The following is a 144,179-nucleotide window of genomic DNA, read 5'->3' as shown; positions in this document are numbered from 1 at the left end:
GCCTAAATCTGTTTTCTCCAAATGACATAAATATGGAATATTTTCAATGACACCATCCAATCTATGCAGAGGAGGGAAGAATCCATTCTGTGACATCTCTTCTGTGTGACAGTATAACACTGGATTTTATTTTTTTTATTGACGTGCTTGCTATCTCATTTCAGTAGCTGATATGAAATTCAGGTGACGTAGAAGAGAAGGTAGTAGCTGTGCGTATATCTGTGGGCAAGCAGGCTTGTCGGCCTGTTACCCTGGCACAGTTTTGAAAGAAGTCCTTGGCAGCAAACCAGAAATCAAGACAGAAAGTCTACTTCTTGCATCGTTGTATGTTTCAGCATGCTTAACTGTAGTTGCACAGTAGATCGAGGAATTTGGATTCCTTGCGTACTTCTGGGTTGCAAAATTCATTTGATACCTTCTCCTGCCTTTGACACGGGATAGGGTCTGAAAAGGGCTTCACCATCTGTGTTTGTATTAGTTTGGTCTTTGCATGTCTAGTAGGTAACTCACACAAGTATTTCTCCACGAATAATACTTAAGAGTCTTAGCTGATGCATTTTTGCATGTTCCATTGTCTCTTCACATTACAAATGCACTGAAAGGTTTTAACACGTCCCAGATATTTCAATCTCTTATTTTAGGGAAGTATAAAATAGGATGGTTAAACTCTGCAGGTTTAATCTCCAGCTAAACTCTGTATCTGATGTTGTTGAGCATTCTTTGAACTTTAGTAGTAACTCCTCACAGCATTTATGTATAAAGATGCTCTAGAATGTCTGTGCCTTATGTAGAATTTCAGCTTTTCTACCCATACATTGCATTTTAACTGACATGTAATGTGAACAGTTTTCCTGGTCACAGAAATACTTTCTCTAGAAGTCTCTGGGATATGTTTTTACTCATAATATGGTCACATTTTACCACTCTGACGTGCTAAATATGTCTGGTAAATCAAGAGGCTAGAGATTCCTTGCGTGCAAAATGGCTGCAACAGCTGGGACAGGGAAGGGGGAACAAGCTTTGTCAGAGAGTAGTTTTGAGGAAGAAAGAAATTTGTGCCTGGAGGGTCTTAGTAATGAAGGAGTTTTCCTGACTAAACACTTTGTTGCACTTCAGGATAAGACTGCATATGAGAAGAATAGGCATCGTTAATCTTCAGGGACAGGAACCTGACTTGTATTTGGACCAGGGGATACAAGTTGGCAAGCACATTTAAGAAAGTGAAAGAAAAATACACTTAAAAAAATAAGGAAATTTTGTAAATATTTTATCAAAATACTTTTTATTACTAAAATGGACCATAACTTTACTCCTTGCGTATTGCAAGTTCCCAATAAAGCAAATTAGGCCAAACTACTCAAGAAGGAAGCTGAAACTTAAATGAGAATCTCACATAATCTTGTTATATGCTTGAATGTATTGAAAATTAATATTAGTTTCTTGACATGATATTGAGTCCTTGGTGACTTCTATGAAATCTAGAATTTAGATCTGTATATATACAAGCTGTAGACACAAATAAACTATACGTTTGTTTAGCATCCAGTAATTTTCCCAAGAAATGTAAAGACGAAATGCCTTTGAAGGAAATTCCTGCTAAATAATAACCTCTCTAGGAATTTAATCTTCAAGAACTGGAACACTGATGAACAGTACTCTACTGTTATAGGGACAAAATGGTAGACTACTGAAACAGTTTTAAAATGTAAATACAGCTTTTATGTCTAAATATCTCTCTCAAAGATATCTGATTTGTGTTCCAAAAATAAAACTACAAGTAACTTGTTTTTCTTTTTTTTTCTATAAACATAAAAATTGGAATCATATGTTTAGAACTAAGTTGTTATTGCTTTCACAAGTGGTTTGTTGTACAGCTTTTTCCAAATTATCCCAGATAAGTATTTTGTTGATGACAAGCTGAAATTAAATTAGGATAATACACCCTGCATTATTAAAAAAAATAAAATAAACAAAAGTATCTTTCTGGCTAAAGGCTAGTTGTCACCTTAAAGAATTTTTGGTTTAGGTTATTAAAGCACTCAATAATGATTGGCTGCCCTTGGGAGACATTTGTTAATATTTTATTCCATGTAAACATCTGGATTCAATTTAGCCAAAGAACATTGTGAGTGAAAACTGGCCTCTCTCCAATGCACTGCAATAGGTGTCTGGAGGTTTGACTACTTCGTTTACATTACTCTTCTGAGATAAAATTTACCATCAATCCAACTAATTGAGACCCAGTAAGCGGCCTTTATACTATCTTAAGAAAAAATAGAAAATTGAGTTCACATGCAGAACACTGCTGCAGTGTAATAATCATAGGATTTGTAATAGAGATGTACAAAAACATTTCAGGAATCGCTTTGCAAAGATATAGCAGTAAAATAATTTCTGATCCTGGGTAGTGGAGGTTTCTACTCTGTATTGATTTTTGTTGTTTACTATTTGGTATCATAACATAAATATGAAAAGCTGCTTTGCTAGCCTTTGGCAAACTTCCAATTTATCTCCTCCAAGAGTAAATTAATTTGGACCATTGTGACCAAATCAGAGAAGTACCAAGCATCTCCCTTTGAGGTACTGAATACCACATGAAACTGCAACACTGCCATGAATCCATAAAGAAAATATCCCTTGATGATCATAACATTTATGGTTTTCTCTATGGACATTAGTAACAATGAAGGATATCAATATTATTGATTAGTTAGTGAACCAATTTAATTCCTTAAATGTATCTGTAACTTCAAAGTGATGGGCCGCCTTGATTGATTTTAAGTTGCATGGTCAGGTCGTGTTCATTTTGCAATTTATAAACAGCATGGAAAGCTGTTCCCATACATAATAAAAGCCTTTTGAGGGGAAAGAGATGGAGAGAGGTCTGGCCGAACATACACACGTCAGCCTGTATTAAGCTGCTTTGACTACAGTGGTTTATGCTCAAAGCCAATTTTCTGTCCTGATTCCTTGCAATTTTGTAGTCCTTTGTGTCAAGGAAATTAATTCAGTTGATAAAATTATGATATGCCAATATCTTACAGCTTATAAAGATTAATTCTGTAGTTTTCTGATTGTGGAAAGTGTTACCTAAGATTTAATTAAGCACTGTTTACATACTTCTCAGGTATGCAGTTAGTCTGCAGCTGCATAATACTTGGACACAATTCGGGCAGCAGATCGGGCACAAATCCTGCATCCTGTATCCTACTTCCCCTAGTTTTTGGGAGTTCATTTTTGGGGCGTGGGTCAGTTGCCACAACATAAATGTTCATTGACATTGTGATGATTTAAGATATTTCACTTCTGTTCTTGGCTGTCTATTCATAAGGGAACAGATATCCTTTGTTTTCTATTATATCTAAATACATTTTTAAAATAATTTGGAGCAGTATATGTTTTACAATAAATATAAATCTCAAACGCTATAGGTGTGATCCTAGGACTGTACAACCTAACTATCCCAGGCCAGAGAGCTTCTTCAGAGCCAGCTGGTGAATCAGGCCAGCTTCTGACATATTTGCTCAGATGTGCTGTCTCACTTTCACTTTAAAACATCCATGTTAGAGGGAACTGTAGAATATTTACTAACTGGCAGGAAAGAGAAAATATAAAAATAATACAACTCTGAAATCAAACAATAACTATTAATGCAAAGGGCTCCATATTAGGGTTTTTTACAATATCTTTAAAAATTGTATGGTATAGGAATATGGGTGTGAAAACATGGATGCAGGATCCATTCCATGTGCATCAACTAGATGAATACTGCTTGTCATGAATCTTATGAGGGTTTTTCTCTGAGTCTGTGTTTACAAAAATAATCAGTCCAGATTTTTGAAGCATAGAAATACATTCACTTTTTGAGTGTCCCTCTGCAATTTTCCTTGGCTTGATAGAAAACATAGCCATCAAAGGCCAGTGGAAAGGTTGTTTTTGGCCTCCTTCCCAGCTTGTAGTAGGTGAAGGTCCATGTGACTTTGGTATCCAGATCCCTGCAGGGGAATATGGGTGCGTACATGGACTATACAAACTACAATAAATCACTTGTTTCAAACATGGTTGATCCTTTTTCTTGGCACCTAAATGACTGCAAAGATTGTGCTGTATTTACTTTCTCTTCCTAAATGTTGTATTGAAAAGGAACAGATTCTTCCCTACCCATTTCCTCCTATGACTCTTTTGAATTAGTTTCAGTATTTTTGTTTCTGAGCCTTGGACCGAGGTTCCAAAGTGGTATGGTGAGCTGGGCAAGACCAGAGGTCCACTCTAACAGTATTGTGTCAAGAAGGCAGTTCTCTGTGCCCCTCAAATACATAGTTACAAAATAACAGCAGGACTCTTTAAAATGATACACTCTTTTTCTATTAGTAGCTCGGAAAAGAACCAAAACAAACCACAACAACAACAAACCCTCAACAATCAAAATCAACCAACCCCCCCCCCCCCCAAACAAACAAAAAAACCCCATAATACAACCAAGACACTCCTTTTCTGTGCTCTCATTTTGGTTGTTTTTACTAATTGGGTCATTATGGAGTTTCAGGTTTTACACTGTCTTTCAGAAGACTATTAATAATATTAGCACTGGCAATATTTCTGAGATAGAAGTAATTTCTTTTCACATTTTATGCATAGATTGTAATTTTCCCCCTCTTTTTGAATTGCAGCATGTGTTTTTTTTCCTCTAAGGTATCTTAAAGTTTTTCAGAAAGCCCTTTTTTTCAGTGATTTTCCTATGATTATATTACACAAGAACTCTGCCAATTGTATTGATCAGCATCCATAGCAGAAGTCTGAAATACTAGATATGCCACTAACACATTATTTCCCAGAAGTTAAGGGCAGAAAATGAGAATGTAAGGAAGCACCAAATATGAACTGAAGGAAACACTAACTGCTACAATAAGTGAGATTTGAATGTGACAGGCTGACTGACAATACCACAATAAAAAAAAAAAAAATAAAAAAAAGATTATTTTGGTGAGAAAGAAAATCAGGAGAGCTTGTTGATGTTCTTGAACCATGACACGTAATAGTGGAAGTGACAACCTTTCTGATTATTTCCTTAGATATAAATGAAAGCAGAATAAATGTACAGAGATTCTTTGCGAGTCAGTCATTTCCAGCTATAGTCTTGCTTCCCTGTATTTTGTAAAGGCACTCAAATTCATCTGTTCTGGGGACTGCCCTAGTTATGCAAGTACTTGTTATGGAAAGACAACACTTCTGTTTACACTGGTATGACTTTCAACAAAGGTCAGATGCTTCCATGCAAGGGGTAGCTTTTTATGCAAGGGGCTTGCAGGAGGTCTCTGGCTCATGTCACTGTTAACTCATAGACTTAGCTATCTGTTAGGGGCTAAAAATCTTACGCACTTGGGGTTAAACTCTTTGGAGAATTATACAAAACAAACATAGAACTTTGTTGACTATGGACAGACTGAGGAGCTAGCTGGATTAGTTCTCACTTCCTCCTCACTACATAGGCCACTGTCATATTCAGTTTTTATGGAACTTCCTGATTCCAGCACTCCCTCCTTGACAGTAAGTAAAACAGCATTTAGCACATGATGTCTGAATATCTCAGTGTCTAATTTTAAATATGTTTTTCACTGCCATCTTTGTGTCTCTGTTTTTGTAGTAGCTTAAATGAGGTCAAAGTTTTTGCACCTATAGTGCAGGGTAATGCATCCGAGTAATCTAGTCAGCAATTTAGGATGGGATTCAGGGGTCTTCAATCCCCATTTTGCTTCCAGGTGTTCATTGGTTTGAAAAAAAAAAAAAAAAAACAACCAACCAAAACTGTTTCAAAACTGTAGTATGTGCTGAGTGCACATTTAGCAGGCGCCTGATTTATTTATTATGTATGTGACCTCGATGTCTGTTGGAGCTATGGAGATCATCTGAGTGCTTCAGGAAACTGGAGAAAATGTGAGGCATTCTACTAGGACCAGACAGATGCATGTGCAGTATTATGCAGGGATCTGTGCAGTGCTCTTTGAGAAGGAAGCAGTGTTTGCTGCAGCACACTAGCCCACCTGAGGCCGTTGCCTTGCCTCTGCTCCCTCTGTTTGCTACATGCCCCATTGGAACCATGCTTTGCAAGGTTTGTTTCATTTGGCTTTTGTCAATATTAACTAAGAGAAGCTTGATGATTGCATCGCCTTTCTTTTTTGAAGCTTGGTTATCCTCTTACGTATTTTTGAGGTGATGTAATCCCTATGCTGTTATTTTTCTACATATGAATAGCACTTAAATATATCATTGTTTCTAAAAGTGGGATAAGGTATTGCTTTAAGAGCTTTGCAAGATCTCTATTTGGAGGTTTAAATTTAGAAACCTGTGCTGTCATTAAAAAAAAAAAAAAAAAAAGGTTGCTTTTCATCTGCTTTCCCTCTGGCTCCCAGGAGTCAGTCTCAATGTAGCAGACACTGCATTGCTATTTCCTTTTTAAATCTAGGACACCAAAGCTATGACACTTTTCAAAGTCCCTATGTCCTTGTTAATATTTCTTTGTACTGTGAGTGAAGGTAAAGCTTATGCAGGAAGTGTCCTAGTTTCCAGTTCCTAACTCCAGCAGAAAAACTTTAGAAAACAGAAGTTTGACAGCTTCTTGTATTGATATATATTAAATCGTGTATATTGTAGTGTGGGAAAGCTTTGTGCAAGATGAAGGAGATAAAATGTAAAAGTATGACAGTTTATGATCCACTTGTAAAATATTCTACTGCTACTTTTGAAAGAATTTCAAACCCTTTAGAGTCATTTAACTGAGATGCATCTGTTTGGTACATGAGCACTAGAAACCTCTTAATGGCTCTCCAGCACCAGAGAGACATTGACATATTGGAGTTACTTCAGCAAAAGGCCACTAAGATGACCAGGGGCTTGAAGTATATGATACACAAGGAGAGGCTGAGAGAACTGGGTTATTCAAACCTGAAGAAAAGAGAGTGAAAGGGAAACCTTATTGCACTCTACATTCATTTAATGGGAAAATATAGAAAAGACAGGGTGACTCTTCGCAGGGGGGTGTACAGCTATGGGATGAGAGAATGGATGCAAACTGGAAGACAGGAAATTATAATTGTGTATAAAGAGAAAGGTTTTCAGTGTGTGGGTGATCAAATACTGGAAGAGATGACTGGAGAAGTCATGGGATCTTTGTCCTTGGAGAACTGGACAGGACAAAGCCCTGTTCCACCAGGTCTTTGCACCTGCTTTGAGCAGAGGATTGGACCTTAGTTATTCTGTGTTTCTGTGACTGAGCAAAGCTACTACATTTGATGTTGATTTTGCCACAAGAATAGGGCAGTATGTCTTTCAAATAAAAAGCTTAATTATTTTTATAGTTTTTTTCTGAAAATGAGGGACTCCAGATGTACCAGCTATGTGTCACGCTTCCTTGTCCTCTCCCTTCTTTACTCATGCAGCATTAACAGAAATTGGACAAATAATACAGGAACAAATGACAGGCTAATACCATAATGCTTTTGAAAAGCATTTGACCTGGCCAGCAAAGCATGTAAAACCCTATTTGTGTGTGACTTTTGGTCCATGGTGAGGCACAGTGGGGTCATCAATGGCAGTGTTTTGAATTCAGAAGAGGAAAGCCTCAGAGAGATTTGAGTTTTTAACCACTGATGATAGGAATGTGTGCCTCACGCACAAATTCCTACTTTCAGCTGTTTCATATTACCCAATGAAAATCTCTCACAAATATAAATACGCACATACACACTTTTTTCCTAAGTTTAATCTCAACAATGTTTTTAGCAGCTACTGCTGCTGCAGCAGAGACTTAATTTAAAAAATGAAAGTGAACACAAAGGAAATAAAATTCTACATTCTGATCCCTGTAATCCTAGTTTTATCCACTGTCCAGTCAAAACCAGTTACCCCCACTACTGCTGTGAGAAACAAAGCTGGGATAATGGTAGTCTTTCCCCATTGACTGCAGTTCTTAGTGTGTTTACAACTCATGCTAGAGGCAAAAAGTTTTGCAAGAGTCTATACTATTATAGCTATTGCTTTCTGAAATGAAAGATTAATATCTCTTCCTTCCTTCCTACAAATCACTCCTTTTAACTCTTCTCTGGTAGAATAATTTTCTTTACCTTTTCTACCACTTGCTGGTAGGGAAAGTTTTGGGCAGTATCCGCAAGTCCTCTGGAGAATCAGCAAATCCTATAAAAAATGTTTTACTGGAAACTGGAAGTACAAATGTTCAATGAACTTCTAAGGATCATCCACAAAAGCATACACATAATTGCCATGTAACTAAAAATGCCAAAAAAACCCCAAATAAATAAAGTGCTGTAATAAGTGTGGTGCTACATTTGAGGAGGGGAGTTTTCAACTCAAAAATTCTTTTTATTTGTTTTTTTTTACTAGATTATGATAACCTTTTCAAAACTGTTTCACTAGTACGGGATATTAAATCTGGAAATAGGAACTAGGTAACAGGCAGCCTAAATTTCACTGTTTAAAAAAAAAAAAAGTTTATTTGAAGAAGACTGAGTGGCTCCTGGAAAAAGTTTTTTTATGCATAGTGGGGACATTTTTATTATGGGACAAATGCTTTTTTCCTACATGTTCACTGACCTTAGTGGAACTGCAGGAGTGCTACTGAATTCCTCAGGAGATGATTTTATTGCTATATTGATGTTATCTGTAGGTGCTGTGTATATAAAAGGTTAGATTTTAATGACTGTACTGTGATTATAATTTGTCCTTGTCTGTGTAAGTTAGGAAGTCAATATTGGGGTAGAAACAGGAGGAGGAGGAGGAGGAAAGTGTCATCATTTCAGAGTGTAGCAGGTATTTAGAAGATGGTAATAGTATTAAAAATGAGAGTGCAAGAAACAGAGCGGAATGTCTTCCTTTGAAAGTATAGTAGCTATGTGGCATGCTGCAGTTTTTCATTTTTTAAAACTAGTATCTGTCAGAGTACTAGCGGGGGTGGGGGTGGGGAAGGAGCTAATCAAGCAGTCTGAGTGGGGTTGTTTTTCTCCAATACACTTTCAAAATAGAGATGAAAACAAAAATAGAGATGAAAACATCACTACGTTCCATAAGCCAAATACACCTCTATGCAATCTTACTAAATCAGCAGAATTGCATCATAATCTAGTCATCTCTACAATTTGGACTACATAACATTGAGTTCAAGGTGCTCATATATCAGGGGAATAGATAGTCACCCTTGAAAGATACTGGCGTGTCAGCTAGTTTGCTTCAGGGTCACAAGTTGACAGCAAACACTAGTTGGAAGGCCTTCCTTTGGGAAACTACCTCCCAAGTATGGGAGTTCAAGACAAAATATTAATAAAAGCATATACTAGAGAGGGCAGAGCGTACTCTGCTCTTCTGCAAAATGGGAGAATCTTCTTCAAAATGAAAGGAGATCTCTCAACCACAGAGAAAGCATGTTTTGGTAGACTTAATTTTAGAAAGCATATACTACTACAGATGCTAATCATAGTAAATAACTCTATGCAATGTTATATACCATTTATTAGGCATCACCTAAATAAGCCTTCTCTTAAGCAAACTTCACTGATATTCCTTGGAACATAAGCTGAGGAGAAAGAACGTGGCTGAAATAAAACCTTTAAGGTTTTGAAGGTAAAAGGTATAGAGTAGGATCTATTCAGACAAAACAGTAAGTGGGATGGACATGAGCTTTTGCTGTGACTTGGGACAGAATTTAGCTTAAAGCGGGATGCAGCTTGGGGTATGTGGCCATGCTCACATGAGAGTGGTCCCAATGCCCAGATTATCTCTGTTATTACACTGTGTTGCTCTTGAAAGCTAAGTAGGTGAAGAATCACAGTCACAGAATGGTTTGGGTTGGAAGGGACCTTAAAGACCATCTAGTTCCAACCCCCCTGCCATGGACAGGGACACGTTCCACTAGTCCAGGTTGCTCAAAACCCCATCCAGCCTGGCCTTGGACACTTCCAGGGATGGGCATCCACAGCTGCTCTGGGCAACCTCTTCCAGTGTCTCACCATTATTACAGTAAAGAATTTCTTCCTAATAACTAATCTAAATCTTTCCTCTTTCAGTTTAAAGCTATTTCCCCTTGTCCTATCATTACACGCTCTTGTAAAAGGTCCCTCTCCAGCTTTGTTGTAGGCCACCTTCAGGTACTGGCAGGCTGCTATAAGGTCTTCCTGGAGCCTCCTCATCTCCAGGCTGAACCACCCCAACTCTTTCAGCCTGTAGATCAGAAAATAGATACGATTCCAACCATCCTTTAATCAGTTTATTTCTTAGGATCAACCAAGCCAATGGCAGGGACTTCTGCTCTGTGTGACCTTTCTCTAACACATAAACTGGAGTTGCAACTTCCCGCGCAAGCTTCCATCCCTGTGCACCTACGTAATGTTGCTGTCTGTGTCAATGGGCTTTGACCCACCCATACTCTGCATACTGACCTTTTTCACAAGCTGACTATAAAGAAATTAAAATAGCCTGTGTATTCAGTTCTACTGGCCCCTTGCATGGGCCAAGATAAGTTTAATGGCTGCAGTGTGCTAAGCTCAGGTCCTGTGAAGGGAGTGTAATGCCAACAGGGGAAGAATGGTGGAAAACTTTTAGCAGCAGTTGAAGCACGGTTGGCTTATGCATTTCAAGATAAACTGAAGGTGTTCTGACAGCATCTGGAGGTCCTCTTAGGAGCTCCTAAAAACTCTGAAAAATAAGCCTAAGTAAACTCTAGGCTTTCAGCTTTCTCTGCAGTAGATTGTAGAAACATAGTGTGTTAAAGATAGCAGGCATTTTCATAGTTCCCTCTTACTTTTATCCTGCGTGTATCACATTATACAGCTGTCTGCAGTTGGTGATATGAGCAGAATATATTAAGTGTATTTTCTTAAGAAGCATTTTACATTAACATATTCTATTTCATCACTAACTTTTAACTTGTTTTCATACTTGCTAGAAAGCATTTAATACTAAATTATTATGCAGATTTCTAAACATCATTGCTCTTCTTCAGTCCTGATTTATACTACAATATCTTAATGGTATAATAATCTAGATTAGGACCTGATATTTACTGTCCTTGGCTTTCCACTTAAATTACTTCTATGAGATTCTGCCCTCTTTCAGCTGCTTTTCAAGTTGTCAGCTTTCGCACTGCTGTCTGGTTTCTACCAAAGTGCTGAAGGTAGTTTTTGTTTCTTATTGTACTTGTGACAGTAAGCAATTGGATGCCATGAGTGCTCAAATTCCAGGCAAGTCCAGAGGCTGCATTTGATTGGTTTCACTGCACACAGAGTGAGTGTTTGTTAGTGATTATGTTTTCTTCTCATACCAACAAAATACCTAATACAAACACAGTTGTACTAAGTGTGGAAGTATAGCTAATATAACTTGCAAAATTACCACATGGTATAACAGCTCAGCCTGCCTTTCTAATGGACCAAGCCTTGCCAGGACTAAATCTTCACTAATGACGTAACCTTTGCTAATGAGACCTTAAAAATATCTACCTAAATAGTGAAGGATCTTACATTAATAACAGTGAATAATGTGAGGTAGCTAAGAGTTCATTATGGTGTAGCAGAAGTTTGATGGAATGCTGACAAATGGGTAGCAAAAAAGGCAGACAACGTTTCCAGAAAATGTGAAGTGATGACATTGTTTTTTATTGTGGATTTGACTCAGAAGATTGGAACTTGATTTCTGGCCTTCATATCCAACACTTGTTGGCAGCATATCGCTGTGTAAATAAATCTATTTAGTTCTTTTATTTTGGTTAGTTTCCCAGATCATGTCAAAGTACATGAAATACACGTTAAAAGGAAAATACCTTTTATTTTAATAATAACAATAAAAATGCTTTAAATATTATTCATTCTGACATATATAAAATTAGGAAATATGCATTTAATATGGTTAAATTTAGTTTAAACAAACACTCATACTTTCTGTGGGAAATAATGGGAAAGGTTATCCGTATCATAACACAGCTGAATATTTCTGCTTTGTATGATGCTGTGAGATTAGGTGTTCTTGCATGGCATACTTGAATCTATCCTGGCTTACATTCTGAACCCTTGACACCCCCTCTGCCTTGTAAAAATAATGCTGGAAAAATACAGAAGAAATAGAAGCTTTTGGGGGAAAATCAGAAGTATGAGATGTGATTCAGAGGTTCTGATGACAGATGGGCAGATAAAGTTCACTTGTAGGTATTTTCATGCACTATAAATTGGCAATCTCATAAATTTCCACTATAGAGCAATATATTAATTACAGGATGTGAGCATGTTTACTTGTAACTTGACTGACAACAGAGAGAGAGAGGGAAGGATGATGATTATGACAAATTGATGCAAAGAGTTAAAATAAGATGATAGCAAGTAATGTAATGCTCAGAAAATTTTTGTCTTCATGGATACTGCCTCCATGTTCCCTTGAAAGCTTAAGAGGGTGTGCCTTTTGTTCCTGTACATTCAAACTGACTTATATTTGAAGATTTACATTATGGCCATCATGTGTGGGAGGAATTTGTTAATATGACAAGCATGTTCTTTGAAACATCACTGTGTTGTCGCCCAAGAAGTTACTAATTTGTATTGTGAGGTGTTCCATTTGTAGAGGATGTAAGTGCAATGTAGCCAGAAAACTCTGGATCTGTTAAACTGGAGAACACTGTTCAATAGAGTGGGAAGTGATTATATTTATCATAATCTCTTCTTCCTGTGTGAGATATATGAAAACATTCCTTCCATCCCTCATGATTAATTTACAGATGTGCAGTGTATTTTACCTCTCTAGTAATGAAATAATTTCAGATCTTACTGTGGATGAAATTAAATTGTGGTCACTGGAAAGGAGACTACATTTAGATTCTGTGAAGTCCAAAACCTTATTAGTTAATAATTTGTAAGTTCTTCAATTGTGTTTTTAAAAGGAGTATTACTTTCCTATTTAAATTATGCTTAAGGCAAGAGGTGCAGGTGCTACCACTGTTCTCTGTTTCTCAAGTGATGGATCTAATGCAGACTTGCACCACCTTGAACAGAGGTCTAAGAATATAGAGAGAACGTGTATGGTCTATCCTGCACAAGGTGTTGCTCTAGTTTACATAGTCCCTTTTTACTCTGTAGACTCTTGCGTGCTATTCTCCAAATAGGAAGGTTAGTAGGGTAAAGCAAAACCTGGATGTTAACAATGGTTTTAATTTCCTGCTGTGCATATCCAGATGTATACATCAGCGGTCCTTTCTATTTTTCACAAGTTCTCCTTGTTTCCCTTTTATCTAGTCAGGCTTTTCGGTAATATATAGAGGAAAAAAGAAGCAAAATATGATGGATTATGCAGCGACTGAGGGAGTTAATTCATAACCAGTTAAATGTACGGCTTTAAGATATATTATTCCCCTTCTTAATTCATAACCAGTTAAATGTATGGCTTTAAAATATATTATTCCCCTTCTTATCCTTTATTTCATTCCCGAAGAGAATTAAGGGTATGTGCAAAGTTAATAAATTAAATTACAGGTAGCAATCTCTTTCCAGTTGAGAGATTCAAAGACTTGAGCAATTAGTCTGCCTGTTAGGCTCAAATCACTAAAGCCATGGAGTTTCTAACACAGGCTTTGTTAGAAATTCTCCTGAAAGTGGAAAAGGTTTAAAGCAGTGCTTTTGCTCATGTTTCAGTAAAGGAATATAATAAAATAGAACTTTTCCTGAGGACTATCAACAAGTACCGGGGGAGCTCAATGACTATCTGATGCATGACAAATTGCATCTGTGTTGATGGAGATCAAACAGAGTTAATGCTCAAAAGTACTGATGAAAAATGTAAAATAGCTTAACACTTTCAGCCTTTCTCTACCAACTATTGAAACCTGCAGACGATTTTTCCATGAATTACAGCTCAGAATGTTGGCAGATACGTACAGAAAAATTATGACAGCAGTTTCCATTCTCTTCATGAAACTGGAAGTAGGATGCAGAGTATCCATACAGCTTTTTCTTCACCATTGCACCATCATCAGACAGACAGAAATATTAATTTTAAATGCAATGTATGAATTAGCCTGGGAGATTCACTTAGCTATAGCTCAGCTGTTCGTGTTTGGCCCTCCAAATCTGTCTGCATGTCTGCTGCACAGACAGTAAAGAGCTGTGCTACTGCAGCATGAACGGGGTACAAATGTTTCCTGCCATTCGCACAATTCTCATCTCATGGGAATTCCAAGGCCTTTTATAAGCTGGAATCAGTCGTGTGGAAGTTTGTACATGTAACTCTGGTTATACAGAAGCATAAGCATATGAATATCTGCTTTTTTGGAAGACGAAACTCAGGCTAGACTTTCAGTGAATGGGGAAGGCCTAACAGTTTCTTCATGAGGCCAGGGATATAACAGAAGAAATCACCTAATCTTTTCCCCAAACCAGAGAAAGATCTTCTGGCTAAAATGGATCTCTCCTGATGAAGGTCTTACACCAAGCATGAAATTTACTCCTTACAGCCAAGAGAGGAATACAATGAAAGGCAGCAGGTGCTCTTCTGTGCCTCGGGATATAAAGTAATGAACAGGATATGGTAGGACCCAGAGGAAACAGAAGCCTTGTCTTGCTAAAAAACAGTGGAGAAAAATCAGTAAGGCCTCTCTAAGTAATGTTATATGGCTGATGTGGGCAACCTCATGAAAAATGGAGTGTAAGTGAATCTGTGTGTAAGCCAGTGGTGATGCCAGGGGATTCTTCTGTTTAAACGTCTAACTGGCAAATGGGAAATGCTTTCCAAAACCACACTGTAAGGACTGATTCTCAGTACCATAATTCACTACATCACAACAAATACAGTATGTCAGCCAGGAAAATAAAAAGCTGTATTTCTAAGGTTCTGTACCTGTGTTTCATAGAAAAAGAACATATTCTCATACTTCTTTCTGCTGACATCTATCTTGGTAAAACTCCCACCCCCACCCCACCCCTCCCAGACAGTGACTTTGCAAATTTGATCCCTTTCTGAGGTCATATGCTTCTGGTTTGTGCATTGCATCAAGCAAAAAATCTGTCCTCCTTAGATCCATTCACAGCCCCTCCATTACTGTCTGTCACCTCTGAATGGTACTGAATGGTTAAATCTTTCCTCCCATAACCTCAACACAGTAGGATTGTGCCTTTTTCGTTAATTACTCAATTCAAATATTCACATTTTTCTATGTCATTCCTCATTCGGAAGAGGGCCTTGTACACCTACAAAACTGTTATTTTCATTCAAATCCCAGTAAACTTTTTGTCCCCCTTTTTTTTATTTCATCATGCCTACAAAACAGAGGATAAATATCAAGATGTCAACATGCTCTAAGTATTTCCTATATTGCTAGCTTTTATTGTCTTGCCACTTTCTTTTGTCTGTGTTCTCTTTTCTCTCTCCCATCTTATACAAAAGTCTTTGTGGGGCAGAAAGTGTCCTTCTAACTTTATGTTCATTGAACAACTGGCATACTGAAGCCCTGGCACATAATTAGGATTTATAGGCATGGGTGCATTAAATCAAGAAGCATTAACCTGGTACAAAACTGGACTTGATACTAGTAAGGCTATGTAACGGGATCTATGATCAAAGAAAGTTCTCTGAAAATGCAGCTGACATATTTTTATCTAATACATTTTAGCGTCTTGTAATTTGAAGAGGTGGTCAGTTGCAGTTTGTATTGAGGAAAGAACTAAATTCAGTCTTCCATCACAGAAACTGAGCCAACTCTTTGTGGGCTGTGTTTGTACACCTTAGCTAGGGGGCTTGCTTGTAGGTAAGTTTTGTATCATCAAAAGGATGAGGAGCTGCCCATCAAAATTCTAATGTCCTGGTTATTCAGGAGGGTTATTCCATGAATTAGAGTCATGAAGAGTTGGATTTTTCCTAGTCTTCTTGCAGGTACTGCAAGGATAGTGAATCAAACATATCAGTCATCTTTTCATGCACACATGAAGACAAGGAAAAATTGCAACTGGGAAAGTGTAGTGAGTATTCCATCTTCCTCCAGGACACACAGAATCTGCTTTTGGGAATAGAGACACAGGATTTCAGGTCCTGCTTTGCTTTTTTTGTTAATTGTCTTGAATTCAGGGTATCCTAGAATATGGAAGACCAGTACTGTTTGTATTAAGTATGTAGGAAAGGAGATGTATTAGAAAGTGTATTCCCAGATTATGCTTGTCTAGATGAATCTTGGTGGATTAGCAACATGTTGTAATGCATACATTACTCATAGTTTATGTTGTAGATAATATAATCCTATTAATGAAGGAAATAACATTTTACAGGTCTCCAAAAGAGTAAATATTTTCCCACTAGCCTTTTAGCTTGTCTGTATGGGTAACAGTATATAGTTATAGTACCTGATCTAAAATAATCTCTTCTGGTGCACCAAAAAAAAAAAAAAAAAGCGTAAAGCAACTGATCTGAAAGGCAGAGAAACCAGCACTTCTTAGCCTACTGGGTGAAATTAGTTGTATAGTCACATATCTTGATGTCATTGCAACTGCAGTTCAAAACTCAAGGTAAAAACATGGTAAAGTGGGAATGGCTTAGAAAAGTGCCTCACTTGGACCAAGAATTTTAGGGGCAAGATCGACTTTTTGCTTGTTTTTTTTCCATCATCAGCAGAAGAGATTGCAATCTATAACCGCCCTGCTTAATTTGTATTGATAATCTGTAGAGATTTATCTCCTTTCTAGGGTATGGTCTTTTCACCACCCTCTTTGGGATAAGCAGGTTTTGTGGGTAGTATTTTAAATATGGTTACAGGTTTGACACATGTAAGTTTAGGCTGCTGAGACTATCTTTAGCAGTACTGACATAAACAGGTATCCCCCTACCACCCTGTTCTTATTTGTGTCGGTTGTCAGTTCGCACTGTATAAAATCATGTTGAAAAAAGTTTTGCATAGTAAAAGGATTTTGTTATGGTTTCATTAAGTGCCATGTTATAACAAAGTTAAAAAACAGAGAAAGATACAAAGATAAATGAAATTTAAAATAGTTTGTGGGGATTTATGATAAGCATGTACACACTTCAGAAGGCGTCTGGCACTAATAAGCTCCAGTGTCTATCCTCTAACTAGATTAAATTAATTTCCATTTAGAATTCAGCAGATGCAGCAGCCATGGGTTGTTTTTCGTTCCCAAAGGGTACTTTCTCCTTGATAGAAACTCCAGATACCCTTTTGCTTTTCAATATCTGAGTGTTAGACAGCAATTGGGAAGGTAACAATAAAATTGGGAGCTATGGTAAATATCCATTTAAAAAGGAGGAAAAAGTTAAACTAGCCATGGCTTAAAGTAGTTTCTTAATGTACTTCCTAAACAAAGGAGAAAAGGGAAGATATGCAACCGTGAAAAGCGCAACGCACAATTCGAAAAGTTGAACATGAATTGTGGAATACAACTTTTCAAGACAGAGCAGTCATTGTAAAAGGAAGCTAAACTGACAAAATGAAATCAGAACCTAGGAGGGGTGGCAGATTTAGTAGTTGGAATCAATAAATTCTTTCCTGTTTTCCAGGAATACACTGAAATTTATCTCTGCCTCAAAAAAACCCACTCTACAACAAAACCCCAATACTTGGGATGTGCACTATAGGAACTCTACAGTTAACGATGAGAAGAAATTTGATAGGGTAAATTAGTTGGATTTTTAAAATGAACCCTAATTCCTTGCTAAAAGCAGTTTTACAGCTGCTTTGCTGTGCAGCTGGGGAAGATTCTGCTTTGGTTATAAGTGGTTTGTAGTACGTTTCTAAGGGCCATTTATGGGAATCACATGGATGAAATTTATTGATTGTGAAAATTATTGTCTGTAATGTGATGACTGAAGGGACAGACATGTTTGCTGAAACTACTGGAGTAAATTTATTTGGAATTGGTCCCTGAATAGTGTAGTTTAGGATACAAAGATGCCTGATTTTATTGCTATGGCAGGAGCTTTCCCTACCACCTGTCCAACCTTTCTAAATGTGTCGGATAAGATGCCCAACAGCAATAACAGTCCTGTAGCAACAATTTCCCATGTTCTAGAGCTTGTGTTCCTTCTGAACAAACTAGGGATTTTTTACATAAGCGCTCTTTTCACAAATTTTTAAGGAAGCATGTGTTACAATAATATATGAAGAAATAGCAAGATTGAAACTGTGGCAAGGCCTCTGCTTGATATGATACACCTTCAATTTAAAATAAGATGATGGTGATATTGCAGGTTTCCCCTAAGACTGTATATAGGGCCACGCAGGCAGGCAGGGTTATAGTATTTTATCATATCTTGAAGTGCTTCCCTGGGGTGTGCCTGTTGGAATCCAATCCTGTCTGCAAGATTCTTGTGATAATGGATGCACTGTGCAATGCTTCTCCTTATCCCCGCTGGGCCAGCCAGGACAGGATTTGCTCCGTAATTATGAAAAAGGATGTGTATTTCACTGTGCAGATGTTCAAATGATGTGTTTGCTTTCTTTCATTTAGAAAGAAATAAACTTTTTAGCAGTATCAGAGTGAACACAGGCACAGCTTGCAAAGGATTGCTGTTTAACATCTTATTGAATGTTGTTACCATGTCACCCAAAAATACTTTGGAAGATGATATCTTTATGCAGCTGACAAGCTATAAATTTTCTCTCAGACAGCTCTGTGAATGTGTGATCTTCCAAAGAGCTTTTAATTTTAAGCAAATGCACAAAATAATCAAAACAAGTATGGATTTATTTATAACTACCTAAGAGAGATTACATTAAATTTTGGGCTTACTTTCATGCATATGCTTAATCTTTAATGAATCAAGTCTAATAATTTTAAAAATAGTCTTTCACCTTAGCTGGGGAGCTGTCCTCTTCACAAAATGGAGAGAACCGAAAAAAAGAACCCAGCCCCCCAAAACAAACCAACAAGCAACAACAGGAATTAAAACCCCAACATCTTTAGTAAGGAAAATTATGGTGACGTTTTTGATGGTCAGTGTCACCATGCTAATTGGGATGGCAAACCTATTCTTGTCGTATTACATTCTTTGAATTATCCTGTTGCAAACCAGTCTGGTTTAATTTATTTTTTCCCCTTGAGACAAGGGATAACACTGTTATAATGACCTCACTGAATAAAATGAAGCCTTCAAAAGCTTTCCTGTGCAGCACCAGCAATCTAGGGGGAGGGCTGGGAGCAAGAGGTGCTACAATGGTAAATGATATTACAGTAGGAAGGAGAAAAGACATGTGCAGTATGAAATAGGCATTCATATCAAAGAACGTTATAATGCCTCAAGCTTTCTCTGTACTCAGGTGTGAAAAACAGAATGTTGCCTTTCATAATTTTCCCTCTTCTCTGGTAAATCAGAAGTGTCAGGGATAATGCATGTAATCAGATTTCTTTGTGGCCGACAGCTTCTTCAGTGAGGTGCCCCCTGTGATTTTATAATCCTCATTGCACTCTGTGGTGTCTGCTCAGACTAACTCCCAGTAAAATTAACACGAATGTTGCATGACAAAGGATACCTGATAATAAAGATCCTTACTTTGTGCCGTTTCCAGAACACCTAATGTAGGGTATTATATTTAGCCAGTACATGATTTGCTGATGTATTTCTGGTGACCAGACTTTGTTGACAATGATAATGATTTTTAAGTGTATTTTATACATAAATAGGAATGTGAACAAAGTGGACCCTTACTGCACTGTGTGATCTTGCTGCATTTATTTCTTGATGACCACCAGAACTCTGCTGAAAAATTGCTGACGAGGAAAAATCAAAACTCCTCAAACACCTTCATTTAAAGCTGAATGCAAACCTTGCTTCTTTGTCTAAGCTTCCCCACAGTAGTGCTCTCATTCTTACTGATTCATGCAGAAAATGAAAACCAGGAGACTTTTTGTCCATGTTTGTATGGATAGAGGAAGAAGAGAGGGGAAAAAGGGTGGAAGCATGACCATGTTCTTTGGAATGGTTCTCAAAATGCTCTTTTTCTGGCAAATGTTAGTGACTGTGCTCAGTCACGGGCCTGACTACAGTCAATAAGGCTGAACAGGGGAAGAATGAAACATTCATGTGTACTGGGAGAGCTAGAACAGTAGGAACTGGTAGACGTGGCAGGATCTGAGCAAGGCGTTAATCATGTGCTTCAGGAGATTGATTGCAAGTATAGAAATGGGGATTAGCGTGTGTTTTCTTATGAGAAAACTTGAAGAGCAGCCATGAGCCTCTGTCAGAGGTATTTCGCAAAAGCAAAAAAATGGATTTGTAAGCAAGTGATGCCACTCTCCTTTTCCCTCCAACATGTTCAAGGCAATTATTTCATAAATAAAGAGGCTTATGCCAAGGACATACTTAAATCCTATATGGGTCTCCTCCTGATGGAAACATTTCAGGAAGGCTCAAAATATTGGCTGCTTGCCCGAACCCTGAGTAACAATATAATGAAATGAACTGTAAGAATTTAGATAGGAACTATCTATAATGTGCTTGGTATGGGAATATGTTTATATACTTCTTGGAAAACTAACATATTTGTACCAGCTACAGGTGTTCACACACACCGTTTGCTGTTTGTTTCTATATTAAGCTGAAGATACATTGAGTTTGGTTCAGAACTTTTAGTATAATGTTTAGGCTTTAGCTGACACCTGCTTATCGGTGTATACAGATTATCTGTCAGACTAATACAGATCTGGTAATAATCTCTGACTTCTAAAAAAAAAAAGAAAAGAAAAAACTGTTTAATGGATTAATTATTACTTGATATTTTTTCTAATTACCTATCCCTGTCCAGTTATGTTGTTCTTCAGGGCATGGTGTAAGATTAATTTCTTCCACCCAGACATAACCTCCCAAAAACCTTGCCAAGCAAAACCCCTCAAAACCACATTCTTATCTTGTTCAACCTTACAGACATGCAAATTTCAAACCTGAAGAAATTATTGTGTACGTTTCACACTCTTTTTAAGTCACTTTTTCATCCTGTAATTGACTTACTGAATTGCCAAGTAGTTATTTACTTCTGTAATCATGTGCTACATGTCCACAGATTTTTTCCACTATTATATCCTTTTTGAATGTTATAAATTAAACATCTCATGTTTTACTCAGGAGTTCAATGAAGACTGCATATTTACATACTGAGAACTGAATGGTTCAGGACATCTTAATTGGTTTAAAGGGTTTTAGGATTTAGTTAGCTGGGATCTGATATAGGTCAGGGCTGACTGGAATTGTATTTTGTCTCGTTACTAGTTATGGATTCTTGCAAAATAACTTGATGGTCTTAAGCCTCTCCTTGGATTCATCCTGATCCTCAGGAGGACAGTGCTTGTGCTGGCTCTTCTGTTGCTAATAGTGCACTACTTCTGTTTTGAAAATCAGAGCTTGTTCTAAACTAGAATTTAGATGAATGAATTCACCCACGTTGGCAGACAGCCACTTGCTTCCCTCCTAAAACTGCAAGGTGATAATTGGCTAGAAACATGCTGATCATAAATATTTCCATGGAGTTCCATGACCTATGAGATTTGCTAGATAGCCTACAATTGGTTGATAGATTATTAAAATATATTTTTAAAATAATTGCTACATAAAGAAAAAATATGTGCAACCTAATGCTATGACTCCTTTATACTAGTATGTCTACAAAATATCAAGATGCTGGCCATTATCAGGAAGGATGAAGCTGGGGAAGAAGGCAAGTCATGTATAAACTTTTACAGTGCTTCTGAAGAGCTAGTAGATTTGATATTGCCTAAAATCTCCAGTTCTGAAAATGCTTCTGTAATATACTTCAATATGTTTTTATGATTTAAATGGTAACAAGGCACCTTTTCCTACCCAGAATAACTTTTAAAAAATAGTTAGGAATCTTTTTCACTTTAAAAAGATTCTTTTTGTTTGTCTCCCCAACGCTGCATCCTAATCTTTCCATAAAACCTGTCCTCTGCCTCTTATTTCAATTTCAGCTTCTTATACATACTGAAAAAGGACATAAGTAGTAAATAAATCAAATGCATGAAATGCAAACAAAAACAAAAATGGATTTTTTTTCTTTATAAAATAACTGAGATCAGTAAATTAGTCAAGTCAATTATGATAATTATGAAATACAGTCTTGATATTTTTTCAGGCTGTCTGTCTTTTAAGTGTGTGAAGACTTAATACATAGCTACACTGTAACTAATAATAGACTATAACATGTAGTTTCTATGAGTGTATCCGATGAAGTCAGCTGGTACATCAGGACCATCAAATCCAACCAGTCTAATGTAACATTAGCTTCAAAATGAAATATTAAATACCAAGCTTTGGATTCTATGTATTTTCTTTCTGAAACTTTAGCTTTTACTTTTGAAGATTTTGTTTGTTCAGTTTTTTTAATGGAACCAAATTTGAGGGAATCACTTGAGTGCTGCAGATATCAGAGGTAGCATTGCAGGGAAAAAATCCCCGAGCCTCTTGTCATTTATACTAAATAAACTGTTTGGGAATAGAGATGTTTGGCAGCCTTGGCAATGAAAAATATAAATTAAAAAACCCAAACTCATCCTGCTGCAGGATTAAGAGATCAGTAGATATCAGCAACTGATCTTCCACCTTAATCAATATTATTGTCTTTAAGATCGTCCTGGATGTTTGAGACAAACTTTGAAAGTTTGTCATCTTCCTTTCTGTGGTACTGGGAAACTGCAGATGGCAAAAATCATTAGTAATGCATCCAAAGTGCTAATATGTATGGGGAAGATATTAACTGGCCAGAAAAAATAAGGTTAAAAATAATTTTATTTGTATTTTTTAAACAGAATGTATCATTTTTTTCTATGAAGAACAGCCTTTCTCCTGTAAAGTCATACTGTATTTAGTACTCTAAGGAACGATTGTCTTAGATGTCCTTTTGTAATCTGTGTAATCACTGATTTCTAATTAGCGTGCTTTGTTACCTTCAGGTACTTCATTTTCACTAGTCTCAAAATAAGTGTGTTTTGTTGGACATTATGTGCTCCAATTTCTGAAGGGCTCAATGTTCTCATTTCATTACAAAAAAGTAGTTAGAATAGGATACTCAAAACCGGGTAAAATGAATTCATTACTTTTAAATACTTTAAAACGCTGTAAGTAGAAAATTCGCTTATGTACATGTATTTTTGCTAGCTTCAGTGTTGTTACAGACAAGCTCAGAAATGAGTTTATGTTTGGGTGCTTTGCTTAGAATGTAGGCACTTAGCTACCAGGATCAAGTGTTACTCTGAATGAGCAGAAGCAGTACTTCTGCCCCAGAAACAAAATTTGAGTATCCAGTTTATCCATCGGTAATCATATTTCAACATCTCAAGAGAATGTTGCCACGTGTCGCCAATACTCTCTTCACTCTTGAAACAAGGAATGTGTTTTACAGAAACCTAAAATATCACTAATGACTTTTCACTTAAAATCTCATATATACTATAATAATACATATGAACTTTGTAAAATATTACAGCAACTCACATAAACAGTGTGAACTAGTCTATCCCTTTTACAAAACAAATAGGAAATAATAGTACTTTTAAGAATGAGTAATACTGTCCTAAAGTTTAGAGGAGAAAGAAGTGTTTTATTACATTTTAATATGAAACTGAAGACTTATAGATATTACTGTCCAGTAAGGAAACACAGTCATCCCATTAAACTATAGGCCTACATAGACATATAACTTTATCAACCACAGTGCTATTCTATGCATCTGTGGTGGCAAGTAGGTTCTTATCCTAGTAAACAATGCATACAAAAGTAATGTTGATAAATTAAGAATTAGTAAAACTTGATGTTAAAAAGACTAACTCCAGTTTGCAATTATTATATTGACAGATACTGCTAATTTAATGGCATCCCCATAGCGTCAGCCTTTATTACTCAGCATTTAAAAGCGCCTCAGTCCGAGTGCTGTGTTCAGTTCCCAGAACTGCAGTCAAAAAAGAATAAAAGCAGAGGTTGCAGAGTACGTGGAGGGAAAAGACAAGAATGATCGGAGGCCTTGCAGTGGTGACCTATGGATGGAAAGGAACTGATGTAATTTACTGAAGATTAAGGTTTTCAAAAACAGAGAAGGGAAAAAAATGATTCTGTGGATTCTGTGTTCACTGACGTGTTTCAAGAATGGACTAAAACTATAATGGAGGACTTAGGCTGTATATCATGGGGTGAAACAATGTAATGGTAAGGACAGAAAAACACTAGAATAGGTTTCGGAAGACCATTTAAAGATTTCTACTGCAGGAGGATTTTTACGAGCTGTTTAGACAAACATTAGGAATAACAAAGGCATAGCTGATTTACCTTGGAGCAGGAGGATGGATTAGGTGACCTCTTAACATGTCTTTGAGGCCTTTTAACACTCATTTCCCACAGTAATTAAGCTTGCGAGATCTTGCTAGGGGTCTGTTCCAGTCAGCCCTCTCTACTAACTTTGAGCCTGTGGGCTAATTTCACACCCGTTTAAGGGAGGAATGAGTCTCAAAGACACTGAAGTTCCTGTAACTTTCTTGAAAAGTGTAGTGGTGGGTAGCGGAAGGAAGCCGAGATAAGTAGCCCTATAGAGGGAGGCAGGGAAACATGTCTGCCAGCTGGAGAGCTTGAAGATGTGAACTGGGGGGTGGAGCAGTGGGAGTATGCACACAGCTGGGATTGTGCTCTGTTGGGTGCTCCCTCTCCGGCCCTGTCAGTTACAGGTGTGAGTGTGGTGGGGTGCTACAAAAAGTTAAAGCACGTGGGCAGGCTGGAGGCATTTCAGAGGTGAGGTTAGCAGGAACACCGGAGTGAAGTGGGAGGTTCCTGTGGTGAGGATAGAGAGGAGAAAAAATTCATTAGAAACTAGGCTTAGTTACTTTCACTGCTCAAGGAACTAGCTTCTATTCAGTGAAAGGCAAACGCTTAGTAACACTGACCAACTAGCAATGCACTGATCTGATCCAGGACTGCAAGACTCTGTCAACTTGCCTTCTTTTTTAGCAAAAAGTTAGTGTGTGTTTGCAAGATCAAAGCTTTAACCACAGAGATACTTTGTATGAAACCAGACTACTGGAACTGATAAGCATTCTGGTTCTCATATCTAAAAATACTACCTGCTATTATAGAAGCTTTTTTCCTTGTTGTCTATGAAGACTACCTTTTTTGATGTTTCCACTACCAAATAGACTTCCATGTGTTTAAAAATATATCAAATATTTGGCCCTACTCTGTACTAAAATCTAAGGGTGGAAAAAACCTCTAATACTGATGACATGTTGCTTCAGGATTGTGTCCTTCCTATCCAGGATAAAAATAATACTTCACCATAACCTTTTTCCTTAAGCATTCCATAAGTCAACCCAACTACGGGTGGGCTGTCATTGCCGTGTGTATCACTCCTCATGATTACTTAAAGGAAAAGGCTCAATAATCGCTGCATAGCTACAAGTTGTGCAGGGAAAAAAATATGTGCAGTTATGCTCCTATGGTTGTCATCCTTTGCCGATAAACAATTGGCATTATCTATACTTGGGAGGATTCTTAAATAGTGGGTTTGGTACATATTGCACTGCATCACTACAGTGACGTATTTTAAAGAAGCTGCCTTAAAACTTATCTCAAAAATCTGTGATTAAGAGCAGACTTGGCAGATTCAACGTAAGAATGTTACACAAAAAGAAGTGCTTTCTGGTCATCAAAAGGAATGGGGAGGATAGTGAGAACCATCTTGGATAACCAACTAGCCCAGAAAATGCTTCAGTCACTCAAAACCTGACGTAAGCTAGCAGGTACATAATACATATTTTACTGAAAACAAACGGTGGCTTTCCTCTGGCGAGCTTCTAATAGCTTCAGCAGGTGGACGGGATCCTAGCCCAGCACAGCAAATGAACGCACACTGGTAGTGACACTGATTTCATCCAGTTCGTGTGCTGGAAGTTACGGATGCATTCAGGGCATCGCTGGACGGGGGCTTAACCTGAATTATGCAGGTCTTTGAAGAGGAAGAGACTGGAGGAGGGGTTTGTTGTTAGCAGTCCCTTAAAATCACCGGAACGTTCCCGTGCGGGACGTTACCGGCCCCTGTGAGACAACGCCGCTTCCCGGGGCTGCTTCGCCTTTCGGAAGGGCATCGGCAGCTCTCGCGGCAGCCCCAGCCGGGCCTGCGAGGCCTCGACCCCGCAGATGCCGGCGTGCCAAGGCGCCTGCTGCAAGCGCGGGGGGGCCGGCGCCGCGGCACGCCGGGCCCGTGGCCTCTTCCCCGCCCCGGGCCCGCTCGCTGGGGGGGCCGCGGGGGGCCCGGGGGACCCTGGCGGGGCTGGGCGGCGGCACAGGTAAGAGGCGACCGCCCCCCCCCGGCCCCAAGGGACGGGTGACGGCGCGGAGGGGGCGGCCGGGCGCTCGGGTTCCCCGCGGGGCGGCGCGGCCTTTGTTCCCTGGGCGCCGCGCCGGGAGCCGGGCGGCCCGGCCTGCGCGCGCCGCTCCCGGGTGCGCGTGCGCGAGGGCGCTGCCGGCCGCGCGCTGTCGCCCGCCTGCCCCGGGAGCGCGCCTGGCAGGCAGGAGAGCTCCGCCGCAGCTGGCGCGCCCCCCTGGCGGTGTCTCCTCGGCCGGCAGCGAGAGGCACGGAGCGCGCGGTCGGTTCGGGCGGTCGCGCCGGGCACCGAGCGTCTCGGCCAGAGCGGCGCAGCCAGTCGCCCCGCAGCCCGCGCCATCGAGGGAGCCAGGCCGCCTCAGCGGGGTCCCGCCCAGCCCAGCGCCCACAGGTGAGCGCGTCGCGGAGGGGAGGCCGAGCGGCCTCGGAGGGGCGAGAGCGGCTGGCCCGGCGGGGCCCTCTCCCCGCCCGGCGCCCCCCACCCCGCGGAAGGCCTCGGCGCGGCCGCGGGGCCGGCGCGGCGGCCGCTGAGGGGAGTCGGGACCAGGCCCCGCCGCGGCCTAAGCGCAGCCCGGGCGGCCGGTTTCCTGCTGGCGGCCGGGCCGCGCGCCGGGGGCTGAGGCGGCCTGGCCCGAGGGGGGCGAGGCGCGCGGGCCCTTCTCCTCCCCGGCCGGGCCTGCGGGTCCCGAGGGGAGGCGGAGGAGGGAAGCGGCGGCGGGCGGCTCCGGGCCCTTCCGCCGGGCTATTGTGCGCCAGGCTGAGGCGGCGGCCCGGCTCGGCTGCTGCGGAGGGCCCGCCGCGCGCGGGCCTGGGCCGCGGGGCTGCCCCTTTGTGGGCTCGGCCTCGGCCGCGCCGTGCGCTTTGTGCTGGCGGCAGCGGAGCGGGCCCGGCGCCGGCTGCCGGCGCGGCGAAGGTCAGCTGGGCCGCGGCGGCGGGGGGAGGCGGCGGCGGCCTGCGGCTCCGGGCCCCCGCGGCGCCCCTCGCCGCCTGCGTCCTGGCGGGCCCAGCCGCCGCAGGAAACAGGTTGCAGGAGTAGATGGGCCGCTGGGTGCCCCTCTGTGACATTTCCTGGGAAGGCTGCCGTCTCCCTCTGCTCTAATCCGGTGAGAGCAAGCAGTGGGGGAGATTCTCGCTCGGCCTACGGGTTCCCCCGCCAGATAAAAGGGCTGGAGACGTGTTTTCTTCTTTTCTGTGGTTTAAAAGGACAGGAAACAATAGCGTTTGTAGCGTAAGGCAAAGCATTGGAAGCGTTGTTTCAGGAGGAGAAGCAAGTTTCTTTTCCGGTGGTGAACTGGTGGCACATCTATTATAAGCTCGCATTTTATTTGTAAACATACAATATTTCTCCCGTGTTCTCTCTTCAGTCTGTTCCAACCAGTCTGGGCAAATACTGCCTTTACTCCGTAATGAGCAGTTTACTCATATAGATAAAGTGACTTAATTTCTTGAACGCAGCAGATGAGTGGATGTTAGGAAGCTCATAGCTAATTGGACTAGGTCATGAAGGACGTGGGATATTCCACACGTGGGACATGGTTTCAGTTGTCTGTTTATGTCCCTTCTAATGAGGCTAATGCGATGCCTTCCAGAGAGGGAGGAATAGTGGAAGGGGCTGTTCTCAACCCTAAGCTATTTAAGCTGGTCTTCAAGAAGATGTGAGCTGTTTGAGGACAGGTAGACTAATACAGAAGCTTTTAGGATAAAACTTGGATCTCTGGACTAGTCATCTGTTGCAGAAAGTAACTTTGGGGAGTATACCTAAATAGTAAATCGATTAGTTCTACTTTCATCATTTGTTCCACGTTGTAACATTGATGTAAAAATTGAGTGCTAGAAATGATAATTGCATTAACTTCAGTGGAAGCTCATGTCCTTAAATAGCTTTAGCGCTTTTCATAGTGGTGAAAAATTATAAAGGAAAGCAGAAGGATAAGAGTCATCCATCAGTGGTATAGTTTTAGCAATCTGTTGTGACCCAAGAATTCTGAAACTGATAAAATGATGAGCATTTTGGTACTGAAAGTGCATGTCATGAGTAAGTTTCTTGTCCATTAATCTCTTATTTCTGTTGGTAAGATTTTAATGCTGTGGTCTAATTAGACTGTACTAGAGGAGGTAGCCCAGAAATTCAGTGGCTCCAGCTAAGTAGGTGTGAACTGAGGAAAGTAAATATTTTAAATAACACAAGTACTTTCCATACTTAGGTTTGAGTACAGTTGCTGCTGTCTGTTCAGTGTGAATTGAGAAAGAGAATACTGCTCAGATGTCAGACACCTGCCTCTAATGTGGAAGAGGGGGAAGCGTGTGCATATTCACGTAGGAAGCAGCTCATTCGGGTCTGAAAACTCAAAGAAATCAAGTAGGACAGTTTTATGAATTCTGGTATTTTCATGAAACATTCTGGAAGACTGTACGTGCAACTTTTATGAGAAACGTGCTGTTTTTAATTTTGAGTTAGAATCACTTTGCTCTATATTTCTGCTTCTAATAGTGTTTGTACTCTTGTAACTGTCAGCTTTAAAAGTTGGACTGAGTTTTGCCAAAAAGGTTATCAGTGCATGTTTTGCTTTAATGGTTGTCATATTTTCAGGAGCTAAGATGAACCAGAATAGGCAAGGTAAATGAATGGTATGTGAAAATTCTGGACACATGTGAGGAACTGTTCTGAGGTTATGATGCATGTACCCAGTCTGCAGAAAGCCAAAGTGAAAATTCTGTTTCCAGCTGCTGACTGAAGTTACCTGAATTGAAGCCCTGGTTGGTGCTGTTAAGTGCTACCTGCTGCAGAGAAACACTAGCAGTGAAGTAAGGATGCTGGCAAGCTCTAGTTCAACCATCACTTGGGGCCTAAAGCTTAGGATGTCTTCTCTGAAGTTTAGAGTCTTAAACATTATGAACATTGTAAATGCAGGGGATGGTCTTTACTGGGTTTTTAAAAGTGTTGCTTTCGTTTTTGAGGGAAAATGAGCCTTTAGAAAAGTGTAAACTAGTTGTGATTAAAAAAAGGATAGTAAGAGATACCCCTTTTGACTCTTAACAGAAGCACACAACAGGCAGAGACATATTGTTATCTTGAATAAAATGTTTTGTTTCTTTAACAAAAAAAAATAGGCGGTAAGCAGTCTACCCTTTCGAAGTGTACATACTGTTCATGTCTTAAATGTACAATGTCATGAGACAAATACAATTTTGATACATGTCTTCTGTGTACAGTGTCACATCGTGGACTAGAAATGGAGAGATGTGCCTGTATACTGTGTTGCTACTGGTAGATGTTATTGCAGGTTTACCTGAGTATTTCCTGTTAGGACTTAATTGCATGTAACAAAAATCTTCACAAGCCATTGACTTGGGGTTGTTTTATACCGTGCTATAGTGTGTTTAGCTGTTAACTGTGCTAGGTAAAGAAAGAAGACAAAACCTAGCATTAATGCCCTCTTAATACTCTTCAGTTTTATGCCACACAATATACGTATGTATTTTCTGGTTCTAATCCAGACTACATACTACATCTCTGTAATGCCCAGGGGAAGTGTTTTAAATATATGTCTGTTTGAATTAATCTAAAAAATGGCAATTCTTTGTGATACCACAGGAATAATGAGAGATTTGGTTACTAATTCCACAGTACTTTAATCAGATAAAGTGCTAGATAATAAAAAAGATAAGCTAACCAAATGGTGTGCTTCTGATTTTGACTTGTTTGTAGAAACTGAATACAGAAGCTGAGGTTGGCTGTGTTTTTAGTGGGGAAGTTAAATATTTTTTGAATGGTGAAGACTGTGTTTGCCCTTTTGCATCTGGAAATGCATTTTAAAAAATTACTCTGGATATATGCCTACAGGGAAATAGACGTAAAAAGAACAGCAAATTCATCTACAGAAAATTGTTGACCATTTCTTTTTTTGCTTGCCTTATCTAGAAACAGGTTTGTATGTTTTCTTGTAACAATTGATGACCTTGCTGAGACATGAAGAAAACCGAGGAGAGTGTTGTGATAACTTCTGCTGCTTAGAGAATTAGTCATCAGCTCCTCCAAAGTGAAACTGCAGTTCTTTGAACTTTGGTTTGTGTGGCATTAAGTCTTTAAGTTAATATAGTTATTTTCTACAGTTCTTGCATACAGTACTAAACACAGCAAAAATTCATTTAGTCTTTGATGAAAGACCACAGTAGTTTGTCAGTGTTTGTATTTGGTTTTTTGAGCGCTGTAAAGGAGGAGCATTTTGAATGCCACACTTTTTAAGTGTTATTTTCAAATATGTGTTCATGTGAAATACGTCAAAGGAAAACTATATATGAAGGAAAATTGTATGTTAAATTTTGCTAATGTAAAGGTTGTCAAAAGGTTGAAAAGGCTTTCACTGTAGCATTAGTATTTTAAGACAATTTAGTGTGCAATTAAGAAAAGGAAAGCTTGAAAATAAATTCCTTTATGTAAAACTTGGTAGAGCTGTTGTCTAGCTTAGTAATATAGGTGTATTAAAAGGCTTATCTTTGTTGTTTCAGTTTACTCTGTATTACAGATCTTTCATGAGGGAAAGTTCTGTGTCTCTTGTATTTTGCAAGAGGATGACAACTGAAATACGAGGTTTCTGAGTTCTTTTTTTTAAATCTTGGCACATGTTGCTTTATGCTGAAAAGTGGTGTAGGTACTAATTTCAAGTGGGTTTTAAAAGTTAGTTTTTCCTGTGATTTTTCTAAAAGTCAGTTAATATTGTTTCTAAAATACGTGATTAGTTGCTGTTAACTCATCAAGTGTTAGGAAAGAAGACATTACAGAAGATGTAGCATTTCACAAGCTATAGCATGTCCAGGCTACAGTTCTGCAGTAGCTAAAGACAGTTTCTGTCCAGGCTACCAGTGATAACTTGCAGTGTTGCTGTCACCAGTGTGCATGAGAAATGCACTGAGTTTTGTCCCAAGTTTTGTTGAAAACTTAATGGCCTGTGAGGAATGGGTAACTGTTATATGGCCAACTTCCCAGAGAAGCTTGCTGCATGGTGACGTAAGAGCCACTGCTGCTGCAAGAGGTGTCATCCTCTGTCATTGTGGGAATGCTGGGGATCACTGGAAGTGCAGGCTTACAGCTAAGAGAGAATAGTCGCGCCCTCCATTGCCAGCATGTTTTTGATGTCTACCTGCTGTGCCAATGTAAGCGCTCCTGGAGTTGTGCAAGACTGATCTTGCTGGGTGTGTTACCTTAAAGAGAAAAAAAACTAATGGGTAAAAGGCAGGCAATGCAACCATTCAATTTGATGGCAGCTTGCTTTTGTTTGTTTTAGAAATGGTGAAATTGCACTCTGACATACAGAGCGTGCGTGCTTGGAGTTGTGGAGCCTGTATCTGGTGGATTATTCTTTGTGCTATGGGTGAACCATTTTCTTCAGTTGTTTGTAATGGTATCCAAAAGCTCTTAAGAATTGCTCAGTTACAGTATTTCTTAAAAGTGCTATTAGAAGAACTTTTAACACATGTAATGTTGCTACTTTCCCTTTGAAAGGTAATGACTATAACTCTTGTGTTATCAGTTTAGAACCAAGACTTTAATCCTGCCCTCAGATCTGTGAAAATGGACTCTCTGATTATTATTATTATTTTTAAATGTCACTACCTCCTGTCATTTTTTTGACTAGAAATAGGACTCGGAATTTGCAACAATCTTATTATCCGATATTTTAATCTTAAATTATCTAATGTTGTTTTGGAAATCATGTTTGAAACACGCATCAACAAACAAATGCACATTGAAGCATATATAACCCCACTTTCAGGTGTGAACTTCTCATGTTTAACTTAAGCTATTTTGAAAGTTCATGTGAAGTTGTTCACTTTTGCCTATATATGAGCCTTAAGTCTTTTTCCTTTCCTTCTTATGTGCATGTGCAGTTGTCGTGTAAAAGCTGTGAAAATGCTCTGCTCAACTAATCTTTTGATTTCTGAATGTTTATTTTGAAATATATATTCACATATATATGTATTATATATGTAAAATCATTAGAGTAAAAATGACTTTCACAGGAATTTTCCCCTTTTTTGTGCATGAAGGTGTCAACACGCTTCAGAGTTACTTGTGTGGGGTTCGTCTCTACGTGGCTGATATCTGTGTGATTATGCAAGTACTTTAAGGATGTAATTTGAAGACTGGTTGCATAGGTGTGACTAGGGAATGATTTGGCTGGCAGATGTTGATGATGTACTATAAATTTTTAGTCTGGCTTCGTGCTTGGTCAAGTATAATCTTTAGAAAGGAAATTTTACAAATAAAAAGTATGCATTTCATAATAGAAGTTGAGACAGACGTTCTTCTACAACAGCACCTGTAAAGTAATAATTTTAAAAGCACTTTTATGCGTATTAAAACCAGCTGCTGCCCTATACAGCTTTATTTTAAAATCAGGTGTTCTATTTAAGGAAAAGTTGTTGTTCCTTGTACAATCATAGTTCTTCCATGGATGTACAGGTGCTCATCTACTAAAGGAGTTGAGTGTGTGAAAAAAGATTATTTCGTGAAGGCTGATTCTTAATATGCATATGAGGAAGTAGACTTAGGGTTGCCTGTGAAACTTTAGATTTTTTATTTCCTGATTTTTGAATGCTTGATCTTCCAACCTAATGTGATTTTGTGACACTCCTGTAAAAGGAAAAGGCTAATAAGTACTGAAGTTTACAGTTGTGCTCTAGATAGTGAATCACTGTTAGAATTTCGTGTTTGAAATTCAGCACTGCAGCATAGACTCAGGTTTCGATTTAACTACATAACAGAAGAGAGGACAATATTTTGCAGAGAAAGACATAACGATAGATACTGTATTTTGAAGGTGCTGATAAAGAGCATTAAGTAGCAGAAGGGTAACATCTACTCCTGTCACATCCAAACCATGTATAATACCTTGTGTTTTATTTTCTGATGCAGACTCAGGCCTGACTTCAGAGTGATTATGGTTGAATTTTAATTTTGTGTGTCATGAAGCATTTCCGAAGCAACACAAATAAGTGAAATAGTAGATGCGTTTTACTTAGCATTTGAGGTATACCTGATCAGAATTTAATGGCACTAAAAGAACATATAATTCTCTTGCCTGAGAGCTCCTTTTCTGCTGAATTTGAATCACTTGCTTCAAAAGCTGGGTAGTTGGATCTTCACAAAGCAAGCAGAGGGATTTTTTTTTTTTTTAATACAAGGATCCCTCTGAAGAAATGTTATTTTATTTGCTTTCCACGAAATGTCAATATGTTGTTGATGTCACAGGAGGCCTTCAGATTAAATACAGTAGAATTAGGGAGAAGGATGTAGCCAGTGTCTCCTTAATTCGTCTTTTTAATGTACAGAATATGAATGGATAGAGGGCAGTTATCCTGTGAGTAGGAGTTGGAAAGTAAACAGTGAAGTTTGACAGTTGCTGACTGTACAAACTGAGATGTTAAGTAACTTAACATAGTGTCCTTTAGCATATAATGATATTTAGTTATTACTAACGTGAATTAAATTTGAACAGGGTCTAGAGTTAATTCAGTATCCTTATCAATTTATTTCATTCCCTTTTGCATTAGTGTCTGAGGCTCACAGCTACTCAGGGTATTTTAAAGCCTGTAAAAGGCAGGGAAGTACTTGCCTGTGGTGACTCAGAAGCTTGTGACAGAGCAGGAACTAAACGCAGGTTTCCCATGCCACAGACTACTGCTCTAGTACCACTAATCTTTCAAGGTTTCAAGGAATGCTTAATCTTTGCATATAACATGTTGGTCTGTGGAGTCAGCAGTTCAACCCGTTTCTGTTACACCTCGGGCTGATAATACTTGCTGGAAAAGTGCTCTTATTTGTGAGATAAAGCCACATTCTAAAACACATGTTTTCATGAAAAGCAGTAGATCTGTTGCTTTGTGCAGGAGTGTGACCTTGTCTTGTCAGTAGCCAAGTCTGAGGGTTTGAGCAACACTGTAGTAACAGTTAAAAAAAAGATTTTTAATGGTGGTAGTTGAATACTTGTGCAGCAGAGTTACGGAAACAGTTGATTCAGAACTGATGAGTGGGGAAAACCTTTAAGTCAGTTAAATGTATTGGTTTTAATAGAGGTACATACGCCTCAAAGAATGGATTCTAGAAACACAAGAAGATGGGAGTTTAAAGAAATCAAGTACTGAAAAGTTTGGAACCATGGGAAGTGTGAAAATGCCACTGTGTTTTTGCACTTCTTTTGCTAAGGTGTTACATTGGTTGCACTGTAAATAATTTCAGTGGTCTTTGTTTTCTGCCTGCAGTATACCAACAAAATATAAAAACCTGTGTCCCATCTTAGACTTCCATAGCTTTCCTTTTGAATTAGTTATCCATAGTAGGAAAATCTTACTTCCAAAATGTAGAAATGCCCATTTAAAAAATATGGACTTGATCCTTTACATTTTAAGCATTAATGTGTTTTATTCTTTGTGTTGCATGTGTGCGATAATATAAAGGCATCTTTATCTGACATTCTGCTAAATGTTCTTGCTTCTGAAGATTAACTATCTGGATTTAAAAAAAAAACCCACAACTTGTAAAAGCTCTTCCTCAAAATGACTAGAGATTCTGTGTAGGTTAGCGCTAGAAGTTCTGAAAATACTAATTTCTGATGAGTCAAAAGTTAGACTTCCAGTGTCACCACTCTGTGCTCCGTGATGCTGGATGTACTTTGTACTTCTGTGTAGATTTCATGTTTGACATACTTTGGGGCACCGAGATCTGTACTCTGGAATCAGTGTGTCAGTTCTCCGAGCCTTCCCTTACATGTTCACTCTCCACAGGTCAGATTGCCATTCTTCTCCACTGTCACCAGGACTGCATACAGGAATACAGAACAAATGAAGGATTGCAAGAATAAATTATTATTTAATATGGAAATATGTATGAACCTAAGCAATGCACAAGATGGAGAGATCTTTATAAAAATAGTCGATGTACGTAGTCCTGTCCCAACTCCTACAGAGTCTTTTTGTGTCATTCTCAGTCTCTTTTATAGGCCAGGTGCTCCTTGATCAGGTCTGGTTGTTTTGATGGTCTGCTCCCTAGTACTATTTAGTTATGCACAGAAGCTATTGAGCATAAAATAGGTCTTGAATTTGAATTGGAATAGTTATCACAGAAAGGCTTTGTCTGTAGAGATGCATCAGAGTACAGGTACTTCTTTTAGTTTAGCCTTACTGGATTAAGGTAGGCGCTTCCATGCCACACCCTCTTCCCTGTGTCTGCCACAAACACAGGGGTGGTGATGCAATATTGCTTGGCAATTACAGTATGCAGTGAAGAATATAGTTTTTGCAAAATCAGACTGAGGAAAGAAACAGCCCCCAAATTGTCACACTGGTAGGATTTGCTGTTAACATTTACAGAGGGTTTTTTGTTTGGTTGGTTGGTTTTTTACTCATAAAGTGTAATTGGGTACAGAGCTCATCTATGATATTTTGTAGAGCAGAATTAAATGCTCCTGCTTTAGATACTTCTGAATGGTAGTATGTGGTAGAATGAAAAATTGCTTTCTTTTCTGGTGCTGTTACTACAATTCACTTTGTAGCTGATCGTCCTGTATGCCTGCCTTTTTACTGCAACATGCTATGTCTGGAACTTTGTAAGAGGTGACTGTCTACCTGTGTTCATAGAAATTACTGGGCTGGATTGTTGGAAGATGATCCTGATGCAGCTGAGTTCAGTGTACTCTGTGCACAGTGAAAGGAAATCAGATATTACTAAGAAATAAAAACTGTTTTCTCTGTTATTTATTCTTTAGTCTGTATTTCTTACGCAGTTTTAATTTGCTGTGTAGTTTCTGACATCTTTATTTTGAAACCTGTACTTCTGCTTTAGCTCAGTTAACTTTACTGTGCTCAAACTATGGCAGGCTGCAGAAAGGCACGTTTGGCTTGGTATCTGAGAAGGCTAGTGTGGGACAGCTGCCGATTTTGAGTTCATACCATAGCGTATCATGCTATAGGTTCCATGTGTGGGCATGCTGGAGGTTCAGGTGTCCTGTGCCAAGGAAGGTTCTGGCTATTGACTGGCTGCTGATATTGGCATTGAAGATACAGAACTAAAGAATGTAGAAAAGAGAAGACTTCTGTCACAGAGCACCACTTTAGGTCCAGCACGAGCGAGCAGTATTTCTGTATCACCATCTTCATGCCTCTTTGTAGTAGGTGGGCTTCAGCAGTGTCAAGGGGATAAGTTATTTGTTTTTAAAAAGGAAGAATATGGTACAGTCCAATTTGGAAATGGTCCATGATCTTTCTAATGCAAGTGTTTGGTTTTGATTTGTATTTAAAGAATGAATCTTTTCCCCTGTGTTTTTGTTTAACTATATATAATGGAAAAGGTGGTGTGACTGGCTAGTTTGCAGCTTAACTTGATTATAATAGATCAACAAATATCCACCAGTTTTTGCTATTGTTACTTATACCAGTTTGTGTACTGTATTGCTGTGTTTTCTTTTTCTAGTGGTGGCATTTGATAAATTGGTTTTAGTATAGCTTGAATTTTCTTTATATTACCCCTAGCTTTTTCTTTCTGTACTGATTCCTCTCCTCCCAAGCTGAAAAGATGGGGGAGATAAGCATCCTATTTTGCTTTATGAATTATTGATCTGAATTCACAAAGGAGCCTATTTTCTTACTTAATGCTACATGTAAATATAAGACTTGAAAGTTGAGATGTTCTCTGATTATGTAGAAAAGAGTGAGTGAACCAAACGTAGTTTTTTGCTATTGATCAGACATTTCTAGTTTTCATTCTAGAACGAAATTTGATGGTTTATCAGTTAGTCATTTTTTCTCTGAACTTTGTTCCTCAGCTTGGCTTTCTTTGCAAAAATGGAGTATCACAGCAGTATAGTTTCTGATATTCCATGCTAACTTGGATCTTGATTCTCTAGAATGTGGAAAATTCTGGTGGGCTAGAGTACCGGCTATTCAGTTTTTTAAATTGGGGAAGTTCTTTGTTGCATTTAAAAATTAACTCGATAGTGATGGTACTAGTTGCTTGCTGATACAATTTTTATGTGGTGGTTGTTCCTCCTTAATTTTACATTACAAAGTGTTGGAAAGAAAATCTTTGATAGCTGTTGATGTTTAATATTCTGGCGTAGATAAGCAGGTGAAATAGTGATAGTGATGGAGCAGAAGGCAAATGGTGCTAGACAAGGCTCAAGTTTTTGTGTTGGATTAGAAAGAGGTGACTATAATTCGATGGGTGTAATAACATTGTTTGTGTTTGCATGGTGCTGTGAATTTGGAGATGATCTGGATTGCCCACTAGCAATGACTCAATTGGTGATCATATGGTGTACAAGAGAACATATATGATAGCATCAGAAACATTGAGCATTAAGGTCTGGTGGCTCACTGTAGAGGTAGCCACGAAGAGCATGACTGATTCCATGATTTATAAATCCATTGGGATTTCCTTTCCTGATGATTGGAAAGAAGGGTTAGTAGGGAGTGGCTTGAGGTGTAAGAAAAAAACCTACTACCTGCAATTTCAGGCAGGCTGGGTCACTACAAGGTAGTGGAAATTGTTGTAATTTTGTATGAAAAGGAGATGAACTGGATAGATGACATTTTGGAAAAGGAAATTATCATGAGACTTGTCTCAATTTTGTAAAATTTTTTTTCTTGTTTTATAATATTGTGTTACATTGGATTGCTCTGGCTTTTAGTTATTATGTAGGAAAAGAGAAACCCTGAGGTGTCTGAAATAACAAACAGTATATAGTTAAGGGCATTAAAGAAAACAAGTGTCTGGAAGGATTGAAAAAATTTATAATTTGCGAATCAAAACCAGAGTGTGTAGAGACTAAATTGTGTTATGTAGTTGATTTAGGAAACTTCATGACATAAATTATTAAAGTTTTGAAGTAGGCCAGTAGGTGGAGAGGCTGTGTGTATGCAGGGATGTATATTTGTCTGTCCAGTGTTGTCAGATTTGCAGGAGCCGATGTGCATTTGGTATTGACCATGCCAGGTCTTTGTGATCTGACATCTCCCAAGAGCTGAGAGACATAATTTGATAGACTTCAAAATGGAAAAGCCTTGGCCCCTAGAATGTCTTTTTAAAATGTAAATAGAAATGAAAAAAACCTAATTTTTAAGAATAGTCGCAAGCTAGTCTCTGAGACACTCTTAGTGTGATACGTGTTTGATTGCTGGTGTGTAGTAAGATTGGTGACAGTAAGGGCAATATGTCACGTTTTCGGTAGTCTGCTAAAACGTTTTCCCCTTCTCTTTTGCTGTACATTGATGATCACGAGTGCAAGTGGGGACAGAGGAAAGGTAGATCCCTTGGAAAATTATTTTCAGAAACAGTAAGTACATGTAATTGAAAAGCTTGAGTTTCTGTAGTAGCGCTATAGATGTTGTCCTCGGAAGTTTAAGACTTCTCATAAATAAGCATCTATGGTACAAAAATATGGTATCCTAAGGATTTTGAACATGTAGTTAACCTATTGCTACTTCAGAAAATGCGAGAAAGTTCCCTACTTAAAAAACACTGGTACCCCTTTTTAGTCAGAACAAAATGTGCTTTTTAATTACCTTCATTCTCAAGGTAGTAATCACTTGGGCCTTCTGTATCAGTAACACTTGCAGTTTCTTGGTCATGATGTTAGGTACTTTGTGTGTACTTGGATATGTGTACACACAGCCACACCCCATTCTTGTTTCTAGCTATACACACACTTCTTTTTTTTTCTGTTGCATTGATGAAGCCTTCCTTCTGCCACTGAAGAAGTATTGGTAACATTTTAATCTTCTCAATTTACTGTTTATAATATTTTACCAGGTACTTATTGTTTATAATATTGTATAGAAGTTACCAATATTGGATTGTACAAGTATCTGACAATATTGACTAATCTTTCTGTATCTTCTTTTAAGTTCTTATTTACACCTGTTTAATGAGTACTTTCAACAGGTCCTTTAGCTTTTGGGTTTTGACATTCTTTGACTTACGTTGCATCTTGAAAAAAGTAACCTGTCAGGGTTTTTCATATGTTTCCAGTGCTCTGTAACAGGGTATTTTTTTTTTTAAGAAAAGTCTCATTTTCAGATATGATTGTATACAGTTGAAAAAGTTGAAAGATCTTGTACTGCTGGTGGTGGCTGTAATGCAATAAGAATGCTTTGTGAATGGAAATCTCTGAATTCAATTACTTCTGAAATGTTGTTGAGAAAAAGATTTTACTGCATCACACACAGATATTGGTGATAAGGTGTTGTTTTCTGTCCTTGCACCACTCTTCAGCGTTATATAATCATCCCCGCCCCCCGCCATTAAGATGATTATACAGAAGTTTTGTGGGTTTTTTCCTAAAACTAATATTCAGTTACCTTCTCAAAAGCGAGTTACAGTGTTAAATCAAAGTCTAATCTCATTTGATATGAGTGAAGATTTTGGAGAAGTGGAGGGTGTTCACTTGAATTTGTCAAAGGTGTCCCATGTTTCAGTGAAATGCAGGAGATGTGATTTCTAGAACGGTGTCTGAAGCTAACACCTTTGCAAGATGAGAAGCTAAAAGGGTATCAATCTATTTCCACATACCGTTAATTCCGTGGCCTGTGAGGTACATCACCTTTTTGAATGCTTGAAACTGCTTTCCTTATGTCTGCACCTCAGCCGAGCCTTTTAAACAGTGAATTGATTGTGTCTACCCATTCTGTCATTTTTTTACCCATCTGGGATTTCAAAGGCTTTCTTTCTTCAAGCACTGTACCTTATGTCGCAGTGTAGCAGAGAGATACAGCATTAGCTAACCTGGCCAAGGGCTTGCGGTCGTGTTTTGGGGGACAGCCGCTTTGGTGCGGGAGGGAAAGCCTAGGGCATGTTTCGGACACTTCAGAACGTGCTCTTAGTTTCTCAAAAGCCATTTCAGCGCTGGTTTTCTTCAGCTTTGCTGTTTTGCTTGGAAACTTTCTTGAGTTTTCACTGGTGGGGCTGTTTGTGTATTGCACATCTGGGGGTTAAGCAGGAGCATGCCTTGTATTGAGTCTGTAGTTTTTGTTAACAGTAACCGGGCGTTCCTTGTACATGTTGTAGTGCTGCTACAAGCTTCCGCAGCCTTCCTGCAACAGGACTTGAATCTGTAGTAGTAGGAAAGCATTTTGAAAGATAATTTTCATTGCTCGGGTGCTGTAGCCTTACTTCTTATGTGACCGGAACAGTTTAGCGTAGTGTGTTGTTATCTCCACTGAAACTCGTACTTACATACTTATTGATGTGGTCTTACCGTCCATCATCGGTATTCTGTGATGCCAAAGCTTTGCCGAGCCCAGCGTGTGCATCGTGCAAGCGCGTTGGCTTGGTTTCCAACTCCCTTGTCCATAACCATTGTCATTTTTTAATAGTCCGTAAGGATATTTGAATGTGCCACATTGTTTCAAATCTGCTGGTCTTTTCCTTGAGGTTATGCTTTTGCTTAATTGAATAATCTTTATACAAATGGGAGGAAGATTCCCGTTGGATGGGTACTTCATAGCTCCATGGTGGGAAGTGAGGTATCCGTGAAAGAGCAGGAACAGGAAGGGAATTGATGGCTGAGAAGAGTTTGGAATGGAATCTATAGCTCCTAAAAACAGTTCGTTAGGGGAGATGGTCAGATCGGTGGATCTGCAGGTAGCTGAAAAAGAACCGGTGTGACACGTGTGGAGCACGAACGGCGCTGGTTCTGCATGGCGTCCGGGTGACCCGTAAAGGGAGTTGGGGGGCCCGCCTACAGGGGGGCTCCGGGCCGGCAGCGAGGCGGGGTCCGGGCGCCCCTCGGGCCGCTGCTGGCGGGGCAGGGCGGTGCTGCCAGGCGGAGGCCGCCGGTGCCCCGGGCAGGGCCGGGCCGGGCCGGGCCGTCCCCTCGAGTGCGAATGGCAGCCCCCTGCGCGCCCCCACTGCGCGCCGCCGGGCAGCGACGGGCGGCCCCGCCCCCCTCCCCGGGGCAGCCAGTGGCGCGGGCGGCCCCGCCCCCCTCCCCGGGGCAGCCAGTGGCGCGGGCGGCCCCGCCCCCCTCCCCGGGGCAGCCAGTGGCGCGGGCGGCCCCGCCCCCCTCCCCGGGGCAGCCAGTGGCGCGGGCGGCCCCGCCCCCCTCCCCGGGGCAGCCAGTGGCGCGGGCGGCCCCGCCCCCCTCCCCGGGGCAGCCAGTGGCGCGGGCGGCCCCGCCCCCCTCCCCGGGGCAGCCAGTGGCGCGGGCGGCCCCGCCCCCCTCCCCGGGGCAGCCAGTGGCGCGGGCGGCCCCGCCCCCCTCCCCGGGGCAGCCAGTGGCGCGGGCGGCCCCGCCCCCTCCCCGGGGCAGCCAGTGGCGCGGGCGGCCCCGCCCCCTCCCCGGGGCAGCCAGTGGCGCGGGCGGCCCCGCCCCCTTCTCCGGGGCAGCCAGTGGCGCGGGCGGGCCGCTCTGCCGGAGCCGCTGAGCCGGGCGCGGGGCAGCGCGGGCGGGGAGGAGCCGGCCCGGCGGGGGCACGTTGGGGAACCATTTTGGGGCGCCGGGCCGGAGCTCGGCCGGAGCCGGTGGATGCGGGGGGTGCGCGGCCGTAAATGGGGGGGCTCGGGCCTGAGGTGCTGACAGCAGCGCGCGGAGCGGCGCGGGGTCCCGCTGGGGATCGCGGCGGGGGTGGCCGGGGCAGCGCCCGGCAGCCGCCCCGCAGCCCCCAGCCCGTCTGCGCTGCGCGGAAGCGCCATGAGCCCCTTGGCGGCCGATGACGGGGAGAGCGGCCGCCAGTCTTCTGTGTGCCTGGAAGGGAGTCCTGTGGGCGTGCTTGCCGGGAAGTAACACCAGGAAGGGGAAAGGTAGCGACTCTTCAGTTGCGTTCTGCGCAGTGTTTTACGCTGGTTTTGTAGGAGCTGGGAAATCGCGTCCCTCGGGAGATCTCGGCGGCGTGTGTGTGTGTGTGCCCAGCACCGCCTTGAGAATAGTTGCTTCAACAGGTCGGTGCATCCTGATGCCATCACGGACAGAGCTTTTCTTGATCTAGAACTAGGAAATCATTAAAATACGTTTTTGCCTTTTCACTCTCTCCGTTGGTTAAAATTTTTCAAACTTGCACAATCTTTTGAGTAATTCGTGTTGTAGAAACTAATACTTTTGAAGCTGACACCTGGCATACTTTAGTTCAGCACTGTTGCTTTGAGACTTATTCCCGGCGTGTGCAAAGATAACATAATAACAAATATCGCATATAGGGACTTTTACCCATAGTAAAGTTTTTGTAACCAAAAATATCTTTAAACTTTTTTAATATGTCTGTAGTTGTTTTTGCTTGGTTTGTAACTACGTTTTTGGTGGTTTGGTAGATTAACTGTATTATTACACTGTTAATGCTTTTACTTGTGATTGACTTGTAGTTTTTAAGATAGCTATAAAAAATGAACTCTGGCTTTTCCGTCATGATGTATTATTATTCATCTTTGTGGTAACAAGAGTGATGAAAATGTAGGCTTTGGGCAGGTTTAGGCTTGTTAAATTACAGTTTCTAGCTTTATCCAGTTTCTTTCTTGTGTGCTAATCTCAATGGTCTGGTTCACAGATTCCTCATTTTCTTGCCCTGCTCATTTGGACGGTCCTGTGTTGCGGAGGGTTTGCGTGAGGGCTGGTCACATACAGACCCGGTGATAAAACAGGGCTGTACAGCTCTTCTCTCGAGTGCATCCGTAGCTTAGAAAGCTTAAGTGGGAAACAGGTCTGTGCATAAGGTCTCTTGCAAAGTTTGTAGGTTGCTTAATTTAACTGTTGAATGGGCTCTGAGAGGTGTAATTAAAGAAACCAGAGCTCACCCAGCTCGTCAGACTGCCTAGGGAACTGGTCTAACGCAGTGGTTTTCAGCAGTGTTATCTGTGGGTTACTGGGAATCCCTGGATCAGGACATATAGGTTCAGGTAAGGAGCAGCACATGCAAACTTTTCTGAAACGTGTGTGTTTACAATATTTGAAGGGAAACACTTTTAGAATTTTACATATGAATATGCATGTGATTTCTAAGCTCTTCCCAAGCGAACAGTGTGATCAGAATTTGTTCCCCTATGTGCAGTTATTCTCTGTGTATAATTTGTTCCAGAGCATAGAACTGCAGTGTGCCATCACGAGCCTCCCACCTACGGGTGCTGGGGAAAAATAGCAGCAGTACTCGGTTGTCACAGAGGCCTTATTATTTGAATCCCCTTGCAACAAGCTGGTGTGGCATCACTTCCCCAGAACATATATTTGATTTGTCACAGACATCTTAAACATCTTAAGCTTTTCATCTAAGCTGCAATGCCTTACATAGAAAAATAAGGCCAAAAGATAGAAACAGTCCTGTCGTATCTCTACAGTTAAGGCCCAGCACTGAAAACCACTCTGGGTTTTTTTTCCTTCCTGAAGATGGGAACTGGATATTTCTAGTCCAGCAAGCCCAAGATAAACAGACTTGGTGGGGGGCGAGGGGGGATGAGATGATGCTGTTACTGGGCATGTGAGACTCCTAATATCAGTGACTGAACACCGAATCTTAGACGCTCATGTTTTTCTAGCTCTGGACTGGGGAGAGGTGCTTCTGCAGAAGAATTAGAAGCTACCTATGATTGCTTTGCGAATGTCAGGGGCTAAGTGTTATCGCATATTGGGATCCCTTAGCTCCTCTGCTTTGTGCCCTGAACAGTGCCTGTCTTACAAAGCATGCACAGTATGCTGCTTTGAGGTGTCTAGTCCAAGTATGAGTAAGTTTATGGGTGAAACTACTTTAAATATGGGAAGCTTGCCTATTGCCTGATATCTCCATGTCAAGTAGCAAGGAAATCAAAAGATGAGGTTTATTTTGAGAGCTTCATACATCCGTGACAGAACCAGAGCTGGTGTACTTGCAGAGAGGCACTTGAAGTGGTTAAGAATTTGACTGTGTAACAGAAGCCAATTTTAGATAGCATTTTACTTGACTTTCCTTAACCTACGAAGGTAAGGTTTATTTTCTCAAAATGGAGTGTTTATTTTTTCTCGTAGTACTAGTAATTCCTTTTGCACAAGAAGAAGGAGAGTTAGGGGGTGCAGGAAAAAGTGCAGCATTCATAACATTAAAAATACGGTACTTTCACTGCATCTGTTGAATGCTTGAGCAAGCTGTTTGCTCAGACAGCTGTTAACTTTTGTCTGGGGATGTTGAAAAGAACAGAACTTCAGCATAAACTCCACTGAATGTAAAACTTCATCAGCAGTGCCTTTTCAAGTTACTAGAAATGTTTGTGTACTTATGTGTTAAAATTCTCAAATGTAATCTTTTGAATGTCTGGTCTTATTTGGGAAATTCAATAAAGCAATTGCTTTTTTTCCCCCTTTAATGTTATCTTCACAAATGGCTTCATTCAGGAAGCTGAAGCAGTGGATGAGCTTTACAAGCTGTGGGCCTTATAGTAACAGTCTAAGGAAAATGGAGAGTCACTATCCCATCCTGGGCAAAAAGCAGTGAAGTAACCTTTTTTGCTGTGGTTTTCCTTTCTATTGTTTTTCAATTTAACAACCCCCCCCCCCCCCCCTCCCAGTAAACATGATTACCGAGAAGGTCATACCTGGATGATCATTTTTTCATTAAAAAATGGCTAGTCTCTCATCTCACTAAATACACAGCAACTTAAAATTCAGCCGTACAGTTGTTCCATAGTGCTTCCAGTTGTTACACACAAGTGATCTGGGTGGAGCGTTTCGTAAATGTAATATTCAAAAAACCCAACCAAGAACAACAAACCTTGAGGATTTCAGTTACATTTGTAGCATATCTTGACTCGTCTCCCTTGCAGCTTCCAATAGTTGCATTCCACCTCAGAGTGATTAGCAGAACTTCTTCACTTGTTAAGCTTGCATGTCACACAAGTGTCTGTATCGTATGCGGCACAATCGATATCCTACACGTAACGTATTGACAGTTTGCATTACATGGTTCATTTTCATTTGTATCTGTCTTCTTTTGAGGCTTCTTTGTAAATCAAGAAATACTGTACATAGAGGAAAACAACATGTGTTTAGATACTCATTCTTTTTTCTCTCTTCTGTTACAGAAATGAGCCGTCAGACTGCTACAGCACTACCTACAGGTACTTCAAAGTGTACGCCATCACAGCGGGTGCCTGCCCTGACGGGCACTACAGCTTCCAATAATGACTTGGCTAGTCTCTTTGAGTGTCCTGTGTGTTTTGACTATGTGCTGCCACCAATTCTTCAGTGTCAGAGTGGGCACCTTGTTTGTAGCAACTGTCGCCCCAAACTTACATGCTGCCCAACTTGCCGAGGCCCGCTGGGCTCCATTCGTAACCTGGCTATGGAGAAAGTTGCCAATTCTGTACTATTCCCATGTAAATATGCCTCTTCCGGATGCGAGATAACTTTGCCACACACAGAGAAGGCAGACCATGAGGAGCTGTGTGAGTTTAGGCCTTATTCCTGTCCATGTCCTGGTGCTTCATGTAAATGGCAAGGTTCTCTGGATGCTGTAATGCCACACCTGATGCATCAACATAAGTCCATTACAACACTTCAGGGCGAAGATATAGTGTTCCTTGCTACAGACATTAATCTTCCTGGTGCTGTTGACTGGGTTATGATGCAGTCTTGTTTTGGCTTTCATTTCATGCTAGTATTGGAGAAACAGGAGAAATATGATGGTCACCAGCAGTTCTTTGCAATTGTACAGCTGATAGGAACACGCAAGCAAGCAGAAAACTTTGCTTATCGACTTGAGTTAAATGGTCATAGGCGGCGATTGACTTGGGAAGCAACTCCTCGATCTATTCATGAGGGAATTGCAACAGCCATTATGAATAGTGACTGTCTAGTCTTTGACACCAGCATTGCACAGCTCTTTGCAGAAAATGGCAATTTAGGCATCAATGTAACTATATCCATGTGTTGAAATGGCAATCAAACCTCTTCAGGCCAGTGTTTAAAACCGTTGCATTTAATTTAGCAGAACCTAGGGTAACCATCTTTGACTGTCAGACAAATTATTTGGTAGATGGAGGGTAGACATATATGAAGGTAAATAAAAGGAAAGGCTGTTAAATTACAGGAAGCAGTTGCATGTAGTAACACTAATATATTTAAAATAAGTCAACAGTAAACCACTGAAAATATATATACACCCAAAATGGGCATCTTTTGTATTAAGAATTGATTCTACAGGAAATGTTGTAAAATAATTCTAAAAACATGTTTGTAGATTGATTGTACTGTTGAAAAGGATACTGTTTCGTGTTTTTGTTTGTGTTTTTTTCCTCTCCCCTTTGACTGACAAGCCATGTTGAGCAGTCTGGTCTCCGGCCGCTGCTTCCCCTCCTCCCCCCCACCCCCCCTTTGTAAGTCACTACATAGTATTGCTGCTGTTTGTGTATATTTTTTGTGTATTTGCTAATTTTTATTAACTTCTAGTTTTTCATTAAATAAATATGACTTTCTTTTCTGTAATTCAGGTTTTTCTCTTTTTTGTATCTTTTTAAAATTAATTACAGGTGTCATCTTTTGATATGCCTAATTGCTATGGTACAAGTTACATTTCTGTATGTTTGGTAAATTTTGTCTCTTTCCAGTAGTCAATTCATTGGTGATACTGTTCTTAATTGAGCTATTTTGTGAATGTACTGAACTCGCAAGGAGTACTTATGGTCAAAGATGTATCAGGAAAGAAAGCTCCTTTAAAAACAGGTCTAGATGTTGTTGTACTTTGAGTTATCTTCTACCGAAAAAGAACAATTCTTAAGAATTTTCTGAATTAAAAAAAATTCACGTTTCAAATTTAGACATGCTTAGAAACTTGATTGCATCCTTGTATTTGTTGGTTTTGCAGTGCAAAGAAGGTATTGTCTTACACAGTATTTGTAATTATAAAACCAGACCATTTGTTGGGTTTTGGGTTTGGTTTGTTGTTTTTTTTTTTTTTAAAGGCAGCCAGAATGAGATGTTTTAACTCCTTTTATATTTGTCATTAAAAGAATACCTGGCAAATCCAAAAAAAAAAAAAAAAAAAAACCCCGAAACCAAAACCACACAACTTTAGCTCAAAGTTTGACACATTGATATTCTTGCTCAGTTTCTTGTCTTCCCGTCTTTGGGTTGTTACTGTCTTGAACTGATTTTTGTATATCATTTTAGTGACATGATCCACATTACAATGCAAATAATCTCTCGCAGGTGTGATTCACCAGCCCTAAGGGATTTTGAAGGATATCGGGCTTTGTGCAGACTGCCTGTATGTGAAAATTTTCACCATGAATGTATATGGTATTTGTGTTGCAAAACATAGATGCAGAGACACAATAGAGTAAGGTGAAAAGCTGTTTCACCTCAAGCTGTTTGAAAGGAATCTTTGTCAAACGTAGCGGTAGTGGGCATCTGTTTGGGGAGGTAGGCTGGCTATGAACTGCTTTTGTAACACATTAAAATAGTTTATTTACTGTGCACTGTCTTTCTTATCTGAAGTTGATCTCTAAAGACAACTCTTGTTATTATTTTGATGCATGATGAGGTAAGTAGTTCTACAGGTAAGGAACATAAGATCCATCAGGTTTGATTAATAAAATATTACGGAAATAGTTGGCTTCGTGTAGTGAAAGTTTCAATTCTTAAAATTTGGTATTTCGGCTGTTTGAACTGTGCACAGATCTCATTTAAAAGATGTACCGGTACCTTGTGACGGTAGATAAATGCTTCAAAAAAATCCTGCAATCTAGCATTTTTTTTCCTTATGAACGTACAACTAATTGTTTGCAGTCTTTTAAATTCAGCAATTATTTGCACCTAATTAAGCTTGTCTGCATTTACCTCTGGCTTATCTTCTGGTCTTTGACAGAAACTTGGCTAAATATTTCAGATATTTTTAGAGTAATACACTGACTCACAGTCTCACTTGCTCACTCGTGCTTGGCTGGCTTGGCCTGCTGTTATCTGATTTTCAGCTCTGCAGTTCGGTTAAGAGAATCTAGTTAGGAGCCTGTGAGAACCCTCCGCAGTCTGGTGCTTGGGATGAGAGAGGAGCAGTGCTGCGTAAGCACGCAAACTGTGTAGGACTGTTTGCTGCTGCCTGTACTTGGAATGGTGCAACTTGCGTAGCGTCCCCGAAAGAACTGTGAATCTTAAAACCTTGTTGCACTGATCCACGGTCATTTCGTTCAGGCTAGAGTGGGCTGAAGATCAAGACTACTGGTGAAGGGGACTTCAAAACTTGCATTCGTAATGAGCTTTAGAAGCTAACTGGTATGGTCAGACAGTTCTTGTCATGTTTTACAGCTGACAAATGCTATAGCATAACTAATGTATGCTGACTTACTGCAATGTAAACTAAGTAATTGTAAACAAAAACTCCATTTGGTGTTTAAAAAAACCCCACAGTGTAAAACATTTGATGTCCATCATCAGACGGAATGATTAAACAAATTATACTTAGGTCCAGATCCTCAAAAGTATTAGAAGCCTGATTCAGTGGATCTCCTCGAAAGAGTTTGAGGATCTGGTAAGTCAACTATGCTCTGTTATATATAAGAAAACATACTAGAAATCTGTACAGTTTACTACCGTATCTAAAATAAATGGTGTATTAAAGCCTGGCATTGTCTTAACATTAGCTATTTATTTTAGAAAGTACTAATTTACTTTGGTGTATTGGGAAAGAGTATTCAAATTTGTCTTCAACAGATGAACTGCAGTAGATCTTGCATTCGTCTACTAGCACTACCTCCGTTGTTTTTCATTGCCCTTCAAAAAAAGCCTTAAGAGGAAAATGTTTGACAGATGTGGATGTTAATGTCTGGGTTCTCTTTCGACACGTCGTGTAGTTCTTGTTTGCAGTAGCGCTTTGCAATTAAAGCAGCTGAACTGTCCTGTATTGCTGCCTGTCCTGTTGTATTATCCAGTATCCTTTCAGAGCTGCTGTGATTAAAGCATGAATTGCACTAGTGGGATAGTTACTATCCGTAGCAATTTGTAGTGTGGACAGAGGAAAGGAGCCGCTGCTGCTTGCCTCTTGGCTTTGATAAGCTTTAGCTCTCTTACGGAATATTCTGAGGGGCACATTTAATACCGGGTCCATTTAACTGTCAGTTGTAAAGCAGAACAGTCCCTAAGGTATTGAAATTACTGTAAAAGTTGTTTACGGTTGTGGCTTGCTGCTGCGCAGATTGTCCAGATCTCCTGGGTAATGCTCAAATTTTATTTAAAGAATTTCAGCAAAGTAATATAACCAAGCCAGCGCTGCCAGCAGGCGGGAACGTGGAAAGCTGTCAGTAAATGCCCGCTCATGGCTGCAGAACGGCATCACCGCCCTCACCTCTCAGAGTCCTTGTGGGCAGGACTTAGGGGCCGGAGTGGTGTGGCAGGCAAAGTCATTGCTTAACATTTCTTAGGAGCAGCTCTCTGTTCTTCTCTAGCGAAATTGCTACGGAAATGTCTTTCAAAAAAATGCAGGTTGTTTCCACATGTATAAACACTGCACTGTAATTCCATGCACGTCTGCTTTCTCACTAGTGCAAAGTAGTGCGGGACTGTTGCTGGATCTGCATTGAGTTTGGTAAAGGGTTTTTTTACCCCCTACTGGTTTTTGATTAAAGGCAAAGCAGTGCATCAGTTATCATACCTTTCTGGTGTCTTACTGATCGTCTAGTTTCTGTGCGCTTTTTACGTTCGAGTATTTTGTAAGGCAGAAGTGTTCTGAGATGCTGTGTTTGTTGCCTCTTACTCTGGGAGCTTGGCCAGCGAATGACTAAGAGTAGAATTCTTAAAATAGCAAAACAAAAGGGTTGGGTTTTTTATCATTTTATTAGATGAAGTCTTCTGTGGAAATCGTAAAATCTGTTGTAAATCAGGTGCAGAAATACCCACTGAATTTAGTAGTCAGTGATACTATATTCCAGGTACCTCAGCTTGCTATCTATAGAAAGGAAAGCAAACCACACTACTACTTTTGATTTATTGGCTGCTTCTGTAATAGGCTTTTGTCACTGACACGATTTGCATTTCATAAGCACACTTGAGTTTGTTTTGGAACCAATGAGCAAGAAGAGAACAGAACATACCGGGTTTTCTCTTGTGCTTGGCCCTTGTACCAAACAACGAAAAACTCAAAGATCTTACATTAGATAAGTTTAAACTTCTTCACTGACGTTCAAGGGAAGAGAAGAGGCAAAGCTGTCACCCGAGATAGGACACCCACAGACTCTCTTAAACCTGCAGTTATTCCCGGTATGCAGTGCCTAATGCAGTTTAATGATCCAGTATTTTTTGGCATTGTTTCAATGGATTTAACTTTTTGTGTCAGGCAAGAAGGAAGGACATGTACGTACTGTGTCCCTCCCAAACGTCACCAGGCTTTTTCATAAAGTTGCCAGATATGCTCCACCCGCCTCTGGGGCGGTAAGTACAACTGTGCGTACACGTGCTCCGGTGTTACCCCCCCTCCCCCCCTTTCTATGCAGAACTAGTACATTTCAGTTCTTCTGGACTTGCTTCCTGTATTTAGGTTTGAAAAGCGATGTCTGCATCGACCTTGCCACAAACTAGAACTGAGCGCTGAAAGGACTTAACTGAGACCCTATTGCTTCTCTTCAGATCACTCGAGCGTATTTTTTAGACTTCAGAAACCTTGCTCTTCCCGTGCTGCTCCTGAGCACACAGTGTTACTCACTAAGTAAGTAAGTAACCCCTTGCAGTAAATGGCTTTCGGTAACAGCCCCCTCGGTGAGGCTCTCTTGCTCGCAGTGCGTGTTCCCTGGATGCAGCTCACGGGGCTGCACAGCATTCCCTGCTGCGCAGCATTCCCTGTTTGCATTCCCCTGGGTGCGTCCTCTTTAAGGATGTTGTCAGCTGCTGGCATTTCTATACGTTACGCTGAGTAAGCTACGGAATACTTTCTCAATGGCTTCAGCTTTCTCATGCTTGAACCTACCAGGAAATCAGTATTTCTTTTAAGATTCTTTGCTGATGATAGCAAAAAGCAGCAAATGCTGGTAAAACGTGGTTTGGGGTTGTTAACTGCTGAAGTAGTAGTTTTATTTTGATTGCATTTACACCCGCATTTTAAACAATCAAGTTTAGCTCATACTTCTGCTTCATACATATGTAGCTGATTGTTACTGATCTCTTACATTTGATACAGAAGAAATCTCAGGCTGTCTGCTTAAAGTTTACTATTCAAACGCTCAGCTCTGGGCTTAACTGCAAATCCTCCATCAAAAGCTGCATTAAGGACTTCATCTAGACAGCTTGCCGTAACAAAAGTCAGATCTTGCCGTACGTTCGCTGCAATTTCTTCAAGATCTTTTTCATTTCTTCGAGGAATGATAACTCTCTTCAGGCCAGCTCGGTGTGCTGCCAGGACTTTGTCTTTAATTCCCCCAACCTAATAAGGAGAAGAAATATACATCAAAAAAATGCAAGACACTAATCCAATACAGTAATTAGTGTAACAAATCACATCAGGAGTTAAATTTAATGAAAGGTTCTCCCTCCCCCAGTCATTTAGGAAAGCAATTAAAAATGCAGCCATAGTTTTAGCTCATTATATGCTTAATGAGGAAAATATGTTAATAAGTTACAGTACTCTTTCTGTAACACTTCATTCTAATTTTTTTTCCTCAATGCAGATACAAGAGTATCAATAATGGAAGAGTCATTATTTTTCAGGATTTTTTTTTCCCCTTAAGGCCATTTTTCCTAGCGCAGTTGTTTCACATGGTTCACTGAAAGCCTGTACCTGCGTTAGAACAGAAAATTTTCAAGACAGAGGCAGTAATAGGTTCTGGGGGAAAATGGTCTTGCAGACCCGTGCTCCAACACCGCAGGGAGGGCTTTGCGCTAGAAAACCAGGCGTCACTGCAATAAGCCACCTGTGTGAGTTTGTAACGAGATGTAAAGAGGGGTTTTAAATTACTTTCCCTTTTAGTCATCAGCTGTAGCTTCTTCCCCCTTGAACTCTTTTCTAATCCTAGGTGAAGACCACCTTACAGAAGGAACCTGTAATTTTACAAGGCTTTAGCAGAAAGGGAAGCCGTGTGTTACAGCGCAAAGGGCAAGATTTAGGCTGCCGTAACACGAGGTAGTAGTGAACGGCAAGTCCTTGTGCTGGCCACTCCAGGCGGGGCGATGCTGCGCGCTTACCGCGTGGCTGCCAGGCGGCAGGGGCGGCTAACGGCACGTTCGCGTGCATGAAGTGATGCTCTCTGCGAGATTCCAGGCGCCATTCCGAACGAAGGCAAACCTGGTTGAGCAGGTACCTCATTTCTGCACCCGCCTTAACAGGCAGAATTTGGTCACTGGTGCAATACAGGTGGTTTACTGGGAAGGCAGACTTGCACCGATCAGTTAATGCTGCATTTATTTTTCACTGGACCCTTGAACAACAGGTGGTCTTGTCAGTCTTAACTGCTAGCAGAACGCTGGTTATTTCAGAGATGCTTCTAGCCTGCTGCCGTGTCATGTTCTCGCTGGTTTACTCTACTGCATGAAACAAAGTATTTCCAAATTATCCTTCCTTTGTCCATCGTTTGACATGAGATGGTAACTCCTGTATCTGCTTAATCACTTAGTTTTGAGGAGCAAATGGAGCCTGGGGTATTTCTTTGAAAACTGTCCTTTGCCCTCATGGCTTTGAAAAATCTTTATGGGAACGCAGTTCAGCTGAACTAGATACAAGGAAACAAAATCTAAAAATACATATATAGAGATGGTTTCAAGAATCACCTATACACGATTGTAAAAGCTTTAAGAAACAACTTTTCAACGAAACTGGAAAGACTGCCGTAGGAATAGTTTGAGAAAGCGTGTTTAGAAATTGCAATACCTATTTTGGAACCATCTTGAATTTTAAGATGTCCGCATTTCCTTTCTAACGAGCCCTTTTAACGTGCTTTCCCTGAAAACAGCATCAGGGCTATGGTTTTGCTGTGAAATGCAGAGCAGAGGGAGGAGCGGTACAGGAGGAGGAGCTGGCTGCCCTCAGCCTCTTACCACTGCACCAGAAGAGACTGGATTGCTGCTAAGGAACGATCCAGCAAGACTTTGCTTTTGTAGCTGGCTACGAACAGGTTTTATATCCAGAACAGGGAGAATTAATACAACTTAGGTCTTTACTCAGATGATACTTACTGGAAGAACAAGGCCTCTTAGTGTAATTTCTCCTGTCATGGCTACATCTGAGCACACCAGCCGCCCACTGAAGAGTGAAGCAAGACAGGTTACTATGGTAACACCAGCAGATGGTCCATCTTTTGTGACAGCTCCAGCTGGGAAGTGCAGATGGATGTCAGTGTTGTCAAGGAGATCAAAACTTCCAGAAGCTTAAGAAAAAAAAAAAAAGAAGGGTTTGAATGTGAAAAATCTAAACCCATTTTATTCCTGGTCTTTATTTCAAAAGCCCCCCCGAGAACTAAAAGTCTTAGCCCTATTTTTTAAACAGTAGGCTGAAAAAACACTCTATTGCAGAAGCCCTGGAAAAACAAACAAAAAGAAAACCCAAGCGGCTTTGCTCCATCCAGGTTCCTAGACAAAACCGTAACAAGTTAACCGATAAGCTTGGCATTTGCATGCACTGGGAAATTCAGAGTGGGGATTAATGTAGAAAACAAGGAATCTCTACCCATAATTGTAAGGCTTTTTTTAATGTCCCAAATCATAAATGTCAATTTTCGGAGAACATACTGCCAAATCAGCACTCCACAGAAACGCAGCATTAACCAATATTGTCACGTAAATCTCTCATTTAGATCTTTTCACCTTACCTGACCCTGCAGGACATAACAGCACAGACTGGAGGTACATGTGTACACAGCTTACGCCAGCAGCATTTCGTACAGCGGCTCAGCCTGGGCTCACCTGTCTGAACTGCCACAAGGAACAACAGATACTGGACGGTTCTCTGACTCCAGCTGACGGTGAAACCAGCAAGCAAGTTTCCAGAACTCTTGGGGGGGTTCACGCAAAAACCAAGAGTTAAAAGTTTCTTGCTAAAGTCTCTTGCGCTGCCGTTAACAGCTACCGTACAGAGCCAGTGAGTGCTCAAAATACTAAAACTTACACGACGAAAACCTTCCTTTAACAGAAATGGCATCTTAATTTTAGAGGAAGACTACAGCCTTGTGTGTCTTGAGTGGGAATGAGTAAGAGGTGGTGTCTGCCACAGCTAAGGAGCAGCACCTGGGCACAGGCTGTCCCCAGCCCTGCGGGTTGTTGCAGGGAGGGAGAATCGGCGGAGAAGCTCATACCCCGCCGCGACTGACCCGTGTGCCGGGCCACTAACGCCTCAGCCTGCCAGCAGTCAGGGAAGGAGCTACAAACCAGGAGCTCCAGAGCTGCTTTCCTGCTCGGCGTAGCACTGATGGCTGGAAAACCCTTTCTCCGTTAAGGCAACACTTAATACATTTCCACAATGAGTACAAGTACCTTCCGCTGTTACTCAGCGATGTTACAACCTGCTGAATTATTGAACATACCAAGTTTTAGGACATTTAATTTCCATGCAATATTAATGCTTCCTTTACGTGCATCCCTGCAGTCTCCATAATGCAATACAGCTCTACCCTGCCCTCTCCCCCATCCTACCGTTGGTCAGCTGGTATCTCTTTGCATTGCTGCGCAACCAGCTAATTGCAAGATGCGCCGACTCCTTCATCACATCTCCGAGCTGACCAGTCAAAGTCAGCTGCCCTTCTCCATCCATGCGACTTGCTTCCACAAACATGATCTCTCCCCCTAAGGGAGTCCAAGCCAAGCCTATGGCTACTCCTGGCTGACTTAGGCGTTCAGACACCTGAAGGAAAACACCACAGGAAACAGTTCAGAAAACAACTGTAACAAAACTATTGCAAAAACAATTTCACAGTTGCCTTCAAAGCAACTGTATCCGCTCAAACACAAAAGTGAAGCCTAAGTGATCTCTCCTTTTTTTTAATTTTTTTTTATTAATGCAGCAGTAATTCTGCATTATGTGTAAACATTAATTACAGAATCAGAGCTGTATGTGGCTGCTTAGCTTAAGGCAACGGCAAACATCTGGGTATATCATTCCTGAAACCTTCCCCACCCCCACCAGTTCAATGAGACTCTTTCTCTTCAAAGGACTTCAGTCAATCCTGACCGAATGCTTACATGACTTAATCCATCTGCTAGAGGTATATTTGCCCCGACTCTGTTACTTATAGGAACCAGCCAGCTTTGCTCCCAAACGTTACCTAAAAGCCCTTTTAAAGGTGGTTGCACTGCCCAAGTTACTGTCGGACAATGCGCTGATTTTATTCATTGCAAACATTTATAAAGTTTTGAATCATGAAAACACGGGTCTGCGAGCAGGCTCGACATGAAAGAGGATGGGACATCCGGCTAACCCCCGTTAGTAATTACCAGTAGTTAGGCAAGCTCTACCCACACAAGACCATGATCTACTTATCTAAGAGTCTGCCTATGCCCAGCTACTGCTGAGAGTAAGAGGCCTCCAAACCCCACTCTCCCGTGTTAAGAGAAGGAAAGAGGCAGGATGTTTTCCACGGAAGTTCCAGGTTTTGATTTTTTCTTTTCCCTTTGTCTGAGAGATTCTTTTAGAATATACAGAAAGTCCTTTTGTTTTCCTGAGCTTCAAGGAGTTGAAGAAACCCCGATGAAAGATGACACAGCTATTCAGCATGTTCTGAAGTACTAAGTTATGTATTTATTACAAGGCAGAGAAGAAATTGGATCAATTTTTACTGTGCCAGCCGGTGACTAGAGCAAAAGACAAACACTCCTTTGTAAAATAAAGCGATAGACCTGATTCAAAATAATTTTGTCTCTTACTGAAATGCAGAATTGAAAGTCCATTTGATTAATTCCTGAAAGGGATTAATCCTTCATTAAACTGTTTAAAGAATTTAAAGAAATATTTCTTGGATAGAAAACCAGTCAAAAGGAGCCTCACAATAGAACCATACTAAAAGAATTCCAATTCTGAAATCTGCATTTCAGTTGCGTAAAAATTTGCCAAGCTACTTTTGTCCCTTCTAAGCGTAATTAACATTCCATTGTAACTACCTGCAAATTCGGAGCAACAGACGGGTTTTTTTCCTCTAGCATCAACTCGTTCTGCCCTGCACAACTTACCAGAATCTTATGCTTTCATTTTGCTTCCTTCCAAGAGTTAGCAGAGAAGTAAACTAACCAGGCTTGGTACCGACACTGAAAAGGCAAAGCTCTGTGCGTGCGAAGCTGACTTGCTTTTAACCATCAGCCCAGCTGCAAAATCAGCAAAACCTGTACAGAAGGCGGTACAACCGCGTGCCTTTGGTCCAGAGGCAGAAATACCTGTACAGCCCTGCCGTGGGCTGGCCGTATTAGAAATACTTTGATTTCTAAGCTCCAAAGACAGGAAGTTGCCAAGTATTCTCAGCCCCTTACTGAAACTCTGTAAGCCCACTGGGAACGCTGCTGCAAGAAGTCCCCGAGCAGTACACAGGCCTGAAGTTTTCCAAGTCAAACAGCAGCAGTGGATTACCTAAGCAGAACAATATCGTCTTCCGTGAGACTACCAGAACAAGAATTCCCTTTCTAAATGGGAGACAAACATTAACATTTCAGTATTAGGCTGAAATCCATCCACATCACAAGAAAAGAATCAAAATCAAGACCATAAAGTTGTTAATGCTCAGTTCCTCCTTCCTGTTTCACAAACAGAAAACTGCTTCCTTCGTGCCGTAAGAGTGAACAACTATTCACTCTACAGCTGCTGCCTCTAGTTACAGGCCAAAAAAAGAGTGCACATTTGAAAAAAAATAATGCTCATTTACAAACACACAAGTAGTACTACTTGTAGCTGTAGACAATGCAGATAAATGACAGAAACAAGTTTCTCATGCAAGAGAATTAGTTAATCACGGAAAAGCTTTTAAAGGCCTACAAAATGAAATTAAACATACATGCTTCTTGTTATAATTTCTGATTTTGTATTACATGCTTTGCTAAATGCTCTAATGGACCATCAAGCGCTATCATCCTGTAAGTTTGACAACTAAGATTTGAAATGTGCCCCCCGCTCAGGATCACCGTTTCTTGGTTTGAGGGAAATGGGCACACGGCAGAGGCACAGTGCCAGCAGCACCAGCGCTGACTATAGCAAAGCTGTGCTGGGCCAGGAGCTCCTGGCGGACACAGCACTCCAGCTGTCAGGAGGGACAAGCAGAGCGGCCGGCGGGACTGCTGCTGCGCTCCTGGATCTAGCTGACCAGGTAAGTTAGTCACCGTACTTACTGCACGCTAAAGCAAAGGAAGCCACACAGCCCCTCTCCTTGGGTCTCTTGTGGCTCTCAGTTACCTACGTGTTTTGAACGACATCACGCCGCGTGCTGTTAATAGCATAATTTAGCTGGAATGGACATTTCTTTTTCCAGCATTTACAAAAGTTGTACATAATAGAGTATTTCACTTTTACTGTATCAAAATGCCTCACCTTACCAAACGTCTTCATTTTTGTTAACATCAGTTTCTACATCCACTCCCTGTTTTATTAGTTACAGTGACTTACTCTGATTAGCTTAGCAATTGCCTAGTAACTCAGGTTAACAAAATCAATTCTTCCTGGTTACACTGAAATACCCCAACACGGAAGCCTTCTCCTTTACACTTGACACAGTCTTGTGTTTTGGCAGCCTGTCGTGGTTTCAAACGTTTCAGCTGTAACAAACAAAAGTAACCACCCATACCCTCTCCCATCCCAAAGCAGCCATCACCAGGTTTGTTGGTTCAGGGTTTTTTGTTTTCTTTTCCTTTTTTTTTGGACTGGATGTTAGCATTGGCTCTAACTGTATCAATTCAAAACAGTTTACAGACTAATTCCACTGTTCGAGAGCACAGGGGCAGAAAAAAGCAAACATGACTAAAGGTCAAAAAATAAATGGTTCTAAAGATTCGTCATTTATCTCAGTATAAACACATTCCTCTATCCTCGGACTAGGTAGGGACCTCCTCCTTTCGCAAGGAAGCTGAGATCTGGTAAGAGAAACCAGGCGTGCAGTAAGTGTTAATCACCTTTCAACCATCATTCTTCCCACTAACTGGCAGACTAAGAGGCAGCAACTTCTGCTGTACCGCTAGAGACTGTGCGACCTCTGCTGCAGCCTCCTCACCTGAATGCCAACTGGTCCGTGTTGACAGGCATACGTACACCAAATGCCTGGCAGCTTTGATAACTGTCTTCAGAAAAGACCTCTGAAAAAAAAATCCCTAAAAATACACACAACACCCCACACAACCATACAATACTTAGAGGAAAGCATGTTATGTTACATTAAACGTACCTATGAAGTGTTACAGTGAGCCCCACAAGACTCAATCGCTCCTGGCACCTCTGAGTAATTTCTTCTCACAAAAAGTCAGAGGAATTGAAATGGGAAAAAATCCTTACTTATACTTTTTAAACAACTTCAAATAAAAATGACTATTATGATCAGCTGATGACTGGTCATGTCTGTCAGATGATGGCAAAATAGGTCACTGACCTACATGAACAGTCCTTTGACAATTTCTCTAGGTGAGACCAACTCAGCTACAATTCAGCTGTAATCAGAGTAGATGAAATATTGTCAGAAACATTTTAGCTGCCTGGGCACTGCAAACTAAAGTCTTAAAATTTACTTCAGTCATCTATTTTAAAATATTCAAGCTTACTAAGATAAATAAGAAGAGACATCATCCGCAAGTCTGCAGTTTTGGAGCTACTTTGGAAGGCAGCGTTAACTGACAAAAAGCTATTAAGTCACTGATTCATAATGGGAAATGAGAACCAGTCCTAAGTTACTTGCTGGCCTCTAGCAGCTTTGTTGTCCTTCCACAGGTTCTGCCCACCTGACTGTACAAACCTTTTTTCTCGTCTACCCACCCGATGCATTCCCTAGCAAACCACTGCAGGCAAACTATGTAACAGCAGCTTCCTTTAAGGGAAGAGGATTTCCCAGAAACATCACCACAAGACTGATACTTCTTAGATAAAAATGCCTATCTAAACCTGTGCTTTGTACAGGTTTTGCTTCTAGAAGATACCCTCATTTGTTCCTTAGAATTGTGTGTCCCGTGGAATAGAGCTATTCTTTTATGGCATCTGCATTTTCATTTCCTACAACAGGTAATTTCACTGACCTGCAGCTTCTGTCACTTCAACTCCACTTACATTATGAGGACACAGACTAATTCTGACGGGCCTTCCTGTGGTGCCAATAATGTTTTACACTTTAAACTAATGTCAAGATTATTCTTCCAAAGCATTGCTATGTGATTTATTCCAACATTTGTTCTGTAGGGTGATACATAAGATTATTTTTCTTTGCAATAAATGAATTAATCCCGCAAGTATGGGCTGAATATTCTGCCATGCCTTTCTGCTGGGAGACCTCTGCAGAAAATATACAGGCAACACACTGAAAAGCTGAAAGCTGAATCACTTATTTTTAGGCATTCCCTGAAGGACAACAGATCAATTAAGTCACGTCATGTTTTCAGGTCTGTTTGCTCAGTCTCATCCAAGTACTGATCTGGTGGCTGCCTCCCCTGTATCTTTATTTCAGCTAATCATAAACAGCAAATGCAGGTCAGAGGTGAAGCTTTAAAGGCCAGATACAGAAAGGAAGAGACACACACTGAAGACTACAAAACACTAGAAAACCAGGAAAAAACACCAGCAGCCAATCTGAGATGACTGGCATTGAGGCAGGAGCCGCAATCTTCATTTGAAAGAATCTTGGGTGCACTTGAGAAAATTTAAAGGAATAATAGGTTACTTGGGAAAATTCATTAAAGCAGGAGTTACGCGACTATCTGAGCAACTGACATGGAAAAAATCATAAAGTGTGTACTGAAAAATATTGACTCGTTAATAAATACAGCAAATAGTACATGAAAATAAATCCTGAGCTGCTCCAGGAATTGATGCTGTGGGGATTCATCACTAGTTCTATTTATGCACTACTTAATTTGCCTGCTAAATATGGGAACATTTAAAAAACCTTTGAGACACAGGTCAAAAGCTTCAGTCAGTCTTATTTCAGCTTATACAGGCCAGCAGACCCAGGAAATACTTATATGCATATTCATGGCAACTGTTCATGCCAAACCACCCCCAACCCACCACTCATGTTATTCGTATATTTGGAACTGAGAACCACACTTTAAAAATTTTACTTGCACTACTTACTCCTGTCAAAAAAGGACAAAATAGCAGAAATTATTTGCCAACACAGCCACGCTACCAAACCTGAACGAATAATCAACTCCAGAAAAAGTTCAAAACTAGGCAGAACATCTAAGGATAGTTACATATTAGCATATTTCTTGGCCTACAATCTAATTTCTAAGAAGTATGACCAAAATTCATATTTACTTGAATAAAATCTACTCGTGACTGGGAACTAGCAGTACATTGCAAGTGACCAGAACTTTTGTACAAATTAAAAAAAATTCAGTTTATTTTTTAGCACCTTTATGAAACTAATAAAGACTGTAGAAATCAGAGTACTGGCTTGATTATTAAGTTCAATTTACCACAATGGCTTTATGTGCATCTGCAGTTCAAGCACTAAAAAGCCAAAGGATCCTGCAGCAGTCTAGCTCCAAAGACCAGATGTCTCAAGTATATAACATACTTCGAAATGAAAATTCTGAAAAAAACCCACATGCTATTTTCCAGTAATTGTTTCTAAAAGTCACGTAGTGAGAAAAAGATAGGACAGACGGGGAAAAATTTCCATAGGAGTATTACAAATGATCTGATGGCTACAGTCATTCCAAATCACGCTGAAGTGCATCCACACTACCTTCTTACTTAAAATGGCCTTGAACTGTCTCGTGTGATTTTATTATTGGGTATAGTGGCTTCTGAGGGTTGAAAATAAAGAAGGCAAGTTGCTTACAATAAAGCAATTTGCCTAAAGAGCAATCTCTTCTAATTTCCAAAAGTAAAAAGAAATAAGTCAGAACACAAATGACCAATGTGAAAAAACTCAGCCAAGTGAGCCACCAGGTCTTCCTTGCTTCCCATTCCCCCTGGCTTCCACTGGACCACCATAATCCTCTAACACAGTCAACAGTGCTGTCACCTTTCAGTTTGTTTTCTCATTTCTGTCTCTTTATTAAGAATCTCTTCCATGATACAATCTTCATAAGCAAAAAACTCTGTTCAGGTCTAAAAACTGACTAATTTCTTAACAATCGCTCATTTTCTCCTGCTTCCCCTGCATATTTCATCCTCAAAATCCCACCGGAGTCTTGTTCTCTCATCTAGGAGAGAAGTATTGCCACAAGAAAGTTCTTAAAAGTTTGAATTCTGCCTCATCTGGTAGTTGTCCCTTGATTTCTATTTTCTCCATAACTTACTGGTTTACTGATCTCTTCTCCAGGATGGATAAAGACAGAAGAATTTAGCATTCCATCAACAACTGGCTTCCTGTCACAGTGCAATATATACTACTTATGCTCAATCGGTTCACCTGAAGTAAAGCAGAGAGTAACTGCAGTGTACATGCTGAAAAGAGAATCCCAAACTAACAAACTACTTCAATTGATGGCATTTTCACAGGATGTAGCAAAATACAGATGGGGGCAAGACAGAATTCTGGAATATGCCTGCTGAGGAACAGAGCTGGTACCAGGAAGCTGGAGGTACCCGAGTGATCATAAAACATTTTTAATAGCTACGCGTCACATTAATCTAAAGAATGTCTGAGAACTTCTGGTGCAAACTGAAGTGGTTTTAATACCCCAAAAACGCTGACCGGCTTTAAGGAGGTATGCGGGACAGTCCTTAAAGAGCTCCTCAGAGACAGGATTCCTGGGTTCTACTTTTGGCTTCTTTCCCAAGACCACCAAACATCCCCCAAACAAAAGCAAAGTTGTTATAAACGGAAAAAACCACCACCACATTCTTAAGCACTGCTGCAGGCATCTCTGCTAAGAGAAAGTCATGCCATTATGTTATTTATGTACCCTGAATTAAAACAAAACAAAACCTTTTTTAGGTGAAAAAAACCCCACTTGGTGGAACACAAAGAAACAGTTCCATTACTAAAACATTTTTAAAAAAGCTAATAGTGTATAAACTCAATCAATAGCAATAAAAGAGGCAGCTAGTCAAACCAGACAGAAACAGGAGTCAAGCAGAAACAAATGAGGATGTTACCTCCGTATCATACATGGGTGGCCCCAGGATATCTTTTAAAGCATGGAAATCAATTAAAATCGGCATTTCAGGTGGCAGAGCCAGGTCAGCTGTGTCACTGATGGATTCTGGTTTTGCGTCTTCCGTGACATGCTCTTTGCAATCTAAGAGAAGAAAAACTAATTTAGGATTTGTAGCAGTCTTTCTTCACACAGGAATTAAAAAAAACTTGTGACGAGAAAAATAAACAACTCAGAAATTCTGTTCATGAAAGTGGGCTTAAACCATCTTTCATAAAAATCTTGCCAAATTAAAGATGGCATCAAATTCAATTATTAAGCCTAAACACGTTCCAACTGTTCAGCAAAGATAACATTAAATCTAGAGCACTGACAGAGATGCAACTCTCTTGTTTAAATGCATTTGAAACTAGGTCAAATAGCAAAACACGTTAAGTGCATTTAGGCCTTTGCACTTTTCATCAGATTTGTGCATAAAAATAGTATTTGTAGGAGATGATCACATTTAATGTAGCATAATACAGACTCTGGAGCCGAATGTGGCAATCCTGCTGTTCTTTTTATGCACATTTACAACCGTGCTCTCTGTGGTCTCTGTCTGCAAGGATTTAAACGCGTAACTTCTGACACTAGTAAGTTCTGTCAAATGGCCAGATTTACACATCGCTTTGCCACATGCCTGTGTGACTTACCGCCAGCCTGCGTTACTTTCAGTAACATCTCACTCCACAGTATCCAACACTTACTGCCTGTAACTGCCTCTCTCCACACCCTGGTGCTCAGCGCCAGCTGACCAGGCACAGAAGCTGCTACACAGAGATCGCAGAGAAACCAGCTCCAGTGGGGGAGCCCTGGCGTGCTGCCTCCTTCCAGGCTGTCAGGTGGAACCACCACCCCAGCGCAGCACAGCCCACCCGGACGCAGCCTGCGCAGCACATACTCCGACCTTACCTGTCCTACTTGGAGTTTCGCTTCATGACTACTGTGGCTTTACTCCAGCACAGAACGGTTTGGGTTGGAAGGGACCTCTGAAGATTATCTAGTCCAAACCCCCCACCGCAGGCAGGGACATCTTTCACTAGATAGGGTAGCTTAATTCACAGAATTGACGTCCCTTGCTTGTTCAACAGCCAGTTCAGAACACAGCGTCCACAGTCTTTGCGCGGGGGGAGAACCTCAGACAATTTTGGTGTAACATATTTATCTGCAATTTCAGCGTAACATCTTCATCTATGGTTTTTGTTTTGAAATACTGCACTCACACACAGGGCTCTGCTCTTTTCTTTGTTGGGTGAGGTATTTCTAAGGTGCCTTGATCGATAACAACTAAAAAAAAATAATCCTCAAAGATCAAATTATTAGGCATTTTCAGAAATACCTACAGGTGTAACATACCCTTCAGGAAGGGCCACAAAACCCAGTTAGCCTGACACATTTGAATGCAATATACTTAAGTATCATCAAGAAGGGATGACATAATTAAAGCAATAAGTTATGGATTCAAAAGTGTGCTCCTTCCTTCCTCCATTTGTAGTATGATTGTATTTCTTACTTATACAATTGTTTCCTTTGCAGAATTTCCTTAAAACTTCTGTTTCCTCTACAAATGTGTTTCCTATACAAAAGTGAACTGTAATAGGGATCATATAAATATCAAAGCCTCAAAATTGTTTTAAACCAGACTACACAGCCGGTTGTTTGCACGAATAAGCTCAAGAACTGAAACATCATTTGTATTAGGCCTACACTGCACATCTACTTAAGCAACTGTATGCAGAAGGAAAATGTAAGCAGGGAATCATTTCCCCACAGAATTTGATCCAGATGCATAAGGCTCATTACCATTTTGTCAAATGCCCTAAGCAACATTTTAGTGAAACATATATCAGAGAAATGAAAAATACTTGAACAATCCAGATGTTTCTAAGGTTCCATGGCAGTTTTATGGCAGTGCCTCCCTGCCCTGAGGCTGCCATTAAGAAAACCATTGCACACATACATGTAGTGAAGGTATTTCTTCTCACCCCAAAAACACAAGCCTAAGATACATTTAAAGCAATAGTCTACATTACCCAGGAATGTATCCTGAGCTTCAAGACTTATGCACCGCTTTTTGGGAAATTACCTGCTGTTGCTTCCTTTCTTTGAATTCTTCTTTATTTTTGAGGAAAAAAACCCCTGTCTTCCTTTGCCTATTGATGCATACACAATAAATGAAGCTCCAGGAATTTAAACAGTTATAGAAAAAACACAAATCACTGATCTAATCTAACAGAGGTGTTCTGTGCTGCAAAATTCTCAGAATGGATGCAAAGAGAACGTCTCCTTTCACAACACACAAACTATCCTTTTGTTAATCCTGATATACAAAAGCCTTTTTACAGTTCATTTTGTTGCACTGCAATTCTCACTAATGCCTTCATACAGTATCAAGGAAAACATTCTACATCACGATTACCATAATAACATCAACTCAGCTTTCATTCAGGACTCAAATCTAATAGTTACTATCCAACAACCACTAATCTGTCCATTGTACAACTCATTGCTCCATGCATAAACCCCATTCCTTTACTGTAAACACTGCCTTAGTCGGATGGCCCTCCTGTTGTTCCAGCATGTCTCTATATTTTTGTTGAGCTACTATTTCTGTACATAATAAATTCAAATACTAGCAAGTCTAGAAAATGTCACCCTGCATGCTATTCTTGCAACTCAGACTGCAATTTCAATGCAATGGATCTTCAAAACTTGTGTAATTTGATATGACAATTCTTATTTTAAAACAAAACTGAGTTTAAAAATAACCGGGTTTGTTCTGTACCAAGATTGTACTACCTAACACACACAATTCTCCATTTCTGCTTGCTCTTATTTCATCTAGCTCTACATACACAGCTGAAGGAGACAGACTCTCGTAAACAAATCAGTAGGTAATTTTTGAGGCCACCTGCCCTATTAAAAGAACCAGAAACTCTTTCTTTGAGTTTATATAACCTAATGAGTCGCCCCCATTTTATAATCTGTAACAACAACAAACTCCAGGCTTTTTCTAAAAATATTAACCTAAATCCCGACATTATCTATTTTTCTATAAAAGCATACAGTGATGTTCCAAAATATAATTACAAACATGAACTTTTTCTTTGAAGGAAAAAGCCATCTTCTTTCGTCACCTTTATAAGAAGTGCTGACCACGGAGAATCTATAAAGACGCAAGTAATTAAGATTTCCATTAATAATGACAAATACGTGTTTCCTACCTATTTCAGAACAGCCATAAACCACAGTACAAGTTAAATGACACATTCACGTTACCAGAAACAGAACTTTTTGTTAGAACAACAGCTGGATCATCTTACATTTTGAGTTCAGTTGCAGAAATAAGCTACGAAGTCAAAGTGCCCTTAACAGAGCTCCACACTGCACTGGAGGAACCACCTGCAATTTATTATTACACTACTGCTTAAACAAAAGCAGCATGGTAATGAGTTGTTTTGACATTTAAAAATTGGAAAACAATAACAAAAAAAATCAAGCAACACCCCCCCCCCGCCCCAAACACCCCTCCATAAAAACAAAAACAAAATTCAAAAAAGGATGAACCAACAAAAAAAAGATTATGTTTGCAAATTTTTCAGAGCAGAATCTGCAGCTACTCAGCAAAGATCACGACAATGTTCCTCAAGAATCTGCCTTAGCAAATTCCCAAAACAAAATCTTGTAAATACAAAAAAAAGCATGTAAATACTGGATTTGTAAGAAAATGGACTCCTAAGAAAACATACTGATAATGAAATGCTACATATAATTCCGGATTTAATCTAAAAAGGAATTCCATAGCAGAAAGACGAAGATTCAAGAATTTAAGACTGCTACTTTCTTCTAGAGGTATTATGGAAATGAGTGAATAAAAAAGCCTAAAACTTTCTCAACACGTAGCAATTTCTCAGCTCCTCACAAACCAAACTTAAACACTAGTAATACATAAGTCTTACGAGATTTCTAGCCATACTTACTGGCCAAGATAGAAGAATATAATAGAAACCTCAATTTTTTACACAGCTTTTAACATAACATATCCTCTTTTGCCAAATTGCTATGAAGAGGTATATGAAAGAGCATAAGCGTGGAAGAAGAGGCTTCAAGTGTGCAGGCAATTAAAGGGAACATAACGTGTTCTCTTTTCTCACCTGATTTACTAGCAGATGCTTCAGCACACAACAGACCAACCTAGAATTCTTTTAACCCCTCCAAACTAGCAAACTCACTCTGCAAAACTACATTGAGGTAGGAAAGGATGGGATTGCCCTTGTGGACAAGAGTCCGCATTCAAAGCCAGGCATAACATGAAACTACCTCTTAAAAGCAACTTTCCATCGTTCAACTTAAATTTTATGCACTAGGTACTTGGGAAGTGTTACTTTCAGAAGAGTTCCTTTCCAAAAGAAAAAACTTCCTGGGACCTCAATTCTACTAAACACTTGTATACTTAAATTTAATGCTATGCCTATTTTTCCCCCCCAGGATCAGAAAATTTCTCTTCTCACAAAATAATTCCATTCCAACACTTCTGATCTAGAATAACAATGTGTATTTGAAGAACTTCAATTTCAGGTTTTCATGCAAGAATATTTAGATAAATTAACATGATAAAAAATAAGTTTGCATATAAACCCAACTCTTCATAACATTTATGTCTCTTTGGCCTAAAAGAGCAAAGACATTCCAAACAATTTTTAGAAAGAACCGCATATTACTGTCTGCAGAGCTGATAAGTGTACTAATGCTGGCACAGCTGAGCTCAAACTTGAGTGCCTACAGTCATACCACCGTGGGATTTATTCTGATCAGATTTCATCAGCTCATTTCCCAGTGCTATGGGAGATCCCGTGCTGCTGGAAGTGCTGAGTTTTAGCTATAACATAGAACAGGTCACTTTTTGCATGAGTAGTGACGTTGGCCTAGCTATTAAAGCCCTTATACATACTAAAAATAAGCACTCCACCCCACCCCCCCCAGTCATGCATAATAAAAGTTTTGTGAATAAAATGCATTAAGCCCAGGTTGGGGGAGGGAGAATAGGGTCTACATGTTTCAGTTCACGTTGACCATTTCAGTCAAACTTGCATTTAAACTCAAACCCAAGGGTCGTTTCCATCCACAAGGAGTAGAACAAACTGTACTGTATTACTGGGTTATGGGAATATTTAAATACTTCCAAAGCCTTGGCTTCAACATGGATAGAATCCTCATTTAATCACTTTTAGTTATTACATAGTACCTGTCCTAAACCTCCTTTCAAGTCTGAATTAGACAAATCATTTTTCACTCTGGGTTTCAACTGCTGTATCATGATAGGATGTGCACAGTTGCTGCATTGTATTCTCAAGGCAGTTGCACTAAAATAGAAGGAGATTTTCACATATTTTTGTGACTCCTAGAATTTCTTCTAGTGTCAAAGACTAGATTAATGTCTCATAAATCTTAGATATTGTTTCAGTAAAATATCAGATAGTGTTACTGTACAGGAGGATGACTCCCTGGAGAGGTCTGAAAAATTACTCCATTTGTTTTTGCTGAAGTTCACTCTACAAATTCAATGACTGACGCAAACTAAAACACTCCTCCACTTGCCAACTTCATCATAAAGCTCTGGAGTCAAAGCAGCGAGCAAGGCAATACAAAGCTGCCACTGTATTTCAGTCATGCATTTTTGGAAAGTGCTAAACACGGCTTGACAGCATATCTCCTAGCATCGGTTGTGCTGTGGCAGGTATCCTCAATTTTTAGAGCCTACTGTCAAACAGTGCAAAAAAGTCTGATGCTTACAAAGCCTTGAAAACAGATGCTCCTCTGAGTTAAAAATCTGATTTACTCAACATAATGATGGAAATTTTGTGGTTCTACCACCTAATGGCTTTCAACTTTTATTACAAACCCACAAGCCAGAAGGCACTCAGCTGAATAAACACAATACGCACCATGTCACTATTCTGATACGCTACAAATCATACAAATTGTGCTTTAGCAAGTCAGAATCTGCAAAGCAAGCTTGTAACTTGCTCTCTCTTATTCACAAGTCATGACATATGAATGTACTAAATGTAGTCTCAATCCCACTCTAGTAACTGACAAATGTGTAAAGCAAAAATGAATTATAGGTCTTCTTATACAGATAAAGGAAAAAAAATAATCAAGAAATAATTCTAAATGAAACTATTAAGAGACAACTTGATTAACTATTCTTCCAGAGTCATTCATTATATGAAATAAAAATTAATCATCACTACTCACAACTGCACAAATGTCCAGTAATCAACAGAAAAAAAAAATATTTCCAAAGATATAAATATAGGCTACATCCCGTTATTTGCGTCAACTTCCAAGAGTCTGGGGATATTTCTGTGTTTTGTTTTAAATACTTGGTTGTTTCCAACAGACTGAATGAAAACTAAACAAAATATTTTTTAAAAGGGTGCTGCTCTCATACATTCCCAACAAGTGACAATACTCTGCTAAAAATACAGCAGGGTATAAGCACATTATTAGTACAAAATAAAACACACTTTGCAGACTGCACAATTCTACACATGCCTTCATACTACTGAAGTTTAACTATAGAACCACCTGTGCCTTGGACTCCTATTAATACAGCTTTTTCTTATGCACAGTTTCAATTCCAGAAGTACAAAGGCAACTCTTCATAGCTCATTTCTTCTGGACTTGCTCCAAATTGTGTGTCAAGCTAAAATGCTAGCATTTTGCCCTCTTTTAAAGCACTTAGCTTGCTGTTTTCACTTAGCTTTGGTAAAATGCAAGTCCAGCACTAATTTTAACAGTGTATAATTTTAACAGTGTAAATATCTAAGTTGCAAGTCCAGTGCTAATTTTAACAATGTAAATACCTCCCTCACTGGATTGCGATGTCTAATACAGTTCCTTTTTGTTCTTTGCTTTAATGGCAAAACGTTTTCTTCTTATAGTATCGGTAGTTGTGCTCTGAACCTACTTTTTATTTCTTTTATCAGAAGGCCTGAAGAGCAGAACGACACACTTTATTCAGCAATCACATTAGACCTTTAAAGCACATTTTAGATACACTACCCTTCAGCGCAGAGAAATATTTTAAAAATATGACTTGTCAAAACTACTATCAAAAAAAGTGACAGTAGCAAAGGCTTCTGATACTGCTTGATGCTAATAAGCCTGGCCACCACAGCTCAAAGGCTCAGGGTTCTGGTTCAAGAGCAAGTTAAGGTATCACAGAAACGTTGACAAACTCAGTGTTCGACTTCAGAAAAAATACATCCAGCACAGAAGAGAGAAGGTAGACAAGACACACATGATATAAATGGAAAGCATTAATAAATACATCTTTAAAGCTCTTCCTTTTAATGTAGATGGGACAACTCAAACTGCGCAGTCATTCCCACGTGCACAGCCACTGCTACTGTGACAGTTCACTTTCCTTAAGCCAAACTTAAAGAAAGTTCATTTTCTAAGAAAATCCACTTAAGAGAACACTGATTTGTAGACCAAATTCAATCTGCTGATATTACAGCTTCCACAGGCATTATGATCTTAGAAAACTCTGCAAGGTGAAAGATGATTTAATTTTCAGATGGGAAATAGTGAGTTAGGGAAAAAAAGCAAGGTAAAGTTGAAAGACCATCAATAAACAGGTTTCCAGAGACAAATTACGCAAGTTTTTGCTATGGGTAAAACTCTTCTTCATTTACTCTTCTAATTAGTACCACTGTTTGTATAAATACTGGTTTTATTTCCTCCCCCAGGATTTACTCTCTGAAAGGAGGAGGGGCACTGTTCAGGCTTGTACACGGCTTTATTTTAAAGGAACAGGTAATAAGTCTCCTTACTTGTCCTCTAAACCAGTCCAGAACTATTCTAGTTCTATACAGATGTTAAAACGTAAAGGTTTTTTCCACATTGGCCAAGTTGTGCAGTCTTTCACAATATCAAACCAACAGGGGTCCGTTTAGCATTTTAAGTTTGTGAGTATTCTGGAGCAAAAGCAAGCAGCCATTCTGCAGGTGTTGCTTTCTGGTGTCCTCTGGCACAGTTGTTCTCTGACAGACTGGCAGCGTTTCTTGTCAGAAAGTGTCACCTGGACTCATTGCAGTCTTTAAAAAACAAACAAAACACCCAACACCCTGCTTGCTGGATTTTACTGAGACTAAGGACTACCCACATTTTAGAAGTTCAACTTCGGGTTCAGATTCTGTCCTTTCCCAGTTCTCATCTACCTTGCACTGAGGGCTCCTGCAGCATCTAGTGCTGCAACGAGCACTCTGAAGCCTCCAACAGAAAGCCGCTGCGTACAGCGAGATCCTGCATCAGCAACTGGCTGGAATAAAAGCACAGTTGCCTATGCTTTGCATGGTATGTTTCAGCAAACTCATCACGGATGTTCATTTTTATTAAAGAGAACATTAATTGGGGGATGAAAAAGGGAGCAGTCACCAGCTGCAAGTTGCACATGAACTGGGTTATGGGCCTGACATCTTACTTCCCTCCTTCTATTTCAAGACTAGCAAGATGTCTACGTTTACTGGTGAAGAAGTTACCTGAGCACTTTTGCTGTTTGAGAATTTTATGTTTAGGTTTCATTCTGTCTGCTGGATAACTGGGAATGATTGTCATTATTGTCTGTATACATGGGAAAGAAGAACAGACTTACTGAAGTTGACAAGTTACCAAAGCTCCAAGAGGCTTAGAATAAGTGCAGTCTTAAAAGGCACATAAAAAGAACCCCTAAACCTTTCTAATTTAAAGCTCTTAAAGCAGACATTTATTTTAGAGTACAACAAAATTACTAGATTGAGTTCTGAGCTGGTAGAGCATGCATAGCACAGTTAAAGAATCTTTTAAAATACAATAACTAAAGCCATGCTTAGTCTTTCATTAAAGGAAAAGAAGTGAAAGATTTGCATAAAAAAGCCTAGGAAGACATAGAAACATACACAAATCATAACTGCATACCTAAGATATGAAACAGATCCATTGCACTTCTCAAGTACCAGCCCGGTAGGCTGAAATTACTTATGTCCCAAGCCATAATTCAGCATGACTCGAAGCATGCATAATAAGAATGTTACTCTATTTGCAAAGCTTTTAAAAACAGCCCTTAAAGATGCATAAAAAGGGAGAAAAAGTTGATAAATCAGCTTCCTAGAGACTATATTAGAATTTTCCTTTGTGATAAAACATGCAAAAGATACACACCTTCTCCTTCACCCACTTCAGCACGATCTGGCTTTGTTTCTTTGTGCTGTCCTTCTGCCACTTTCACTGCCACGGCTCTGCAAATAGCTCCCAGCTTCCGATCCAGAGAACGGACTCCTGCCTCCCTAGTGTATCTAGCATAGAGACAATTATTTTACTGGTGAACATTCTTTCTAAGAGAGGTTTCTTTTAAATAATCACACTTTCGTTTTTAAATACATCCAAATAAAATGATATTTGAAAGGCAGTGAGAGCCTGGACTACTCGAATAAACCGGAAAAAAAAAAAAATGTCATGTGCTTTATCAAAATAATTGTGGTTTGCTGATAAAATTGTAAAGACACACAAACAACCAAGTGGAAAGAAGACATGATTAACACCTGGTGTCAAACCTTACTGAAATGCTAAACAATGCTCCAACAGCACTGAGCTCTTCACAGATGCATAAAAATTATAAGGCAGAACTATTTTAAAACTCAAAATCGAGTTCACTGAAAGTTGAGGAACTGCCTGAAAAGAGTATTTTCTTTTAGTTTACAAATTAAAAAGAAACACCAGACAATAACACTCACTAAATGCCAAAATGCTGTTCCTGGTCATAAAATACTTCAATTCACTGAACAGCAATACACTTTTTCCATTGAAAATGAGCTAGTTTCAAGTCCAAAAGATGTTGTGATCAATATCTTTGCTCTCACATCCAACAAAAAAGTAGCTCTAATTAACACAAGCTATTTAACACACACCCCATTTAATTTTTTTAACCCAATTCCAGTTTGTAGACAAACGTGGTCTATCAAAATGCTAATTTCCATTTTTTGTATGAAAATGACAGAAAAGAAACGTCATTTTTTACAATAAAGGTTGTCTGCTGCCACCATAGCTTGGCACACTGAACACGGCAGCAATACTAGCTTCAAGTGTTTCCGTTTATTCATAGCGCCTTGCCAATTGTGTCAGCAGAACTGACGGTGAGCCACACGCAGAGCCGGAGCAAGGAATTCTCTAGAGAAGGAAGGATGATTTAGTTTAGACAGCAGAGCCAGACAGAGCTCAGGAAAGAGCAATTCCATAAATTAGCAGTTGTTGAAATTCTGAAGCTATTGAGGCCAACAGATCTTAGGTTATCACTTTATAAATGATTTACTAGTTACCAGAAAAAATAGTTATTAAAACTTAAAGCAGTGAATAACAGATTTACCTGGTAATTATGTCCAAAGTGGTTACTTGTGGAATCTGTATTTGCTGTGGAGTCAGGCCATGTTGTTCAAGCTGTTTAGGAATCAAGTGTCTATGTGCAATTTCAATTTTTTCTTCTTGTGTGTATCCTTCAAAGGAAAAAGCGTATGTTTACTCATCTTTTTCCTTATACGCTACGATACAATCAAATTTCTTACCATTTTTAATCCTACCTGATTGAATTTAACAAAAAAAAAAAAGCCAGCTATAATTTAAAAGGCTGTTGGTATGAGAATTTGTGGTTATTCATAACTTCATGAGATCAAGAGGAATAGAATTTTAGTCTTTCAGAGATCTCTTTCTTTATTGGACTCTGTTACAAAGATGCATCAGCCAACAGCCAGTTAGAATACAAACACATCAATTAGTGAAAATTACACAATGTACCTCCATATACCTGGAACTGAATTTTCTGAAGTGCAATGCTAAATTTCATTCTCATGGCAGAGGCCATAGTGGAGGCATCTTGACAATGTTTTAACGATTCTGGCTGTTCAGTCTAGTTTCCCGGCAGGCTTACCCTAAAGAACTGCTTTTCATTTCAGGAAAAACACCCCAACATTGTTTAAGGCCTTGCAATAGCCATTTAATGAAAACACTGTAGTGTTACCTGGAACTTGAATAATTTCCATTCTGTCCAGCAGAGCAGGTGGGATGGTAGCTGTTGTATTGGCCGTAGCTATAAAAAGGACTTGGGACAGATCAAAGGCTACATTTAAGTAGTGATCAGTGAAACTGTGATTTTGTTCTGGATCCAAGACCTTCAACAAGAAAGAACACAAAATTGATGCAGTTGCTCAATTAGAAGTAAATAAAATATGCACATTTTTATTATATTTATTTGGATCTGTCAAATCTGACTTTACATTCATAAAATGAGTTACGAATATTAATAAAGCCTGACCTTGAATATCCTGCCTTGTTCCAATTACTCTGTAACTACATTCCACACCCCATGAAGAAAAAAAAAAAAAAAAAAGTCATTCCCCCATTAGTTCTTTTTACCCTTTTCTAAAGACGGCTGCAGCATTTCTCCAGTCATCAAGTACCTCCTGTAAGCTAACTCCACGACCTTTCGCAGATGGCAGAGTGGCCCTTTCAAGGACTCTCAGCACCCTCGGAAAAGCAGTCCATGTGGTCCCATGGACTTGTATAATTCTCTTAAGTAATCCCTAACTCCAACCCTCACCTGCTGCTGGTAGCTCCTCCTGCTCTAAGCACACCAACCTGAGAGATCTCACCGTGAAGACCAAGGGGAAGAACATAGATTATCGCAGCCTTATCTGCCCCACTCATTCAGCTTTCTCCAGCTGTTTACTACTAACCTAATCGTAGCTCTTCTTACTACCCATGACATCCCATGCAAGTCTTGACTCTAGGGGAGCCCTGGCTTTCCCAACACAATCTTTGCATTTTTGTTTTTTCCCCAAATTTTGCAATTAAAAAATGGAGACAAAATTAAACAAGCACTGAAGAACGACACCACAGTCTGACCAAACTAAAAAATTTACTGCACAGAGTAGAACTATGGCTTAAATAACAGCATTGTCTTCCTATTGCTTTCAGTACTATTTATGTGTGCTAATGTAACAGGCGCATATATTTAAGCTATTACTTGAATAAGCTGTTTTTCTGCATTAGGTCATAAATAATCTATGTGGATCGCAAGTGTACTAAGGTGCTGTCTTGTGGGTTTTTTTTAACAGTACTGAAAATTGGAAGTTCATTGTACATGGCAATCTACACTTTGCTTCTACATCACCACCCGTGAACCACCTCCATTCCACCCCACCTTGACGTACGGCCACACTTTTCCTTCCCAAATGATGAATTACCTATGCTACACCGGCATGGAAAATTCTCACGTTACAAATAATGGGACCTATGCATCTCCTGAGAAATAGCGCCCTGCTGTCAAAATAATTCATCTTCCTACACCCAAATGAATGCACCCCTTGTCTTAGCAACTTGAACTATAGCCAAGAACAGTGCTGATAATTCTAAAAAATGGAATTTGGGCACTTCTTAGTTGGTTATGAAAGAAACTATTCTGAATTTTCACTACTCTTAAATTCTGTTCAGTCTTTGAAAAGTTAAAAATCTTTAGAACAGAAGTTTTATGATCACAACAAACCAGCAAAATACTTTTTTTCACAGAATGCCAGAAACAGTGCTGAACTTTTTAAAAAATGAACAATTTCTGATTTATTTTGAAGTACTCCACAGATTTGAGACTACTATTTGGAAGTGTATTGCAGCTGTAATAAAACAAAAGTTATACGTTCCCCTTAATAGTGAAATCTTAAAACATACTGAAGCATATGCCTAAATTCTAAAACTACAGTTGGAACTCGGTGAATGCCATTGTTCATTGGCTATAAGCTATTCAAAGCTTCGCTGCTTACCCTCTCCAGCAAGCAGCTGCTATCATTTACTCCATTCTTTACCGAGGAAGGCAAAGGCCTTGAAGTATCCTGACTAGCCAAGTACACTGATGCATAATTCAATCAGTTATAGATGTTTCTTACCTCCACTAATCCTACAAACTAGCCCTAAAATGTAAGGGGACTCAACAACAGGCAGTGTATCCAGCATAGCATCTACAAACTGTCTTCAAAGAAACCAGATCTACAGGAAATATTAGTCTCCCATTCAAAGCCCACTCTCGCAAAACTGATTTAAACAGCAAATCCTAACCCAATTTACCCTTCTTTTTTTCAACACTGGTAACACAGTATTTCCCATCTACTAGCTGAAGCACTTGCAACTACTTCCAAAGATGCTGAAAAACAATGTATTCTCTCAGACCAAGTTGTCGCATTTATCTTAAGTGCATGTTTTTCTCTCCTTCTAGTCTGCAAGTTAAGAATCCCACTACGTGGTAAACTGATGTTTACAATATTATTTACAAAGATATATAAAATACTGATGCCATACTCATGCGCAAACAATGAGCATGTATCCAACAGAGGTAAAGGAAACTAGTCAAACCCAACATAGATTATATCTAAAAACGTGAATTATCTGAGATACAAGGGCTACAGTTTCTCTGGACTAATAATTCTTTGTCGTGGTAACAATTTCTTAGAATAAGACATAAACCAGTATCATGCCTATATGCATTTTCCAAAGCAAATAGAACTACTCTTCAGCTAGGTATCCGTGCTAAAGGTCAAGTTCAAAAGTTTTCAAAGATACTCAACTAATACAAAATTATCAAGTACAAAAAGAACATTCAGTGAACAAAACAACGTGGTTAATTTATGGCCAACAGCTCACAGGCATACAAAGGCTTCTCTGTACCAGCTTTTTATTACCACAAAATCCAGAATAAGTTCCATTAACATTTAATTGCCTGTCTATGCTCCTGGTCTAATTTCCCTGCATACAAATACTCACTATCAGGCACTTGGATCCATTTCTGTTTTCTTCTGTTTTAAACAGAGGTCATCTAAATTTAGACTAAAATATTCCCTTGTTGATGAACAGTAACTGGAAATAGGAAGACATTCTGTTTTGCTTAAGCAACAACTCTGCAGAAGCACTAGAACTAAACACATATCTGGCAATTATAAAACATCAAGCTTTGCTTCCAAGCTTACAGGGCATAGCAATTTTCTTCTTGAATATATTCCATGGTAGACAGTCAGTGAGAATTTAACACACCTACACATTAAGGAAAAAAGGATGTGTCTTTTATGTTTAATGACGGCACTTACCAAACAAGCAGCAACAGGCTGAAAAACAAACGTGCCATTTAGGTGACCACTTACTATTGTTTGCTCTCCAACATAATAGCCACCTTTGCTCATTCCAGATGGACTTTCCAACAAGGTAAACCACAAAAAGCAGATGAAAATTAAGCTGTTATGTCCAGGCATGACTTGTCCATTAGAAGAGGTAAAGCACCTGCTTCAGGATGTTTAGACAGCAGTAGAGAGGTATACAGATCTCACATGGGAGCAGCCCAGACATGGTTAATAGGGCAATTACTTCTCCAGATGCAACTAATGGTCAATTAGCAATGACTTACATGAAGACTGCTGCCCCAGCAGACAGTTGGAAGCTAAGCTGACCAGTCTCAGCTGGAAAAACCCATGGCAGGAGCCGAGTGGAATATCACTGAGAATGTGGTTTTAAAATGAGGAAAACAGAAACATCCCAAAGCAGCAGCAAAGCATAAAAAATTCAAACACAAATAACTAAAAAATAAATTAATTTCATTTACCATCACACACTTGACATGACAGAAGAACAGAAATGCTAATTCTCTATTGCAAAACAAGGTATGAAAAATAAATTAAAAGAAGAGGCAAAAGTTGAATAAATTAACACTATTAATGTACAGATCTGGATTCATGATTGGAACACTTCCAAAAAAGGTTATGATCTTTTCAAGAAATGCCAAATAATTGCTTCATTACTAATTTTGACTGCCTGGCAAATAAGTGTCAGCTAGCTAACAAAATTTCATTCTCAGGTATTTTTTTCATCCATGCATTGACAAGATGTAGGCCAACTTAGTTCAATATCTAAAGGAGAAATGACAGAAGAAATAGCAATCTTGGAAACAGAGCTCATTACCATTAACAGCAAAGAGTAAATAAAATCCTGTAAGTGAAAAGTACCAAGGAAATGTGTTTGAATACTTGTGACACTCCCCTACTTTTTCTTCTGGCACTTAGAAACTTCTCATGCACCCTAGAAATGTGTACTACACACTTGAGAAACACACAGGTAAAGGACCATAACTATAATTTTTAAAACTTAGAAAGGTGAAGCCATGGCATCTTCCATTATTTAAATTATTAGTAGTTCACGTTAACATGCAAAGATCAAAACAGAGCTCTCAAACCATTGCCTGTTCATACACTGATTTTCAAAGAACTAGTTGGCCTTGTCAAAACAGTAATTTTACACTCTCTAGCAGGAACAAAATAATGACATTTGTAGAAAGTCAATTGACATTTCATTTGCAGAAAGTCATACAGCATAGAGATGAGCTCATGACACCTTAAGTAGCGTTTTTCATATTCAGATCACTGTATTAAGCACTGTCAGTCAAAAAGAGCCATTAGAATGACACTAAGTAAATATCACCAGAACCACTTTCATCCCACCTACAACTACCCAGCTACAGAAGTTACCACACCTTAAGCCTGACAACTGAGATGCTTCTAGGATTATGCCCTAAATCATTTCAGTGAAAGTGAGCCAGGCTAGCTCAAAAAATTTGGACAAATATTTTTTATTAACCCAACTACTTTTGACTGAAACAGGTAAGGAACAATCACAGAAGTAGTTCAGCTGAAACAGTGATAGGATGGTAGCCCCTACAGCCAGAGCAAACATAGGAGATGTAGAGAGTGTAAAATACAGCAGTATAAGGAAATTCTAAGCGTGCATAACACCAAAACCATTAAGCATGCTAGTGCTACATCTGCTCCGGACTACCTCAATTGTTTCAGCCTAACCCAGCCTTGCTGTGCCATTACGTTCCTCGTTCCCTCCTTCCCTCATCATCAATGCCAGCACAGGAAGATGTATACAGCCTTCTGCAGTAAGATGCCAGAGCAGGGAAATGCTCTTTGTCACTTCCCCCTACCTGAGGAGATGGCTCCTTCCTCTCTTCAGCAAATGGCTAGAAAAAAAACGCTGAACATGCAAATCAGTGGAATGAGGAATCGTACTGGGATATCATCATGTGTCATACTCCAGAGAAAAAAAGGGTTCTGGCAACTCATCACTGCTCCCTGCTACAGACTCCTCTAACAGATGAAGCCTGCAAGGCCTAGGTCTCAATTCATCTTCTTCACAATCGCTCAAGTTTTAGCCCTCTGAAATCCCAACAACTAACCTAATAAATAACATCTCAACAGTTGATGGATTTACAAAATATTCCAACAGTATCTTGTTCACCAAAGTCCTTACTTGTGTCTCCCAGATTTTACTTGTGTCTTTAAGCAAGTCAGCTTTAACACCTCTAAATTCTCTGTGATAAAATAACTGCACCACATGCTTCAAAATTGGATTCATTTCTATCTTGGTCTGAGTCCCAGAATTTCAGAAAAAACACACTTAACAACTGACTCCCATGGAAAGCAAACACTCACCACATCATAATCAGTCAAGAAATGGGGATCTGTGACTTAAATTAAAAACTTAAGTTCAGAGAATTACAATACTAATTGAAGAAATGCTGCTAAAAGTACATGCAGCTATTCCATATTACATGCTAGGTAAAACGCTCAGCTCCAACATAAGCTTGTACCATCAAAAGCTTAAAAAATATACCCAAATTGTTCCAAGAAAGAAAGGGAAACCTTGGAAAAGTCCAGCTACCGTCTGGCTCTCTAAAGCTCTTTCTTATAACTAACAGCATTTGGTCATTAAAAAAAATCAACGTCTTGAAATTCCCCAAACAAGTATTAGGGCTTGAACAGTCTTTAAATATAGAAAACACTTAGCAAAAATACATCCTTGTGTTTAAGTGCCGATCACTTTGGTTAAATATATCTTACTTGGCATACTATAAAGGCATTTGTATTGTGCACAACTGACAGAAATCCGCCGTCAAAACACAGTAGCTAGTACTTAAATAAAAAAAGCTGACACTGTCAGGCTATCATTTGTCCAGTGAAGCTTCGTATCTATTCCAGTATTTTAATTATTTTTTATTACAAAAGAAAGAATGCTTGTAATTTAACACCACTTACCTCAAGCAAGGCTGCTGCGGGATCCCCCTGCAAGCTCTTCCCCAGTTTATCAACCTCATCTAACAGGAATACTGGATTGTTAACCCCAACAGTCTTCAGTCCATTGATTATACGGCCAGGCATACTGCCAACATAGGTGCGCCTGTGAAAAACAAATGTATATGGGGAGAGAGGGGCCAGACACGTAACAGAAGTAGAAACATAAAAAATAAAGGAAAACATAAGAGTAAGCAGCTTTGTAACTGTTCTTGCTTTTTTGCAAATCTAGTTGATAAAAATATGGAATATGCATCTGAACTAATACAAGCAATTATCAGCAGATGAAAATTCCAGTTCCATGGTGCACGAGTTGGTCTGGAAAGATAAAACATACGCATTAAAGTTTATCTAAATTTTATGGTTTGCAGGCATTTTACATGATCCAGTACAAGCATCCTTGTACTGTATGAACAAGCAGAAGCAGATTTGTGAATCTCATTAACAGTAACATTTTAATAAGGATGATACTGGGGTTTTGTCATCACAAAAGAGTTCACACAGCATGTTACAAATTAGGATAAAATTCCAAATATGCTGAATTGTCGATGTTCCCAGATATACATCATACATTAATTAATACAAAAAGTAATTGTATTTACTATGACACTTCAACATGAAACGAAAAACTAGAACAGTGCAACAGAACAAGGAAGTTATGAGTCTGAATTTATTCAACAAAGGTAGAAAAAACTTTTCTACACAATGCAAAAGCAACTACATTTTACATGCATATTTATTCTTTCTTTGCTGCATTTATTACAGCCTTTTTTGCTTGTGCCTAACTAAACAAGATAATATAATTAAGGGTGTGAAATGCTGGTCACTCACTCAAGAAGACAGAGGCACATAAAGTGCTGAATTACAGTACCTACCTCATGACCCTCACAAAGCAGATATGCAGAACAGGCCTGCTTTGCCATATGATCTGTTTTAATACAATCCAAAATAAGCAGGATGACATTTAAAAAGACAAAACCAAACATACCACGGGAGTAATTTCAAAAGATGCTAGAGAAGACTTTAAATATAAAAAAACACAACAACTCAAACCACACAGCAATAGTGTTAGTTCCACGTAACGTTTAACCACTGAAGGAAAAAAAAATGCAGTTACTGTATTTAATTCTAGATCTAGGCAAAATTAAAAGCTTTTAAGATCTTCTAAATAGCCAGAATTGCAACAGAATTTCAGTTTGCCTATCACTTCTTTCATAAGACAGTTGCTAATGACTGGTGCAGCCAGCATGCAATAGTTTATCACCTCACTGCTTTTGTGTAGTCTTACTCTGCAGCGAGTGGATTCCTCTCCACTGAGGCTTGCACTATATAACATTTATTACAGATCAAGAACCTGCATGGGAGAACTATTATAATAGCATGCCACTTCACTCTCCATCTGCACACTGTCGACCTTGCCAAAAGAATGAGAGGATTCTATTAAATGCAATCAGAAAACTACAAGACCGAAGAATTGAAGTTCACAGAAGTGAACCTTCTACTGGTGCAACCAAATTAATCATTGTAGCAATCTGGTGGTTGCTTTTGGTTTTTTTGTTGTTACTTTTTTTGTTTTGGGTTTTGTTTGTTGGTGGTGGTTCTGTTGCTGTTTTGGTTTGGGTTTTTTTTAATTTATTTTGGTTTTGTTTTTTAACAAAAGCTGCTAACTGCACAAGTAAATAATTTTATATGCTTCAGAGAAAATGCAGCCTGACTTTTTCAATATTCTATTTATGCCAGTAATAGGATAACATAATTAGGTAAACATTACACATTCTTTCTTGCTTGGTACATCATCCTCATGCACATGCTTAAAGAAAGTACACTTTCTTAATGAATGTTTGTGTTTTTATATACATAAACTTCTATCTGAATGCTACAAAATTTTGACATATCTATGTTCCATCTAGTTTTAAGAAACAGCTTTGGTTTATAAAAAAAAAATGAAGGTAAACTGGGTTTCTTTAGTCAAGGGAAAGCAGTGTGAATAATCATTCTTTCTCTCCCCGCACCATCCAATTGCACAGGTCAAAAGATAATAAGTGTTAGGTACCAAAAGGTTTTCTGAATAATAAATTTGTTTGTTTATACCCATGCACACACATATACCACTTTTAAAAACTTTCTTGGGAGTTTTTCCAAATAGAAGCACTTAAAAAAACCCACCACAAAACAGGAAGAGATTCTTCTTTCCTGAGATTAAAAAAAGCTGTTATTAATAGATTGAAATACTTCCCCCGCAACAAACAACCCTGAAAATAGACTTCAAGTCACAGTCATTTTAGATTCAAGTAGATTTGGGTATTTAATGACATATTTACACATGTGGAAGATTCTCACAGGTACAGGATCTTCCAGTAAGACTTAAGTGTTGTACACAAGTTTCTTGACATTTTAAAATAAACCATACAGTAGGTAGGCTGAAGGACAGTGTATCAAGATCTGTGGTGAAGAAAAAGCAGAAAAAAGCAAATACTCAAGATAACTTACAACAAGTCAAGTGAGATCAATACCTTGGAGAAATACAACTTTGAAAGTATAAAAATTAAGCAGCTTTTAAAGCAAGCAATAAGAAAAACACTCTAGCAGTGACAGAAAATCATTAAAATTTTTTTATGCACCCTGTCCAAAGTAAGCCTTGGGTCATGAGCTACCGTATAAAACACTTAAATAGAAACCACAGTCCAAATGAAATGGATCCAGTGTTATGAAAAGGATTAAATGGTTCCCTATACAGCCCAGGAGTTCTTCAGGAAACTCAAAGGTCAAAAACAAAGGAACTATTGTTGAAAATATGGAGCAGTTCCACAAAATCCACAGAATGAGGGTTAACAGATGAGAAAGGCGGACAGTGGCTAGAAACATTCTGCTCTTCCTTTTACTACCTGACAATTGACTGTTCTCAGTCTTCCCCTCTTGTACTGTCTTCTCATTTGTATGTTCAATCATTGCTAGACTTGGCAAATCTAAACAGCTAAGCCTAATATAAATGTTTAATTACTGCACTAAATTGCAAATAAAAGCATGCTTAAATTTATTTAAGTAATTTGATCAGGTATCATAAAACAGAAACTATGACTATAAATTTTAGGATAACAAATACTTAGGTATCTATTCACTCTTCCCACGTGTAACAGTCTAAATCTCCAATACATCTTCATTTATTAGAGACAGATCAATACCTATTTTATTACACTATTACTCAAAGACTCAAGATCTCCAAGGCAAGTAAAGAATGCTAATGCAAATATCATATGTGGGATGACAAAGAACACTAGCATAGTATTATACCTTCAATATACCAACATAGGTAGCCTGTTTTAATTTCTAAATGGTTATTATGGAACGCATCTCAACATGAGCTTTCGGTAAGACACACCCTGCAGATATTTACATATAAACCCACCAGAACATATTAAAATTACAAGCAGATATGGCCATTTATCTGTCTGGACATTAACCTTTGCCTTGTAACTGGTGAAACTGAATGCTGTTTGTGAACAGTAGCCACCGAACGTGATGTTATTAACTTTCATTATTTTAGCTAGAGCTGAAAGGAGGAAAACCAATATTCTTCATTAGCATTTTTGATGACATGATGAGGCTTTGCTCATTTTTTGATGCACTGTTTCTCTCTGTGCATTAAACCTAGAGAGTCAGCTGCTTTCCGTTCAAAACAGGAAGCACAGATAAGTTTCCTGGTTATCTCACTTCTGTAGTAACAAGTTAAAAAAAAAATCCTTAAGAGCTCATGCCACAAAAGGTCTGTAGTTTAGTAATATTTATTTTTATATCAGTGAAAAGGTACCTTTAAAAAACCCTAGAGTTGTCCAGCATGTCATTAGGAGCTATGCTAGAGTTGTCCAGCATGTCGTTAGGAGCTATGTATCCTAGAAAATGCAAAAAGACAGCTGGGAAATCTAACCTTGCTGGCCCTCCCAGTGTAAACTGGGAATGTGTTGAATCAGAACCCCTAAAGCAGTACCAGTATTACCAATGAAAACACATCTCACTTTCTTTGTACCGCTCTAAAGACAAAAAGTTTTAAATTGTTTTTAGCTACAGCTGTTTTCAAGCTGTAGGAAAAGATAACAAAGTTAATGCCACCAAAGAAACTATTTCTAAACGCAGTTGCACAAGGTCAGAGGCTATATTTTTGCAAGGACGGAGATTGTGTTTACTCAAGCGCTTTACAAATGTATCTATGCTTTGTACTTGTGTAACACAGCTACTGCTCTCACAGGTGAAACCCTGCGAGGTTTGCTTTTTTTCCCTGCTGCAACAAGGGCCCTGTGCCCCACCTCTGCTAGCACAGCTGTACCGGCGAGGAACGACGCCTTTTCTCACACAGATGCACCTGAACAAGTCTTCAGCACAGACCTAAGTCAGAAGTAAACTATCCAAACTTCTAGAAACTGGAAAGCAACAGTAATATAAGAAAGAGTGCTGCACAGAGAGGTGAGAGAGTGAAAAAAGAGCCTTACAGTGATCTCATCAGCACGACTATAAATAAACGGTGCAATTACATCTTCCCTTTTAAAAATAGAAAGTCACACACACATGCAGAGAAGATCATATAGTTCCTGTATTAAACAAAGCATCAGTACTGAGATCTTAAATGCAGTAAGCTTCCGGGGAAAAGGTTCTAAATCATCCCTCAGGGTGCTTTGGTTACTTTTTTTTTAAATACAAGTTAACAACAAATGTAAACCTGCAAACATTACCATAAGGTACAAATGAGTAGTAAATGCAAACAACAGCTGGAGGTTGTCTGATAAAGCAGTTCTGGTTTTGCACCAAGACAATTTCATTCTGGGAATGCAGAACAGTAGCTAGTACTCTTCACCCAATAAAAAAAAAAAAAAAAATAAATTCACAAACCCCAGCTGCAGGCACACGATCCACACGGAAATGGCAAAAACTAGGTGTTTCTGCCTACCCTAGTTACACACCGCATGGAACCGCACACGTACTGAAACACCCCTCCCTACCCTGCTGCAGTCTAACAGTTGACTTCGCTTGCTGAATCTATCAGTCAGCATCTTGTAACAGTAATAAGCAGCCAAAGTGAATGCTATTTCAGGCAGTATTTGCTTGTGAGTGAAACCGAACAACAGTTTCTTTCTTAATGTTCTAGTACATTTAGTACATTTCTTTAAATGTTTAGTACATTAGTAAGTACATGCAGTATCATTCTTCTGCAACGTTAATGGAATCCTTAACTTCAGCCTTAAAGCCTAATAAGGAGCTTTTAGGAGAAAAAGAATGGCTCCTAACATGTAATATTAGAAAATCAGCCTACTTAACAGTTACATTCAGAGAACAGGAGCCTATGTCTCCTTCACTTTCAGACCACCTCTGTAATCCTTCTCCACAACTGCCACCAGACGCACAATATGGATTTGCTTGACTGAGAATAACTTGAAGGATTTATTCACGCAAAAGGACATTACAGAGAGAGGTCTAAGAAAAGCTGTGGTTTTAATTTGATTAAATCTTATTCTAAGAAGCAGAAAAATAGGCTGCAGAACTAAAAAAATAGTATGCAACAGCTGGGTTTTCATTTTACCTACAAAAAACTTGCAGAAGCAATTGGTTCCAAGGACTCCTATCAACTGCTCTAAAGTTTGTTTTTAAACTACATACTTGTTTGTTGAAAAGTAACCACATGATACTCTTGCTAATTCTAGATGGTACTTTGCAGATGAGAAAAACCGTCTTACCAAATACTTTCCATCAGCTAATTACAAGAAATTACCTGTATTAGTGATTTAATAACGCTCTCAAAAATACTACAGTGGCAGCCACAAACACCTGAATTTAAAAGTTTCTAAAAGCCTCATTATCACATGGCTCTAGCTGTCTTTATTAGGTTTAAGCACAAGATAGAAAGCCAAACCAAACCAAACAAACAACAAAAAAACCTAGTAAGGAATTACTGTCAACTGAGTAAGAGTTGATGACAGTTCCTGTCAGTTACACAGACATGGTTTCCCTGTTACAAAGGCTTCAGTCCTACCGTGGCCTGGTAAAGTTACTCAGCTCTATAACGCTTAGTATTCAACAGCCTCTGGTGGTTTCAGTTCGCATAGCAACATGTTGTTACATTTTAAATTGGTTTTAGGATCCACACCATAAGTAATCTGAAAACATCAGAATTCTTACCTATTAGACGGTGAATAACAACACAGTTTATGAATTATAGGAATAATACATAGTGAAAGAAGGTGACAGAGTTTCATTTCTTTTTCCATGAGTGTGTAAGTAAATGGGTGAAAAGGTTTACAAAGGTTTACAAAACAGTCAGACGTAGGCACAGGGTGCTGCTGTGCAGTAAAAAACAATGCATTAAATCAAATCTATCTACAAAACCCCAGTGGCTGCTGGCTATGTTGACCAAACCTACACTACAAAAACCCCCAAACTTTATAGATGATTCTTTCAAGCTACAAAATCTAGGCAAGTGTCAAACACTCCAGAAAACAAAACTCCTGCAAATTTGCCATAGAAGAATGTGCACAGGAATAAGCGCATGTTGCTTATTTTATCAAGGATGCTGAACTAAAGGTTTACAAAACAACCCTGTATTTTCAAGTCATCATCAAGTACAAAATCACCATTTTGTTGCTTTTTCATGTCTCATGTTCTAGTCTAGTGACGTAGTATATCATAGTCTAGCTTCCTAGAAATACATTATACTCCAGATTCCTAGAAGTCTATGCATATGTTTAGCACAAGACTTCCCAGTTGGCAAGCACGTTCCTTCCAGTTGGGACTGTGAGCTCCCACCCCTCTAAGGTATTCACACATGCAACCAGCTTACACACACAGAAGTCTGAAGTTTGATACCACAAAATGAACTTTTAGTAGGGCATTTCTTTTAAGTTTTCATTAAAATGACATAGGAAAGTGGTAAGAATTCCAAGATCCTTCTTATGCTTGAAAACAAAAGTAAATTACAGGATAACCTGGAATTGAAGAAAGAATTATGGTGTATTCTGATGATTGAAAGTAGCAGCACAGCCACTGGGCAAAATTATCTGCTATGTGCCATCAAAGAAATAACTGATAGCTTTAATCCACAGTAACTTCCCTACTGCTGTAAGGACAAATTTTATTCAATAACATGACTAAAAAAAACCCCAACCAACCACATGGTTTTACAGATCTTTAGAACACTAACAAAATCATTATTCCAAATTTCCTACACTGTATGCAACAAGCATAAAATATGTTTAATGAAACCAAAAATGCTGCACTGATGTTTGGCATTTATCTACGTTACCCATTCATTATGCTTCCAATTGCAAGAAATGGGGAATGGACTAATATAAACAAATGGTTTTAAAGACTAAGAACTAGATACATAAAGAGATGCAAGATCAAAAATGTCCTAAGGAAAGCCACCCCAAAAAATTCCTTTGAGATTCCAGCTTAGGTGTCCTTGTATAAATTTTCTTTTGAAAGGAACTAACAAGTTTGCAATACTAAGTAACTCAGTTGCCATCCTCTACCAACTTTTAAGTACCACTCTCAGTTTCTCCTGTTTTAGCAACAAAGTCATGCACTGCCATTCATAGGCTACTTTGTATAACTTTACATCCCTCTTAAAACACTAGAAAAATCCAATCCAATATCTAACAGTTTGTGTTAAGACTTTCTTACTCAATTTTACTTCAAAGTGCTAAAATGACTGAGGATGAAATTCCATTCTCCCCCATGACAATAAAGGGCAGCAGCAGAAAGAAAGAATAAAGGCTGTATGTCCACACTAAACATGTATTCCCATTACTTAAATTCTCTGCTGAGTAATACCACTGAATACTTTTGAGTTTGAAATAAGCAAAAATTTTCGTGGTTTAGCTAAACAATGAAAATAATCAATACATTCTGTATGAAACAAAATAAACAACTGCAATTAGGAAAGGAAGTAGTAGTTACCTGTGGCCTCGAATATCAGACTGATCACAGACTCCTCCTAAAGCAATTCTGTGGAATTCTCGGCCCAAAGTCTTCGCAATTGATCTTCCAACACTAGTTTTACCAACTCCTGGAGGCCCCACAAAACAAAGAATGGGGCCCTTGAGGTTGTTTTTAAGTTGTCGGACAGCTAAGTACTCCAAAACCCTCTTCTTCAACTTCTCCATAGCATAATGATCGTTATCCAAAACAATTCGAGCTGCACGAATTTCAAGGCGATCTATCAATCATTGACAACAGAAAAGATATCAGTACATTTACCTTTAAAAATGGATACAATTCATTCTACAATGTAATAGAAACAAACATATTCTCAAGCATGTACATCAATGCAATCCCCCTGACATAAGCATACTTCAGACAATGTTTTCCTAAAACAAAGGTACTGTAATCCTCCTTTAATAAGGAAATGAGCTGTAAGCTAGACAGATCATAATACTGATAACAAAATTTTAAAACCCCCATCTTTTCACTGTGTCACACATTGAAATCTGGTTTAAATGAACTTGGTGTCTATTCTAGAACAGTAATTCAATGGCAAGTAAATTTATCAGCATTTGCTTTCCCACAGAAATAAGTCTGATCCTGTAAGGTCTTCTCAGAAGCCAAATTCATCTCTATGTCTTCATCTACTTACGATAAGGCTCTACAACTATCTCACAGAGCAAGATCTTATCGGCTTTAAGGGCAGCCTTTATTTGCTATACAAGACTTCAGGTGATTTGGCACTGTAAAAAAACCCTCATGTGATGCCAGGAGTGGAAAACCTAGTTTTTTGCAATTGCCATAATTTGAGATAAACGGTCAGGCCACACCGATGGACATTAACTAATGCTTTACACAGAGCAGGAATTTCTTGCCCAAAGCAGCTGTCTTCTCTGCTCTACAGTGAAGAGAGTAAGCAGAAGGCAGCTGAAGTCTATCAAGTCTGCACACACCCACCCTTCAAATTCTACGCATTCCAGATGCAGACCCCTCATACCAGTTATTTCACATATAGACAATTGTGATTAAATTCTCATCATCAACTGTGCAACTTTTTGTCATGAACCACTGAAAAAAAAATTCACTAGTGATCATAATTTTCTATTAGATTTTCTATTTTTATTCACCGTAGCGAGTCCAAAGCATTACTCACATGAATGTGAATACAAACTTTGCGACTTTGCTTGAATTAAAAACTTCAAACTAAATGTGACATGGCACACTTTTACAACATTCAAGAGTAACTTTCACCAAAAAAAAATTCTGCTAGGACATGAATGTCAACAAATATTTTATTCATTTTGGGATTCTTTGCATAATACCATAGATGTCTGCAAAGATCTGCAGGCAGCTCTTTTTACAATTTGATGATTAAATAAAATATTTACAAGAAGAGTTATAAACAGCTAAGGCTCTAGTTCAAAATGGCCACAATTCATCACTACACATACTAAGGTGGCAAAAGATAAGACGTTTCTGCTGGTGTGGTATGTTAAATTTCTTTTTAAAAACAGATTCTTTTAAAGGCCATTCAAAAGCCTCATTCTTCAGGAGCTGCTAGAAGGAGTTCAAAAGTACACTTTCTGGGAAGTCATCTTGCTCACTTGTGTTGGTCAGTAGGAGAAGTCATGTTTGGTTTTCTGCCCTTCCCGCGCTGTCCGTTTTTGCATACTGTTCCCATAGTAATACCATCACTCTACTCACAACTTTTGAAAACTATGGTACAAAGCTAACATGATACTCAGTTTTTCTATTGTACCTGAAGTAGTAATTATTAAAATAAACTACAATTGTGCTTTTCATCCTTTCATCCCTTACCAAACTTGATTAACTTAAGACATACCAGAACCTTCTCCAGGAAGATTAATGCTTCAGAGATGTATAAAGGCTTTTTTGTCTGACGTATAAAAAGTAATTAGATGCTCTCTTCTTCATTATTCGAGATACAATCTAGCAGAGACTGTAAGTAACAACACCTTCACTTTTCTGTGCAGACACTGCTAATACTTTTAAAATTCACATTCTTAGATGTACAGCTGAGCTACACAGGCTATTGAGTATACAGATCTTTAAGCCAGACAGACCTTAAGATTTCAGTAACATATTAATGACAGTTTCACAATCAGACAACGAGACAAACATTCGCAAGACAGAACAAAGTACACAGTGTTTAAATGATGGCTACTTGTCCTAAAATGTCTGTGTAAGAGGCAATCACCAACAATAGAAGGGTTTACCTTTTGTACTCTTGTTCCATGGCAATTCTACCATCAGTTCCAAGTAATTTCTTGTCAAAGCATATTCCGGCATTGACTGAGGCATCTTCTTTAATCTGGGAATAAATACAAAGCATTCATAAGGCTAACTAGGAATTAACTGCAAAGAAAGACTCTCCTGCACCACAAGACAGATATTTAGCAAACTTGAGGTCATCAGCATACACTCTTACTTTCTGACAACCATAATACTAGAAGAGCAACTCACTACTCTGTCAGTTAGGAGATTGTCTTTGCATAATAGTAAGATATTTATAGGATACAAACAGAAGTTAAAAAAAGAGTCGGTTCCCTATGCATACACAAGGAGTGCATTCCCACTGAAAAAGAGGTTGTTAACCATCATATCGCCATGGATAGCACACAGTTACCCTCTCATCAAAGAAAAACAGAGGAAAAAGAACTCAATAACTAGGTCGGTTTTATTCATTAATTATTAACAGCCGTGGTGTTATTTATTTAGTGTTTTTTTTCCCCTAGATCTTCACTTCAAACAGAGGCTTAGAGCTTACAGTTTAATGCTATATTAATGTATAAATTGTATCTAGAACACTTAATATTTCTTTGTCATCACCTCTGATGTTCCAAAAAGATGAAATAATTAAATTTATAAGCAAAAAACAAGCATTCTACTAAATTTTTAAAAATAATCTTCAAACACAGCCAACCGAAACATTATTACCAAATAAGAAAAGGTGAATGTAAAATTTGTTTTAAAAAATAAAATAAGAGAAGAAACTACCAATTGAAAGTCTCCTACCTCTTTATTTCCTTAAGACAAACTTTAAGAGCTTGTTCTGACATACTGGATGTTCTAATCTTTTTCTCCAGCATGACAACATCATCGTGATCTTCTTCCTCTTCATCTTCTGTAGTGCTTGGCATGTGATTGATTCTTCTATTAGGACGAATAGCTACAATCTATGAAATGTAAAACAGAGCCAGAGAGCAGTTTGGCTTTGAATGGAAACCATGACAAAAACATGCAAGGTGCCTTAATATCATGACAGCCCATCACACTAAGCAGAATAAGCCTAATCTTTACAAAACGGGTAAGTCTTCTCTCTTAGCTTTTTTCATTTTACATTTTTCACGTTTACTAAACAGCATAAGTATAGTTAGATGCAGCAAGTCTAAGCTGCCCTAGCTTAGCAAGCTACATTTTAACAACACACGTTCTTTATCTGTATTTCAGAAGCTATCATTCACCTCCAATGCCATTAGTAAAAGATACACCTTTCACTGCACAGGACAAATCTCCGTGTGTGCATACGGTGCAAGTAAATTGGGCATCAAGTGAGTCTTTAAAGGAACTTCAGCATTTATTCAATGTCTGAAAGTGCTCAGATTAAAAAGAAATAATAATAATAATAAAAAATAAAGCCTAGCAGTTTAAAAAGAATATTTTCTTTTTTAAGTATCTACATCCAAAGTTGCCAGCTGTGTGTTCTTTGCAGCTCCAGACAGAACATGAAACATTATGACTACAAATTAAAACTTTGTACAGATTAAAATCATGCATGTTCATTAGCCTGTCTAAAAGTGCATCTTTATACTTATTTAGGATGTTTAAGTATCCCACATTTAAAGGTCGATACCCTTTTATCATCATCCTGTTTGGGCTTTCTTGTTTTCTGAAGCAGCTTCAGGCCTTCAATCTGTCTAACAAGCAATGGTATAGTCATCTTGAATCGTTCTTCCAGCCTAACAGCATCTAAAATCTAAAAGCAAGTTGTTTTAATTAGTCAACAAGTTCACACTGACGGATCATCAGTTTGGGGGAGGGGAACACAGAGGTTACTGTTACTGTCTTTTGACCAGAGTCATAGAATAGATGGCTTAGGAAAAAAGGTAACAAGAAAAGCAATGAGAACAGAGCACACAAAATGTAGCCTCAAGGGTCTGGATGCCAAAACTACAAAGCACTCCAAAATAGAAGAAAAAAAAAAAAAAGTCTTTTATCCTGTCTGGTTTTAAAGTGTCTTAACATTTCAGTTGCATTTTCTGTGGTAAACATCTGTCAGCATTATATTTTTCAATTACTGTGCCTCAGGAAAAAGGTAGCCCTCTAAAAAGTTACAACATGATGTCCCTGGCTAACCCACAAAAGACACTTTAAACAGCAGCATAAAAACTTTGCAAGTATTTGTGCTCAGTTATAACACAAATAACTTTTAGCACAACACTGTAACTGTAAAGTCTCAAATGTAAGTAATTTCAAAACTATCTAAAAGTGGGTAACTAAAAAAAAAAAAAATAGCAAAAACCTAACTCCCCTTAAAAAAGTTTAAGACCATAATACCTGAAGCTTCTCTTGGTTCGATGTACGGATGATAGAAGTCAGTATATCTGGCAAAGCTTCTCTAGGCAGATTGTCCAGAAGACGTCTCAGCTTTGCAACTGCAGGAACAGACATATCCAGCATCTCAACCAGCTGTAAGGAACACAAAATGAACAATAATCATGGTCACTATGTTTCTTTTTAAATTATTTAAGTGACTATCTGACCTAAAAAGGATGGCATCTTTCAGTATGAAATGTGTCTAGGTACCTTGCCAAAAAGCTACTGAAATAAACAAATAAATAAAAATCACAGAAGAGGCACTAACTCAGCATCGGGTAATCAAGACTTTAGGCTATCTACCTGTTTGAGAAGTTAAAAAATATCGTTTGTAGCACTTTTTTCAATGCTTACATCTCTTCTCCCCTTCCCATTAAAAACTTTCACAGTTAACACTGCATTGACTCTTTTTCTACATATCTTTTAAACTCAAATTCTTATAGCTAGGTACATCAGTTTATAGTCAAGGCTCAGAGGTGTGTGTCGTTCCCTCCCCCCCTTGAATAATTATAAAAAAACCCTCACAAAAAAACCAATCCATTGTGTGTATATATATATATATAAAAATCTTGGAAAAGAGAATCGGAAGTACTCCTTTTATGAGCGTATATTCTGTGTATCAATACATATGAAATAATACCAGTTTACCACAGCACTAACATATGCAACGAGCTGTACAGACACCCTGGAACCGGACATTGAAACTTCAAGCTATAATAAAAATGCTTATTTTGTAGCAGAAAGACTGGAACTCAACTAGTCCCTGAAAAATGTAAGAGCTACAGAAAGAAAAAGGCATATAGGAAACAAACCAACGCCCCAAACATGTGCATAAATACATCAATATATGATACATCAGATTAAAACAATTTACCTGGACTGCATACTTGTAGAATTGTTCTGACAACTCTCCCAGTTCCTCTTCGGATTTATGCTGATCAGTAAACTGTTCAAGCCGATCTAACTGTTCAACTTCAGCAACAGGATACGGCTTCTCTTTCAGCAACTGCAGGATCTGGAATCGGCAGAGGCCCGTAACCAGCAACGTATAATGTGGCTTGGGCCAGTTGCTACCAACCACCTGAACTGCCAAGGCAGCGGTGCCAATCCTAAAAACAGATCACATCTTTGTATTATTTGTCACCTTCCACAGAACATTTTGTGTGCCCCTTATCAAAGAAGCAACTGAGCTATAGGTTGCAAGAACCTTCTGTGTCACGGTTTCTTATCATGGAAGGCAACCAAATTACACAATTTCCTTCATAACACGGATTACACAACCAAACCTTAAAACCTGAAAATGAACAAGCTAACAGAAAAACTAAGGTAATATGCTACAGTCACCTGATTTAGAAACATATATGGCTTTTTCATGAATAATGTTAAGGACCTTGCTGTGGACAGGAACGCTGACATTTCTGCTTGAACTACACTCAGTGGAAAACTGAGTGTTTGCAATTTACAGTTCTCCAGCCTTATTCTTAGCCGATGTTTTAGATCACTGTACCTATTCACGCAGATTTCCAACAGAAGTTATATGCTTGCAAGACCTCACTAAGTCTACTGATGCAATAGTTTCGAGAGTAAGGGTTACAGCACGTTAGTTTTAGTCACGCGTCACCTCTCAGAACTACAACTGGTTTTTATTTTATGCGAAGCAGGTCGCTTCTGTGCTACTTACTAAGTGAAAAGCGCTATCGTTTAAAAGCTGTAACGCTGCTGGCCTGAGCTCTGTGACCCTATTTCAAACCCTCCACCTCAGCCTCCTTCCTCAAACTTTCCTTCCCGCAGCCCCGGGCCCGGGCCCCGCCGACGGACGCTCGCCCAGCGCGGCGAGCCAGGGCCCCGGCAGGGCGAAGCCGCTGCCCCGGGGCGGCTGCGCGGAAAGGCCTCGCCCCGCGGCCGGGCCCCCGGCGCCCCCACAGCCGGGCACGCTGGCCGGGGGAGCCCTGCGCGGCCGCACCTGTGCAGGGAGGGCAGGTCGTCGCAGTCGGAGGTGGGGTCGCTGGTGTTGGGGATGACGCCGATGATGGTGCTCCGCAGCGAGGTGCCCTTCAGCAGCCGGCTGCGCACCAGCTGCATGTTGCGCGGCGAGTCTACGCTCGTCCGCATGGTCGAGCCGGGCAGCAGCACGCCCTCGTGGGTGAGCAGCAGCGGGAGGCGGCTGGGGATCTGGATGGCGCTGCCCGCCGCCATGGCCGCCCGCTCCGCTCCGCTCCCCCGCGCACCGCCCACACACCGGCGCACCGGGCGGCCTGGGCGCGCGGCTCCGCCCCGCTACGGGCGCCCGGCAGGGACAGCCCGCGCCGCGCTCCCGCCTCCAGCCCGGCGGGCGCGGGGGGCGCCAGGGGCTGCGGGCCCGGCCTTCGCCGGGAGGGACAGGCGCACGGCCACCCGCGCCGTGCGGGGGGGAACCCGAGCGTGCCGGTCCCACGGGGCGCTAGCGGCACTCCGTACAGGTAACCAACCGCTCGCACGCTGCTTCTCCCGCGATTTGCGGGTCTTTCCCCTCTGTTACCAGCCGGGGGCGCTGCTCCCCCGCGGCCTTGCCCGCCTCAGCCAGCAGGTGGCGGGCTGGCGCGCGCAGCCCGGGCCGCCTGCCCCGCGCGAGCCGGGACGGGAGCGCTGCACGGCCGCCGCGGGGGAGGGGCGCGCAGCACCGGCCCGGTGCTAAACGGGGGTGGCTGCCGCAGCGCTCCGGGCAGCCCGGCACCCAGCGGGGGAATGCGGGACACAACGTCTCCTCTGCAGGGCGGGGACCCAAGGTCTGAGCCTTCCCCCAGCGCTGGGGGCTGTAAGAGCAAAGCCCCCGCCGGTGCGCCCTGTCCCCCGCCCGCCCGTGCGGGGCCTGCAGCTCGCAAATGCTGCGGGAGTTTCACTGCAGCACAGGCATTTTCAGCAGACCTGGAGGTGTCAGCCAAGGTCACTGCTCGCTACCATCTGTAACGTTCCTTGGCCCAGTCCTGCAAAAGCCTGCCCAGCTGAAAGGGCTCTGAGCACTCAGGCCCCATGGAGAGGTCGGTTAAACAAGCAGATCTCAAGAAACTTTCCTTTTTATTATTATTATTTTTCCCACTAGTGAAAAGAGGTACAATTTCAAAATTGCACAATGTAAGGAACGACATTAGCCAATCCCCTGTTAATCACTGACTTGAATGATTTGTTTCGAGCAAAGGTAATCCTGCACAGAGGGGAAATCTCAGTAGCAGCAAACTGACAATAAGAAATGCAGAGGTATAGCTACAGTAAAAAACTTGCTTAATCATGCACTTTAATAATACCTTAATTTGTTGGCGTACTGGAAAATGCAAGGTATGTTTAAATGCAAGAAGTTATTACAGCTGCAAAAATTTCTAAAGCAGCCACCTCAGGTACCTTAGAAAGACACTGGAATTTAATATGCTATTCAACATGACATTTATAAAACATCAATACAAAAGGGCACATAACACAAGAATACGGAAAGTGTTTTGTGAACTTCCAGATGTTAAATATAATTGCTCTGTAAACATATGTTCAACACTCACAAATAGTTAAACATCTCTAACTGTACTACTTTGGAATGTGAACACAAACCAAACCTAAAGGTTAAACACTTGCTCATCACATCTATTGATGAATTTTCTCTTAAGTTTTTTCATGAAAACAATCTACCAATCGCATCATGTTTCGTTCTCCAGACTACAGTTTTCTTCCCCTCCCTCAGAGATTACTAGTCCCTGTGGTGATTAAAAACCAGTTTCTTAATTCATCCTGGAGCTGTATCAAAAAATCTCAATGATCACTTTAAAATTCCTTCCAGTTTCTACTGAACAACTCTTAATACCCAGGCCTGTATTTTACTGCATGTACTAATGTGCGATACCACAGGGCTATATTCAAACTTGAACACAGTGGTATCAAAATTGAGCCTCTTTTCTCCAGGACCAGCATTCTTTGAGTTTTAATGGGCAGGTATAGATGCCTATGCCCTCCTACCAAGTATTCCTGGATTCCTCTCCGAGTTCTTATCTAGGTGGACACCAAACAGCCAAGCAATAAACAGCACAAGAGAGGGGAGCTCAACTGCAGCACCAAGCAGGCTAAATCAGTAGCTGGCTGATGTCAAATACTATTGACAAGGGCTCAGTTCTCCCTACTTTTTCCCAGAAAGAGAGTAATAGGGTCGGTCTCTGCTGTCTGGCTGCTGCTTCTGCCCATATTCATATCAGCTCAATGCCTTTGAAATCTTCAAAACTGTTAAATGTTGTAGAAAATCTTCAAAATTTATTAAAATGTGAGGATTGGGAAGATTTGACAGATAATATATGCTACTTAGTTTTCCTTTAAAAATTGGATAACTTCTTTCTTATTAATCTACTTTATATTTCTGGAAAATTCCATTCTAAAGTACTAAAAACTTTTAAATTAAATATATCATATACTTGCTGTACATGTATCTTTTTTCATTTGAAGTATATACCTATTATTTCGCACCTACTGTTATTGTTTGGAAATAATACTACCATTATTTTAAAGCAGAAGTAATTTAATACAAAGACAGAAAATACAATTATAGCAAATACTGTTCTTACAGATGCACAGTTAAACCATTTTGCATTTTGATTGGTTTAACTAAGACTGTGCATATTTGATGTGCTACAGATTGTAGAGTTGCTAAATCCTTAACTAGCTCTCACTAATCCAGATTTGATAGGTTTATTTTTCACTACTAGATGTTAATTCTTGCTACTAAATTCTTTTAGTCTTTCTATTCCAGATCATAGTTTTAAGACCTTGAATTTCCCCCAATACAAATGCTTTGACTCTGGCTACCTAAAAAATGAAGGCTTGATTTACATGGTATTAGCCTTTCCTGGAGGCACATGATCTGAGGGCAGACTGAAGTGATCCTGTCTTTTTTAAACTTAGTAAAAGAGGTTCACGTCATTTTTGCAACTGCCAATCTACATATATTGAAGATACGTTTCTTAACTGGGGGGTTGTGGTAGGAGCTTCAAACCTGTATGAAGTTCTAGAGGTCAATCCCAGCACTCATTTGAACTTGTTTGCAAAAATGAGTTCTAAAACGGTACTTCACAGTGCCTACAGAGTGGGACATTTTGAATATTAAAAATGCTGTTCTGAACCAAGAACATTATCTTATGTTTCCATGCATAAACTCCTAGCCTATTAAAGTTTCATCTGCCTCGCTAAACTCAATTCTCTTCTTCTAAGACGTGCATGCACTTCTCTTCTGCTTCTTGCTGGCACTCCCTAGAGTTCTCAAGCCCTCACTTTACCTTCTGCAGTATTTTATAAGACAAGACACTCAATCTGTCATCAAACTTTCCCTTTCTCATACTGGCTCTATTTTATACTTACAGATTGTTTGATGCAATGGTGTTCTTTAGGAACTATGTCCTTCTAGTCTCATCTGCTATGTCTGTAAGCAAAAGAGAAAAAGAGGTTTGTCCATTTTCCTTTCAAATTCTCTCTCTTATCAAACACATTATCTGGCTTCAAACACAACAAAGCACTTTATGCTTAAAGATGCTGTGAAAAGATGCTTTGAATTGACTCAAGGTGTATTTCTATACATAGTAAATATGAGACATCCAATAAAAAACGTGTGACACTGGTGTAATATAAAGGGACTTACTGTCAGGATTTTGCAATACATGTGATAATGAAACATATATTTTGCAGTCTTCTGAGGTGAGAGATTATACAAAAGCATGGTCAATCCCCTGTGCGCACGATAGACTACGATAAATTGTCTGTTCATTAGAATATTTTCCTCAATAATATTTCTTCTTCCCTAACTGCTGAATGCACTCTGCTGCTTCCTACAGTCTTGGCATGCATCACGGACACCCCAAAAATCTTTAAAATACCATAACTAGGAAGAAAGTTTATGTAAACCTATTCAAAGGATGTCATAATATAGCTGAACTGCTTTTAAAGTTCATTTATTTTAATGTCTACTGTTTGCACTCACTGTAAGGTTGTAGTGGAAATTTTAAAATCTGATTTTTTTAATGTATGCTTTGTATTACATATCCTCAATCATTCTTTCTTCACACAAAAGAATCTCTGGTTTTTTCACATCCAGCTTGATTAAAAAGCTACCAGTTGGTTATCTAAGTGCAGCACATGGAACACATGCCAAGAATTGCTGGCAGCACACTACCGACCTTTCAGAAATTTATGTGTGTAGAATTCTTTCATGGCAATTGTAAAATGCATTTTGGGAGTAAGTGCTAACAGACCTCACAAAAGCAACCGAACTTAAAGATTTGACCTTTTATTCAAAAGTGTGAGTGAGCTCCAAGAAGAGGGGAAGGGGCGGGGGGCGGGGTGAACGACACACGGTATACAGAAAAAGAAAGAAGTTAAAACTTACTGTTCCAATTTGAAACTTGAGCAAGGATAGCATGGGCCAGGAAAGAGTTCTTGCCTGTCTTGCCTAGCCAGACAGGATTTTCACACCAGATGCATGCCACAAAAATAAGGATTCAGAGGAACTTCTGAAGGACACAAAATATCCAGGGGAAATCAAAGAAATGCCATCAGCAGAGCTGTGCTGATTAATGCTCAGATGAGGATACAGCTGCAAGGAATTGAAAGAGAATCTCACTCAAACATAGTTTTGCTGCACACAATGTCACGTTACCCGGAATATGATTTTTCTTTTACTCTCTTTAATCTACGTACTGCCAAATCAGCCTTTTCATGGGAACTGCTAGTAAGAGCTAAAATTATGTTTCCTTAGTATAACGTAACTGAATGAAAGAGCTGAAAGGGCTAGGTTTGAGGCTCATATACCTTTAGTATGGTTTTGTAAGCTTTGCCTTTTTGTTAATTTCATGTAGGGGAAAAAGTTGGGCTTGTAACTAAAAGGAGTAAATTTCCTCCTGATATCAAGGACATAGCCACCAAAGAAGAGAAACGTGCAGAAAATAACGGAGTTACTGTCACAGCTCATTGAAGTAAATACTCTCCTGAATCAAACTCAATCATATCTGTAGTTTATATTTTAACAAAGCAACGGTTTGAAGGAGCTACAGAATCACATTTTTATGTTTTTCTTACCAGAGGGAACATTTTATTTTTTCCATAGTTCAAAAGAAATTTGCTGACTGCAACCTAAAAATGGTATGCTAATGTTCTGGTGTAGTTCTGGCTTTGATCTTGAGGAAAGTCCACATAGTCTGTGGGACAAAATCCTCAGGCCTGTTTCCAAAATTATTATGTAGACAAAATTGCAGTTAAAGTTTGAGATGGATGTGAGTTTTGCCTTTGCTTCTTAGCAACTACTTAATACTCTACTACAGAAGACGACCTGAACGTCTCCATGGCTCCCAGAACAGATGCTAAAATGCTCTCAGGCTAGGTTTGCTACCTTCTAAGATAGAAGTAATCAATCTCATGCTGTTGATACAGGATGCTACTAACAAAGTTGACTTCCTGTATTTTTACATGGGTTGTCTCTGGAGGACTTCAGCATAGGTTGAGGAACTGTATCTCCCCAAACTGATGTGTCCTACCACAAAAGAGGATGATTGGCTGTGTCATGTAGCTAATTTGTATTTTCAGCATAAAAAAAATCAAGTTCGCTCTGGCTTTTGCCTCCAGTAATGGGGATAGTGCTTCTTTAACAGGATGGAAGGAAACACTGTTGGAAGTTTCTTGCAAGTTGAAAGTGGCAGTTAACTAGACTGCTGGAGAGCAAAAGGACAGTGTAATACACAGTAAAAAAGCAGAAGAAATGACAAGTGGCAGGAGGTAAGGGAAATGATCATCAGGAGAAATAAGCAGAAAGAGTAAATATTAAGCCAAGGATGAAAACACAATATTAGAGGAAAAGGAAAAGATAATAAACAGTAGTGCCTTTTGTTGCACCTCCTACAGACTGTCAAATTCTGCTGCTATTTTCTGAGCACCTGCTTATTCCACTGTCTCAGACTGGTGGTATTCAGCAATTTTGAAGCCTGAATATTATATTTTTACATGTCTATAATGAGAATAGAAGTGTTCTCTTTTAACCGATTTAACATTAATCTAAAAACTTATTAATTGATTTTTAATTAAAAAAAGAGACATGTGCAACTTCTAATTTTGACAATACCAAGAAGTAAAAAGACTGTGATTAAAGCTAGATGTTAGAATAAAAAGAAACCATTAATGCTCCATTCCTCTAGTCTCATTTAATGATAAATCCTAGAGATCCTGTAAACCCTGGAATCATGTTCCTTTTTAAGGAACATAAGAAAAAAAGAGATTACAGCTCTCCTAACTCTAACATTATTATTATCTAATAGTTATAATCATAAACCACCATTCTAACAGTCTGGAATCATCTATGCGCTAGGGGACCTTTAATTTTTCATAGGAAGCAGGAAAGTTAACACACCACCTCTGCACTGCTGGGGGACAACCTGGTTCGGCTCTTCACGGTAGCAGCACAGAGTAAGAGAGCTTTGACATTACATGTCCTGCTAGCCTGTCCTTGTTTTACTAATGCTTCCAAGATCACAATCTAATTGCATTTTCAAATTCAAGTCACATAACAAAAACATTTTTGATAGCTATTTTTTGTACATAGTCTATTTTATTAACTCAATTCTGTGCGGTATTACAGGGGTTGCATCAATACTAAAGCAAGTTTACCTTGGTTCACTGTGATAAACTACTAGTATAATACTTTCCCAATTTGCAGTCTTATTTCAGTTTAAGATCTCCTTCAACTTTAGTTATTTTACTCCTTAAGCCACTCTTGCAGTATTCTTGTTCAAATATTACTCCACTCACATTTATTGCCTACATTTTCTTTTACCCTAATCATTTGGTTGCAGAGGTACTTCTAACACCTAAAACTTCCAAGGAAGAAGTTTAACAGTCCTTATTTAAGACTTATTCAGTCTTTCCTTGTATTTTGCCTTGAAAATTTACTTCCCTTTTCTCTTTGGCTCACATTATATTTTTGCTCTTTCTCCCTCTGTATTTGCTTCTCTTCATTTTGCAACATAATGTACTTTCTACCATATCTGTTCAGGCAAGAACTCTCAATAGACTGGTCTGGATTTAGTCACTCTTCCCTGTTTTAAACAGTTTGATAGCATATTAACTGCACACTGAAGGTCAATCAACTCAAGAATGTTTCCCTACCTGATCCTTTTCAAATCTGCAGGATAATGATTCCCTGCATGAAGCATGACCTACTCTGCTTTCAGTTATTCAGCCAAATTGTATCTACATTATTCCATCTTCCAGAGGCAAAACCCTAAAAAATAAAGTTGAACAGAAGTTACCTATCTCTGAGTTAGTCATTCATTGTTATTGTACCTCCACACTGCCATTTGGTAGAATCTGTGCCACAAAACCATGCAGCTCTTCATTACTGGTTTTGATCATGATACAAACTGACTGGAGTAATTAATCAAAATGTTATCCATAATTTCATGTTTAAAGATATTTTTAAGGTGCCAAATATTACAAATATTGTTCCAGCTGCATTGATTTAAAAGCCACTAAGTAATCATAACTGTGTACTCCCTGAGGATGTTTCAGGAAATTATATACTAGAACCAATTTCCTCTCTAATATGGTTGTCTAAATTCAGGTCAGGTAGCCACTGACCTCACTGTCTGAAATTCTGAAATCTCCATAGCAGAAACTTATCACATGTACATGGCAACAACACTGCTACTTCATGTTGATTTCACTAACATACATAAATCAAGTTTAAACCCCCTTGTTTTTCATAGAAATGATTGTATTCAATAAGTGCAACAGCATCTAAATTTTTACATTTTTATCCAGTTGGTTCTCTGGTAGAATATTATGATAGAGAATATACAAAACATGGCAGATAAAGGTACACTTATTTTTACCTATTGCCTCTTCGTAAAACTTCTGTGCATACAAACTTCTTTTCCATATCTATTATAAATATTAAAAATGCCTATCAACATTCAAAAATTACTGGGAGTCTTACAAAAAACTGCTGTGAATAAGGACACGTAGAAAAGAGAGTACCATTAAACGTTATAATGTATACATTAAATAGCTGAGAGTTTTCTGTGATTTAAAAACATGAGATTAACCAAGTCACTGTGACATGCAAGTATTAATGACAGAAATATTTTTGTCCTTATCCATTAATTAAATCTAGGGAATACTAAATTGCTATGCATTTGCACATTCTGGAGCAGTCCATGTAGCTGTGAGAGGTAGCCCAGTGAGAACAGTCTCACCGAGCGCTTTGCTCAGTCTGCAGCTGTATGCAAACTAACTGGCTACTGATAGCCAAGAGTCCGTTGCAAAGCAAGACATAAAACAACAGACTTCTGCTTATCTTTCTTCTAATTTAGACACTAATTAAGATCTCTTTTTACTGCCTGTTGTTTTTTTCACAAAACATTGACGATTTATGTTTGAATTTTTAAAAAGTAGTTTCCACATAGATACAAATGGAACACCTGACTGCTTTAGTCCAGATAGAGGCAGTATTCTCCTTTAGTCTCATCTGTTTCAACATATTTCTAAACAATACCTATACTAGATTAATAAAGGTTGAGCCTATATAATGTAGTTTAATATAGTTTTAGTATCAATCAAAATGTGCAACGGTAGGTGGCGCAGGTATTATTTGCAGTATGAGTATTTCACCATATTTCTGATTTAATGCCATAGTAGTTTTAAAACCATTTGCAGTACAACTGGTGAAAAGCAAATATCTTGACATAATTTAAAGGGATAATTATTTTTAATTCTTAATTACTACATTAAAAAAGAAGAGGAGAAACAGCAAGCTAGCTTTTCAGGAAATATTAGGGTACAGGAAATTAACTGACAAAATATAGTGGCAGCTGATAAATTACAAAAGCACAATTTAAAAATTAACAGAAACTTACATGTTCCAATTCTTTTCAGCCTCATTTTTTGTTAGATCAGCTATTTCAAAGAGGTAGCTGTGCTAGGCTGATTATTATTATTTCAGCCTCCACAACTTCAAGTGGAATAACATTTTTATAGGGGAATGAAAATACCAGCAGAAATAAAAGCAAATAAAACCCAAGTCCTATGAACACTAACACAGAAAAAAACCCCAGATTTTCCCTATTTCTTTTAAGATATTCTTTATTTGGGATATTGAGGACTCAGGGTAGGATAGTCAAATATCTTTTGATATTTGTAATTCTGAGACCTGGTTCACGAAAAAAGAGCTCACATTTATTTATTGCATATTCAGTACTCGGCCTGTTGTTTCAAGTGCTTTGTTCAAATTTGCCTGTGATACCTAGTCTGTTCCACAAAAAAATAAATGCTTTCAAACATGCTGAATTTCTAGGTTTCAAGTACACTTTATCACTTTAAACTTGGAAGAAAAAGAAGAGAGGCAGAATTTCATATCAGGCACTATGCTTCTAATGCTTCCAGAAACTGTGCAAGCTCTTTACACTTTTCTTCCAAATGCTGTTTTAGAGAAAATAATCTAAGACAGGTTTTTTGAATATTTGAAAATTGGTTAAATATGTGAAAATTATAAGCAGTTCAAATTAAGCATCATAAACAGAAGAAAAAGTAAACATTATAGGCATTAATAACCTGACTTTTTCCATGCTATCATCATTACATGTTCTGGTCAATTTTCCACTAAAAATGCCAACTCCTGTGACATGCGGGGTATGAAACATATCATCACAGAATAGTTGAGGTTGGAGGGCATTCCTGGAGACCGTCTAGTTCAAACCTCCAGACTAAAGCAGGGTCAGCTAGAAGAGGTTGCAATGTCCATTTGGGTTTGGAATACCTCCTCCAAGGCTGGAGACTCTGCAACAGCTCTATGCAACCTGTTTCAGTGCTTCGTTAACGGCACAGTACTTTTTTTTTTTTTTTTTTTTTTCTTTCTGCTTCAACAGAATCTCTGTTGTTTCAGTTTTGCCCACTATCTCGCCTCCTTACACGTGATATCACCATGAAGAGTCTGGCTCCATCTTTCCGTTCCCTCATAAAGTATTTATGCATGTTGTTAACAACCCCTCCCAAGGCTTCTCTTCTCCAGGCTGAACAATGTCAGCACCTCTCCTTGTATGTCAGGTGCTCCAAACCCTCAATAACTTTTGTGTCCATTTGCCAGACACAGTTCAGTATGTCTGTGTCTGTCTTGTACTGGTAAGCCCTGAACTAGGACACAGAATTCCCGATGTGCCCTCACCAGTGCCAAGTAGAAGGGAAGGATCACCTCCTTGATCTGCAACCCTCTTCCTACTGGAGCCCAACCTTCCTAACGCAACCTTCCTATAGCATGAAACCAAGGTGAAGAACATTAACATCTTTGGAGTACTGAGTGCTCTCCCTTCTCCCAATTAGCAGCTATTTTTCCTTACTGAGATGATGAACGAGAGATCCCCACAGAAAAAACAGATTGACAGTTATGACAGAGTGGGAGGCTGCAGCTTGGAAACAGGACTTTCTTCTGCCCCAGTTGGTTTACAGCTCAAATTCCCCCAGTAATCAACCTTTTGCAGAAAAGATACAGAAAATACTGTTACAGAAAACATGCAGCAAAGGCAAGGAACCTAGCTGTAGCATATAAATTTTATTTTTAACTTCTGAAATTGTTTTTTTTAATTCATGCTAATACATGCTACAAGTTTAGCTTTAATGATGATCTAGTAAGATTACAGAACTGTCAAGATACTGGCAATTTAGTTGAACATACAAGACCAGGTGACATGCCTTGAAGAATTTTTCAGCAGAAAACAGAGAAAGACCAGTAGTCCTTTTCACAGCACTGAACACAGGGTAAAGTAAGACCTGCGAGCTCTGATATGCTAAAACCATATCTACTAGTCAAAGTGCTAAATTGTCTTTTCCATTGTGAGAATCCCAAGAGTAGAAATCATGATTAGGAAAAAGTGTAGAGATGTAATAGTCCCCACCCCCCACCCCCAAGTGATGATTAGGTCTAAAGTATAGCATTCTTTCACTATGTTCTAAACTACTCAAAGACCAAGTTGCAAGGCCAGAAGTCTTTGAGCTGGGGAGCAAGTGTCAACTTTCACCAGCGTAATTCTCAGGTCTTGTACTATAATCATTGTTCCCAAGCTGTAAATTTGTAAATTTATCGCTAAAATTTTATCAGTGATTTCAACATAGCTCAACAAATTTATTTTAAGGAGAAAGAACAATGTGACTTAAACATGAATATAGCAGTCTGAAATACATAAGTGGCTGCCGGACCATTATCATAACAATTATAAATAGCACAACACTAACTAGGAGATAGTTTCTGGATATCTGCTCTCAGAATCACCAACACTAGATCTCCTTCAATAAATATTTAATATTTTAATTTTAATTACGATTTACTATTTGATTTAATATTTAATTAACATCATTAATATTTATGAAGATTGGAAAGAGCTGCATTGTGCCTTGATCAAATATGCAGGTGATCTAAAACTCTGTAGAGGAAAAAGAGATGGCACTTGATACAATAGAATTATAGTGACAAAGAAACACTGGGAACCAAGTAGGAAACTGTAGGATTTTCGCAGTGTTTGTAAATACGTGTGTGTGTACATGTAGATATACGCTGTAGAGATATGAACTACCTGTGTGCATATGTAGACACATATGTACACACCCACATAACTATGTGCATACACGCCTTAGCTGTTAAAATACTGTTTTGACACAAGCTGACTCTACTTACGGTCTGAAGACCTTGAGCAGAAAAATCAAGCAAAGAAATCCACATAAAAAAATGAGATAATGTAACCCAAAGAAAAAGACTCAGGGCTTAATTCTAAAGCACTGCTGGGAGAAAGTCCCAATGATTCCAATTGAAGTGTACATAATTCAGAGACTGAGGTGATGTTTTAGGGCATGATGTGGGTGTAGCAACACAAAGACAACAGAGACAAGAAATAAGAACATTCTGAGCAGCAAGATGAAAAAAAGAGTAACATTTTTTTGTGTCAAGTAAATATCAAATACAAAATAAAAAGATTAACAAAACACAGGAGACACAAAAGGCAGACTTTGCAGAAATTTTTTTCATTTTTATCTGACCAATGAGGCATTGGTTCGATAACATCAGAGAATGTCACTGGAAATATTAACCATGCAAACAGACTAAATTCTCTCAGATTAAAAGTTCCTAAATTTAAGCTCCTCTAGCCTCAGTTGGACACCATAACGGGCAAGTTCTCAAGAAAACTGTGATGATAATGTGAAGTATATTATATTTCAGTAAAGAAAAAAATAATTGTACTGAAAAACAAAATTCAAAGGGAAAGCACACCCTTTATACCCCTTTCCTAATTTTTATCAGTGTGATAATGGCATATTCTAAGCAGGGAGAAAACAAATGTGATGATAGACTTTTGCAGCCAAGCAGAGGCCTGACGCATCCCTAGAGCAGAAGCTGGCCAAGATACAATTAATATTTGTTTGTCTTAAACCTAGACCTAAACCTAGAACACTAAACCAGCCTTACCACTATGAGTACATAAGGATTTTGTAACATTTTAACAATATGAATAACAAAACAAAGCAAAAAGCATTTTTGTAATACCACTAAGTGTATATATATTTATATGTATGTATGTATATACATACCTCAAAGGGGCATACAGAGATTTGTGGTACAGCTGCACAAATGAGAAAAACATCTGCAAGCAACAAAATATGCATGAAAGGCAAAGGATATAGACAAGGCAGGAAAGATGTCCAAGGAAACTAAAATTACCCAGTCAGTTGAAAAAGCAGAAAGTGTCTCATAAAACCACTGTAATCCTGCAAAATAAGCAAGAAACATGCCTGGCAAAAGTCAGAATTCCAGGACCCTAAAATAAAAAGAACTATGACAGGATGGTGTGAGAAGCAGAAAATACTAAGGACAGAGGAAAGGCTGCAGGGAAAAAAAGCCTTATTCAGTTCCAGCTTTCCTTGTTGAAGAGCTCTCAACTCTGATCACCGTGATTTCTGTGACCAAGACCATCAAGGACTATAGCCATCAGTGGTAACCACACAGTATCGAGGTTTTTTTATGCTCAGCTAGTTCACAAGATTGTTAAGAATACCTTGAACGTGTGTTGATAATGATTGACAGTGACTAAGAACTAACCATTGGCAATGTGTATTGTTACTGAAAATTAATCTAATAAATGTATTGTTTTGCAGCTGGCCTTATTTATTGGCCCTCTGAGAATTTTCCCATCATTGTAATTTCTAATTCCCCAATACACGCAAAGATACACAGATGTAACATATACACAAGATACACAGATGTAACATATACACACACATGCATATACCCAGTTGGAACATTTTCCATGTTTATCTCCAATGATAACATTCTGTCATGACGGAAAAAATCCCAGGGAGTTTGCCACCATGTTTAAAACATTACTTGAAAATTGTAAAAGCTAATTATAAACTGTTCCAATTTTTGCTCCAAAGAAAAGTCTGAACAGGGATAAGAAACTGTGGAAATGGAATATTGGCATAATGACTAATTCAGCACCACATGAGGCAGAGACAATTAAATAAAAGCTCCTTGCTTCAGAAATATAAACTCAGTTTAAAAACAATTATTCCTATCCACATCAAAACAAAGTCAGTCACATCTGTTTGTAACTGAAAAATGAAATGCAGAAACATACAGGACAGTTGAAATTTCATTAGCTACATTATTATGGAATAGTCTTTCTTCAGTTTGCTTTTTTAACTGGGTCAGTATGTTGTCAAGATAATATTTAACCCCAACCTGAGCTGAGTTAAACTCACAGAATATGATGTTTCAGCATTGTTGAAAGGTAATGTGAACTTATGTCCTAATACTCTGTGCATGCCCTGTAGCAGTATGAGGAGGATACTGGTTATGTATAGCAAATGCCAGTTTTCTTCAAGGGCAGTCTCCTTTGGCTCAGAAACAGAGCAGACAGCATTCACTGGAAAGAAGGGCTTCATTCCTAGCCCATGAGTGTGACCTTAACTTACGATTTATTAGGAAGTGGTGTATTCGGGTTGTCTCGCATGCTTCTAAAAAATGCATGGTAATCTCTGTCTAAAAGTGTCAAAAAATCTTTATAAGCTTCAGAACACATAATTTTCTACAGTTAACTTTTGTAAGGTCAGTCCAAAAACTATAAAATGATCTTGGTGAGTACATAACGGTATCTCCTCTTTTCCCTTGGGTTGGCTGTTAATCCAATGGACGATGCAAGGCTGTTCTCATCTGCTACATATTCTTGACTTTCACACTTAATGATGAAAGGTTATAGACATAGCTCTTAGCTGCAGAAAGTTTTGTGCTGTTCCCATTGTTTAACTTCATACGTGATTCTCAGATAATAAAATCAAAGTAAAGTTGTGTAGATATACAGAAAAACGGAGAAACAAACATAAAAGCAAAAATAGAGATTTGCTACATCCCACCTTAAACATTATGCGAGATATAGTCTTTACCCATAAAATGAAAAAAGTTGTGAAATATTATTCTCAAAATTCGTCAAACTGCATGTGTCTCCAGCCAAATTAGCGTACAGTCCCAACCAAAAACCAGCAAAAACTGCAAATGTTTTCAAATTGAATCCCATCCAAATGTTCTGCTCATGATCAGCATGAATACTTAAGAATACTGTAAAATGTATTTATAACCTTAAATTCATGTTCACCATAGGGTGGGGTCAGAATGCTCAGAAGTTTATAGTATCCAGTCCAAAGCTTTGTGAAAAAAGAAATGAGTATTACAATTGGTATTAACAACCCCATAAAACTCCAGTTTCTTGTGCTAGAAGCTCACATTCTTTTCAACTTAATGTTAACACTCTGTCTTCACTCTAGGGGTTGAAAAAACCTATGATTTCATCCTATTCCCCTGTGGTCTACATTCAAAAATTAAGACTGTCCTCATGAAACAAATTCTCAATTAATGCTTTGTTTTAATAATTTGCTAGAGGAGTCATTTTGCATAATAAATTTGTTTCATGATGTATTGTTCTGTGAGAATGTGCTCTGTATGTTACTTCTAAAGATTTCTTCAAATAAACTGATTGACAGAGCAAGAGGGTGAATTTTGTTACTTAAGCAGTTTCTTATACAAGCGTCTTACGAATTTTTGGGACTGGAAAAAATTCCATTAAATATTTCACTTGTTAAATTAGGGAAATTTACTTGTTTATTTACAAATTTCAACACTTTTGGAAAGTACAGCTTGCAAGTGTTGGGCCTGAAAAAGGCTTCTTTGGGCAAAGTCATATGGAACAAGTCAAAGAACAAGACTTTTGGTGGATAACGTAACATGTTTAGTTAGCATTACATTTTCTGCTTTAATACCTGAAAAATCTACTTCATATTCATGAAAAATGTAACTAATATTCTCATGATATACCTCAGTACCACATAAAATAAGGTATTTTAAACCTTCAAAATACAGTCTATTTTTGGAAAGGTAAACTATATGGCCTAGGAATGAATATTAATATACATCAGGGGTTTTTTTCTTGTAGATTAATATTATCCTCAGCTACAATTGAGGGTCTGCTCAAGCAATAGCAAGACAAACAACACAGATGAATATATCACACTTGTGATGAATAAATAACAGCACAATGGGAAATGTTGTCCCAACATGTCCTCCAGTGTCTGTTCACTTCTTAATAATTACCCTTCATTTTTCCACAGATGTATTTGCAGAATTGTTATAGGAAACTGAACCTCACGTGAAAATTGAGTTAATGTTCTGTATTTTCATGGTCCTAGAATCTGACCACTTAATATAACCTCAAACCACTAAATACAGAAACATTTGCTCTACAGAAGTTTCTCTTATCCACATGCCCATCTGCTCTCATGTATGGACTGAGACCACAATACAGAGACTACAGAAGATTGAGTATTCTCCAGTTTCCTCAGCTATATGAATGCAAATTGCTTGTCCTCCACAAAGAAATGGTCCATCTCTCAGCCTGCCTGCTTTACACCACATCATACCACCAAAACTAAATAAATATGAAAACCCCCAATGCATTCAAATTGATGCAAAGGCCCTCCTGTTCAATCTCCAACTCAGTTAACCTGAGCGTTTCCTTAAGTCTACATGAAATGGTGGAAAACAGATGCTGAGAGTATCTTTGTCTCTACATCATCTCATGAGACCCCACCTGGAGTACTATGTTCAGCTCTGGGGCCCCCAACATAATAAGAAGGACATGGGTCTGTTGGAGCAAGCCCAGAGGCAGCCACGATGATGATCAGAGGGCTGGAGCAGCTCTTCTGTGAAAACAGGCTGAGGAAGTTGGGGTTGTTCAGCCTGGAGAAGAGAAGGCTCTGGGGAGACCTTACAGCAGCCTGCCAGTACCTAAAGGGGGCCAACAACAGAGCTGGAGATGGACTTCTTAGAAGGTCATGTAGTGATAGAACAAGGGGAAATGGCTTTAAACTGAAAAAGGGTAGATTTAGATTAGTTATTAGGAAGAAATCCTTCACTCTGAGGGTGGTGAGACACTGGAAGAGGTTGCTCAGAGAAGTTGTGGGTGCCCCATCCCTTGAAGCGTTCAAGGCCAGGCTGGATGGGGCTTTGAGCAACCTGGTCTTGTGGAAGGTGTATGTAAAGAGAGAAGCCTGGGATTGCCCTGAACAAAAAAAAAAAAATCTATTTCTCCACATTTTCCATAAAGTGACATCTCATTGTAGATTACAAAAGTCTTTTTTTGTGTTATGATATGGAAGCCATGAATGAAAATTGGTGTTTTAGTCCAAATCTAAGGAAGATTTCTAAAAACACATAATATGATTCTTTAATAGGCAGATTGAGGATCAGTGAGGACTTCATGCAGAATGTCTGTATTCTGTGTGTGACCAAACAATGGGAATGAAAAGTAACCTTTAATGTTAAAGCACAGTTTTCACAAAGGCTCTAGCGGTACTTTTTTTTTTTTTAATCCTAAAAAGGGTCTTTCTTACATTGCTACAGTATCTGATGTCCAGCTCTTCAAAGGCACTTAAGCATTGCAAGCTACAGAGATCAGCAGTAGTACGCAACTAAGTATAGGGTTAACATTCCATTTCTTTGATGAATTAATACTGATTTGAAGTGCTCAAGTTCAAAGAACTATAACTCAAAAAGCTAGAAAAATAAAAGCCTAGTAAAACATTATACTACATGTAACTTCTAAAAAATTTCCCCTGAATTTATTAAAAATTAATATAATAATTACTGTACTTCTGTAAATTTTCATGTGATTCTTTTATAAAAGACATTTAGCATTTTTATTGAAGTTACTATCAAACATTCGGTATACATAGTAATAATAATTGAATCAAGAATAACTCCTATGCCACTATCTGTATAAGGTGCCACAGGAACCCTTCTCTAAACTTCACTTCAGTATTTCTACTAGAAAATGAATGCTTTTGTATACGTCTATTTCACCAAGGAAAAACAGCAAATTTGCTCCTAATGACTGGACATAATATGTTTCAGAAGAATGATTGTGCTTAGCACCAGCTTACAAACAGGTAAAAACACCACACAAAAATATATGGATCATTCATAGGGAAAACTGCTTGGTGTTGTCTTACAAAGAGAATGTGGGCATCAATCATGACTTAGCTGCTTGGTAACATCAGCCACTGTAATTGATTAATGAGCAGGAAAAGGCAAACCCATGGCATGCCTCCTCTGCCAGGAACAAAATTTCAGTACCTGCATTTCCCAGAGTTCAGTGACTGCTCTCCTCCCCAGTCCTTTCATGGATCTATTCCTCCCTACAACATCTGAAAGAATCTAAATAAAAATGTCTTTCCAAGAAATAGATGGCTTTTTCATACTAAAGTGAACAATGTTTAATACTCAGCAATGGCAACTAGGGACAATTCTGTAAGGAGTGAACCAAGAGATTTCCACTTTCATCCACCTCACATCCAATTTGGAGTAGATAATTTGAAGAAAAGATGCGGCCAGATCTTGGGTACAATAGTCAGAGGAAAATAATTCTTCAGCTTCACATCACTGCAAAAGTTTTATGTAGGAGCAAAAAAAAAATTTTCTGAAGAAATTAAGCTATACTCCAATGCTTATATTTTTTCATTTAAAGAACATATTTTATTTATTTATAGTTTATAAAGCTTTTTGCAGTAGAATGGAACTTCTGTTATTTAATATGAGTATATAATCTTTATTTTTTACTAAGAAAGGAGGCACTAATATGTGTTGTTAATCAAATACTCTTTTGCCCACCTAAGCATTTACATGTGCTTTGCAGCACTTTTAAAGCTTCCACTTGATCCACAGTGACTGCATCAGCTAAATCAAAGGAATCCTGTTCCATGGCTTAAAACTTTGCACAGTATTAAAAGGCAGGCTGTATCATATGATTTGAATATGATTATTTACCAGACTATTTATTAAATGCTCACATATCTGTCAAAGCAATTAATCCCATGTCAGCTGTTCTCTAGGGCAACAACAAAGATGATGTCAATAACATACAACAAACTCAACTGGGTCATAAAAGGCACTGTAGCCAGTTACATCAAATATCTAGACAACCCCTTCAGTTAAGAATAAGATGCAGGATAAAATTCTAAGAAATTTCTGGAACACAAAGAAGAACTTAATGTGCAAAGAATCACTTCATATTTCAGAAGTTCTTTTTCTATGTCCTTTTTTATGTTTTTAAAGCATAAATATCTCTTTCTAATATATCATATATATCTCTGTATAGATTATATGTACATACTCCTAATCAAGCAGTGATTAAAATAGAGCTCTTCAGTTAAAAGACTTTTTTTTCAAAGCTTTCTTCCCATGTTCATCTGCTAGCATACAACAACGTATATGAGAAAGGGAACGTTGAGTAATGTTCTTAGTGAGCAACAGAATACTGTAATAAGAAATAACATGTAATAGAAGTCACAAGAATAAATGAATATTCAGTAGGGAATGTGGAAGCATATATGCTTGAAAAAATAAACGTAAAAAGAGGTAACAAATATCACTTTTTAAAGTGTGGCAAATGGTTTGTAACATTTCTACTTTATAACACTCATGTTATAAGTAAGCACTGCTTCTGTTAATTTTTTGTCAGGTATTTTAGTATTAAGAAGATGTTTTAACAAGATTTTTACAGCTTGATTAAAGATGAAGATGGCTAAATTCACAACTGAATTTCAACAAGCAGCAATTTCAGAAACTGATAAGCGTATGCAAATAAAGAATGAGATTTTAACATACATCAAATTGACTTCAAAGTACTACTAGGAAATAATTTTTACAACCACCACCTAAGGTATAGAAAATTATTATTTCTAAGTAGCAAACACAATTGTAATTGTGGTTTACTTTCCAATATCAGGAGTTCACAGAGACAATATGAATTATTGTAGTTTCTACAACAATTTTTCTGGAAGGATCTTTACATGTTCCTCTTCTGAGTTCTCTCTCCTAATAAGAATCAAAGAGAACAAAATACCAGAAATTATCTCAAGAGAGTTGTATTTCTTTTTGCTTCATCCCAGAGGAACAAAAGTCCTCTGCATCAGCTAGAAATAATCTCCTACTATGTGAAAAGCCAATAGCGGAGATTCAGGTACTATAGATTTCTCTTCACAGTTCCATTCCTCTGAATTTAGTTTTCTAAATCACTGGGGGCTTTTTTACAATTTTACTCCTAGAGTAAAAAAACCACCAACACCCCCCCTAAAACACCTTAGTAATTTATGCTAATGCTTTCCCAATGCATGATTTTTCCTAGCATATGTTATCTAGTACTTGATTCACATCCAATTTAAGTTTTCCAAGCACTTAAACTAATTATAATTGTAATTCCAACCATTTTAAAATCAAAATTCTGTCTTAAAAACCATGATAGATAATGATATGTCATAACAGTCTCAAATTGCCAAGAATCTTCAGACATTATCATTTCATGACTGATCTCAGAGCATGCTAAAGGTTACATGTGCTGGCCCAAAGTTTTAATTTTTTGTATCATTTATTTTCCTCTGATTTTCAGACAACACTTGAAAAAACACACTTAATTTCCTTATTCTAGTCAGATGACTGACAGAGCCTTGATAATTACAGTCACACTCTCCTTGATGTTTATATCTGTTAAATCTGTAGACTTTTAACAGTCTACAGAACAACACAGGTGTTTCAACTAGGACATGCATATTTAACTTGCTTAATCTTTTCTCATAAATTATTCCCTTACTCTCCAAATCACTTTTCATGCAGTTTTCTAAATTTACTCTAATTTCCCTATCAAGCATCAATCTTGAAACGTTGATCGATAACGAGCAACTCAGTCTTGTTGGAATCAACTTCTTCTAAATTACAGGAAGATACCAGGTATTGAATGTATGATTCCTCAGGAGTAAATACTATGCCTCAAAATTTTGGTGACAGGATCAGCCTGTATTAATTTGTATTCACTTGCAAATATGATTACTTACATTGAAATGGGATGGAGTGCCAAATACTCAGTGGATTGATAAAGAATGATATATAACAGGGAATATGCAGGAAAGGATGGTATTAATACTTCTCTCATTTAAAAGTTTTTAAGTTTAAAGCAGAACTAGTATATACACAGAGCGAACAGGATATTCATATACCTGTACTTAAAAAGTTAAAAACATGAAAGAAAGTAGTAGAAAGGGATTCACCTTGGAAGAAAAATTGAATATGCCGTATACATAAAAATAAAGTGGAATTTATAGAATTGACTAGCATACCCATATTGGCTTATGGCAATGAACAAAGGTAACAGCATCTGTGAAAATGTGATGGAACAGGCAAATAATCAACCTGGCAAATTTGCATCCTGACTTAAGGCAATCTGGCTTATTAGAGAAGAAAAATCCTGTGCAGTGTATACCCTCAATAAAATCTTACATCAAATCCATAACTTGTTGGTCTGTAACCACTCAAAATTTCATGGATGCAGTGCTGCTTCTCCAAAATTTAAGCTAAAAAAGTACAACAGTTTAATTCTTCTCATAAAAAAATACCATATAAGAACTACAGAAAATGACACAGGTCTCATAACATGAAACAGCTGCCATTTTACAGAGAGAAAACATGAGAGCTAGATGAAGGGCTGAATTTTAGTCATGTATCTGTATGGATCAAAGTACTGTTTGTGGCACAGATGCCACAATTAATAAAAATGCATGGGATTCTATCCAGATAATGAAAAATGAGAAACACTGAACTCTTCACTTTCCAATACAATTATGCAGCCAATGTATGCAGCCTGGAGTAAGGTGAAGTTTTTCCTCATATTCAGAAGGAACTTCTGTTCCACAAACTTCAGGTTGTGCCCGTTGCCCCTTGCCCTGTCGCTGGGCTCTACTGAAAGGAGCCTGGCCCCGTCCTCTTGACACTCGCCCTTAAGGTATTTGTAGACATTGCTAAGATCTCCTCTCATCTTCTCCTCCCCAGGCTAAACAGCCCCAGCGCTCTCAGCCTTTCCTCATACGGGAGATGCTCCAGTCCCCTGATCACCTTCACAGCCTCCGCTGGCCCCTCTCCAGTAGCTCCCCGTCTCTTGAACTGGGGAGCCCAGCACTGGACATGACACTCCAGATGTGGCTTCACCAGGGCAGAGTAGAGGGGGAGGATCACCTCCCTCGACCTGCTGGCCCCACTCCTCCTAACACACCCCAGGGTACCATTGGCCTTCTTGGCCACCAGGGCACACTGCTGGCCCATGGGCAACTTGCTGCTCACCAGAACTCCCAGGTCCTTCTCCACAGAGCTGCATTCCAACAGGTCAGCCCCAACCTGTACTAGTGCATGGGGTTGTTCCTCCCCAGGTGTAGGACCTTACACTTGCCTTTGTTGAACTTCATTCGGTTCCTCTCTGCCAAAGATCTCACTGAATGGCAGCACAGCCTTCTGGTGTGTTAGTCACTCCTCCCAGTTTTGTATCATCAGCAAACTTTCTTATTCCATCATAGAAGGCTATCAGGTTGGTCAGGCATGGTTTCACCTCGGGGAATCCATATTAACTGTTCCTGATAACATTCTTTTCCTCCACATGCTTAGAAGTGACCTCCAAGATGAGCTGTTCTGCCACCTTCCTAGGGATGGAGGTGGGGCTCACTGGCCTGTAGTTTCCTGGGTCATCCTCCTTGCCCTTTTTGAAGACTGGAGTGATGTTGGCTTTCTTCCAGTCCTCACACACCTCTTCTGTCCTCCATGACCTTTCAAAGATGATGGAGAATGGCTTGGCAATAACAGCTGCCAGCTTCCTCAGCACTCGGGAGCGTATCACATAAGGCCCCGTGGATTTGTGGGTGTCAGGTTTGCTTAAGTGCTCTTTAACACGATCCTCCTCGACCAAGGAAAATCTTCCTTTCTCCAGGCTTCCTCTTTTGCCTTGAGGGTCTGCGAAACCAGAGGGCCGTCCTTGGCAGTGAAGTCTGAAGCAAAGGCGGCATTCAGTAACTCTGCCTTTTCTGTGTCCTTCATCACCAGGGCACCCACCTCATTCTGCAGGAGGCCCACATTTTCCCTAGTCGCTCTTTTCCTACTGATGTACTTGAAGAAGCCCTTCTTCTTGTCCTTGACATCCCTTGCCAGATTTAATTCCAAATAGACCTTAGCCTTCCTCATCACCTCTCTGCATGCTCTGACCACATCCTTATTTCTTCCCAAAAGGCCTGTCCCTTTTTCCACATCCCGTAAACTTCCTTCTTCTATTTGAGTTTTGACAGAAGCTCCTTCTCATCCACACAGGTGTCCTGTCCCTTTTGTTTGATTTCTTACTCACAGGGATAAACCGATCTTGAGTTTGGAGGAAGTGATGCTTGAATGTTAGCCACCTCTCTTAGACCACCCTCTATCTTCCAGAGCCCTAACCCAAGGGATTCCTCCAAGTAGGTCCTTGAAGAGGCCAAAGTTAGCTCTCCTGAAGTCAAGTGTTGCAATGCTATTTATCGCCCTACTCTTCCTCATGGAGATACGACTGAAGTAAGTATTACAATTCATACTAAAATATAAGAAATTATGCTGTCATTTAAGAAAAAGGGAGAAAGAATAAAAAAGAAAGACTAGATTGTAAAATGCTTATATCTTTTTAGGTGGAGAAACCCCAAAACTGTATTGTAGGAGCAATCTTACTATAGCAAGTTTATTAACACAATTAACCCGAAGAACTGTTACTCAGAAGAAAAGGCTTTAAACATAGTCACTCACTTTGTATCCCAGGTTTTCTTTTATACACTTAAGTTTCTAAAAAATTCTGCACAGCAGCACATGTTCAATTTCACCAAAGTCGATTTCAGACAGAACTGACTCTAGTTTGTCAGAGATCTTGCCATCTTACTAGGCCTAAGGATTCAACATGCCTTTTGTGTGTATGCATATGTTCTAAGCACACATCATCTTTGTGATATATTTTCCTTGGTTTTGTGGGTTTGTCTCTAAAAAAAAAAATCAAATAAACTATTTGGTATATATGTCTTTTGGAGTTAATACTGCATATAAAGAGCTACAAGTTTTACCTTCTTTTAATATTTTTCTTATACGCTTGTCAGAAAAGCTACATTACATCCTATCAGATTAAGAAATCAAGATGGTAAAACAATGAAATATGAAGAGGTTCACTGAACGTCTTTATAATAAGAAACTCTCATCAGCAGACTCAGGAGAATTATTGTATTGTCTTCTGCCATCTCAGTGTGGTTACTGTGTGCGAGTCATTTATAGTCCATTAACAAGGGCCAGTGTCTCAGCAGGGGTAGACCGAAGTGAATGAAGCTGTACTATATTATAACTGCTAAGCATCTGTTACTGAATGTTTAAGTCAGTTATTTCCAAATGGTGATTTAATTACTGAGTTATGTCCTTTTTTTTTTTTTTTCTGATCATACATGTAAGAATGAGCATTCTCAAATGTTTTGAAATTAGTCATAATTTCTTTTTTAATGTGATCTGCATTTAGGGATTCAAAATGCAGATGAAAAAATTTACGGTAGAAAATTATACTATAACTGATTAAGCTAATTCAGCTACTCCAGAGGTATGCATTTCAAATCATATAGCTGTTCCTAATAATCAGAGCAAATGATAATGTGATCAGTCACAAAGATGATGCAGTCAGAGCACCCTGTTACACAGTCACTTTGTTCCCCTTAAGATTTCATTCTCCTCTTTCAAAAATCTTGGAATGAGAATGACCCACTTCCAAACTTCACAAGTGGAAACATCTCTATGCCAGCTTATAATAGATCAGTTATTCACTGACCTGACCTGTTCTGAGAAAGGTCTTTTTCTCTTCCTTGGTTAGAAAAGTAGCTGTCAGAAGGATATATTTAAACAGACGTTTTTATAAATTTATACTCCTCTTGGCTACCCGTTGAAGCTCATACACTAATTTCTTCAGGTGTACATTGTGGTTAAACTGTTGATAACTGCAATTCTTATTTCAGATTTGGGAAAGACAGGATTAAATTCTTCAGAAAGATTTGGGATCAAATGCTATACTGTAGCCAGAAAAATGTTAAATCTGGGGGGCAGCTGAAAGCATGAAGAACCTTTCTACCCAATTTGTTTCTGCCCTTTTTACCACCTGGTGGTCATCTCAGAAAAGCACTGACTTACCCACTTAGAAAACTAAAAAACTCATGCAGTTCAGCTGAAACAGACCAACAACATGCAGAATTTTAGTAAATACATAGGAGTTTGCTTAGCAACTTAGCCATTTTGTAGAAGGATCTGAAGTAATTTTAAGCAAAAGTTACTACTGTACACAAAATTCCATACTACCTTTTTCCTCCCCCTTAGTTAGGATAGTCCTTTAGTGGTTTTATACAGCCACACTCCATTTTTTCAGAATTTATTGTAGTGAAGACATATGGCTTGTTTAGTTAAAAAAAAACATTTCAGTGACTTGGACTGTGATACCTGAAATAACAAAACAGATGAAATAGAGGCCTAAATTTGCTACAAATTCTCTGAAGGTTCAGGTTACGCCTACCTTTGTGAGGGAATAATGTGTGAAAGCCAGCAACTGCAACACTAATTCAGAAAAGACAGTCACAGAATCAAGCTTCACAGAATTTGTGTGTGATTTGATGTTTTTGCTCCATGGAAAGCTAAAACTATATTAGGTAAGTAAATCCTTATCTGATTAGCAAAAGTCTTATAATCAATGTAATTATGAAACAATTGTAATTATGAATGCAGAGCTAACTTCTATAATCCTGTGTTTTGTCTAGGTGCCTGTCTTCTAATTTATGTAGTTCTCTCTTAAATGGATGAAAGAGGTCTCTAACTTTCTGGTGATCAGAAACAAAGGATCATCTTTGTGCCTGTTGTTTATGGCAACAAAGATATTTATTGTTGGATGATCCCCTCCCAGTGGCTAACGCACATCTTGGAAAGCATATTTTTTAACAATACATAAAAGAGTCCCTTAAAGGAAAAAAACCAATACTGTTGGTAATGCATCAACTACAGGAGGTAAAATAGAGGGTTTTTTTCTTCCACTTATGAATACTGTAGTATAAAATGTATATATGAATTTTTACAAAATAGTAATAATTATTCAAACAATATATGTAAATAAGTATCAGAAGGACACTGCTTTCTTTTTAGAAATAGAACAGAAAATGAGCAATACATCTAAAGATTATTGTAGGTGCATTGAGGGTAGAAAAGAAGTAAAACCAAGTAAATATAAAGTGACTATGTTTTCAAGGGGAGAGAGATATTTTTGTGGCAAATCCGCTATGAAGATCAGTAGCAAGATAATGTTGACACTAAAACATAATTTTTAAATTCACACTTACCATCTATTGAGATAAACAGAGCTTATGAATTCTGTCAGTCTCATCTCAAAAAAAGACCAACTTGCATGCCTTTACATTTCTTTCTTTTGATTTTGAGTTTTCTTAGAAGCATTAAAGACTGGGAACCTGTTGGTTGTTTGTTAAGAGCAAGTGCCTTTCAGGAAATACAAGGAGTGGCTATAAAAAAATATTACCTGATGTATAAATATCTAAGTGCCCAACTGTTTTGAAAAGTAAATAATTGCGAATCATCACATAAAAAGAAACTTTTTATTTTTGCAAGCTAACTAACTATCTTGTATCCACAATGTAAATGAAGGTCTCCAAATAACAGCAAATAGTTAATAGTTGCATCATCTATGTGGGTTCTGCCCAATGAACATTCCAGAACAATTTAAGCAAAGGCTTAAGCTAATTGTCTTCGCTGTTTTCTTTTGAACTAGTGTACTAACTTGACCCGATTCCTCCTGTCCCCCACACTCCTGGACTCAAACTCCTACAGCCCCAATGGGCATGCAGAACCATACTTTAACTTCATCTACTTCAAATTTCCTATGGCAAAAAAGCCCTACAAGTCTTTAGCTGGGACCAGTATTATTTTAACATTTCCATTAATGACACAGACAGTGGGACTGAGTTTAACTCTTTAAATGTCATGTCATGAAATTCCTGAACTAATTGTAATTTCTGAATATTTAGTAATCCTCAAAGGTTTCCTCCTCATCAACTTGTCCAGTCTACTTTTGAAACCATGTAAAGTAACCACAGTAAGCTGTACAGATTTACTGCATATGGTATGAAGAACCATTACCCTTGGCTCAGTTGGCTTCATCTTTGGCATCCCAGTTACCGTATTAGACACTGACCACCTAATTCCTACCCATCATCTCTATTTCATTCTCTTCTTTGCAGATCTCTATTACACCATCACATAGTTATTTTCTTTATAGCTTGAAGGTTCATTTCACAGATGACAAATCACTTTTTAATCTATAAAAATTCTGCCCTCCTAGTTCGATTCAGAAAAAAAAAAAAAAAAAAAAGAAAAAAGACTGAGGTGTATGGATTTACAACTACTTTTTCATGGTGCAAAATCCGGGTTTTGCATTTCTTCCTATTGACAATTTGCTTTGTCAAGGATGAAAAGGGAAAAATAGAATATCAATACAGCTTTGTATGCAGACCTAAAAACTACTCATCATTCTTAGTAAGTACATATAATTTGTCACAATTCGTTAGTCATTCAATAACTGCTATGAAACTGGAAGGAATATTTGCCATACAGCAGCATTTCGCAAAAGCAAGGATCCAACATACAACTAAGCACATTTGATAAAACGTTCCTGTGAAATAACTAACACAAAGATTCTTTTGTCTGGTTATTGTGCTAAAACATGCTCAATATTGGCTGATGCTAGCACAAAAATGACTATGTCTAGTCTTACAAAGAAATTTGTATTGCAGCTCCTATAAACCAACTTGTTCACAAAGAGGAAAAACAAGAGTTCTCCTCCTTTCTTTCAAAACTAAGGTGCACAGTATCAGACTGAGTTATTCTTTGTTTCAGATAAATATCCCTGCTTTAACTTTGAAATGAGAAAAAGGCATTACATTAGAGAATGTATTTTTTAAAAAACAAAACTTAGTAAACTTTTGAAAGATTTACAAGCTAAAGATGCAGATTGTTTCCTTTTCCTCTTCAAAAAGTTTTTTAGTAGAGAAAATCATTGAAAGAAAGAAAAGAAAAAAGGAACAGTGTATAGACAAAGTGCAGGTAAAACAGTTAACACTTGGGGATCTCACTAGGCTTTTAGACTTAGAAAATCTGGAACATCTTGGTTGCTGTTAAGCACATTGTCAAAAGAAATCAGCAGCTGAACTCAGAAATGGTGGGGGCATTTCCAGGCTATTTAAATAAAAGATTAGTTTTAATGGCAATTGCTCTCTAGAATTATTGGAATTTTTTTGTTGTTGTTTTATACCTTTATCAATAGTTTTATTCTGTTGATCACTCTCTAAAAAAAGGGCTGAGACCCACCGAAATTTTTACATGTGCATTAAGAATGCTTACAGTCCCTCTTGGATTTATGCCCAATGTGTGTTGCTGACTGTTTGAATGCCAGTTCTTTTAAAAAGGTCCAGATTGTTTATGCAGTCTCAAGTCGTTCCTCTTTATAAACACATAATAAGTCTTCTCTCATTCATTAATTTAATAAAAAGTCACTCAGACATCATGCATGAGACATATCTACACAGGAATAATTTTGTTTAATGTGAATCTTCCCCTTTTGTATGTTGCTGTTAAACATCAAGCTAGATATTCCCCTGTATAGGAACTAAGTTTTGATGTTCTTACTCCAATTTTATTTAGGCCAAGTTTACGTTAATGTCACTAATTAAAAAACAATTATACTCTCCATTCCCATATGCTCTGTACCTATGAGGAATGAAAACCAAGTAAGGATTAAGTAGTAATGCCCTTGCTCAGAAGGTACACAGCACATTAAACATATTTCATGTCTTAAATTACTTCTACTCCCTCAATGTGTTCTTAAGATTCCATCTCTAGGTTTCACTGTGTTTTGTAATACTCCTTTTGTGCGCTGACGATGGGCTCTTCAGCCTTCAGCAACTGGTGGCTGACTTCCTAGGTAAAGCAACACTCAGAGGTATATGCACAAGTATATCAATAATATTCTAGTTCATTTCTGATTCTTAGAGGGATAGTTGTAGATACATGTGAAGTATATAAGCCATAAAGCTCAGATTTAGCATATTTATAATATATTGACTATTAGAGAATTATGACATATAATCCTGTTCTCAAATCCTCCTGCAGATTACCTTTTTATTCATCTTATCTCAGTAATTGCACATCCCTCTTCTATTGTCTTTGTCAACCTCATTTCACAATAACCACTGGTGTTACTATAGCCGCTACACTAATCAAACTGAGAATTCTAAACCACTAATTTTAAGAAATATTTCATGTACTTTGCAACATTTTTACCCCTTTTCCCAAAGAATCAAAGTGACAATTCTGACTTCTATCTTAACTGTAAATATCTTAAATTGATCAAGTGTGGGTTTTAGAAAACACCTAGAGCTTTAACCATGCAAAACTCTTAACTCAAGATATGTATATCATATCCTGGTCCCATCAAAAAAAACATGGCCAGCAGGTTCAGGGACATGATTCTACCCCTCTACTCTGCTCTGGTGAGATCCCACCTGGACTACTGCATCCATCTCTGGAGACAGACATGGACCTGCTGGAGCAGGTCCAGAGGAGGGCCAGAAAAATGATCAGAGGGATGGAACACCTCTCTCTTATGAGGAAAAGCTGAGAGAGTTGGGGTTGTTCAGCCTGGAGAAGTGAAGGCTCCAAGCAGACCTCACTGCAGCCTTTCAGTACTTAAAGGGCCTTAGAAGAAAGACAGGGACAGACATTTTAGTAGGGCCCATCACAATAGGACAAGGTGTAATGGCTTTAAACTAAAAGTGTGTAGATTCAGAGTAAATATGAGGAAGAATTTTTTTACAATGAGGCAGTGAAACACTGGAACAGGTTGCCCAGAGAGGTAGTAGATGCCCCACCCCTGGAAACATTCAAGGTCAGGCTGGACAGGGCTCTGAGCAACTTGATCTAGTTGAAGATGTCCCTGCTCATTGCAGCAGGGTTGGACTAGATGGCCTTTAAAGGTCCCTTCCAATCCAAGGAATTGACAGATGCATAGAGGGTACAGGAACTTTAAATATATTATTTCTAGAGGAAGAGATGTACCAACAAGAAGCACATCACAGTCACCTGAATCTGGTTACAATAATATGGACCTCAGACATACCTTGAAAAACTCAAGAAAATCATACTCTGTAACTTAACTTTATACTGCCTGTGAAAAAACGTAATTCTGTTTAGTGCAGCTACAATTTTCCAAGCTATCCAGAAACCTAAAACAAAAGTCTGAAAGCATTAAAAAAAGGAAAATTGAAAGTTATATCATATAGAAAGTGACGTGTTAGAAGAAGAAGGGAGTATGAAGGGTCAAAATGCAATTTTCAGACAGTGAAACTAAACACTATAAAAACTTATAGACAGTACTTAACTAATACACCAATAAAATTGTTACAAAAGTTTTATAACTCAATACAGTAAAGGTGGCATCTGTGTGATACAAGAGAGCCTTGCATAAAGCCTGTAGTTCCAAAGCCTTTTCTCTATGAAGCAGAAGGATTTACTACAGGAGATGTCCTAAAACTGCTTTATACAACACCAGTCTTCCTCAGACCCATTTTCCAATTTAAAATAAAAAGAAAAAAAGAAGGGGGGGGGGGGGGGGGGGAGAAGAAAGATAAAGCAGTGTAGAAGAGGTGCCATCTATTTCAGCTGTCCTGTCTTTGTCCACTCCTGTCTATCATTGTATGAGTGAAGATCAGTGAAGATTTAAATCATGGTTCTGTTCCTGTGTTTTTAAAGGAGAACTACAACATTTTGGATAACAAAAACTGTTGTGCTAGAAAGTATCTATATAACCCTATAACATACTTTTGTCTATGGAATCAGCAGAGTGACTATGATCATACTAAGCATCATTAAAGGGTTTATTCTTTTATTCTTTACAAAGGCAATATTAAAGGCTCCTTCATGGTGCTTATTTGCCAGCTGGGGTTAAACCACAACACACAGAAGTCGCTCATTCACTCCCCCTCTCCCTTGGAGAATTGTGAAAAAGGTAGAACATGTGGGTTGAGATAAGAACAATTTAGTAATTGAAATAAAATAATAACAACAATTGTAATGAAAAGGAGAAAGGGAAAGAGAAATAAAATACAAACAGAAAAAATGGCCACCCGAACGATGCACAATACAATTGCTCACTACCCGCTGACCGATGCCCAGCCAGCCTCCAAGCAGCGATCGCCTGGCCCCAGCCAACTCCTCTAGTTTATATACTCAGCATGATGTTCTATGGTATGGAATATCCCTTTGGCTAGTTCAGGTCAGCTGTCCTGGAGGTATTTCCTCCCAGTTTCTTGTGTCCCTCCGGCCTTCTCGCTGGAAGGACCTAACAAACTGAAAAGTCCTTGACTTGGTATAAACATTACAAGTAAAACCATCAGTGCACTATCAACAGTATCCTCATACTAAATCCACTAAACACAGCATTGTACTGGCTACTGAAAAGAAAATTAACTCTAACGCAACTGAAACCAGGACACTGTGTTACCTGATAATTTATTTTACAAGGTAAAGCAACTACTTTGTTCTTTACAGTTAGTGGGGAATAGTTATTTAATATTTATCTTTATTTCCTTAACAACTGAAGGGGAAAACCAGCAACTCAAGTGAGATTTGTCCTGTCCTGAGATAAAATGCATGAATCGTGTCAGATGAACAGTCCTCTAGAAGTGTGTAGTTAGCTCCACTGTTTGTAAAAGGCTTGGGTGCAGACACCTGCATTATAAGTATGTGAAGCAGATTATACGAATCTCGGTCTTTTACATCAGGTTTTCTATTTTATTACAAAAAGTACTACCTATAAAAGCCCCTTAATCAGTTAATCTTCATAAAATGTCAAAAACCTCTGACAAGGTCTTTAAGTAAAACTGCTGTTCTGTGTAACCTAAATCTGTAACACCACCTATAATCTGCTTTAAGTTGCTATTTTTCATGTACAAGTCACAGAGTTGAGTGGAGGTAGTAGGCTTTGCTATGAAATCATCAAATCCTTGATATCCTGACTCTCATGCATTTATTTTGGGGTTTTTTTGCTTTACTTAGGAAAACAACAGAAAGACTTTAAGAAATTTATTTTACTTTCAACAGTGTTACTTGTAAAAGCTGCTTTATAAATGCTGATGTTGTAAAAGCTGTAATAAAGTTGTTTGCTACTCCTATATTTTAACCTTAGGCAAGTTTAAAGCTATTGTATACATTACTACATAAACTCTAACTGCAGTAAAAGACAAAGACTACCATATGATTCTGCTCTTTCCATTTATCCACAAATCTTACAGACTTCAATGAGTTTCTTTGATACAACTCCCACTGGCAGACTAATGAAGCTTTTTTTCTAATAATATGGATGAACTGGATGTAAGCCTTCCATTTCATGCTGGGAATTTTTTGCAGCAGTTTCAATTCTTTATTCTTGCCAAAATAGCCCTTGTTTTTCCTTTTCTGCTAATTGCAGTTGCTATCACAGCTATTATTTCTGGGTTTTTCTTTTTAAGTTGACATACTATTCTTTCAAGATATTTTAAGCGATTTGAAATACCCTTTTTTTTGACCTACAGAGATTCATAGTGTATGTTTTTGTATTTTATTCTTAAACTCCAATTTTGCAGATTCTTTTATAAAGGCTTATCAGAAGCTGAGAACTGTAGAACGAAGTATCTTAAATAGCAAGCACATCCAGCATGGCAAGCTGCCAATTATTATGTGGTTTTTGTATAAAGTGCTGCGTTCAGGCTTTGGTAAAACCATTTTTTGCTGAATGTAGCCAAGTCTCTTTATCTGTGCAGAGTGTGATTACAGACGTACATGTCAACCACTACTGTTCACCCAGAGTCCTACAGCTAGCAAAGATCCAGAAATAGGCCAGGTTAGCAGGAATGGCAAATTGAAGTGACTGGAAATTCGCTGCTGTAGCACTTAACAGAGAGTATCCAGCAATGCAAGAATTTAGAAAATTCAAAGATACTTTCTCACATTCAACCAGCTCCCCAGAGAACCCAGGGTTTTTTTGAAGGGCATATGCTTGATTAGATGTGTAGCTATTCTTCAAGCTTCTTTCCCCTTCTGCCAGTACCAATTAAAGCACTTTCCTTGTTTTTCATGTATGTTTTGTCATACTTCAATATTAATAATGCATCACTAATGAAAGGACACAAAATAATCTTAAGAGAGATTTTGCAATTTTGCAAAAGAGGGCCTTGCGTTATTTTGTTACTAATGCATCATGAGTACCGAAACTTGACAGGAGATTCTGAACACAAAAAATGTATTAGTAATATTTTTCTATGCCAAAACCTTCAGGGAGGACCTGAGGAGAAAGTAGGTACAGAAATAGCAAGTGTGGCCAGAGTTTTCAACTGACTTGAGATAACCTAAAGGCAACCATTTCAAATACTGGTAGCTACTCCCTCAAACAGGCTTTTAAAGATGTCCTAAGCTAGACTCCTAAAACAGGTGTTTGTTGAAAGTGGAAGTCAGAAGGCTGTCCAAAATTTCTACTACTATGCCAAACCTAGATAAAATTGTTGTTGCTCTGCTCAGGAAATATAGGGACTACTTTCTTGTAGCCTTCAAAGGATTAAATCTTTTTAAAGTAAGAGAGATAAGCCCATAGACTCAGTTTGCTCTAAACTGAAAGCAGAACTCAGCTGATAAGAAAAAGTAAAGCGGAGGCTGGAAGAATATATAGAGTTCTGCGTTCTTGGGACATTCAGGCACAATTTTACAGCACAAATCATCCGAGAACTGTCACTGTACACAGATTGCAAAGTTTCAGTTCAAATCACCTGCATGATGCAGTACCTTTACTAAATTATCAGTTGAGGTTCACACACAGGAGTTTTAATGACACATGGAATTAGTACCTTGTGTTTCCACTGTGTTGCAGGTTTTCTTCTGAGAACTATGCAAGAACTAGCAAGAACAAAAATCAGCAGATCACCACTGCTGTCTCATATAGCCTCCTCTGTGCAAGGTCTCAGTGTAATTCACACTCATGACAAAAAAGAGAACTATCAACCAGTAAGACAGACAACTGAACTTTCTTTGTTTCATTTTTGCTCTTATTTAGATAGGTGCCTTTAAATTCAGCTGTGGATGCTGTAGGCTGTTATCTCCACTGACTTTGATGAAACCTTGATTGAGTGATAAAAGAATTTTTCCATCAAAGATACCATGCCACAAACAGCAAAGATCCTGGAGCTTTTTATATTTAGAAAACGAGCAACCACAGGAATGCTGCTGGTTTCACTACAGACCCTCAAAAGAATTCAACAAACATCATTAAATCAAATCTCACTGTGCCAGTTCTTAAACATAGTACATACTTTTACCTTTGAATTTTAAGCAATCTCTAGAACCCTTTTAAAAAGATAAGGTTCAGTGACTCTCATTAGTGAGTTCTTAAAGCAACAGGTATTGCTGTGTGTATCCTCAGGGAAGCTATCTAAAAAAGCATAGTAAGAAGGTTTGCCCAGAACCCAGCATAACGGAGTAGAGAAAGTACTGTAGTTTAAACTGGTAACCAGAGATCATTAGGCTAATTAAAACATGCTGACCTAACAGGATTCTAAACAGTGAGATATCAATACAGCCAAGGTATGCTGTGCAGATCAGAGGTGCTCTCATTATCTGACAGATATGTTACACAGGGTAGTTTCACATCCATGCAGAAATTTGATTCTCAGAAATAAGAAAAAGACCCTAAACTGCATTATTATATTCAGTTGTAGTCTTTTATACTTGTAAAAATCTCAAATTTGTACACTATTTGCCCCTTCAAGAACTGTGGATCCTATCCAAATACAGTGAAGATATCACATGCACTTCTGTCTGTGTAAGTGAAATTTATAGAGGCCTGTAACAATTTCAGCAAGACAGGATCATTCTTATGAAACTTACCCTCTCCAGAGGTCCCTGGCTAACCTCTTGTTGAATCTGTATACAGAGACAGAAATAAGTTACATAATTATCTTTCCTACATTTGAACAAACTTCAGCTTTGATTTCCATGCTTGCACAGAATTTATCTTTCAATGTGTGTACTGAAGTTTACCCACCTGTCTGCCAGACTTAGCAAACAACAGGTTTATTACCACATTAAATATTGGTCTTCCACATGTGCATTTGCATTCGGTAAAAAGAGAAAAGATCAAGTATGCCCAAGAAGAATGCCTCCCAAACTGGTTTGGTTTAGCTGGAAACAAAGAGTGTCCTTCAGAAAATTCCCCAAGCAGCACATACTAATGCAAATATCTTCATCATAAGGGAGCACAGTAGTAAGAACACCTGACCTGCCAGATTCTGTTCAGAACTTAGTACTTCCCTTACAAAAATGTGGCAATCTAAGCTAATTCTTCGTAAGTTCGTAACCAACATGCCTGCTCAGTAAACGGTGCTTGCACAGTATTTTGAGTGAAAATGTTCATGAAGCTTATGTTTAAAAATCAGCACTTGAACATTTGACATGAAACTTCTACTCAGGTTAAAAACCATTTTATGTAAAACTGAATGTACATTTTTGTTTTCATTTCAGGTTTAAAAAGTTAGCTAATGAAAATGCCAAACACATGCTGTTATTCAACCATGCATTATTCTGGTTTGCAGTTAAAACAGATAACCTGGTGAGCTTTATGACTTTGATTGTGGCATTATTTGTTGTTTTTGCTTGGAGCTCTCCTTCTTTAAGTGCTGCATCAAAATATTTGACATTACCTTATATCATCCAGGTAAAACAAATTATTCACAGGTTAACCTTGCTGTTAAATTATGTTGTCACATGTAATTTCTTATTCTAACCACTGTTTATACCACGCAGTTCAAGACTTTAGTTCTCTTGGGCCACATTCTATCCTACTTATATTCAGACAGCATTTTGCAGGCATGCCAAGGTACAGCAACAAAAAGGAGGGGTATAGAAGTCTGTACTTTGCAGAGAGCTCTTGTACAACACAAAGTTATACATGTAGCTAATGTATATGCCATTGTTACTGAATATATATTTCATTTCACATTAATGCCCTTCTATAGCTTATTAAACTCACTTGTAATATCTTCCCAAAATGAGCCTGGAAGAATTTCACTAAGGATAATGCAAAGACTGTATTTTCTTTTTGTATCTGTATCACATTTAGTACAGTATGCCGCAAATCTGATTACTTTGTGTACTGCTAAAAAAAAAAAAAAAGTAGCTGTTCTAAACATGGATGTTTAGTGCATGTAAATATAACTGATATTTTTAGAATGCATAAGAAAAATATGAATCTCAGTTTGCTTCACTGAATAAAAGGAATTAGAATTCTTCCTTCAAAATAAATAAAGTGTGTTAGTTTTGTCTTCATCATCATCATTGTACAGTCTCAGGTTAGTGCTTCAAGTTGAGGTTTTTCCAGTTTTTGTTTTAGGGTTTGTTTTGGGAGTTGTTGTTGGTTTTTTTTTAATATTTTTTCTGTCTGCAAGTATTTCAAATCATAATAACAACCTGATATGCAATAAGCATTTTTTCTATCTTGGCCTTTTTTCACCTGTCTTACTTCCATATAAAATTAATAAAAATTCAAACACCTACTCAAAATTAGCATAGAGAAATGAACACACTATAGTAGCATTACTACTTGATTGTCAGTGTTGTTACAATATACATATATTTACTTAAAATTTCACAGTAAACTGTCTATTGCCTTCAATAACTATGCAATATCTCCTTAAAATGAGAAGAGAGGCCAGAAAAACACAGGGCTTCACATCAAACTGTGAAAGATACTTTCCTAGCTGCTGCAGCTTGGCAGTCTCCACAGGCAGTTCTAATAGCTTAGAAATTGCCTCTGGGTCTATCACTGAATTCTATTGTTGATGAGCTTTTGTATTGCTTCATTCTTAAACAGCCTTTTACTTTGATTAGTTACTTCTTTTTCCTCAACAGAGCCATTACAGACAAAAAAGATCAAAAGATGATTTTCCAATAATTATATCAGTGGGTTTTTTTCTTGTTAAATTATGAGTTCTCCAGGTGTGTGTGTGAGAACAGGAACTGAGACAGAATCAAAATTTACTCCAGTTGAAGATATAATGGATTATGTCTTGGCAAGACCTACATGTAGATGTAGCAGCAAGACCACAGTTCATACAGATACTTTAAATTCTGTTAAAAAGTAATAGTATTATTAAAGATACTGTGCATGCTTTAAATAACATTCAGTCTAGAAGCTTCATCTTTAATCACATGCAAACCACAAAGAATGTTGCCTATTCAGCAAGTAACAAGATTATCCTAGCACATTGGTGTTTGTTTGTCCACTCACAGCTGAATGATCATCACAGGTTAAATCAGGTTTTATTATCTTTGGTTAATAAAAAAAGTTTAAGAACTTGTGCATTTTCATGGACATTTATAAACTCTATGAGTAGTGAAACTGGCTAATCCAACATGTAAATTGTCCTGTAACAGCAGAATTAACTGGGTAGGGTCAATTTTTACATTGGTCCTCTAATACATCAATGTTCCGTTCTTAAAATTAGAAACCTTCTGAGTAGCTTTCAGCAAAATTTCAAAGAATGTCCTTATTTTTAACCATATTTAATATTACTAGTGCACTTATTAACATGTTCAGAGAGCCCAAAAGGAATAAGTAGCATGAACAAATCTCATACACCTTTAAATCATACATGCCTCTCACACATTCCAAATGATCAATGTGTCATAATGATAGGATGGCAAAGAGACATAAATGTTAACATCTTGCAGTCATGCCAATTATAGTCTATTTGTAGGAAACAGAGCACAGATACAGAGTCAGAGGTCTGCCAGCGTAGCTGCCCTCCAAGTATGGCCTGTGTGTGCTAGAAATAACTATTTTTTATATAACATATTTTACAACAATATTTTACATATTTCCTGCAGACTAGTCTTCAGTATGTGTAAGCATTGCTTTGACTAGTAGAGCCAACTGCTGGTTGTGAACGTCTGTACAATTACTTTGCAAGACCTAAGAACAAGATCATCTGTCATTCCTCAATACGCCATTCTGTTCATAGGTACAATAAGGTAATTGGTTTTGTGATTAAACACTCATATTTTTTCCCAAAGGAATACAAACATTTGTAATATTATATTTTTATCTTATGCTAAAATTTCCACTGCTATTAAAGAAGCTTAAAACTCTGAGATGTGAGTACCATTTTTTTTTTCTATTAATAGTTCAGCTAACACTGAGATCCAAACTCATTTACACAGTTCTAAGATGAAGACTGAATGTGAAGAAACAAATCAAAGCAAATAAAAGGCTGGAGAAAGGAAGTACTAATTCTCATTACAGATTGGAAACAGGGACAGATCAAGTGATGTGGTCAAGACAAAACTGGAAACTATACCTAAATCTCATGATCAATTGGCCTAGGCATCCACAATGCATTACATTTTTTGACAACTATATAAAGCACAAACTATTTTAAAATATTTGAAATAACCTCTTTTTAATAGTGAAATTCTCTTTTAATTATGGATGAGTGAACCATTTTAAAAAGATTTCTCTCTTCAGTAAGAAATATGTCACCATGTACTACAAAAAATTGGGGTGAATAGATATTATTTCAAACTGAGTTCTCACATCTTCTCTAGCAGCCTTTTTTCCCATTACAACGGATGCTCACTCTTCTACTGTACTAGCCTATCCAAAATGTTACTCTAGCACAATCTCTGGCTTTTCTTTTCAGTAGCTTCAGGGTGAGCACAACTGTTCCTGAACCCTGAGTAAAGCATCTGAACACATAATGAATTAATGAATGCCTGGTCTCTACTTACTAGTGTCTTGTTTGGGGTTTTTTTTTCCTTAACCTCTTCTCCAGTTACCCTCAGTACCCACTTCATTTTCAAGACAATCAGTGTCACCTTTCATACTATTATTTAGTCTTGAAATACCCTACGCAATTTGTTAACAAAGTTACCATTATGACCTTTGTAAATCTACCTTCATAATACGCCATCTTTTTCGGAAAAATAATTAAACAGGTAAACGCAGCCAGATTGCTTATAGGAAGCTAGTATACTTTTTAAAAATATAGCTTTTTCCTTAGAATAGTAATGATTCCCAAAGTGTTTATACTGAGACACTGGAAAAACAGGACTTTTCCCCTATTAGGTTCTGTAAGTACTTGAGAACAGAAAAATTTGGGGTAGAAAAATGTTAATGAAAATACTGCATTATAAAAGTTAAAATGACTGGTCAAATAACCATGCCAACAAATATGCAAAGATAATTGGTAGCAATCTGGCTCTACTATACTGCATTTTGACTTATTGTAAAGGCACTCTCTCCCAGCTACAGTTCAGATCCTTTCAGTGACTGTACAGATGATCAGATCTGGCTAGCACTTCAAAGAACTTTTATGAAAGATACAGGAGGTATTTTGGGATTTCAGAGAGTTTAGTTTCTGATAAATGTACTAAAATGAATTGTGCCATATAATTATTCATAAAGCTTATAACAACAATATTGAATGAGTACTCTCACTAGTGTGAGTATCCTATAACCAAAATGTGCTTTCCTCCTTTCATTTTTATGTGGTACAATATAGCTAGAGATACATGACACAACAAATTATAAAATCAAAACACACACACAGTGGAGCACAACCAGTAAAAAGAACATTAAAAAAGTCTGCCTTTTTTTCTTTTTCTTTTTTTTTTTTTTTTTAAACACACTCTAGTTGTTACAATTGCCAGGAAACCTACAATCAGCTATTGAAAATGGAGGGGCACAGCAGCTACTTTGCCTGGCAAAAGCACCACTTAAAATGCAAAAGTAATTGAAGAGAATTTGAATTTATTTGAGTAAGAAATCTGACCACTATAAATATCTGAAGCTTCAAATCAAATTCCACATCAATGTTGCATATAATTCCACAGTTTAATCACACTGAAAGGTGTGCAGTGTTGCAGCACTGGTTATCACCTCATGTACAGTATTTTTCTTAAACTGCACGAATTATGTAGGATTAAAATTATACAACACAAGTTTCTTAAATATGAAAATTGTTTAATCAAACTGAAATTCACTGCTGATTGCTCCAAATCCTCTTAATGCTTCCAGATGCCAATATTTGCCCTGTTTCTTTTATGGTTGGGATACATGGATTACCAGCCAAGCCCCCATCAGCTGCACAGACAATAATAGTCATGCTCTGAGCAGCTAGCAAGAGGGCTCATAGGAAAACCAGGTTTAGCAAAAGCTCTCTAGGGCTTCTTGTTTATTTACAGGACATTTGTTCAACCAAACTGACACACAGACCGGCAAAGCCTCCAACTATATTCCCTTCATGCAGCTGTGCAGCCTGTAAACTCCGTGCAAACAGAACCATTATTACATTTCTTCTTCTGATTTTTCCTTATCCTCCCTCAGGGCTACTCAAGCCCTTTTCAAGTTTTGAGCCTCAGCAGACATAGCTGGAACAGTCTGCTTCAGATCAGGGAGGCCCCCTCCACTGAACATCTGAAATCTTCTCCTGATATTTAGTACTTCAGTCCAAAGTGGAGCATGGCTTTTCCCTATGGCGCTGCCTGGCAAACAGCCCACAGTATTACCATCTCCGGGAAACAGCAAATTACTCATGTTCATTAAGGTGGCACCATTTCTAGTCTGGTACACATACCGTTGAAGCAGATCTCTGTTGCTGGATACAGAGCAGGAGGTAGTGTGCAAGGAATAGAGATATATTTTTTTTAAAGTTAAAGTTAATTTTGTCTCTGAACTATAATAAGGCTGTGGAGGCAGTCTTTTTAGATGTACAATGTATCTTTTAGATTTCAAAAGCCAGCTGTTTTGTTTTAATGCACTTCTGTTTAACACTGTAGTTTTATTTTTTGGTTTTCTACTCATACGAATCACCTGAAAGGTATGCTACATGTAACTTAATAATTCACTTTATCAATCCATTAGCAGTTATGGAAGAAAAGTCAAATTTCAACAAAATGAACATTCCTTAACTACAAATCAGCCCCCCAAAAGACAAACATGAATGCTAGAAACCTGCTACACGTATACAGACTGATGTGACCAGATGGCACACAGATAATATGTATGAATATTACTGACAGGTTTTGCCATTTATCAGCCTGAGTCCTGCTCACACACAAAGCTGAATTTCTCTACCAATTTGTGTAACAATGATTGGATCAATTCTGTCTTAGTTTCTGCATTTCCAGAATTTGACAAATGGCACAGACCAGATTTAGTTAATTTCAACCCCAAGTATCCAGAATACTGAGTCCTTTGCTTTCCTGTGGATGATCATTCTCCACATTTCAGTTTTTCTAAATAATTCCTGTGGGCACAGATTCTCAAAAACTAAGTTTGAGGCAATGTCTTATGACAAAACACTAACACAGTCAATCTGAACATCCAAGCCTCTCCCACTGTTCTAGCAAGCAGACACTGCTTCTTTAGTTTTCCTCTGCTTATAATCAAAATTGACAACTACACCTATTCCATATTCTCAGGCTTTTACAGAGAACACCAGACCTCTCCTCAACTAGAACCAACAGTAATACAATGCTGGCTAGCCACTAGGCATTAAAAAGACCTTTTTTATGTTCCCATTAATTTATAAAGCAGGTTTGTTGCCGTGTCCTGGTTTCCCCCAAGATTCCAGATATGTGTTGTGTAGCACCTTCATATTGTTTGTAATCAGTGCTGCATGTTCTAAAATGATGCAAGGGGCTGAACTGTGAGAGGCTTTTTAAAAAAATAAACAAATATGCAATTCCTTTATCAGTTAAATAGTCTTTAATTAACTAACCTCACTTGACCAGACTAATTGGCATAAAAATTACGCATCTCTGTGTTTAGCTGTATTTGAATAAATGTGAATGTCGGTGTTAATTAAGAGTAGATCAAGAGCTATCATTCCACTACTCAAAATGTAAATTTCCCTCAAAAAGGATTGTAAATAAGCAGTTACTTCTTTATAGTGCACAAAACTGTAATTGTGCAAACCTTCAGAAAAGACCAATGCCAAAGAGCCTTTAACAAATCACTGTTGAGCTGAAGAAGGAAATAAATACTGATACGTTCATTTTTTCCTTATTAATAACCAATATGGTAGACTACACTTCATTAGCAAATTAATTTCAAAAAGGAATCTAATGCAGCCCCAAAATCCTGTCTTGATTCTATTTTTTTCACATGTGGTCATATTTTCAAAATTACTGACACCTATGTTCATGTATATACAACTGGAATAAATTGAAAAAGGAAACCCCTTGGTTTCAACTTTAACATATAATTGTAGTCAAACTTCCACAACTAACTCATCAGCTGCCACTGCGACAGTCAATGCCAGGTCTTTAAGAGTTCAGCGTATGATTTTTTCTGAGTTCTTTTGGGAAAAAAAATAATCTATTCCTAGTCCTCTATCTTGCTAAAGTGTTAGAAGCTGCCAAGATAAAAACAGACTGAAATGGTCTTGCTTTTTAGTCTTGTAAATTGTTAACATGAAAATCTGCAAGACTTTCTACAACCTCAAGCAGATACAAGCTCCGTCACATCAGATAAAAGCAGCAAATAAAGGAATAGGATACAAATGACATTTTCCAACTCTTCCCCCAGTACAACCACTCAAATCGTCCTGAGTTTGAGAGAGGTATACAGTGACTGCATTGACTGCATTCCAGTGCAGAACTGATGCACAACAGTTTACAAAATTACAAATCTTTACTGTAAACAAACATAATATCTAGACAAACAGATAAGCACCTGGATTTTAATGTTGTCTTAACTGAAAAAGGGAAGGAAGATATTCCAGGATCAAAGTGAATACTGGTTTCAAACTATAAATAGAGCTGTTGTATATTTTTCACAAAGGCCAAAGGCAGAATACAAGCATGAAATAATATTTTAATATTTAAACATCACTTTTCAAACCTAATCTATTTTTACATAGAAAAGATATAAATCCTAAACCATGTTGAGCATCTACTACTTTTTTATTTTATTTTATAAATATCACTGAATTCAAAGTGCTTATTAGATGCTTCGGGTTTGTCCCAACGTGTTTTGAAATTGTGAGCTGAAGATTCTACGAGTCTTATTTTGCTGTTCGCAAACAAAAAAAAAAATTAAGATACTTCAGCAGAAAAAATTATGTAGATTACTGTAGCGTTTAAGTGAGCCATAGTAATCTACAGTCATTGCTAGGGAATTATTCCATGCATGATCAGGAAGTGTCTCTCCGGCCAGGCAGGCTCCAGGTCCCGGCCGTGCTGGCAGAGGTGGGGCGCGCCAGCCGCTAGGTGCTGCTCGCGTTAGAGGAAACAAACCAGAGCCACGACAAAGGGAACTCGGTGACCGTTTCATGACATGAACGTGTAGTTCCAGTATTCACTGTCTACTCCTGTTTCCTTAGTCAAACAGCTTCTTTAAAAACTTTACCCCAGGTTCAGACTGAAGATTGTTTCCACTGGTTTCTTTTAGTCTAGGCTGTGACAGATCTTTCATGAGGTGCTAAGAACGATGACATGAAACCTGACGGCGCTCTAACGCTTGCTTGCATTGCAATGTGTAAAACTATTATATTGAATTTTATATTTCAAAAATATTTATATATATAAAAAAACCTTGTATTGAATTCCCATATTTTAAAGGACTTAGCGGTTGTGTATGCACTGAGTTTTTAAGCAAAAATCCACCAGCCTGATCAGCACTTTCAGAGATTATATAACTTTATTTTAAAAAGCAGTTTAAAGTAGTTTCTTATCTCTTGCCAGTTTCAATTTTTATGTAAAATCAGCAGAAGTCCTGTAATGTCATTCCAACTTCTCGACTTTTTCATCGCAAAAATCTTCCCTGTTAGAATTCATTGTACATAAAAAGAATAATATTCTTGCTTTATCGGAAGTCTTAGGGAATCTACAGAAAAATGACAGATTTAATAATTGGCAAAGAGCATAGGTAATGTAACATTTTTTTCTAGGAAAAAGCCACCACACAATTAAAAAAAAGGAAGACAAATGTTTCTCATTGTCTTCCTGATGTTGTCAAATGAGTTCTGTCTTTTGAAGAAGAACCTTCACACACCTGTCCCTTCCAAATTGTACAGTAGAAAGCTAGATAAGTGGTGTTTTTTCATACGCAATTATCAGCATTCATATCTCAAAAATCAAGCTCCACATTTGGCACTGAGAACAAAATCACCTGTACCAATAATCACCTCAGAGAAAGCACTTACTGCTCCATAAACAAAAAATAAATATATGTTAATAAAGTAAAACACGTGAAATAAACCTGGGGCTCTGTACTAGAAACAAAATACACTATTTTCATTTTGTTTATGAACACCAATGGTATCATACCTCTGTGTTTCCCCAGATTTGGGAGGTTTTTCCTGTTTATGTGTAAAAGTAAGTTCTACCATTATAGTTTTAAATTACTGGCCATAACTTAAATCTGAGACCCAAATAAGGATGCATCAATATATATATATATGCATAGATTTATATAATAATGTGTATATCTATCTATCTAAATAGCTAGATCATACTTATCAGAATAGACATATCAGGTATATTAACTAAGATGTGAATCCAAATTTCACAGTCTTTACATTTGGAGTAACTGGTCCTTGGATCTCACAGTGTACCTTACTATGTATACATTTAGTGTGTGGAAAACTAAAACAAAATACAGCATAAAATTGAGAAAATTCCTACTAATATTGGATCAATAGCACTCTGAATCCAGATGATAACACACAATCATCTCTCATCTGTGCTAGGCTCCTCTAAATCTACTCCAATTTGTACAAAGTGGAAGAACCTGGCTCTGGACTGAGGCCACAGGCTGGCAGGGCTTGGCATTAAAAAGGGGATTGTTCCTGCCCAAAGAACTACAATCTAAACTAAAAACAGATAAAGGGAAAGAGATGAAAGAAAATAAGAGTTGAAGAAAATGGCCAAGAATTACCTTACAGATTAGCAAACAAACCCTATGTGCCACATATTTCAGTGTTGTTTTTTTTCATGGGCTATTGCCTCACCTTGCATTTCCATGGGAGTTCAAATCCAGATATTTCTGTATATTACCTAAATATAACTCCACTGTAATGTTCTAGGATAACAGAGTTGTAAATACAGTAATGTTGTCCACTGTTACTCAGTCTAAAACTATATTACAGTTTGTGGCTCTTACAGACGAGCTTGTGCATGTCACCAGTTTATTTTAAGACTGCATTTTGGGCTCAGGAGAAGAAAATGTCAGGGTGCAACCAGCCAAGCATCAGGAATAAGTAGAAATAACAGCAACAGAAGGAGTATTAAATGAGGACACCATGTAATTATTTTTGTATGGGAACTGCATTCAGTACCATCCTTGCTACTTCATTAGAAATAAGTGAAGCACAGTGCAGAAACCAATCAAAGATATTTCATTTAATCACTTGAAATGCACGATATCTTCCAAAATGGAGATTAACATTTCATTTTATAAAGGTGGGCAAACAAATAGTAATGCTGTGCCTGGGAGCTATATTCTGCCAAGATTGTATACTTACAGTAACTGTACATCTATATAGTAAACTGTAACATGTTAACTGGATGCTTTGGGGTTAGCATCCATGAAACCTGGGTAGACCCTCTAAGCAACAGCAAAGACAAGCAGCCTCATTCCCAAATCAAAACAAAGCCATCAAAAATCCGTGCCAGTTAGGTGTTTTTCTGCAATGCATATCTGTGCTAGTAGAAGCCCCTAATGCTCATACACTTATATATTAATAAAAGCGAGTTTTCACTGATCTGTTTTGCTATATCAATATAAATTACAACTTTGCTGGTATGCTGAATCCACAAAAGAGATCCTATGGGATCTAGTACACCAGCAACCCAGTAGCATTGACACAGTTTTAGATTAAAAAGTCACAATCAAATACTAGAAAGCTGTAAATGTTTTTTCAGCATATAAATTACCTGGAGTGTTTGTTCCTAGAAGCCAGACCTGGAGCATGTTCTGAGCAGAACTTCAGCCAATTTAATTCTGCAAGTTTCTCTCTCAAGAAGAGACAAGTTTGTACCAGGCAAGAACAACTTTAGAGCATTTCAGGATACCCAAGGCAGCTGCTTCAAGCCTTTACCTGAATCCTGACTACCATCATTCTCGAGTAAACTAGAAGCAGCAGCGTATATACCTATGCTGTGTCCGCACAACTTTCCAGAAGGAAAATTATCTGATGGTCAGCTAAATAAATCACTGCTAAGATAGCTTTGTCCACCAGGGATGCATAAGCATGTCACACCGAAGGCTGAAGCTAGAGGACTGTGAATAACTTCTCAAATAACTTGACTATCAATGTTTGTCTTTCAGTCACCCCTGAAGCACCCCTCATCTGCCACTGACTTGTACTGCAAGAGGAAGAGCTGTGGCACATTTCTCACGTTACACTCATTTAATTTAGGACACAGCAGACAGTTTTCAGATACACTGTTACCAGGCTTTTGCCTCATTTCAAGTTTTTAAAATGAGTTTACATTCTGTAACGCCTGAGCAACTATCTGATATGCAACAGAAGTATAACATGTCTCTCTAATTCACCTTTGATTGATGTTGCTGAGCCTATGGGAATAGGAACCACATGGCTGTGGATGCAGACAGCTTTATCACTTTATTTATCCTTGTCCATTATGTTGAAGTGGCAGCTCCATCCACTTTGGAGAGGAAAACTGGAAAGAGCTGTCTGGGACTCCATGAAGTGCTTCCTTTTCCTAGCGTCTACATTCCATTCTACAAAGGATGCCTCAGAGGGATCTGTCGTGTTCTTATACCCATATAGGATTACATGTATTTGAGAGCATGGTAATAAAATAAAATGAACATGACAAAGCCCTATTGGGGAAAAAGCCTCATTCTTCTCCTGGCTGCTTCACCAAAATACACATCAATGTGGATTTTGAGATTTAATCTCATTACCTCTTTGGGGTGTTTTTTTTTGTTTGGTGTTTTTAAATATGCCAGAACTTGAGAAGGATGGCCTTCTTGCATATCTCTTGTACTCTACCTTCAAGCCCCTGCCCCCGTCTAATTTGAAGCAGTTCATTCTACCCTGAATTTTTGAAAGAACCATTTGCTGCTTCCAGGATCCCCTTATATAAAATAATAAACAGCACATCTACAAAATTAAGCTTTTGTCATGACTGGCCTCATCCAGCTTCACTGGTGCTCACGGTCAAAATGATCTGTATTTCCCAGTCTCCGTGTACCATTGCCTGAGGTTTATGAGCTTTTTTTTTTTTTTAAACAAGGTTTTTTGTGATTGGGGAGGGGGGGTTGTTGCTTTTGAGTGCAAGAACAAGATGAAGAAAATGGAGAAACAATGAGCTGATTTAGTAACTAACTGGAGACCCTTCGAAGGCTCATTAACAAATAAGAAAGCCCAGAAACATCCCTAGAAGTCATCTGCAATTGCTGATTGCAACTTGTAACTTAAGATTTTCACCTCATCGATCCACTTTTTCCAACATTTGCCTTCGAGCCTGTGATGAGCACACAAGAAAGCATGGAAAACAGCTGGTAGCAGAGACACAGGAGATATTTTTTTTTTAAAACAACAGTGACAGCATTCATAGACATGAGGCAGGTAATTTCATCCAAATCTAGATGGCTTAGATTTTCAAATTAAAAGCTACATACTAATATAAAGCCTCCCTAATAATTAATAATCTAATAAATTAATATTTGTGCACTTAAAATCCATAAATCCTAATTTCAGATTTTTTTTACTTTCTGCTCTTTTGATCAGATAATCAAAATTGTGCAAATTATAAGAACTATGAAACATTTAGGGCTTCAGGCATTCACTGTATATATCCATTAAAGGTAGCATTAGTCCTTCAGTCACACTGTGTCTGTAACACTCCATGAAACACAATAAAAGGTGGTTTTCTTGCACTCCACTGGCAAAAGAAAAGGTCAGGCAAAGAGGGAGAAAGGTGTTTTATACTTCTTTCTTGCACAGAAGACAAGCACACAGAAAGAACACGAACTCATGTTTATGACCTTTAGGTAAAAGGATATCTATAAAATGCAGATTGTCAACAGCTGAACTTTGTTTAAGCAGCTAGTACCTCTACAAATACTTGGCTTGTGTTTGGGGTGGTGTGGATATGAGAATCTCTATGCCCTGCATTATTACTAGATAAATTTAATATGATCACTTCTATATTTGTGAAGCACAAACGAATTAATGATCTGATAGGATAACCCAAATTTTCTGTCAACCTCGATGCTATTCATTTCAGATAGGAAGGGCCAATTCTGTACTCCAGAATGCTGTTTTTAGTTCAAGTTAAGTTACATACTTAGAGCCCATTCTCTTGTTAAAATTATTTCTTCCTTCTAAACTATTTTGACCTCCATAAAGTCTGTGCACATCTCAGGAAACTGCCTAGCCGGAGGCAACAGTAAGAGAATCATTTGGAAAAGGTACAAATGCAAGCAATTTAAAGGAGCTGTTTCCCCTAATCTTCTGTTTTCTATTGAAAATATCCAGTAACAGCCTGGGGTTAGTTTCAAGTGATGTGTCCCACCTCACTGCCTCCAACGGAATTGCTTGGTCACTGTTTTTAATCACACCAAGAAAATTTAAAACTGCCCTAGACTTTCCTCCCCTGTCAACCCTAACCAAAGAACGATCTTACCTAACACATAGCTCATTACATTTTTAGTTATAACTAAACAATTATTTTTTTAAATTCTACATGAAGGTTGAAATCATTGTATTAAAATACTACTGGAGAATTCTATTTAAAAATCAGGTGCTTTGATATTAGAAATAGTCAAGTTAGATCTTGAGCTTTACAATTTGTTCCTGAATCTCTTGTCCTTAAGTCTGCATGCTACATTAAAAGCCTGCTTATATGATTATTTGGAAGGTAAAACTCTGCTTAGTGGTAGGATGTATAACAGAATCTAGTTTGTGATAACTCAGACTACGTAGTGCTCCATCATTAAAGCAGCCATTGCAAAGTAAACGGACACCATGATTCATTCTGTATCCTTATCTAGATAAATAGTAAACATTTTACAAACAAGAAGAGGGAACTGCTATGTGATATGTTCAAAGCATCAGACAGAAGCATACTCCAAAGTAAATAATTGATTTTTAAGAACTTTGCATCAAGACATGATCCTACACCATTAAGTTTTCAGATTAGACATTCAAGGTGAAACTGTCGTGATACAAAGGTGTATAAGGGCTTACCTTCCCTTTTACAGTACAGTTGGAAAATGATATGCACAGACAAAGAAGATGTAGTGACAGACTAGGAGAAAAATCTCAGAGAGAATTACAGAGGAAAGAGAAAGTGAGGGAATCTGTAAACTGGACTGGAATAAAACAACAGAATTCCAATCACAAGAAGTATAATTTTTACCTGTATCCAAAAATGAATAACGAAACAGTGTCAATGTTGGAGATAGGCTACAGTACAGTTGTTGAGTTGGAAGAAGCCATAAATGCATTACAACTGTCTGGAGTGATAAAAGAATGAAAGATGACAGAAAAAACAAAAGACTCTGAAGATGCATGTTGGTTAGGAACAGCACAATTTACTGTAGCTCCCTATGATGTGAAAGAAGGATGCAGTAATATGACCTAGTTGTCACAAAAGACTTCCCTCCATAAAGTAGAAGAATGAGACCAGTGGCTGGGACCCTGCACAGCAACACCTCTTTTCAATCATTACTGCATTCACTCTAGTAATTCACGAAATACTTAAAGACAGGCAGATGACTGCAGATGGAGAAATTAAGGCACTGGTCAAATTAACTGATTTGTTCAAAGCATCTTCCTTCACTGTTGGGTTGCTAAAGATCACCTAGATTAAACATCTGTCAAAGAAAGTATTGGCACACACAAACTGTCTCCAAGCAAACAACCATGTAAAATCACCTCCAACTTTACATTTCTAGGATGGTAAACTATGACAAGAGGCAACTCCTTCCTCAAGATTTTTTTTAAAGCATGATGACTGCAGTAATATTCACAGTCTATGTTGCTAATTATATCATTTGCTTATATATATGTTCAAGTTCCCATGCTTTTTCAGACACTGAGATGGGTAGAGCAGGAACAGAATTCCCATTTGTAAATTGGCCTAGGAAATCTGTAGGCAAAAATGTTTACACGTGTGCATATAATATTTAGAAATCTGACTGGATCAGTTAAGAGTTTAGTGTGTGGAAAGAATGAAGAAAAAGTCACCTTTTAAAGCAGAAGTGATTAACTTTTGAAATGTTGCAACCTTCAGCTAGAACATATACCATCAAATTCACTTTTTTACTCTGGAAAATT

General features: G+C 38.6%; 2 protein-coding genes and 2 long non-coding RNA genes across 8 annotated transcripts; 3 read left to right on the top strand and 1 right to left on the bottom strand.

Annotated features, from left to right (window-relative positions):
• Positions 1-26,250: 26,250 nt before the first annotated feature.
• SIAH1 (siah E3 ubiquitin protein ligase 1) lies at positions 26,251-48,921 on the top strand. Of its 5 annotated transcripts, none has more exons than XM_055818801.1 (2): positions 26,251-26,318; positions 45,384-48,921. In XM_055818801.1, the coding sequence occupies exon 2, from the start codon at positions 45,386-45,388 to the stop codon at positions 46,232-46,234; it is 849 nt and encodes a 282-aa protein (XP_055674776.1). In that variant the 5' UTR covers positions 26,251-26,318; positions 45,384-45,385; the 3' UTR covers positions 46,235-48,921. The 5 variants fall into 5 exon arrangements, with proteins under 5 accessions (XP_055674776.1, XP_055674774.1, XP_005233899.1 ...); XM_055818799.1 differs by lacking the exon at positions 26,251-26,318 and adding an exon at positions 26,473-26,747; XM_005233842.3 differs by lacking the exon at positions 26,251-26,318 and adding an exon at positions 41,912-42,149.
• A 2,404-nt stretch (positions 48,922-51,325) lies between these two features.
• Positions 51,326-94,560, bottom strand: LONP2 (lon peptidase 2, peroxisomal). The gene is made up of 15 exons (XM_005233841.4): positions 94,273-94,560; positions 93,184-93,418; positions 92,271-92,402; positions 91,567-91,689; positions 90,729-90,889; positions 89,930-90,024; positions 87,669-87,927; positions 79,692-79,833; positions 73,586-73,736; positions 72,938-73,064; positions 71,737-71,870; positions 62,492-62,634; positions 54,904-55,111; positions 53,452-53,642; positions 51,326-51,706 (listed from the first exon to the last, which is right to left on the bottom strand). Exons 1-15 carry the CDS (start codon positions 94,503-94,505, stop codon positions 51,485-51,487), a joined length of 2,556 nt encoding a protein of 851 aa, XP_005233898.1. The 5' UTR covers positions 94,506-94,560; the 3' UTR covers positions 51,326-51,484.
• Positions 94,529-124,758, top strand: LOC129785650 (uncharacterized). The gene is made up of 3 exons (XR_008749812.1): positions 94,529-94,768; positions 97,676-97,736; positions 124,739-124,758. It is a non-coding gene; the product is annotated as an uncharacterized LOC129785650 (long non-coding RNA).
• A 48-nt stretch (positions 124,759-124,806) lies between these two features.
• LOC129785717 (uncharacterized) lies at positions 124,807-132,009 on the top strand. The gene is made up of 2 exons (XR_008749846.1): positions 124,807-124,855; positions 126,132-132,009. It is a non-coding gene; the product is annotated as an uncharacterized LOC129785717 (long non-coding RNA).
• Positions 132,010-144,179: the final 12,170 nt, after the last annotated feature.

This window comes from Falco peregrinus, chromosome 14 (genome assembly GCF_023634155.1).
Source record: "Falco peregrinus isolate bFalPer1 chromosome 14, bFalPer1.pri, whole genome shotgun sequence".
NCBI classification, from domain to species: Eukaryota; Metazoa; Chordata; class Aves; order Falconiformes; family Falconidae; genus Falco; species Falco peregrinus.
The sequence above is the reverse complement of the archived record's forward strand: the minus strand, read 5'-3'. Positions and strand labels throughout refer to the sequence as shown.

What these genes read in the sequence shown, in the direction of transcription:
- SIAH1 (XM_005233842.3), top strand. Translation starts at nt 42,059, where the DNA reads ATGACGGGGAGAGCGGCCGCCAGTCTTCTGTGTGCCTGGAAGGGAGTC. An exon ending in TAACACCAGGAAGGGGAAAG is followed by an intron (nt 42,150 to 45,383) that starts GTAGCGACTCTT and finishes CTTCTGTTACAG; the next exon opens with AAATGAGCCGTCAGACTGCT.
- LONP2 (XM_005233841.4), bottom strand. Translation starts at nt 94,505, where the DNA reads ATGGCGGCGGGCAGCGCCATCCAGATCCCCAGCCGCCTCCCGCTGCTG. An exon ending in TCTACAAGTATGCAGTCCAG is followed by an intron (nt 92,403 to 93,183) that starts GTAAATTGTTTT and finishes TGTTCCTTACAG; the next exon opens with CTGGTTGAGATGCTGGATAT. An exon ending in TCTGATATTCGAGGCCACAG is followed by an intron (nt 79,834 to 87,668) that starts GTAACTACTACT and finishes TGTTTTTCACAG; the next exon opens with GCGCACCTATGTTGGCAGTA.